At 45.6% G+C, this 107,677-nt stretch overlaps 1 protein-coding gene across 13 annotated transcripts; it reads right to left on the bottom strand.

Moving 5' to 3' along the window:
• Positions 1-26,921: 26,921 nt before the first annotated feature.
• Positions 26,922-106,912, bottom strand: SLC4A8 (solute carrier family 4 member 8). Of its 13 annotated transcripts, none has more exons than XM_045061822.1 (27): positions 106,725-106,785; positions 92,320-92,401; positions 91,856-91,926; positions 86,245-86,339; positions 81,659-81,826; positions 81,023-81,158; positions 79,131-79,291; positions 75,175-75,363; positions 74,207-74,298; positions 73,085-73,242; positions 72,065-72,152; positions 70,522-70,668; positions 69,583-69,683; positions 63,604-63,778; positions 62,871-63,004; positions 61,599-61,844; positions 57,823-57,928; positions 57,056-57,217; positions 53,816-53,929; positions 51,282-51,443; positions 50,134-50,385; positions 46,461-46,529; positions 44,999-45,172; positions 41,799-41,936; positions 35,696-35,787; positions 33,459-33,566; positions 26,922-32,289 (listed from the first exon to the last, which is right to left on the bottom strand). In XM_045061822.1, exons 5-27 carry the CDS (start codon positions 81,795-81,797, stop codon positions 32,277-32,279), a joined length of 3,156 nt encoding a protein of 1,051 aa, XP_044917757.1. In that variant the 5' UTR covers positions 81,798-81,826; positions 86,245-86,339; positions 91,856-91,926; positions 92,320-92,401; positions 106,725-106,785; the 3' UTR covers positions 26,922-32,276. The 13 variants fall into 13 exon arrangements, with proteins under 13 accessions (XP_044917757.1, XP_044917758.1, XP_044917759.1 ...); XM_045061823.1 differs by lacking the exon at positions 106,725-106,785 and adding an exon at positions 92,528-92,676; XM_045061824.1 differs by lacking the exons at positions 91,856-91,926; positions 106,725-106,785 and adding an exon at positions 92,528-92,676.
• Positions 106,913-107,677: the final 765 nt, after the last annotated feature.

Genomic DNA, 107,677 nt, shown 5'->3' with positions numbered 1-107,677 from the left:
TCATTGCCACTGCAGGCCAGCCTTCTGGATCTGAACTGACCTCCTTGAGGGCTGGTGGTGTTTATTGCTTCATCCCTAATGCGTGTGCTGTGGCACTTAATAGGGGCTCAGAATTGTTTGTTGGAGTGAATTGATTTCCGTATCTCTGTTAATGTCTCTTTACCTGGAAATCCAAAGACCCCCCCAAAAATATTAAAAACAAAAACAAAAAAAAAACTTCTTGGAGGGGCTCCTGGGTGGCTCAGTTGGTTGAACACCCAGCTCTTGATTTTGGTTCAGGTCATGATCCCAGGGTTATGGGATGAGCCCCGCATTGGGCTCCATGCGGAGTGAGGACCCTGCTTGTGATTCTCTCTCTCTCCCTCCCTCTCTCTCTCTCTCCCCTTCTTTCTTTCTCTCTCTCTCCCCCTCTGTCTCTCTCCCTCTCTCTCTCTCTCCTTCTGCCTCTCTCCCCTGGTTGCATACCCCCCTCTCTCTCTCTAAAATAAAAATGAAAAAAAAAAAAAACATCTTGGAAACGGAAGTTATTCCGTTACTCTCTTGACTCCACAGAGAGGCCACCACTTGGCCTCTTCCATCTGCCATCGTGTCTCCCTTTGGCTTGCTAAATTCCTCCCAATAACAGACAGTGGGATACCAGCCACTGGAGAACACGCTATTCTTTGATGTCAGTGTCAGACATCCTATTTTTCTTTGACAACTGTCATTTGGAAAAGGGGTCTAGTTTCCTGGCTTGGGCTGCTCATCCCCATGCTGGGCACGCATTCTTAGCAGCGGCATAGCTAGTTGCACAACAAGAAGGCTGGGCTCTTTCCCCCTACGGCTGGGGGCCCTAAGCTGGGGACACCTAGGGACAGAAGGGCGGTAGATAAATATTCTACTATTGCAAGGGAAGAAAACCTCTGGGTGAGTGGAGAGCAAAAGCACTCAATAAGAGGACTTCTTCTGTCAATGTATCACTTATCTACTAGATAATAAACTACCCAAAACTTAGTAGCTTAAAACACCAACAGTTTATTATTTATCATTCTGTGAGTTTCAAGGGCAGTTTCTATGTTGGTGTTTCAGGGCCCCGCTCATGCAGCTGCATGCTGGCTGGGGCCTCCGCGGAGACCCCAGTTGGAATGTCAGAGCTGGGCCTCTCTCTCCCTCCCCAGCTCTCCTATCCTGGATTTCCTCTCAGCACGATGGCCTCAGGGCAGAGTCCCAAGAAGACCACAGTGACAGCTGCTAAGTCTCTTGAGCCTGGCTTAGAAGTCATCGCCTCTGCCATGTTCTATCGGCCAAAGCAAATCAAAAGGCCAGCCCAGATTCAAGGGGTGGAGAAACAGACTCCATTTCTTGGTGGCAAAAGCAGCCAAGGGCCTGTGGTCATTTTTAATCCGCCACAAGAGGGGTAAGAAAGTAGCATCCCCAAACACTATGATACCAACGATAGAAGTGTCAGCAGAGAGATAAACAGTGGACAGGGAACAGGGATGCAGAGCAAGTTGGCTTTGTTTTTCTGGTTGTGGGGCACCTGGGATTTTATTTCTTGAAAGAGAAGGTCAAGAGAAGAGACAGGAGGGAGTTCACATCACATAACTGAAACACAACAGAAGGAGTGAGGGCTGTTGGTCCCGGTGAAGAGAAGGGTCTGAGCCACCAGGCGCCCCTGGGATGGGTATGCTTCTTGAGGCCCAGAGACGACAGACAACGTTGACTCTTTTGTACTGTTCCGCTGTGGGGTCCTTAACTCCTTGGCAGGGTAGCATCCACCCTCTTTCACCTGGCGCCTGGCTCGGAAGTTACCACCAGAAGGACCCCTGCCCAACGTATTGGGGCGCCTGGGTGGCTCAGTGGGTTAAGCGTCCGACTTCGGGCGGTCTGCTTTGCTGTGCTGGTGCGGTGTAAGAAAGACTCCTAGAAACAGAGAACAGGTTGGGGGACTCCCTCAGCTCAGCTGCTGGAAAGCCATTCCGTGACCCGGGTCCGGGTTCTTGCTGCTGCAGCTACTAGGAGCTGGCTGCCGTGGGCCTCGCCATCTGTCGGCCAGCAGGAAGGAGGAGGGGGACCCAGGGAGCTCATTCCTGTTCCATCCTTTTTTTTATTTTTTTTTTTTACGTTTATTTTTGAGACAGAGAGAGACAGAACATGAACGGGGGAGGGGCAGACAGAGAGGGAGACACAGAACCGGAAGCAGGCTCCAGACTGTGAGCCGTCAGCCCAGAGCCTGACGCGGGGCTCGAACTCACGGTCTGTGAGATCATGACCTGAGCTGAAGTCGGACGCTTAACCGACCGAGCCACCCAGGCGCCCCTCCTGTTCCATCCTTTTAAGGGCGAGAGTTTGAGAGTGGCTTACATCACTTCTCGTGCAAATCATTGGCCAGGACGGTCAACAGGTACATCTGGCTGCAAAAGTCTAGCAGAGGTAGGTTTACTTGGGTGACCTCTGTAATTCTGGAGGAAGGGAGAATGGATATTGGGGGACAGCGAGAGTCTCCACCTCCTCACGTCCCCCTTTACAGCTCATGTCTAACGTAATGGTACAAATAGGCTTTTTTTTTTTTTTGCTGGGGAAAAACAACAAAGTGGTACACTACAGAGCAGGACTTTAAAAATATAAAGATCAGCCACTTGTAGTGCGAGAAAGTAAGGAAGTGCTAAAAAGAAAAAAGAAGAAGAAAAGAAAGAAAAAGAAAAGGCACGGTGGGGTGCGGGGCACCTGGGTGGCTCAGTCCATTGAGCATCAGACTCTGGCTCAGGTCATGATCTCAGAGTTCATGAGTTCGAGCTCCATATCGGGCTCTCTGCTGTCAGTACAGAGCCTGCTTTGGGTCCTCTGTCCCCTTCTCTCTCTGCCCTTCCCCGGCTTCCGCTGTCCCTAAAACAAACAAGTATATTTTTAAAAAGGATGTCAAAGACACCCAGGAACCAACCTGAAAAATCTCCCAATGGCCAAAGCTGGAACCGACTGAGCAACAAAATAAATACCCCCCAAGAGGATACGATAAGGAGGGCACTTGACCTCTGTGGGATTCTTCCTAAAAACTCAAAACAACAGGGCACCTGGGTGGCTCAGTCAGTTAAGCGGCTGACTCTTGATCTCAGCTCAGGTCTTGATCTCAGTTCAAGCCCCCTGCTGGGCTCTGCAGTGGATGTGAAGCCTAGTTAAAAACAAAAAAGGAAACATAACAACAAAAAACTCATAACAACACTCTGATCGTGAGAAAACCACTCTGATCATGAGAAAAAAACGCTGGAGGGTTTGTAGGTTGAGGGGCAGTCTACAAAACACCTTTTACCAATACTGCTTAAAATTGTCAAGGGCATGAAAACCAAGGAAAGCCCGGAACCATCACAGACCAGAGATGCTAAGGAGACACGATGACCCGATGCAATGCAGCATCCTGGATCGGATCCTGAATACGAAAAACTGCAAAAATGACTGAAATCCAAACGGAGACTTAGTTGGTAGTAACGTACCGATGTTAGTATCCAGTTTTAACGAATATACCACGGTAATAGAGGATGTTAACATTACGGGAAACTCCGTGAGAGGCATATGGGAACTGTCTCTATTTTATCTTTATACCTTTTCTATAAACCTAAAATTATTCCAAAACAAGAAGTTTATCACTGTACGTGTACAACTCACCCTTGAACAAAATGGGTTTGAACTGTGCCGGTATACTTATAAGCAAACTTTTTTAAAAATGTTTTTTATTTATTTTTGAGACAGAGAGAGACAAGGCATGAGCAGGGGAGGGGCAGAGAGAGAGAGGGAGACACAGAATCTGAAACAGGCTCCAGGCTCTGAGCTGTCAGCACAGGGCCCAACGCGGGGCTCGAACTCACGGACTGTGAGATCATGACCTGAGCCGAAGTCGGACGCTTAACTGACTGAGCCACCCAGGCGTCCCTATAAGCAAACTTATTTTGATAAATATAGTACATGATATAAATGTATTTCCTATTCCTTGTGACTTTCTTAATATTTTGTTTTTTCTAGCTTACTTTATGGTAAGAATGCAGCATGTCATACATACGACGTATAAATATGTTAACTGACTCTTTATGTTATCGGTAAGGTTTCTGGTCAACAGGTTATCAGTAGTTCGGTTTGGGGGGGAGTCAAAAGTTATACATAGATAGGGGTTGGCACTCCTAACCATGTTGTTCAAGGGCCAACTGTATATGGATGTTATACACATTACCGTGTGTGTGTGTGTGTGTGTGTGTGTGTAAAGATGATCCCAGTCCAGATTAAGCACCTTCACATCAGTGGCCTTCATACTTTCTTCACTGGGACACCTAGTGTAGGAGATACTATTTATGGGGCACCTGGGTGGCACAGTCGGTTAAGGGTCTGACTCTTGATTTCAGCTCAGGTCATGATCTCACAGTTCGTGAGTTCGAGCCCCGCATCACAGTGCAGAGCCTGCTTGGGATTCTCTCTCTCTCTCCCTCTCTCTGCCCCTCCCCTACTCTCTCTCTCTCTCTCTCAAAATAAATAAACAAACCTTAAAAATTTTTTTAAAAAGGACATACTGTTTATGTTATGACTTAATATATGTACACGTATATATTTGAAACAAATATTTCCCAGAACTATCCTTACTGTACCACGCACAATGCACTCTGATGTTTCCTTGCCTGTTGGATTCCACTTCATTTTTTCACATGTTGGGCTCACTGCACTACTGAGCCCGGGCCTCTGCCGACGTGACCAGCTCCCCAACCTCGTCCCCCTCCCCGCCCACCGCGCGGCAAAGTGCTATCACTACTCGGCCGGCTCATTATGCAAATACTAGGACAGTTCAGTCCCTTGCTTCCTGTGGGTCTCTGCCCAAACGCCACTACACCCCCAAAGGCTCTCCCTGGGTGCCCTGTCTAAAGTCACATCTCCCCCCATCATCCTGACGGTCTCTGCCCCCTCCCCCTGCTTTCTGTGTCCTTAAAGTACTGATCACAACCTGATATTATGTCACATAATTGCCACGCATTTGTGTGTGGTCTTTCTCCCCGACAAAGTCAGTGCCGTGGAACAGGGACTTGCTCACCGCTGGGCCCTCCTGCCTGATGATACACGGCCGCCCCTGAAGAAAAATCACTGTGTTGAATTCTCTAGGTTTTTAGATGCAAGTAGAGAAAACACGACCAAACCTTGGATTCTCTTCCTTTCCTCCCTTAACTAGGGACTCAAGCCCAGCGTCTCTGATCTCTTGCTTAGTGTCGAGTTCTCCGCAGCTCTGCTACGACCAGGCCTCACCCCCTACCCAGTGTGTGCTCAGCTTTTGTTGAATAACTGGCCTCCCTTTGCTTCTAGGTGGCTATTCCTCCAGGCTTCTTGGCAATCATTTTTATCTCTAGCGGGAACAAGACAGGGAAGAAAGGAGGAGGAAGACAACGGAGGGAGAGGAGAGACATGTTCATCACCATTTCTCTTGCAAATGGAAAAATAGGACGCTGGCCATCAGGCTTCTCTAGGGCTCACTCATTTCATACACGCTGACGTTGGCATTCTCTGCATCCGGTAGTCTAAGTTGTGTCTGTAACACGACTTGTTTCCCTACTCCCCTTTTATTTGAAAGAGAGAGACCAGGGTAGGCACAGAGGGAGAGAGAGAGAGAGAGAGAGAGAAAAAGAAAGAGAGAATCCCAAGTAGGATCCACACTCAGCATGGATTCCGATGCGGGGCTTGATCCCCACAACCCTGGGATCGTGATCTGAGCTGAAATCAAGAGGCAGTTGCCCGACCGACTGAGTCACCCAGGCATCCTTTTCACTACATTCTGTAGCTCAGTGTTTGCTAACTAGACACAAACTGCTTCTGCCTTTTGAAGGGCTGTAAGTTTCTTCCCCTTCTGACCATTTGGGGGTGGGGGTGGGGGAAGCTACTAGTAGTTTCCTCACAGTTATGGGTTTTAAAAAGGGGATTCAGGGGGGCACCTGGGTGGCTCAGTCCGTTGAGCGTCCGACTTTGGCTCAGGTCATGCTCTCGCAGTTTGTGAGTTCGAGGCCCACATCGGGCTCACTGCTGTCAGCACAGAGCCCACCTCAGATCCTCTGTCCCCCTCTCTTTCTGCCTCTCCCCCACTCACATGCTTTCTCTCTCCCTCAAAAATAAACATTAAAAAAATAAAAAGGGGATTCAACTGTTAAGTAGAAAGGGCAAGGAACGTGGTAGTGTGAGAAATTAGGAGCTCTGCCGAAGGGGAAGGCGGAGAATATGTATTCAGGTTTTGTTTGTAAATGCATGGGAGGCTCAGGAAATATACACAAGAAATGCATTACACTTGAGAACAGGACGACTTTCCAGTTAGCTATTCCAAGCATTTAATGACTCAGTTAATTGTAAGGGATGGGCCCGTGCAGGTGGACGAAAAGATAAGTTTGCATTTCAGAGAAGGAAGCAGCTTGTCTGTGGCAGGTAAAGCCTGTGATGTCATCGAGGGGGGAATGGAGGGGACAGAGGAAATTGATCTTTGACAGGGCCATTTAAAATTTTTGTAAGCTCCAGGGACTCCTACATTTATTATGTTGAATATATTAAAATGTGCTCATATCCTACAACAAATGTAATTTTGCCCTGGAAATTTGCAAGGAGTTTTTTATGAGTTTGCTTTGGAAATTATTTGGCTATGAGTAATATTTAATTTGCAATTGGCTACAATTTCTTAGGAGTCATTGTTTCTACTTGGGAATTCTACTCAGGAAGTGAGAAAGTCTAACCCACTAATTCCTTTTCAAATAGAATGAATATTTAAAATGCTAAATTTAGCGATTAATGAAGTTGTCACAATGTTATGCTTAACTGACAGTTATTTATTAATTCTGTTGTACTGTTTTCTTTTTGCATTTTAAGCCAATAATTTCATTTTGGGTCCTATAAGATGCAATGGCCTGTCTGATAATTGTCCCACACCTTTCTGGAACCTCTAACTCAGGGTAAATGAGTCCTGATACCTTTCGGCTTCCCTCCAATGCCCCAACCTCTCCCCAGCCTTATCCAGGCACTGTCGTCAGAAGTGACCCATGCTCAACCCGTTCCTCCTTTATTCCTTACCCCTTTTCTTTTCTCACCTCTCTTTGCCATCTAAAAACCTTTCCCTGGCACAAAAACAGACACATAGACCAATGGAATAGAATAGAAACCCCAGAACTAGACCCACAAACGTATGGCCAACTCATCTTTGACAAAGCAGGAAAGAACATCCAATGGAAAAAAGACAGTCTCTTTAACAAATGGTGCTGGGAGAACTGGACAGCAACATGCAGAAGGTTGAAACTAGACCACTTTCTCACACCATCCACAAAAATAAACTCAAAATGGATAAAGGACCTGAATGTGAGACAGGAAACCATCCAAACCATAGAGGAGAAAGCAGGAAAAGACCTCTCTGACCTCAGCCGTAGCAATCTCTTACTCGACACATCCCCAAAGGCAAGGGAATTAAAAGCAAAAATGAATTACTGGGACCTTATGAAGATAAAAAGCTTCTGCACAGCAAAGGAAACAACCAACAAAACTAAAAGGCAACCAACGGAATGGGAAAAGATATTCGCAAATGACATATCGGACAAAGGGCTAGTATCCAAAATCTATAAAGAGCTCACCAAACTCCACACCCGAAAAACAAATAACCCAGTGAAGAAATGGGCAGAAAACATGAATAGACACTTCTCTAAAGAAGACATCCGGATGGCCAACAGGCACATGAAAAGATGTTCAGTGTCGCTCCTTATCAGGGAAATACAAATCAAAACCACACTCAGGTATCACCTCACGCCAGTCAGGGTGGCCAAAATGAACAAATCAGGAGACTATAGATGCTGGAGAGGATGTGGAGAAACGGGAACCCTCTTGCACTGTTGGTGGGAATGCAAATTGGTGCCGCCACTCTGGAAAGCAGTGTGGAGGTTCCTCAGAAAATTAAAAATAGACCTACCCTATGACCCAGCAATAGCACTGCTAGGAATTTATCCAAGGGATACAGGAGTACTGATGCATAGGGCCACTTGTACCCCAATGTTCATAGCAGCACTCTCAACAATAGCCAAATTATGGAAAGAGCCTAAATGTCCATCAACTGATGAATGGATAAAGAAATTGTGGTTTATATACACAATGGAATATTACGTGGCAATGAGAAAAAATGAAATATGGCCTTTTGTAGCAACGTGGATGGAACTGGAGAGTGTGATGCTAAGTGAAATAAGCCATACAGAGAAAGACAGATACCATATGGTTTCACTCTTATGTGGATCCTGAGAAACTTAACAGGAACCCATGGGGGAGGGGAAGGAAAAAAAAAAAAAAAGAGGTTAGAGTGGGAGAGAGCCAAAGCATAAGAGACTGTTAAAAACTGAGAACAAACTGAGGGTTGATGGGGGGTGGGAGGGAGGAGAGGGTGGGTGATGGGTATTGAGGAGGGCACCTTTTGGGATGAGCACTGGGTGTTGTATGGAAACCAATTTGTCAATAAATTTCATATATAAAAAAAATAAATAAATAAAAAATAAAAACCTTTCCCGTTACACCCTGGCTCTGAGCGCTGGGCTCTGCTAATGTGCTAATGCCCCAAGTGGCTAATGACTCACAGAACAAAGAACTCGTTTCCAGCAGCAAGAATCAGGGGAGGCTTCCCGGGGGAGGTGACGTTTAAGTTGGACCCTGAAGGATGGGTGGGATTTGAGTAGAATTCTGGAACCTGCTTTTGGCTCTGTCCCTCCCGACTAGCCGCTGTTCATGAGTCACTCCAGCAGAGGGCGGGCTGAGCAAAGATAGGACAGAGAGTCTGCTTGTTTGGACACGTTCTCGTGTTGGTCTCCTCGCCCCTGAACAGTCTGACCGCTTTCTAGGCCTGCTAACAAAGGCAAATCCTCTCTGTGTGAGTTTTGAAGTTATTTGCCCCAACTCTGGGCTCCAGATGTACATCCTTGGTTTTGCCTGGAATTGGTACTGAGTTTGCATTTCAGTTTCCCGTAGTTGACGGCAGTTTGAAGCCTGGTGCCTCCTGAAGCACTAGCAATGTCCTTTCTAGAGAAACCAGGCGAGGCACGTTTGGCGGTCCAGGCTGGGGAAGTGGGAAGGAATGCTTCTCTGGGCTGCCACGGGAAGAGGTTCCGTTTTTCCACCTCACCCCTCATTTTGTCCCATCTCCTAAGAGCTGTGAGCCAGGGCACAGGCTGCTTTTGTGCTTGAATGAGACAAAGACGAGACAAAGCTTCGCACGCAAGGGGTTTACTAAGAAATATTCCCACTCCCATGCGGGAAAGCAGAACAGGGACGGAGAAGCCAGTGTTCGATTCCAGGGGAAGTCCTAGCCTCGGCCCGATCCCGTGGGGAGTCCTGGAGAAGACGTTGTAGCAGAGTTTGTCCCAGCCAGGGGCACAGAGACCATTCTTTCTTGTCGTAGTCCTGCACCAGGGGTCACTGGCACGACTGCCCGGCAGGGGGGGGGATGCAAACTCCAAGGCACTTGCAGATCTTGGTGCCTTGGGGTGAAGCAGCTCCAGAACCCGCCTGTGTTTTGTCCTCCGAAGTCAGGAGCTGCCAGGAGCCTTCAGGGGTGAGCACTGATGCTGAGGGAGGGACACAGAGCGGGTGGAGGAGCTGTGAGGGAACCCGGGGCTGTACCACCGGCGTTTGCCACTTTCTCCAAGGCCCCTTCTATTTATCCAGTCTCGGTGGCCAGAAGCGCTGTCCCTTCAGGGAGGGCCACCTCTGAGAAAGCCTAGGAGGATTCAGAGCCCTCTTGCCTCCCCGGAGGAGACGTTTCCGGTGTCTCGGGGCCTCCTTTGTTGGCCTTGGGCTCATCACTGTGCCCCAATCCCTCCTACCCTGGCTTCCCAGGTGTGTCCCCGCAGAGTTCTCTACTCCCAGCAACTGTCAACTCAGAAAGCCCCGCGGAGGTATTAAATGGCAGAGAGATGCTCCAAAAGGCATTATGCTTTTCCAGATACCCCTCTTTTTTTTCTTCTTTTAATAGTTTCCGTTAAATTTATGGATTTATTTTGAGAGGGGGGATGGAAGGGGAAGAGAGGGAGAGAATCCAAGCAGGCGCCGCGCCGTCAGCAGGGAGCCCCGTGAGGGGCTCGAACTCACAAACCATGAGATCGTGACCTGAGCCAAGACCAAGAGTTGGATGCTTCACCGACCGAACCACCCAGGCGCCCCCAGATACCACTCTGGTTTTTTTTTTTTTTTTTAATTTTTTTTTTAACGTTTATTTATTTTTGAGACAGAGAGAGACAGAGCATGAACGGGGGAGGGTCAGAGAGAGAGGGAGACACAGAATCGGAAACAGGCTCCAGGCTCCGAGCCGTCAGCCCAGAGCCCGACGCGGGGCTCGAACTCACAGACTGCAAGATCATGACCTGAGCTGAAGTTGGACGCTCAACCGACTGAGCCACCCAGGTGCCCCGATACCACTCTGTTTGACTGAAGAGGAAGTTCTTCAAGGGCAGGGGCTTGTCTTAGCCACCTTCGGGCGGCCTGCCGGGCTGTGTCTTCACCTGCAGTTCACAGACCTCCAGTGCCAGGCTCACCGGCAGTGCTTGTGAAAAATACGAATCCTCCTTCCCCCTCCACGCACACAAAAGGGGTCCGGGCGTCTGGTTTGTTCGCCAGCTCCCGCAGGGCTTATGGTGCTCGTTAAGTAATGAGAAGCGCTGGAGGGGCGGGGCCCGTCCTGCAGAGAACTGGCTTAGCCACCCACACAGCCAGCTCCCACATCTCCAAGCCACGCCTGCCTTCCCAATGGTCTCCGCCTTCGCCCCAGCACCCCTGAGCCCCTGTATCTGCTTGACTTTTTTTTTTTTTTTTGAGAGAGAGAGAGAGAAAGAGAGAGTGCACACGAGTGAGCAGGGGAGGGGCAGAGAAAAAGGGAGAGAGAGAGAGAGAGAGAGAGAGAGAGAGAGAGAATCCCAAGCAGGCGCCAAGCTGGGCTCGAACACACAAACCACAGGATCACCACCTGAGCCGAAATCAAGAGGCGGGTGCCTAACCGCCTGAGCCACCTGAGCATTTATTATCTTGTTTATTCTTTGTTGCTTGTAGCCTCTCCCCCTGCTCCCACAAGAACCCTAGCTCCGTGAGGGCGGAGGTCTCTGTTTCACTGACTGGTGTTCTCCAGGCCTGGAACGGGACATCCACGCACCGTAGGTGTTCAAGAAACGTTTGTTGCATGAATGAATGAAGTGTTTCTGTGAGGAGGCATCGGCGCCGCCGAAGGCAGATTCTTCCGCTTCTTTCGTCCCAGACCTCGTGCTGGGGGTCCCCAAGACCACCGTCACGCTCCAAGGTTCTCTGGGAAGACTCAGCGGGACTCGGAAAAACTCCCAGACCCACAGCTGTGGTTCATCAAAGCAGAAGGCTACAGATTAAAGTCAGCGAAGAGAACAAGGGTGTGGGGTGCAGTCGGGTAGAAATGAGGCTCAACTTCCCAGGGGTCCCCTCCCAGTAGAGTCTCACGAGGGTGCCCTTCATGCTGCCGGAAACTACATGCGAGCACCCGTGCAAAAGTATTGTCAGCTAGAGAAGCACAGCCAAGCCTTGTGGTCCAGGGTTTTACTGGGAGTCGCCAGGGTTTTACAGGCGATACATCGCGGGCGAGACTGATTTGAGCTACTCGGTTTCTTTCTTTCTTTCTTTTTTTTCAACGTTTATTTATTTTTTGGGACAGAGAGAGACAGAGCATGAATGGGGGAGGGGCAGAGAGAGAGGGAGACACAGAATTGGAAACGGGCTCCAGGCTCCGAGCCATCAGCCCAGAGCCCGACGCGGGGCTCGAACTCACTGACCGCGAGATCGTGACCTGAGCTGAAGTCGGACGCTTAACCAACTGCGCCACCCAGGCGCCCCTGAGCTACTCGGTTTCTAGCTGCCTGCCCTGCTAGAGGTCAGACTGATACCCATGGTCCTGGGCCTCATGCATACAAAATGGGCATTACCATAGTGACTTTGTTGGCATAAACTGGTCAGGCTGACGAGTTATGACCCAAGTCCTCAAGCATGGGGAAAAAAATCTCCTATCAAGCAGGGTATTCTAAGGGCTCAAACGTCATCTCCAGGAGCTGATCAAGGACAGTCCGGAAGACGAGCCTTTCTCCAGAAGGCTTTCGGTTTGAGCCGCCGGGCCTGCCGGGTTGACCCTTTTCCACACAGACACCAGGAAGCAGACCCTTGCCGTGGACCCAGCTGAGCCTGTTCTGTGATTAATCTATTTGGTGTGGATCTGTCGTCTCTTTAAATGTCCTTGTACCCCATTAGCATATAATTGCAGGTTAATGCTGCCTGGTGTTGGGCCATGTGTTCATTTTTTTTTTAATGTTTATTTTTGAGAGAGAGAGAGAGAGAGAGAGAGAGCATGAGCCGGGGAGGGGCAGGGAGAGAGAATCCCAAGCGGGCTCCGTGCTGTCAGTGCAGAGCCCGATATGGGGCTTGATCTTATGAACCATGAGATCGTGACCTGAACTGAAATCAAGAGTCAGACCTTAACCGACTGAGCCACCCAGGCACCCCGGGCCATGTGTTTGTTTAACGAAGGGTTAATGAGCATCTTTTGCGTGCTCTCCTGGAAATGCAGAGATGAACACTATAGGTCTGTGCCCTGTCTTGAAGACTTTTATAGTCTAGTCTCCTTACAGACCAGTGTGGGGGCTTGGGCAGGCGCAGGATTCCAAAAGGAGGCAAAGAGAGGACCATAGAGTAAAGATATAAAGGTGTGGTCGAGGGGCGCCTGGGTGGCGCAGTCGGTTAAGCGTCTGACTTCAGCCAGGTCATGATTTCGCGGTCCGTGAGTTCGAGCCCCGTGTCGGGCTCTGGGCTGATGGCTCAGAGCCTGGAGCCTGTTTACGATTCTGTGTCTCCCTCTCTCTCTGCCCCTCCCCCGTTCATGCTCTGTCTCTCTCTGTCCCCAAAAAAATAAATAACGTTGAAAAAAAATTTTTTTTAAAAAAAGGTGTGGTCGAGAAAGCTCCCCTATATGGTCAGCTGTGCCCTTGGAACCTGCTGCTGCAGATCCTGAGGGACCACCTCCGGCTTGTCTGAGGCCCTGGGGATTTGCTTGGAGCAAGGCTGCCTTCTGAGAGAGAGGACATCCAGGGAATATCGATGCTCATGTCCTCCTCGGCCTCTCCCTAACCAGCCCCTTTGCTTATGTCCTTAGGAAACCCCTTTCTTTGGGGAACATGCTTCCCTATATTATTGAACTTTCCTACTGATGCTTCCGGCACTTGGCTTGCACAGAAACCAGGCTTTCCCCCAGATACACTGATTCTCAGCTCAGGTAATCAATGAGCCAGGGACAGAATCAGTCTGGAGTCTGAGGCTAGGGCAGTAATGAGGATGGAAACGGGGATTCAAGGGCAGGTCACAAGGTCCCAGAGTCACATGTCGGTGGGTGAGAAGAGGGGAGGAACTCTAAGACGTGCCAAGGGATGATGGGCCAAGGCGGTGACAAGTGACAGGAACTGCAGGAGCTTGGGAAACCCAGAGCCACCGTCAGCCCAGAGGGTGTCTGTGCAGTTTTGAAAAAAGTGTTCTTTCTTCCACCCAAACATGGCCGTGTTAGGGCACAGTGTGTGTCAGCTTGGTGAGTGCAGCGTGAGCTTGGTCCCAGCTCCCATTCTCCCTTTCGGCTGGGCACCTCTCAGGACACATGAACACAGAGTGGCAACCCTGTCTCCACTCTCCTCCCCGGGAGAGACCAGCAGATCCTGTAAAGGGGGATTGGCAAACCCGTCCACCCCAAGCATTCCATTCCGAGGGGCGAGGCAGACTCAGCTGGGGAATCTGGGCTGCGGTGGTTTTCAGAGTCTGGCGGCCATCTGAGTGGTGCTCTGGATGGGCTCTACCATGAAAGAAAGACCTCGGGAACACATCCCAGACTCGGAACGAGGAAGGTGTAGGGCTCCAGCCTAATGCTGGGGGCCCATGGCTGCCGGGACTCAAGAATAAGGGAGCCAGGTTACTAGATCATGTTATTACTTTCTGTACCCCCCAGCCCACCCTCCTTGGGACCCAAGTCCCACAAAGCCAGCATCTCAGATTCTCTTACCCTACACCATTTCTTTTCAATAATTTTTTTAATGTTTATTTATTTTTGGGAGCTAGAGAGGTAGAATGGGGGAGGGGCATAAAGAGAGGGAGATGCAGAATCCGAAGCAGGCTCCAGGCTCTGAGCTGTCAGCACAGAGCCCGATGCGGGACTCGAACCCAAAGAGTACGGGATCATGACCTGGGCTGAAGTCAGACACTCAACCGACTGAGCCACCCAGGTGTCCCTACATCATTTCCATATCTCTCAGCTTAGCATCAATCCTGCTCACGCCCAATAAATGCTTGTGGACTAAACGCACAGATCCATTCCCTCTCTGAATGGCAATACGTGATATTTATGTGCCACAAAATAAACTATAAATACATAATATGCACATTGTGTTGTGGCAGAGTAATTTCAAATGTATTATAAAGTGATAGGGACGGAGGTGACCTTAAACTCACCGAAACTCAGCATCTTCTCTTTCCAGAGGAGGAAACTGATACGGAAAGTAGGGAAGTGTCTTAGCCAGGGTCACACAGCTAGTCAGGGGCAGAACGTGGATGAAGGGCTGGAGTAACAGCCAGATGGGGAGAGGAGTTTGGGCCCAGTGAGCAGGGAGAAGGCTTGCTAATGCCCGAGACCTTGCCTCGGCCCCTCTCCCGCGTGACTGGAGCACAAAGGGCGATCTTGAGTATGAAACAACAGAAAAAATATATATTGGTTTCTGCTCCCGGTTCTTGGCACAGAGCTCTTAAAACCCTTATCATTTTCTTAGGGGTAGAAGGCATTTGACACAGATCTCCTGAATCCGTTGGAATTTCCTGGGTGGTTGCTTCTAATGAGGTGACTCTGCGTGGGTCCTGGATGGCTCCTGGATGGGGGCTGGTTACCAGGAAGACCGAGCCATGATTAGAAACTTGGAAATTTCAGCTTCATCCCCCTCCCCATCCTCTAGAAAGGGGAGTGGGGCTAGAAATTGGGTTAATAATTGATCATGGTTGAATGATGAAGTCTCTATATAAAAATCCCAAAAGTACAGCTTCTAGGTTGTGGGAGGGTGGCACACCTCAAGTCCATGAGTACAGAAGCTCTTGTTCTCAAGACCCTTCCATTCCCTGCCCTATATATCTCTTGACATGGCTGTTCATTTGTATCCTTTAAAATATCCTTTGACTACTGGGACCTCATCAAGATAAAAAGCTTCTGCAAAGTGAAAGAAACAATCAGCAAAACTAAAAGGCAACCGGTGGAATGAGAGAAGATATTTGCAAATGACCTATCAGATAAAGGGTTAGTATCCAAAATCTATAAAGAACTTATCAAACTCAACACCCAAAAAAAACAAATAATCCAGTGAAGACATGGGCAAGAGACATGAATAGATGCTTCTCCAAAGAAGATATCCAGATGGCCAACCAGCACATGAAAAAGTGCTCCACATCACTCATCATCGGGGAGATACAAATCAAAACCACAATGAGATACCACCTCACACCTGTCAGAATGGCTAACATTAACAACCCAGGCAACAACAGAAGTTGGTATTGTTGGTGGGAACACAACCACTCTGGAAACAGATGTTGGCGCTCTTGGTGGGTGCAGCCACTCTGGAAATCAGTATGGAGGTTCCTCAAAAAATTAAAACTAAAACTACCCTACGACCCAGCAATTGCACTACGAGGTGTTTATCCAAGGCATACAAGTGTGCTGTTTCAAAGGGGCACATGCACCCCCATGTTTATAGCAGCACTATCAACAATAGCCAAAGTATGGAAAGAGCCCAAATGTCCATTGATGGATGAATGGATAAAGAAGATGTGGTATACATATACAATGGAGTATTACTCGGCAATCAAAAAGAATGAAATCTTGCCATTTGCAACTATGTGGATGGAACTAGAAGGTATTATGCTAAACGAAATTAGAGAAAGACAAATATCATATGACTTCACTCATATGAGGAATTTAAGAGACAAAACAGATGAACATAAGGGAAGGGAAGCAAAAATAATATAAAAACAGGGAGGGGGCAAAACAGAAGAGACTCTTAAATATAGAGCACAAACTGAGGGTTGCTGGAGGGGTTGTGGGAGGGGGGATGGCTAAATGGGTAAGGGGCATTAAGGAGGACACTTGCTGGGATGAGCACTGGGTGTTATACATTGGGGATGAATCACTGGAAAACATTGTTGCACTATATGCATCCAACTAACTTGGATGTAAACTTAAAAATTCATTCATTCATTTAAAAACAAAATAAAACAAAAACAAAGATAAAATAAAATAAAATAAGATAAAATAAAATAAAATAAATAAAAATGTCCTTAACACACACACACACACACACACACACACACACACACACACACAAATAAATAAAATAAAATATCCTTTGAAATAAATTGGCAATATAAGTAAACTGCTTCCCTGGGTTCTAGGGGCCACTCTAGTGAATCATCAAACCTAAAAGAGGAGGTCATGGGAACCTCTGGCTTGTAGCCAAGTTGGACAGAAGTTGTGAGTAATCTGGGGACCAACTGCTTGCAATTGGCTTCTGAAGTGTGTGGGGGACAGTCCTGTGGGACAGAGCCCTGAACCTGTGGTATCTACACTAACTGCAGGCAGTTAGAATTGTTGGTGTGGAAACCCCACGCGTCTGCTGTCGGAAGCATTGTGAATTTGAATTCAAAAATAGAAGAGTTTTCCCTATTCGCTGAACATGCTCGGTCCTGCAACAGAAAATATCCTCTCCTCTCCATCATGTGAATCTCAGCAGAGAAGGGGGAAGTTGTTCTCTAATAAACCAGTATGTGGGGGGGGGGGTCCCTGAAAAATCCCCCAGAGTCTGAGCACAGATCTTCTACATTTCAAAACATTTCTTGAACTTCCTCTCTTGAAAAGTGCACCTGTGCTGTGCTCAAACAGCAGGTAAAATGGAGACAGCTCTCAGTTTCTCCAGACAAAGGAAGAGTTGTGTCGTTCGCGAAAGGTTCTGTTCAAATCGTGGAGGCTGATGAAGAATCTGGGCTACCCCTCCCTGGTTTAGAGGAGGCGGAGATGTTAACCTGGAGACCCTGTGGTCCTGCTCAGGGAGGCTCAACCATCTCAACGCGACCAAACCCAAGAAGTCCCAAACTACGACCTATGCAGTGGGCATGCGCACCCCCTGCTGGGGGAAGAGCAGTTGGCATTCTGGAGGAAGCCGTCAGGTGTATCAAGAGTCTTACAAATCGCTGGACTCTTTACGCTAATAATTTCCATTGTCAATACTATTCTACATATACTGTGACATGTAGAAAAAAAAACTATGCACAGAGATGTTTGTCACAGTGTTGATAAGATCAGGCAAACGATTAACAACATATACGTCCGACAAGAGGGAACTGGTTACCGAAATCATAATACATCCCTTGGTAGGATGTTATCCCGTCACTAATGATGTTTGCAATGACTTTCTCGTGGCCTGATAATGGTAAAACAACAACAACAACAGATTCAAATTGTACATACAGCGTGATTTTAGTAGTAGAAAAGAAATAGGCTCAGAAGGGACGGGCCGGCAATCTAACAGAATGCTAGCAAGGGTTCTCGTCAATGGCAGAATTACAGATCTATTGACTTGCGTCTTTTCATACTATTTCACACTACTTGTCTCTTCGTACTAATACTTGGTGGTAGTGAGCAGAATTATCAGTTGGCTCCTGTGATTCCTGCCCCCTGGTCTCCACACCTTTTGTACAATCCCCTCTCCTTGAGAATGGGTGGAACCCGTGAGACTAGAAACAAGTGCTCCTGGCCAAAAGACTACAGCCAAGGTGATGTGACGTCACTCCATCCTGATGTTACATTGTATGGCAAAGGTCAGGACCTCTCTCAGACCTAATTAAAATTACTTCATCACTTGGCTCTAAGTTGATCAGGAGGGAGGGTGTCCTGGGTGGGCCTGAACTAATCAGGTGAGCCCTTTAAGAGCAGGTCTAGAGGTACCAGATGCTCCCCTGCTGGCCTTGAAGGAGCACTCCATCACGGCGCAAAGGGCCCGTGGAGCTGAGTAGCCTCTAGGAGCTGAGGGCCACAGTCCACAGCTGCAAGAGACTCAATTTTCTCAATGACTTGAATGATCTTGGAAGAAGGACTGAGCCTCAGACGAGACAGAAACCTTGGCTGACACTTTGATTACAGCCCGTGAGGGGCCCTGAGCCAAGGACCAGCCAAGCTGTGGCCAGACTCCCGACCCACGGAAAGTGTGAGATAGGAAGCCTGTTATATAAGTCACTAAGGTTGTAGTAACTCGCTACACCACAATGGAAAATGAGTACATTTATACTCCTACGTGGCCTTATCATTTTCTGTATCTTCTAAGTATTTGGTTCTAACTAGCACTGTCAAATAGAACTTTCTGCAACGATGGGAATATTCTCCTCTGTCTTGTCCAATACATGAGCCGTTAGCTGCCTGTGGCTGCAGAGCACTTGAAATGCGGCTGGTGTGACCGAGGAAGTGAATTTTTAAATCTCTAATTTTAATTACGTTGAAATAGTCACACAAGGCTAGTGGACAGCATATTGGACAATACAGGTCTATAACTGACTTCTATGATAAAATTTTAAAATCTGCCCCAGGAAACAAACTGTAGGTAAATGTCCACTTTGAAAAGAAAGGGTGTGACATGTACCGACCTAGACAGGAGGCAGCAAGGGACGCACGGGCAGCACTAACTGGCCCTGGAGCCCTGAATGTTCTTCTTTTTTCTTTTTTTAATTTTTTTTTCAACGTTTATTTATTTTTGGGACAGAGAGAGAAAGAGCATGAACGGGCGAGGGGCAGAGAGAGAGGGAGACACAGAATCGGAAACAGGCTCCAGGCTCTGAGCCATCAGCCCAGAGCCCGACGCGGGGCTCGAACTCACGGACCGAGAGATCGTGACCTGGCTGAAGTCGGACGCTTAACCGACTGCGCCACCCAGGCGCCCCCTGAATGTTCTTATCTCTAAAAAGGAAATAAGAATAATTGCTCTCGGGCAGTTTCCAGGATCGAATAAGATGCCATATGCAAAAAGGCTGCTGTGAAGAAAGAGGCCGGGTCCTGTCAGTCCCCTCCTGTTCGAGACAAACCGAATGGGAGAAGAGGTGCTTTCTGGGGAACCTGGGCTCTTTCTGACCCAGCTGGTCCAAGCGAAGGAGAAAGGAGGGACCGGCTGCTGTTCCTGCCGTGGGATCCCGAAGGCCTGTTCTTTTGCGCTTTGACTGATTCCAGCTCAGAGAAAACTGCGGTTCCCATTCTAAGGCACTGGCAGAAACCTTTCTTTCCGGATTCACGCTTCTGGCTGAGTCTAGGGGAATGTTGGCATCTCCCCAGATGGAATCCTGTCACTCTAAGGTAGCTCATGGCCCTCAGGAGCTGGGGTCAGAATGTCTTCCTGTGAAGATGCACCGCCTCCCTGGGGGGCAGTCAGGGGGCAGAATATAGAGTAGGAAAAAGCATGCTTAGTATTACGAAACAATTTCGTATTTGGATAAAAAGCATCAGTTTAAAATACTTAAGAAAGCCTCCCTCAGAGGTTCTGGGAGATGAATTAATGAAATAGGAAGTGGAAAGTGCTTCGGAGTCATATCTGCCACCTAATAGCTGTGTGACCTTGGGAAAATTCCTAAGCATCTCTGAGCCTTGGTTTCTTTATAAAATAGGAATAATTATACCTACTATCCAGCGCTCCACAAAAGGTATGTTTTATTTGAAACCGTGTATAGCCCAACAGCATCCATCTACCTCATCTGGTTCTGATTCTCTGGTGAGGGTGACAGGAGTAGGTAGATGGGAGAGACGCTGGGGGCAGGAGAGGGCCTTGCTGCACCTGTACCGTGAGGGTCAATGTGAGCAGGAACCAGGTGAGACCTGGAGCTGGGGGACGGAGAGGACAGGCCCCACGGTGTTCTCTGAGACATGACATCCCTTGGTATGTTTGTCCTGTGCGAGGGGAGGGGGGGATGCGAAGAAATCAGTGGGGAGAGTGGGGTTGGAGGAGCCGAGGACGGGAAGGACGGGACCGAATGCAGAATGATCAGCTTCCATCAAGTCTGCAGAGAAGCTGGTAAGATAACCAGCAGTGAGATATATTTGTCATGTAGGTGGCGGAGGCCTGATCTAGAGGGTTAGACAGGTCACTCCTTCCTCCGAGGGGGTGCACTTCCACCCTTCCCGGTCACACTGTTGCCAGCGGCATGAGGACTCCAGTCCCAGGGACTGATCTGCAAGGTCACAGGGTTGTCTGAGAGTGCGGCTATCACTCCAGGAACATATTGCAGCTTCCCTCTGGTTAGATTTTTCCAATAACTCATTAAAGGGTGTACAAAGCTGAGTGTATGACCTAGTGATGATCTGAATGGATCTGTGTTGCCTCCTCCAGGCAAGAGATCAGAGACCACAACCCCCCCCTCCCCCTCCACGGGTTTGGACTTTCATCAATGTCAATAATGGCAGGGTCCACATATAAACATGGGCACGAGGCTGCCCCTGAGAGGGTCCCTGGGGGTCTAGGTCCTGCAAGGGACTCCTTTCTCCTGGTGCCACTACCTCAAGCTTTTGCCTCTTGGATTCCAGACTCCAGCCTGCTTGGACCCTCCTAGATGTCTCTGGTCGATTCCCCAGCCTCGTTGCTGTCTGGTCTTCCGGGTTTGCCCCGCCCTTGTGGCTCCCGGTTCACCACACCCAAAGTCCAGGGTTCACCCTGCTGATCAATCCCTGCCCCCATTCTGGACTCGGGGGACATCGATCTCAGAAGAGAGTTAAGAAACTATCTAAATGTGACCCCGCGATGATACTGATGAAGAAACTGGAGACGGAGAAGGAAACTGAAGTTAGTGAAGAGCAGAGTCTGGACCAGAACCGCATCTCCTGACCTCCCCTTCCCCAGGGCCATGTAACGACCAGGAGACCGAGGTCCCTTCCAGAAGTTTTCCAAACTGCTCATCGTGTTGGTGAGATCAGCCTCCTCCTCAATGTAATGTGTTCACTTATGTCACCCCCTTCTAGACTGGGAACCTCCACCAGTTTGTTCACCATTGTGTCCTAAGCACTGGGGACGGCACCCTCATTATTTGTTGGCTCAGTAAGCAAGTCGGCGTAGATACGGCCAAACCAAATTACTCGGCCCTCAAAAAAGTGGTCCTTTGGCCCCAGACTGGACAAGGCTGAACCAGCGTGGTCAGAACAGTGAACAATGATGTGGTTTTTGAGCATGGATGCGTTTTGGACTCAGAAAGATCTAGGTCTGAATCCTAGCTCTGCCATCTACGGACTGGCCATCATCAGGCAAATCACTTAACTTTCTTAACCTCAGTTTCCACACCTGTAAAAAAGGAATAACAATACTTACCTCAAAGTGTTGTTGTGAGAGTTAAGTGAATTATAAATTTAAAGCACTTGGCCCGGCATTTGACACACGCTAAGCCCTCAGGGTATGGTAATTTTTTTTATATTGGGGACGCTCCATGAGCAATGAGGCCAGCTCTCCCCATACCTCCTTCTGGGAGCAAGCCCCACTCACGGCCTCCACTGCCCGCATGACCTTGATATTGGACACCACTGGTTGGACCAGGGTAGGGCATTAGTAGTAGAGGTCAGCCTGTTCCACCCCTTTGAAGAAAGGGGACATGGGTCCCCAGGCAATTGCCACCTCGTAGAGAACGCTCTTCCTTTGACACACCTGATGAACCAGGGCAACTAACCAGCTTTGGGAATCCAATGGCAGACGGGGCCTTGATGCTGGGAGGAAAGCCTCCTTTCCCTGGACCGGGAAGGACAGCTCAGCACTGCCATTGGCACGTGCGGTGTTGGCCCAGTACAGCATGTCCGCAGTGGGTGACAGAGGCAGGGGTGGCTCTCACTCGGCACAGGGCATGGCACCGAGAGCCGGAACCAAGGCCCAGATGGAGAGGTGGTCGTTGAGGTCACCAAGTTCATGAGCAGACATGAGTTGGCTCTGGGGTCTTTTAACAAGAGAGCCTGGAAGTCCTATGATAGGAGGTGGGGGGCAAGGGACAGCCAGGAAACTGCCCTCTTGTGTCCTTCTGGAGCCCTGCATTTTTTTTAACCTAGAGCCATGTAACCTGGGACCCACACAGCCCAAAGACCCAGCCCCAGAGCACTGGGGACTCAGTGCGGAGGCCCCATCCTCGCACTCGGCCTCAGAAGCAGACAACCTCATCCCACTCACTCTCTTCCCCGCACCGCTCGCTCCGTCTACTCGACTCAGACATCTGTTCCCCACCCACTCCTTCATCACCACCCTCCCGTGGCTCATCCTCCTCGCAGGTAACGTCGTCTGTCTGCAGCTCCCACCCCGTCCCTGCTGCAGAGTCATGGGCCCTCCCACACCTGCGCTCTCTCGGCAGATGGCCTCCCTGCGCACCCCCAGGGGCACCTCCAGCGCTGGGTGCCCACAGGCTTCTCGGACAGCTTTTGCCGGAGTGCCTAACACTGAGCCCAAATCTGCCTGTGCAGAGATGAGAGGTTGTCCCGGCTGTTGTCCTCTGAAGCTCCGTCAAATCAGTTCTCCTTTCTCGCAGACGTGTGACATTAGAGAGAGATTCGTGCCACCTGTGTTTCCCCCACACTCAATTTTGTTCCCTCAGTTCATCTTTCTTGTCTGCCCTCCCTCTTCGTCACCACTGCCCCGGCCCCACACCGCGCCTGGCCACCCATTCCGGATTTCCCTCTTCCGGTGCTTCCTCGCTGCCACCGCCAGAGCAAACGTACATTTCCCTTTTGACCGTGGCTTGGAGCTACAGGAACTCCTCACTCCTTCTTATCCTGGCATTCAAGGTCTTCTTTCCTCTGTCTCCAAACTTATGTAGAATTACTTCCTTACGCAACACCTTTGACTGCAAGCAAACCACTCAAATTCACTGGCCTCAGAACATTGCATCAGTACTCCTGCCTCTGGGACCTGGTCCACACCCTCTTTTCTTCCCCTCCTCCAAGACGGTCTCATCTTTGGAGGCCTGATTTCCGAGGCTCCGAAGGGATGCCCTCGCACACCCCACAGAACCCATGGTCCTCACCACTGTGCTTGACATAAGCCGTCTTATTTTTGATAGGAGTCCAATTGGAGGTCCTCTGAGAACCCTTATTCCCACACACCCTTCACAGGACAATGATGAGATAAACCAGCTGCCAGGGCTCCCTGAATGTCTTCCTCATTTTCTTCATCTGTTCCCCTCAAGGGCATTGCTTTGGACATCTCTCCACCAAACTTTGGGAGAGGGATGCAGTGACTTACGATGACTTACGATTCAACCACCATCGACTATTCACTCGGGTTCCCCAAATAGTTGATCAGTTCAAGTTATTTGCATCTTACCAGTGCATCCTAAAGTTCTTCTTCTGGAGAAAACTTTCTCAGGATTGCTCAGGACTTGTTGTCACTGCCCTTGGTCATTCATTCAAACAAATTGTTGCATACCTGGCCATATCTTAGGTACTTTCTGGAACACTGGGCTCGTTTCCTCAACTTCAGCCATTCACAAGCGATAGAACTGTCATGTTCTCTTATTTCGTATTTCTCTAATGCTTTTATTTTCGGTAAGTCTTCTTAATTATTTTCTGTGTACATGCAGGTGTGTGTTTTAGATGCGGACCCCATGGACAGGAACCTCATGCAGCTGGCAGAGTGGAAACTGAGGGCAACAGGACTCAAAATCGGCCCTGGAATCACATAGCCTGAAGTTACTAGAAAACTTACTATTCTGCCTGGATGGTCAAGGCCTGGGCATTTACTCCTTACCCATCGTGGCCATGAAGGAAATCAGGTGATTGTAATTCACTCTGTAATTTCTGAGAGTGGGGCGGGGCATTGGGGGCCATGGTAATAATGGAGACATGGCCATTACCCTTAGGGGCTTGGGTCACCCTGCCTCTCCCCCTGGACCTAGGAAGCATACACCCAAACAAAGACTGATAATCTTACTGGGCAAGCACCCCAAAACCCCACATTAAAGTCTCGGGTGGAAACTGAGCTGGAGAACATGGCTTTGGCCAAGAAACCCAAGTGACGCCTCTTCCTTCCTCGAAGTTAATACCCACAAACAGCCCAGACAAAGGTTGCAGTGCTGGGACTCCTTACCTTTGGCCCTAGCACCCCATTTTACCACCCAGCCACAGAGCCAAGGACCCGGGGCGGCAAGCAGGCTGCCGCTAGAGGGGGCACGGAGGGCACGCAAGGCCGGCCCCACCATGCTTGGTGATCCATTTAGCCTTCCCCCGGCCCTAGACGGTGGTGGTCCTAGCACTTCCACTGTGCAGTGTAGAAACGGGAGGCACAGATGAAAGCAAGTTACCCAAGGTCGCACAGCTGTCAAGGCAGAGCTGGGACTTGAACTCAGGCAGGCCCGTGCCTGGTTTACCTGTTATATTCACTGCTGCTTGCTGAGAGCCTCAGTCACACCCACTTTGCCTCCCGACGGAAGCTCCGTGCTCCCCTCCACTAGCGAGCACCGGACAGGTGAGATGCAGGCAAGTGTGCTCCATCAGGGACGTGTGGGGCAACGGAGGAAGAAGGGAGCAGTGCCCCTAACCTGCACCTTTTTCTTGCAGGCGTGTGCCCGTGTGTCCCTGTAAGCAAACACAACCAAGAGGTAAAAGGGGTGAGTCTGTGGCCAGGTCTGTGACCTGGGGATCAGCCTTTGGGCATCACAAAGATAACCAGACGCGTCGATTGCTGTGCCTCCCTGGCCCTTGTCTCCTTCCAGGAGGAACTGACAAGTGACGACAGCCTCTGCTGAAGGAACACCCCTTGACTGCCATAGTTTTTACTGCTTGAATTTACTGCTTGAATTTCAGCTAGTTGGCCCAGGAGTGGCCCCAGTCCCAAAGGTCTGGTCGGGACCTCCAAGGTGACCTGCTGAGGGACCCATCACATCCTCAAACCTGGGAGTCTGATTTGGAGACACAGACCCAGTGAAGTTGAAAGAACGTGGGGGTGGTCAAGGCTGTGGTGGGTCAAAGAGACACTAATGTTGCCGAGGAGCTAGTGTGGACGAGCATTTACACAGTGAAGGCTGAGAAATCAGCTGGCCGGAAGTGAAACAGACGCCAAGAGCTGAGTCGGGCCAAGGCGAAGCATGATGTTCAACCCTGCCTTGTGTGTCAGAATCGTCTGGAGAGAATCTAACAGGTATGAGTGCCTGCACTCATACCCAGAGGTTCCATTTAACTGGTGTAGAGTGGGAACCAGGCACCATAGGTTCGAAATCTCCTCAGATGAATCTCAGGTCAAGTCAGGTGGAGAGCCACTGACCTTCAGTGAGGTTCCGGCTGCTCTGCGGGAGGCCCCTGCTTCGGGCACTCCTGCCTTCTGCAGCAGACGCTTCGGGATATTTAATCACGTCTAGCCCCTGCCTTATTCCCCACAAGCAGAACCCTAATTCTGTACAGGTACTGGAGCACCAGCACGGTCAGCTGAGGAAGATGAGCCCAACCCCAGAGAATACAGCCTCAGTGGTCCAAGCTACACAAGGGAATCCCGTCCCATCTGAGAGACAGCAGGTGGCTCAGTGCTGACCAATGACATGGTGGGGGGCTCTGGGGAAAATTTTCCCCTTTGAAAGAGAGAGAAGCTGGAGAAATGCCCTTCTCTCTTGCTGCGTTTGGCTGATGTGATGCCTGGAAATTCTGGAGCCATCCCGTGATGACGATGAGGGGAGAGCCGAGAGAACTGCAGAGAACACGACCAGAGTCCTGATGTGATTGCTGCCGCATTTACCACCAGGCACCGCCTCCCTCCAGATTTCTTGTTACTTAACTATGTGCTTACCATGGGCCGCGTGCCATTCCAAGCACTTTTCACGTATTACTTAATGGAACCCTTCCCAAGCCTGAGGCTAGTCCTTGGGACATGAGAAGGCTAAATGCTCCCCCCCACACCCCCCCCCCAAGCCCGCATCAGAGCCGGCCCCACGTCCTGCACAAGCAGCCTTCCCATCCGCTGCCCATTACTCGATGCAATTTAAGCATGGATCTCCGAGACAAGATGACATAGTGTGTAAACCGTCAGGATGTTTTTGAATAGCCAAAAGACAGCAAAAGCCCCCAGAGCTAGTGAGTTCTAGGTCCATCGTCCAACTTGGCCTCGTTCTCCTTAATATTCACACTGCGCTCTGTGCTCAGGGTGCCCTCACGTGGTGCCTTTCTAGGAACTCCATGGTGCTTGCTGACTGGCTCTCCCCACACCCTTGCCTTTCACCCACTCACTGGTCTCTCTGTTCTTACGCCATTGCCTCCCTCTTCCCCTTTTCTCCAACCTTCCAACGGTTGGATTTGAGAAGAAGATAAATGGGGCACCCCCCTTCCCCCCCAAACCCAGAACACTCCAAGTGATAGCGATTGTTAAAATCTTGATTTCTTTTTTTTTTTTAAGGGAGGAGTAACTTCTTTTTTTTTTTTTAAGTAATCTCCACACCCAATGTGGGGCTCGCACTCATGGCCCCGAGATCAAGAGTCACATGCTCTCCCAACTGAGCCAGCCAAGCGCCCCTAAAATCTGGATTTCTAGGCACTAGAGTCCTTAAATATTAGCAGTCGCTCTCGTCAGCCCGGTTGTGTCTCCAAGGGGGGCTATCTTTTCCTGCTCTCCTGTCCCCCACCCCAAACCTAAGTCTAGGCAGTCCCCAGGGAAAGGGCCCCAAGAGCCTCCCTCCGTGGCCCTGCCCCAAGGACTGCGCGGCGTCGACCCCAAGGAGGTGCATGTGCCCTGCTTAACGCACGCCCAGCAGACACCCCTCCCTCCTCTCTCCACCACCTTCATGACCCCCCTTCACTCTTTCCCACCTTCTGAAACTGGCCGGCCTTGGCTCAGCCCCTTGGTTCGGGCTCAAAAAATACCACAGGTGTGAACAGTTTACACAGACTTTATTTTTCACCCACTGAGCACAGGAAGGTCTGGGCAGGCAGAGGTGTCACAATCACCTCCCCTGGTTCACAGACACACACCGTGAGACCTGGTGGCAAGGGAGAGGGTCCTATTCCTACCACAGATTGCTATGGGATTATCACAACACATTTGTTCTCGGTTCTATTTACACCATGGAGGGTGGAGAGGGTCCATTTCTTACACTAAAAATATATACTTTGGAATCTCTAAAACAAAAATATCTCTATCTCTACACGAGACCTACTAGAAAGAAGAACATAGAAAACAAGAGAAATGTACCAGCACCTCGAGTTGTCCCCTTCCGCGGGAAGCGTGCTCTGCTCTCCACCTGACACCATTCGCTTAGGGCAGCCGTATCTAACCAATCAGACAGACAGAGATCAACATGAGGGAGGCTCAGCATCTTGGAGGAGGGAATACGGGAGAAAGGAGTGGGGAAGAGGATTCTGGCCTCTTTTGCAGAAGGAGTCATTGCACATTCAGTTTGGTACTTCTGCTTCCAGCATGATCGCGTGTACGAAAACCTGCACGTTGGGGTCCGTCGCAGACCTGCTAGAGAAGCCCAAGCTACTTCCTGCCGGGCCTGGAGACATGCCGTGGGTAGCTTTTCTCTCTCTCTCTCTCTCTCTCTCAGGAAATATTAACGCCATCAGCTCGAAGAAAGCCTTCTGTGCTCTCCAATGCTGAAAGTGGGTTAGGTGTAAGAAAAATGCCATTCCTTTTCAGAAGGATCAGAAACCATTCCGTTCCCTTTGAGCACAGAACGTCCTAGAGGAATTTTGCCTATGGATGAATCATTCCACTTTCTGAATTTTCCTATTGAAGAGACCCACATAACACTCCTTTCCTCTTTTCATGCTTCACGCACTGATACAGTTCCTTCACATCTTTTCCGGTTATGAAAATTAGCCTCCTTTCTAGCAAAGAAATGTTAACGGAGTCAGCTGCCCATTCTCTATAATTCGTGTAAGAGAACAAGGGCACCAAGAATCAAAAAGAGTAGATTTGGTTGAAAAACCACTCCGATTTGATTTGGGGATATCTTTTTCTGTTTCTATTAAAAGATGGATGAGTGTGAGGGCTTGAGACTCTGTAGCCCCTCAGCCCAAGCAAGGAAAACAGAGAGTCCCCTTTCTGCCCAACATCCTCACCTCTCTCACCACCCCCAACTGGTGGTGGGTTTTAGGACCTCTGACTGCCATCCAAGGAGGAGCTGAAAGACCGAGGCAGAAAGGAGAAGAAAGGCTGCTCGAGGAAGCGAGGAAGCCAAGGAAGCGGAGTCAGGAAAAGGGGCGGAACTTGGATGATGTCTCATTTGGCCAGTCAGAGCCCGCAGGAAGGATTTCTACATCACGGAGGCCTGACAGCCACAACCAAAAGAAAATCAAGAAGGCTGAGAACATTCAGTGCAGGGTTCCTGAATGTCCTGCCAGGATGTGGCTTGGAAACCTGAGAAGTCCGAGGGAAACGCAGTGACAAGCCAGCAAAGACCGCTGAACAGTCCTAGGAGGCGGTGCTAATGCTCCTGTAGAAGAAGAAATGAGGAGGCTGAAGCAGCAGCAGAGAGGACACACTGGATGGGACTTCTGATGCCGGTTGAAAGGAAAGCCAGGGTCCCTACCTTCTCCCCTGCTTCAGGAAAACCTAGAGGCTCAGAACACAGACATTAAAGTCCATAGAGAAGACGCAGGGAGAACCGTTGGTTCCTCTGCTAAGAGGGAAGTCTGGAGAGCGAAGTGGGTAGAAAATAGACTCGGGAACTGTCTTGTTTGGATGCCCAGAAAGCACAAGAGACTTCTTGAAGGTCACAGCTCTCACAGCCTGAGATGTCAACCACGCCTGAGACTTAGCATTTACCAGATTTTTACCAAAGATTTGTGACTAATTTAAAAGCCAATCACATCCCAGACAAAGAGAAATAGCAACTATTCACACCATCTTTTGGAATAAATGGTTCCCTGCCCCTCTATCCCAAAGGCAAATTTATATGACTAAGGAGATGGGGACAGGAGCTGTATGTGTAAAGACCAAATCTCCCGAGAAGCCCGTCATCAGAAGTTGGAAATCTTATGTAGCCACAAAGAGCTAGCGTGCATTTTATGCAACCGAACGTATTTGGCAAGTTCATACTAGATTGCTGGGCTTTACCTTCTCTCTAGACCAACCCTTCCCTTAAAGGTCATGAGCTAGGAAGTAACCCAACCACTCAGCAACACCAGTTCTTACCATTAGAACCAAGATTTCACTTACCATCAGTTTCTTCAATCCCTGGCTTCCCTCCCTTCCTACTTTGACGTCACCAGCCCATCAGGGCACCAGCCTGCAAACGCTCAAACCGTTCCATAAATCTCCCTTGGACTGCTTCTCTGGCCCAAGGAGAAACCGTCAGTTTCTACTTAACGTTGAGTTTAAACATCTTTTCCTATAGACTAATCTGCCTATATTTGCCCTCAAGCTATTCTATCAGAGGAGTCTGAGAAGAGAACCCCTAGAGGGGGGAATGATCATGTTTTTTTGATGTCCCCCTCCCAGCTTAGGTACACAAAACTATTTAATAGCAGCAGTGACACCTCATGGACACACTCGCATTTGTCGATGAACACACACGCACACGCACACACACACACATACACGCTGCTGCTGCTTCACCTCCACTCCCAGTTTCCTGTCCCCAACACTGCCCAAACTGACTGCGCCACCATAGCCACCGGCCACAGACCTGAGCAAGGAAGCGTGCAGGTAGGACCGGGGTTGAGGGTTGGGTGGGGGTTGGGAAAAGGGAGACAATGAGAGTAGGGGGGAATGGCTTCTACCACTGAGATGTAGCAGAAATGAGGCTGGCTGTTATCTGAGAAAGATGTAATGGCCTAAAAGGATTGGCACAGGCTTCCAGAGTAACTAACGTTCCTAAGGCGCAGTAACCTGGGAGGATGTGGCTCAGGAAGGCCTGAAAGTACACACATGGGCCGGTAACTGCACTGCACAGAGTTAATAAAGACAGGTTTCTGCTCTCGAGAGCCTACACAAGGAAGGCATCGTGAGACATCGATGAAATAGGAGAGAGATTTTTCTGAGTGATATTGCCACCTCATTTGTTGTACGATGGGCTCTTCCCTATCACATTCCTTCCAGCTGTGCTGAGACTAGCGGGACGGGAGAAGCAGCCACCAACCTTCCTACACAGAGGTGGCAGGAAAAGATGGGAGGGACAAGATGGAGGAAGAAAGTGGGAGTGTTCTCAGGGGACGAGGAAGCCAAAGGAGGAGGCAAGCTCAAGGAGGCTGCCGGAGGGAGGCAGGGAAAGTCAGCCAGCAGGAAAGCTCTCCCCATTGACAGGTTGCCTTTTGATTTTTCCACACTAGGTAGGTAAATGGGTACAATTATTACATTTCTCCTAAAGTGATCAAATGTGAAGCTTTGGTTCGCCAAGATTTTAATGCCCGTATAGTTCGAAGATGCATGCCTGTTCCTGTCTGCACTATATAAAGGGAAGCCAAGGCTCTGCATAAAACAGCCTCGTGAGCGGAAATTAGACAAACCAGGAGCAATACCCCACAGTTCAACGGGATATCACTTTAATGTCCGCAAGTAGCATGATGTTTGGTCACGAGGCACTGGCACCGCCTTGCACACTGCTTGCTTACAGCAGGCATCCGTTCTGAGTGGTTGGTGTCCATCCTGTACCAGTTGTTAAATATTTTGAAAACCATCTGTGTATTAAAACAGGTGTGGTCCTAGGAGATGTGGAAATGGTCAAGAAATGCGGGATTCCTTCCATTTCAAAGGCGTAAGGAGTCTTACTCCAAGGAGCAAGGCCAGAATACACTGATATGTTTTAAGAGGCTAAGGAGTGCAACATTCAATGAAGTTTTGTAGCCAACTCTTCACCTACGAAAGGAGAGGAACCTGAAAGAACATCCCACTGTACAAAGGTCTTCCAGGATGGAAAACTGATAGGATCGAATTCCCTGGGTACCGACACGCTTACTAGTCACATTCTGTGCACAAAGGAAGGGAAGATATACACACTGGAGTCCAAACCCTTGATATTCATCGCAACAGAGAAAAGTAGAGAGAAACTATAAATATAGTTTTCAACCAAATACCAAAATTAATCTCACCACTTACAGTTCATTTCCCAGTGTGGTCTTTCACATCTGAGAGTCATACATCTGTCAACCGAAAGAAATTCATGATGATGAAGAAACCACATGGCTGAAGGTGGTTTTGGTCCATTGAGTTGATGACGGTTCGCTACTAAGGCAGCTAGGGAGACATTACGTAAGCACTTGGATCTCTCCAGGAGTGGAATCAGAATGCGTCCTCAAGAGACAGCGGCAAGACATGGATGTTTCCACGTGGCCAGTAAAAACACCTTATCTCTTTTTCTGCTCACAAACAACTATCATCAAACCTTTCGCAGGTGTCCAGAAAGCCGACACCATGACAACTCTTCAGGCTAGGAAGTCCTTCCTAGTGTCTAAACCAACTCCTTCTGTAGCAATCGAAGCTCGTTCTCTTGGTCTATCCTTAACGAAACCAAGAGAAGCTGCTCATCCTCACTTATCATTATCGATTTCCCCCGACCTTCTTCCTGTCTGAGCTAAACAACTCCGGTGTCCCTCATGGCCCTTTCATCATCCAAGGCTCTCGCCGAGTCACACAGGCTGCTGCTGGGGAGCGATAACGATGCTTCCGAGGCAGAGGCGTCTTCTGGGCTGTGGTGGTGGGCCCCTGCCGATGCCCAGGTTGCCGACCGTCCTAACGGCAGACCCTCCTGACAGCCTCTGGGTCTGACCAGCATCCCCCAGAGTAGGCATCAAACCCAGGCCCAGGGCTGCCTGGGAGCCTGCAGATTCTACAGGGCGGGAGAGCCTTCCCTTTCCTCTCTGCTCTCCTCCTACTCCCCCATCCCATCCTTTAGGAAGAGGGAACTCATCGAAGGAACCCCCAGCGGCAGCATGGATCCATATGGCTCTGTTCACCAGCAGAGAGTTTCAGAGAAAAATGTCTGGAAAATGGGAAGCTGGGTCTTCACTGGTGGCAATTCTGAAGAGAAAGAGAAAGGAAGAAGTACCAACAGGAGGTGGTCTTCTGCTTCACGTCCACATCTGGTGACTGGCTGCTGGTATGGGGATAGCTGGGTGCCCTCCAATGCACAGCACGGGTAACCGAATGCGTCGGCATGGCTTTGACATGACCACGGGCAGGGCCAGACTCGGTCTTGCTTCTTCTCTGAGAGACTCACATCTTCTCTGTAACCAGAACTTCCCTGAGGCACCTCACGGCCCAAATCTTCCTTCCCAGCAAAGACTTTTAGTTGAAGAGACTGAATAAAAGTGTTACAATTAGACAAAAAGGGAACACATGATTCATTCCTGCTTTTAACACAACACTTTGAAGATGTCACCACAATTTGGATCTGGCTATATTTTAAGTTCATTTACAAGTAGACTAGTTCTCAACTAAAAATAACCGTGTGCGTTATACATTTCGACAGCTGCCTGGATTTTCCTCTGAAGGAAACAAGATTCTATATTTCACTCACATTCAGCACAGATTTATTTTAACCCATTCGATGAAGAAGTAACCTCCCACTACCACCCACTGGTGGCTGTGACTTTTCAAAGTACTTCAGCTCCTCCTCAGAGCATTCTTATGAGCGAGGCAGTTTTTATTATCCCCATTTTCCCGCTCAGTAAACTGAGTGCCAGAAACAGTAGCCTACCGGGTTACACACGGAATAAACAGTTAGACCAGGCCCCCTAATTCCTGGCCTACTGCTTTTTTTTTTTTTTTAACTAGAAAAGTTGCCTTTAATAAGACCTAAGATTTTGCCTTTAATTAAAGGCTGACTTCTTAAAATGGTGTGTGGACTAAATGATTCAAGTAGTTTGGGTACACAGCCACCCTCGCTCGGTGCAGGCGAAGATGCCTCAAGTCCTTGCATTTTCTTCAGCAACCTGATTAAACTTGATCTATGCTGTTGGCAAATGATACACAGAATTTTCATTTCCAAAATCGGAAACCTGTTTATAATTTAATATTTCAAATCTTTCCTTGGCAACAGTTCTCATTATGGAATGACTGAAATAGGTGGAGTCTGTATTGGCATGATCGACACTCTCTGGACATTCTGGCCATTTTCCAGTTTGTGTGGTTCCGGTAACCAGAGAGATTTTGAAATGGGAACTTTTGGAAAGAGGATTCAGGTGACTAGATAGAGAAAGGCAATGTACGCATCCACATACTCCTTGGCTTGGGGGCTGGCTGTGTAAATGGGCAGCTCAAAACAGCGCATCTGTGCAAATAGTTAAAAAAACATTTTTTTCCTTTTCTGAGGCATATCGCAATTCGCCTGGGGTTAGGCCCCAGTCCCGGAAGGGATATTTTTTAGACAAATTTAATTTTACAACTTAGATATATTTTACTTTCAACATGACTGCTATTTTTAAAAGCACGAAATAAACAAAAATCAGCAACTATAGTTCTCTTTACCTCTTCTCCTTTGTATTTCCAGAGTTCATACTGAGAGCTTTCCAGACCGTAGTTTTAGGCATTTCATCAGATATATTAATCTCAGAGGGGTCACATCTGAAATCAATGCTTAGGACAATAAACATAGGACACACAAATAAAATACGTATCTCAGTCTATAGTGATCACACCCCACCAGGCGGGAAAGAGTAGGTCTGAGGGGGCTCAGCTAACAGTTCTCAGCAGCACCAGGAGCCAGGTGGTTGGAATGTAGAGAGGCAAGGTGGCCCACGAGGTGGTGCTGAGGGCTGGGCTGCTGTGCCACGTGGCAGGCAGCCGTGCCACCGCCATCCTGCCCTGACAGTGCTATGATGTCAACAGGAGACTCAGGAGCCACCCCCTACTGAACGCTCGCTGTGTGCTAGGCTCGCTGTGTGCGGGGCATGGGGCTAAGCAGTCTTCGTTCGTTTTCTCACTTACATGGCCAAATGCTTGCCATTTGTAGTTAACAAAGCACTCGTTACAATATCTTCACTATCAATCAGAGATGATTAACATCCTCATTTTGAAGGTACAGAAAGCAAAGCTCTCAGAACTAAGTGATCACCCAAGGTCAAATGTCAGTAAGAGGACAATCAAGGCCTTGAATCGAGTCCTTGGTCTCCTAGAAGCCCAGAGTACTAGGAAATTTTCTACAAGCCAGTCTCTTTTTAAAGGGCCAAAAGATGGGGAGCCTGGGTGCCTCAGTTGGTTCGGCATCCGACTTCAGCTCAGGTCGTGATCTCATAGCTCCTGAGTTCGAGCCCCATGTCGGGCTCTGTGCTGACAGCTCAGAGCCTGGAGCCTGCTTCGGATTCTGTGTGTCCCTCTCTCTCTTTCTACCTGTCCCCTGCTAGCACTCTGCCTGTCTGTCTCTCTCTCTCAAAAATAAATAAACATAAAAAAAAATTTTTTTTTTTAAAGTCAAACTCCTAGGAACAGACAGTGGACTGGTGGTCACCAGAGGCTGGGCAGGTGGGGTGGAAGGGGAGATAGTGATCAAAGGGTATAAATTTGCAGTTATAAGGTGAATAATTTTTAAAGACCTGTATACAGCATGGTGACCATAGTTGATAGTAATGTACTGTATACTTGAAATCTGCTAAGAAAGTAGATGTCAAGTGTTCTCACCACAAAATAAGGAATGATAACTATAAGAGGTAATGAATATGTTATTACTTTGATGACAGTAACCATTTCACAATGTGTCCAGATATCAAAACACCATGTCGTGCACCTTAAATATATTTTTTTATTTGTCAAAAGTAAATAAATCAAAATTGAAAAAAAAATCCCAACGACGTGACTTTCCCCATTTCCCCCTCTGGATTCAATGATTTGGCAATAAATTATCCAGGATCTAGATGACCCAGATCCCCTCTCTCTTCCTTTTCTGCCCCCTCTCAGCCTCTGGGCTTCTTTCAGCTTATGTGTACCTCTTCCACAGTGGAAACAAAATGCCGGGAATAAAACCACTAACGGACCAATTTAGTGCCCCGTGTCCCGTGGCGAGCAATAGCTTAGCTAGAGAAGGCAGCTAAGAGCCTTGGCAGAAATTAAGGAATTTGGGGGACCCCAGTTTGGTTCCCCCTTGGCTCCTAGGACCACAGATGCCATGAGTCAAACTGAAGGGGCTGCCTCTGCCCCTCGACAAAGGCTTGCCCAAGCATGGGAATTCCACACCCCCCAGGCTGAGGACTCTCTGGAAACAAAGGCCATATCCTATTCATCTCCGGAAAATGGCAGAGAAAGGCAGAGGGAGCACTGATCTGATGAATACAAAGACTAGGGTTTGTCTCTTAAACTTTCTACTTAGCAGCATTGTGACCTTGGGGAAATTACCTAAAGCCATCCAAGCCTCAGTTTCCTCATTGGACAAATGTGGATAATGAGGCTTTTATCAGAGAGCTGCTGCAAAGATCAAATGAGAATACACAAGTAAAGCTTCCAGCACAGTCCTAGCACAGAGAAGACGCTCAGTGTGTGGGCTCCCTTACCTCTGTTCTCCTTGCCCAGCATCTGGGGTGGTACCTGGCGTCTAGCAGGTGCTCAGTAAAGCATGGAAGGAAAAGGTGTTTTCCCAGGTTGGAACGGAGAGGCTGAACGTTAGCTCTTTATATCAGTGATCGCATTTGTGACCACCCCCCACCACAAAGCCAGACTGTTTCTAGAACAACCAAAAAAACAGTCAACTCCTTGTGGAGTTTGGGGAGTTTTACCTGAAACTGTTGTTCTTTCCAGGACTACTTAGTAACTTCCTGCTCTCTAAGGGGAACTTGTCTCCCCCCATTTCTAGCATCTTCTCAGCCTCCTGCAAGAGGAGAAGACATTACATCTGAGACCAAGGAAAACCATGAGTCTACACCACCCATTTTTCTCTTACCACAATTTCTACCTAATTTCTCTCACATTTATTATGAAAGAGTGTAATTATGTTCTTTCATAGATCTGACTCATCACAAAAAAAAGACAACCAGATATTTGTACCTGCGGAATAGTGTTTTTTAAAAGAAGAAAGAAAATGAATCTGAATAAGCCTCTAGATCCAACTACCAATTTACTAGAAACATAGGGGACAGAAGAACATGTTAAATGACACCAAGGGACATAGGTAGTAAAATCTAAATGGTGGGAAATCCTACAGGTCAGAGGCCTAGTTTCTTCAACAAAAAGAAAAAAAGATAGAAAGGGACCCCTAGAGAAATTTGAGGAACATATCAACCGCTGCAATATTTAGGCCTTATTTGAATCCTGAGTCAAACAGATTATTAAAAAAAATAATAAGGCAATTGGGAAATATGAATACCGACTGTTCTTTCTACTTTTGCATTTATTTGAATGTTCTATAACAAAATGTTGTCTTAAAAAAGAATCCCACTAATTTAAAGAAAATAATTACAGAGAAAAAAATACATACAAAGATGTTTGAAGTAGTATATTTAATAATATATCCTAAAACAACTGTAAATTTTCACAAGGGAAGAAAGTTTAAATTAATTATGAGAAAACACTATAGAATATTATGCAGCCATTAAAACAATAAATATGATTATTATATAGACACATAGAAACATGAAAGTGTCATGAAATCAAGATGAGAAGAAAAAATCAGAAAAAAACACCTCCCCCACACAAATAAACAATTATGACAGTTACATGAAAACTATGTTAAGGACGTAAAGAGAACATAAAGAAATGAACATAAATATTGGATGCTGATGTGCAATTTTGGGGTGAAGTCTTCATTATTTTTCTTTCATTTCATTTTCAAAATAACTTTATAAAGTAAACCATGTATTAACAAATACATATTGGGGCGCCTGGGTGGCTCAGTTGGTTAAGCGTCCAACTTCGGCTCGGGTCGTGATTTCCCAGTTTGTGAGTTCGAGGCTTGCGTCAGCTCTGAGCTGACAGCTCGGAGCCTGGAGCCTGCTTCAGGTTCTGTCTCTCCTTTTCTCTCTCTCTCTGCCCTTTCCCCGCTCATGCTCTGTCTCTCTCTGTCTCTCAAAAATGAGTAAACATTAAATGTGAAAAAATAATTTTAAAAAATACATGTTTACTTCAGAAACTTTGCAAAAACATGGAGTAGAATGTTTACCAGCCACTTCAAACTTAACATCCCAAAGAGACGCCTTGGTTTTTCTCCCAAACCTGCTTCATAAGTAGCATGACCGCTCAACCAACTGTTCATGCCAAAAATCTAAGAGTTGTCCTTGATTCCTCTCATGCTGGCTATCCATTAGCAAAGCCTGTCAACTCTGTCTTCCAAATAAGTCCCAAACCAGCCACTTCACCACTTCTCCCCTAATGTAGGCCACCTTCACCTCTTGCTTGAGCTATTGTCACAGACTTCTAACTAGTGTCCTGCTACCTCTCTCCCTTACAGGCTCCCTGGCTTTCTTGTATTCCTTAAGCACACTGAGCTCATTCCTGCTTCAAAACCTTGGCATTTGCCATGCCCCTGGCCTAGAATGTTCCTACTCCCAGATAGTCTCACGACTTGCCCTCACTTTATTCAGATTTCAGCTAGGATGTGTCCTTAGAGTCCTCCCTGATCACCCTAAATAGAGTAACTCCCTCACCCCTTACTCTCTTCTTAAAACATATCACTACTGGGGCACCTGGGTGGCTCAGTTGGCTAAGCATCTGCCTTTGGCTCAGGTCATGATCTCGAGCCCTGTGTTGGGCTCTGTGCTGACAGCTCAGAGCCTAGAGCCTGCTTTGGAATCCGTGACTCCCTCTCTCTTTGCCCCTCCGCCACTCATGCTCCGTCTCTGTCTCTCAAAAAAATAAATGTTAGGGGCGCCTGGGTGGCTCAGTCGGTTGAGCGTCCGACTTCGGCTCGGGTCACGATCTCGCGGTCCGTGAGTTCGAGCCCCGCGTCAGGCTCTGGGCTGACGGCTCAGAGCCTGGAGCCTGCTTCCGATTCTGTGTCTCCCTCTCTCTCTGCCCCTCCCCCGTTCATGCTCTGTCTCTCTCTGTCTCAAAAATAAATAAACATTAAAAAAATTAAAAATAAATAAATAAATAAATAAATGTTAAAAAAAAATTATGGGAATGCAAGCTGGTGCAGCCACTCTGGAAAACAGTATGGAGGTTCCTCAAAAAGCTAAAAATAGAACTACCCTACGACCCAGCAATTGCACTACTAGGCATTTATCCAAAGGATACACTTGTGCTGTTTCGAAGGGACACATGCACCCCCATGTTTATAGCAGCACTATAACAATAGCCAAAGTATGGAAAGAGCCCAAATGTCCATCAAGGGATGAATGGATAAATAAAATGTGGTATATATATATATATATATATATATATATATATATATACACACACACACACACACACACAATGGAGTATTACTCGGCAATCAAAAAGAATGAAATCTTGCCATTTGCAAGCCATTACATGGATGGAACTGGAGGGTATTATGCTAAGTGAAATTAGTCAGAGAAAAACAAAAATCATATGACTTCACTCATATGAGGACTTTAAGAGACAAAACAGATGAACATAAGGGAAGGGAAACAAAAATAACAAAAACAGGGAGGGGGCAAAACAGAAGAGACTTATAAATATGGAGAACAAACTGAGGGTTATGGGAGGGGTTGTGGGAGGGGGGATGGGCTACATGGGCAAGGGGCATTAAGGAATCTACTCCTGAAATCATTGTTGCACTACACGCTAACTAATTTGGATGTAAATTTTAAAAAATAAAAAATAAAGTTTAAAAAAATTAAAAAAATATATCACTACTTAAAATTTTATATAAATCAGGAAATAAATGTATGTATGTACATATGTATGTATGTACAAGCATACCTCAGGGATATTGTAGGTTTGGTTCCAGACTACCACTATAAAGCAAATCAAATCAATTTTTTGCTTCCCACTGCATGTAAAAGTTACGTTTGTGCTATACTATAATTTATTAAGTGTCTAAAAGACATGAGGCCTAAAAACAACGTACATGCCTTAATGAAAAAATACCTTATCGCTAGAAAATGCTGACCACCATCTAAGCCTTCAGTGAATCATAAATACTACTCACATATCACCATAAAAATATAATAATAATGAAAAAGTTTGAAATACTGCAAGAGCTCCAAAGTATGAGACAGAGACATAGAGTGAGCAAATGCTGTTGGGAAAATGAGGCTGATGGATTCATTTGATGCAGGGTTTCCACAAACCTCCAATTTGTACAAAACACAACATTTATGAAATGCAATAAAGTGAAGCATAATAAAACAAAGTAAGCCTGTGTGTGTGTGAGTGTGTAATTTTTAAATTTTGTTTATAGAGTTTTGGGATGCTTGAAAACTTCACATTTTGTGTAGTGATTTTCAGCAATCTTTAAAGTTTTCCTCCATTGCTTTTGTGCATCGAATTGTTAAAGCTTATTTAATAATAGAAAACACAGGGCGCCTGGGTGGCTCAGTCGGTTGAGCGTCCGACTTTGGCTCTGGTCATGATCTCACGCTCCTTGAGTTTGAGCCCCGCATCAGGCTCTGTGCTGACAGCTAGGAACCTGGAGCCTGCTTCAGATTCTGTGTCTCCCTCTCTTTCTCTGCCTCTCCCCTGCTCATGCTCTGTTTCTCTGTCTCAAAAATAAATAAAAACATTAAAAAAATTTAATAACAGAAAACACATAGAACAATGTAACAGAATTAAGGGTCCAGAAATAAACCCATGCATATGCGGTCAACTAATATTCAACAAGGGAGCCAAGAGCCTTTGGTGGAGAAAGGACAGTCTCTTTAACAAATGTTGCTGGGAAAACTGGATATTCATAAGCTACATCATTCACAAAAATCAACTCAAAATGTTATTAAACACTTAAATGTAAAACCTGAAGCAGTAAAACTCCTTGAAGATAGGGAAAAGACTCTGACATCGTTCTTGGCAATGATTTTGTGGATAGGACACCAAAAGTACAAGCAACAAAAGCAAAAATAAATAAGCGGAATGACATCAAATTAAAAGCTTCTGTGCAGCAAAAGAAATAGTCGATAAAATGAAAAGGCAACCTATGGAATGGGAGGAAATATTTGTAAACCATAGATGGTAAGGAGTTAATACCATAGATGGTTAAGGAGTTAATACCATAGATGGTAAGGAGTTAACTCCTGGTAAGGAATTAATATCCAAAATATATAAGGAATACATACAACTCAATAGCAATAATAATAATAACCCAATTTAAAAATAGGCAAAGGACCTAAATAGACATTTTTCCAAAGGAGATATACAAATGGCCAGAAAGCACATGAAAAGGTACTCAACGTCATTAATAATTAGTGAAATTTAAATCAAAACCACAATGTGGTATCAGCCTACACCTGCCAGAATGGCTATTATCACAAAGACAAGAGATAAGTGCCGGGGAGGATACGGAAAAAAGGGATCTCTTATGCACTGTTGGTGGCAATGTAAATTGGTGCAGCCACTATAAAGGTTCTTCAAAAAATTAAAAATAGAACTACCATATGATCCAGCAATCCCACTTCTGGGTATACATCCAATGGAAATGAAATTACTATCCTGAAGAGATATCTGCAGCCCATGTTCACTGCAGCATGATTCATAACAGCCAAGGCATGGAAACAACTTAAGTGTCCATCAGTGGATGAATGGACAAAGAAAAGGTATATATATATACACAACTGAATATCATTCAGCCATAAAAAAAGAAGGAACTCTTGCCATTTGCAACAACATGAATGAAACTTGAGGGTATCATGCTAAGTAAAATAAGTCAGAGAAAGACAAATACTATATGATCTCACTTACATGTGAAATCTAAAAAAACAAAAAACAAAACTGAAGTCATAGAAACAGAGAACAGACTGGTTGTTGCTGGGGTGGGGGAAAAGGGTGAAGGCGGTTGAAGGGGACAAACTTTCAGTCATAGGACGAGTAAGTTCCGGGGATGTAACGTACAGCATGGTGACTATAGTTAACAATGCTGTATTGTGTATTTGAAAATTGCCGAGAGAGTAAATTTTAAAAGTTCTCACCACGCACACAAAAAATGTGACTATGTGAGGTGACAGATGTGTTAGCGAACCCTACTGTGGTGATCATTTCACAATATATACCTATATCAAGTCATTGTGCTGTATACCTTAAACGTACACAGGGCTATGTGTTTATTATATCTCAATAAAGCTGGAAAAAATAATACAAGATTTCAAAAACTCAAGATATTAGAAAAAATGCCATTTAAAATGCATTTCAAAGGACCCTATTTCAGGCACTAACTGTATTTGGAAACACTTTCCGATTCATTCATTTCTTGGTCTGGGATTTTTGTTTTGCTACACATCCATTCTTGGCACGTACAGGCCATTGATTGAGGGTCCATTGTATGGACAGCAGATGCCAAGCGCTGAGGGAAATGAGGAAGGACAGAAAGTCCTATGCAAGTTGTCTTTGCATGGTGCCAACCACAATACCATCTGCCGTTAGGTACATGACAGATAATAGGTTTTGTATAGTTGTCAAATTAGGCCTTTTAGGAGAACACGAACCCTTAGATCTGATAATAAGAACAGACTCTATGTTCATATTGTAAGCATGAACCTGGTGAGTAGACTGTAGACAAAGGGAAACACAACGGGTTATCGTGTCTAAAAATAAAGGACAGATAGGGACAAGAATCCTTGCTCCATTCTCGGCTAAAAACATCTTTGGAGTAATCTTCCCAACTCCTAAATATAACCCCTGGGATTCTAGACATGCTGACTTCTCATGTGGCCCTTCCTATGTTCTGTAATTTGAAGCTGCCCCCAAGTGTACAGTTGGTCCAAGAACTACGACCTCTTCCTCCTTGGCCTTCTTTTTGGCATCGTCCAGCTTCTTCTTTTTACTTTCAGGCATGAGATCATCTAACCAGCTCAGCTCTCGTTTAGAGAAACAGAGATCCATGACTTTCCTGACAAAGACCAATGCCAAAACCTGAAGAAAAATAAAGACAGGGGATGAAAAGAGCTCATTTTCTTCCCGGAGTTAAAAGCAAAGTCTTATCTTCACAGCACACTAGGACATGTCAAGGAAAATCAAACTAATAATAATAATTAATAATAACAATAATAATAATAATTGCCTGTTACTGAGTGCCTTCTTTGTACCAGATACTAAATATTCACCTTCGTGTTTTATATACAATATTTTATTAAACTATCATAACAACCCTACAACTTAGAAAGCAACCAACTTAATTCCCTCCTTGAAAAGAGAAACCCTTCATCCTCAGATGGCCCTAAGAGTTGCCCTTCCCTGTCATGGGATGAGCAGGAAGGGTTGCTGGGCAGCAGTGGGCTGGAAAGCCTTTGCGGGAGCACAGCTACGGTGAGGCCAGCTGCACCCAGCCCAAGCATGCCTCACCATGGGATGAAGGGACCTTGAAGGATCACCTCAATTCCCTCTGATCCTCTGCCTATACATTTCCCTGAAAACTCCTTGCTTTATGCCTGCATCATGAATCACTAGTGTTTTTTGTCTCCGCCCTCTGGTCTGGCCTGACACTCATTTTATAAATGAGGATACTGAGGCTCAGGGAATAGAAAGTGACTTGCCTCTAATATCTGACAGCTAATTTCCTCAGTTTTACAGGACAGGGTGTATCAACTGCTGTTCCACTTTTTTTTCCCCCCAAAAAAGGCCATTTTTGCCAAAGGGGAATTCATAATAACCCAGAATGACCTGCCTGGATTGACAGGTGCTCACTAGCTACATCTGGTGGCTTAGGGAAGGAATGAGGCAAATCAGGCTTACTACCTTCAATCATATTTCTCCCTCATTTCCATAACTATTTCCCCAACAAATCCAAAATTGATGGTATCCCTCCCAAGAAGTTGTCAGGAATTTGCTGTTTCTTTAACCAAATGGTCAACCCCTGAATATAACACTTAAATGCAGAAACCTATGTGTACTCTGACAAAATTGAGAAACCCATCAGGAGGTATACATGCAGAAGATTAGAGAAAAAGAATTCCCTGACCCTAGTTTCTTCACCTTTGAATATTCTCCGAGTAAGACAGAGCTCAAAAGTCCCTAAACAAATACCAAACATTAGCCTCATTGACTTTTCTCTCTAGAGGCCCACCCTTTGGGTAGTTTTCAAACAGCCCACAATTCTCAGCGTCCCCGTGACACAGGGTGAGCCAGAGAGAGGAGGCAACAGGAGGAGAAGATGAGACAGTGTGCTGGTCAGGTGGCAAGAATTTCACACCATCCCAGTGGCAGGAAGCAGCCTATCACCTGTTACACCATACACAGTTCAGCTTCCCTGGTCCCTTTTCCAAAGCCTCTGCTTCAGTTCGAAAGAAGGTACAGATGTCCCAGTCACTTATCAGTGATGGACCAACCTCTTCCTCTCTTCCAGTGGCTTAAAACAATGCATTTCCACCACTTTCGACACTTCTGACTGTAATAAATTCTAAACTGGAACTATAATATGCAAATTATTATAAACATGAAGAATCCTCTCCATGTCAGATTCATGAGAGAGAAGACAGAGAGAAAGAGAGAGAGAGGAAGGAAGGAAGGAAGGAAGGAAGGAAGGAAGGAAGGAAGGAAAAAAGGAAGAAGGAAGGAAGGGAGGGAGGAAGGCAGGCTGACGGACTTGAAAGTAAACATGGCAACCTGCTACACACATGTATTCACACCTCAAAGTCCCCAAATAATACTGCTCCTGCAAAAGACAAACAAAAAACTCACCATTAATAAGGGATTCGTATCCAGAATATACAGAGAACTCCTAAAACTCAACAACAACAAAAAATCTGATTTAAAAATGGGCAAAAGGGGACGCCTGGGTAGCTCAGTTGGTTGAGAGTCTGACTTCAGCTCGGGTCATGATCTTGGTGGTTCACGAGTTCACGCCCCGCATCGGGCTCTGTGCTGACAGCTCAGAGCCTGGAGCCTGCTTCAGATTCTGTGTCTCCCTCTCTCTCTGTCCCTCCCCTGCTCATGCACTGTCTCTCTGACTGTCTCTCTCTCAAAAATAAATAAAAACATTAAAAAATAAAAATTAAAAATGGGCAAAGGACTTGAAAAGATAGTTCTCCAAAGAAAATATACAAATAATCAATAAGCACATGAAAAGATGCTCAGCCCCACTAGGAAATGCAAATCAAAACCACAATGAGATAGCACTTCACACCGGTGAGGATGGCTGTTATCAAACAACAACGACGACAACAACAACAACCGAATGAACAAACAAACCAAACAAAAACCCTTCAAACAGAAAACAAACATTGGCAAATTGGAACCCTGTGTACTGCTGGCAGGAATATAAAATGATGCGACTGTTCCTCAAACAAGTAAAAATGGAATTACCATATGATCCAGCAGTCCACTTTTAGGTATATACCTCAAAGAACTGAAAGTGGGAACACAGATATTTGTACAATTCATGTTTACAGGAGCATTATTCCCGATTGCCAAAAATCGGGAGCAATCCAAGAGTCTATCAATGAACAAACAGATAAACAAAATGTGGCATATACATATATGCGTATATATACATAGATACACACATACACATATGTATATACGTATATACATATATATATACGTATATATACATAGGTACACATAGAGGAATATCAGTCAGCCTTTCAAAGAGAAATCCGACGCATGTTACAACATGGATGAGTCCCCGGAGGCATTATGCTAAGTGAAATAAGCCAACTACAAAAACACAAATACTTTATGGTTCCACCCATACGAGGTACCTAGAGTAGTCAGAGTCATAGAGACAGAAAACAAAATGGTGGTTGCTGGGGACTAGGGGAGGGGGAATGGGGAGTCATTGTTTAATAGGTACAGAGTTTCAGTTTTGCCAGATAAGAATGTTCCGAAAACGTACAGTGGCAATGGTTGCACAGCAATGTAAGTACCTAATGCCACTGAACTATACGCTTGAAAATGGTTAAGATGGTAAATTTTATGTGGTGTGGGTTTCACCACTATTTTCAAAAATAAATAATAATAATTTTTTTAAAACTCACCATCATTGGGAAGACAATGGCAGCCGGAGAGGCCTTGATGACCCAGAGTAGGACAAGGCAGGTCAGCTGAATGAGGGTGAAGAGGTGCACTTTGCGCAGGGGCACGTGCCGAAGATAGATAAAATCTGGCTGGTGCTTTGCAGGCATCCCAAAGAGCTTCAGACGGTCAAAGAACTGAAAGGAGGGAACCGGCATGTATTTTCAGGAGGTTTCTCCGGGTCAGAAGCCTTGTCAGGCCCATTCTCGTCTCTTATATCACCCGCTCTGAAAGGTAGGTAATACAGTTTCCACTGGACAGAATGGAAACTGAGTCTCAGAGAGGACAGGTAATTTGCCTAAGGGTTGGTAAATGACAGAATCAAAATTTAAATCCATCTTTTTTTTTTTTAAGATTTTTTTTTTTTTTAAGTAATCTCTACACCCAATCTGGGGCTTGAACTCACAACCCTGTGATCGAGAGTCACGTGTTTTACCTACTAAGCCAGCCAGGCACCCCTAAATCCATCCTTTCTAATTCTAGAATCAGAAAATGTCTTTCTTCTATCCCACACTGGCTCCTGAGGGATCTTTCTCAGGGAGTGCTGAATACAAAATAAGCCAGTTCCATATTTCTGCTTAGTATCAAAACCAAATCTCCTACTTGTTCTTTGAGGAGTCTGGAGCTTTTCATTGATTATTTATAGTAAGAAAATAAAATAAAACTTTATAACATTCTGGAGATAGAATATATGACCAGCGTTATATTAGCAATAGGAAAACAGAGAGCTAGAGAGATTGAATAACCTGCCGAAGGTCACATTAAAACTCAGGGGGTAAGAGTGACCGCTGGATATTCCATAAAAACAAAGAGGAACCAGCCACCAATAGAAGAAGAAACCAAGTTATCATAACATCTGGGGTACCCAAATGATCAGTGCCCAGTCCTGATTTTCCATGCAGAGGACTCAGAGGAATGAGTTGATGGATGGGAAAAGGCAGAGTAGGGAAGGAAGTAATGTCTGCTTACCTGGAGCAGCCCCCACTACTGCCGATCTCTTCACCAGCAGACCCCCAGTTGAGCTCCCTCTCTCACACTGTAGCCTAGCGCTAACACTAGTGTGGTCCATGTGTGGAAGCCAGTTTGGCTCTTGACAAGCCTTTCAGATCTAAGTTACTAGCATCTGACAAAGCACCTAGCAGTTAGTACATGCCCAATAATTGTCTGTTGAATAATTAATGGATGACGGGTACCCTGAAATCAAGCCAGGTCATCCTATAAGTCTCTGTACCATCATCATGCCAACTTGACTGTCCAAATGACTTAGCGAATGTCCAAAGAAATATCTAAAATAGCTTAACCAGTAAGACTAGGAAATAGTTTCTCAAGAATGGATTTGTGCTTTTCTGGGAGAGCTCTCCCTCCCTGGTCAGGACAGATGAGCTCCCAGTGCAAAAACACTGCCCTGGCAGAAGCATGCCATACCTGAATTCCTTGTAGAGAAGAAACTCCCATGTAGAGGAAAACTCCATAGAGTACTGGCATTGGGATAAACTGAAGACAAAAGGGCAGAAAGACCAGAAATTAAATTTGGTGTCATAATGCACTCAAGACTACATACACTTTTAAATCTCCAAGGAAACAAAGTCACAAAATCACCACGTAAACATTGCATTAGTTTCTGCTGCCTTGGCATGATTTAGAAGTAGAGGCAAAACCAGAAGCTGACAATGATAAAAATTATTTTGTTCTGAAATGAAATGACTACACATACGTGTAATCCAGCCCTAGTTAAATCCTAGGCCTCACATTTTATCCGTCAGGTTCTTTTTCCTCCATGGGGATGGGCAGACACACACACATCCCTCTTGTACAGAACCGATACCTTTCAAATTTTTTCTAATCATACAAGCAATCATCTCAGGGATTTGGTGTATTTTAACATGGACTAAAAAGTTTCCTTTTTGCTAACCAGAGACTTGAGGGTAGAAATGGGGAGGTATCAGAGGGAGAATGATTTGGGGAGAAACAGCAACATTATTATATTGCACTTGAATATATATACGCACCTATCATATCACACCTAGCAATCTAGGTAATCTTCAAGGCAACTCTAGGAGGTAGGGAAATGAGGCCTATGGAACTAAGGCAAGGGAAGTCTCATAGCTGAAGACTAAACCTGACTTGCTTTTATTCTGAGGCTAAAGAACATTCTCAAACATAATTCTTCTCAGAACTAGAAAGTCCCCATTGGATTTTATGCTGTTTCAACTGTACAGTGAGTAGACATCTCAGTTTGGTGCTAACCTTGCTTGTCGGAACTATTGAATGGTTTTCTGAAAGAATCCTTCCGAGCCAGTTCTAGGAAGGCAAGGCGATGCCTACTCCCATGGCTTCGTGGTTACCTTCCTGGAGGAGCGGCAATCTTTGGGCTCCTCCAGATGGCAGGCAGACCAGAGGTGGGAGCAGGGGCTGGGCTGGGGACAGAGAGTAGAAGGGGGCAGGGGGTATGAGGAGAGGTGGCGAGATTGGGTGGAAAGTAAGGAGCCAGGAAGATGGTTCCAAATCCTTTCCCATTTCTCTCAGTTGTCACCCCTAAATAGCACTTGCAGTGCAGGCTGGGGTGGTTGAAGATTCACCAAAAAAGAAGGGGAAAGGAGGCAAGGGAGCCAAGTAAGTGCTCCAGAATGTTTGGGGTTTGGCGTTACAGCCATAGAACTTTCCTTTTCACCCCATTTTTCCCAGACACAAGCCTTCCACCCACAAAACTAAATATTTTTTTCTCATGTTTGAGGTGTCTGCCATCTTTCAAAAAATCCTCTCTTAACCCCACACCTCACAACAGCCACTGCCTATTTTCCATTCCACTTCACAGAAAAATCTCTTGAAAGAGTTGTCTGCCCATGCTGTCTTTACTTTTCACCTCCTATTTACTCTTCACTCCCCTGTAATTCAGCCTCTGCCCTATCACTCCACTGAATCTGCTCTTGTCAAGTCATGTTAGGCCTCCTCATTGCCAAATCCAATGGCTTGGTTTAGTCTTCATCTTTCTAGACAGTTTCTAACCAGTCCCTCCTTCTGGAAAAATTCCCCTCGTTTGGCTTCCCTGACACCACGCCCTCCTGGTTTCCCTTCTACCTTTCCGGCAGCTCCTTCTGAGTCTCTGTTGCTGTCTCCTCCTCTACCCAACTTCTAAATATTGGAGCTCCTTAGACTCTGCTCTTCTCTCTGGTCCTACTTCTGTTTTACATCTACCCTGTTCCCTGAGCAATCTGATCTACTCCCATGGCTTTCAATACCACTAACTGCTGTTGACTTCCACATTTATATTTTTAATCCAGAGCCTCCCTCTAGCTTTTTCACTCAGTTGCTTCCTGGATATCTCACCCCAAATCTGCCCATAGCCCCACCACCTCTCACAAAATCATTTCCTCCTTCAGGCAGTCTTCTCCATCTTAAACATCACTACTCTCCATCCAGATGGTCAAGTCCAAAACCTGGAAGGCATTTTGATCTTTCCATTTTCCACACTCCATTCCACATCCAGTCAACCGGCAAGATCCTTGGATCTGCCTCCAAGATACACAGAAGACATGCCTTTTATCCAGCCCTACTACAACCTTCTTTAGCCAAGTCACCATCATCTCCCACCTATAATATAGCCTCACTAGTCTCTCTATTTTTCCCAACCCTAAAAACTTATTCTCTAGACATCGCCAGAGTGATCTTTTAAAAATACTAAATGGGGGAGGGGGGTGCCTGGGTGGCTAAGTCGGTTGGGGGTCCAACTCTTGATTTCGGCTCAGGTCATGATCTCACAGTTCATGGGACTGAGTGCCACATCGGGGTCCGCACTGACAATGTGGAACCTGCTTGGGATTCTCTTTCTCCCTCTCTCTCTGTCCCTCCCCGGCTTGCACGCATGCTCAAAATAAATAATAAATGTTTTTTAAAAAGAAAAAAAAAGTAATAAATAAAAATACTAAATAGATCCTGTCCCTTGCCTGCTAAAACTCTTCAAAGGTTACCTTTACCAGACTCAACAAGGCCCTGCATGATCTGCCCCCACCTAGTCTTCACTCTCATCTCATTGTCTTCCTGCCTTGAGCCACATGGCCCTGATATTTCTTTTTCTTTTTTAATTTTTTTAATGTTTTTATTTATTTTTGAGACAGAGAGAGACAGAGCATGAGCAGGGGAGGGGCAGAAAGAGAGGGAGACATAGAATCGGAAGCAGACTCTAGGCTCTGAGCTGTCAGACAGAGTCCGATGTGGGGCTCGAACTCACGGACCACGAGATCATGACCTGAGCTGAAGTCAGACGCTTAACTGACTGAGCCACCCAGGCGCCCCGGCCCTGATATTTCTTAGTATACATATCACTCCTTCCCATCTCAGGGCCTGCCTAGACTGCTTCTCTCCCTTCCCCCATGCCATCTCCCACCATCCATGGCATGACCAGTTCCATCTCATCTTAAATACCATCTCTGCAGAGAGGCCTTCTCCGACCACACGGACTAAAACAGTACTCCCTTAATTCTCTATAGCACCAGAGAGCACCAAATATTTCCATTAATCATTTATCATATTCTATAATTACTATGTTTGTTTTCTTTCTTTTCTTATCCTCCCCCTCCTCTTTTTTTTTTAAGATTTTATTTTTAAGTAATCTCTACACCCAACATGGGGCTCGAACCCACCACCCCAAGATCAAGAGTCACACCCTCCACTGACTGAGCCGGCCAGGCGCCCCTCGTTTTTGTGTTCTTAACTAAATTCCTTTTTTTTTTTTTTAATTTTTTTTTATGTTTATTTATTTTTGACACAGAGAGAAACAGAGCATGAGTGGGGGCGGGGCAGAGAGAGAGGGAGACACAGAATCCGAAGCAGGCTCCAGGATCTGAGCTGTCAGCACAGAGTCCAATGTGGGGCTCGAACCCACCAACCGTGAGATCGTGACCTGAGCCAAAGTTGGATGCTTAACTGAGCCACCCAGGTGCCCCTCTTAACTAACTTCCTTATCTGCTTTACTCTGCTAGAGTTAGCTCTTTCAGGACAGATATTTGTACATGTATCTGTTTCACTATCACTGTATTCCCAGAATTCCTGACACAAATCAGGCAGTCAATATCCATCTAACGAGTGAATGAATAATTACCTTTAATATGGCCGTCATGAAGACTGAGCAGCCCATCAGCACAAAGATCATAAGGCCCGTCACTCTTTGTTCTCGGATGCCCAAGAACTTGGGTTGTTCTCCAGGAGCAGAGCACTCAGATTCTAGTTTGAGGCTGTTCACGTGTGTGATGGACAGGACAGTTGCTGCCACAAACCAGGGCAAGCCCATGATGGAGCAGACACCCAGCATGATGGCCACCATCAGCAGGTCCAGGTGGTAGCCACAGCCTTTCTGTGGGGAAACAGAGTCTCTGTCACCACCAATGGGCTGGCTGTAGTGGGGCACAGAACAGTGAGCTAAGAGCCTCAGGCCCAAAACAGGAGGGAGTGTATGGGTAAGGAAGAAGGGGTCCAGAGATCCCAGATGAGTCTTCCAGCCCCTCCTGGTTTGGAGGGAACAGAGAAGAAAAAGAGAAACCTTACCCTGTCGTATACATGCCATATCCATTTTTCATTCAAGTGCCCCCAGATTTCACCCTGAGTCTCATACATTCAAAGATTCATCCTTTCTTGGCAGAGTAACCAGAGGCCAAGGCACACCTTGACCATTCTAGTGGTAGACAATATAGGAGTTGGAGGTAAATGGCTCCACACAAACACCCCCAGATCCTTGCCAAATATGGATTTGCCTACTCTAAGTAAGGAAAGAACAGAGATGAAGGCATGAAGCCTCTCACCGATAAATGTGCTGGACTCAAACCTACCTCCTTGGAATCCTTGGACTCAAGGTTCAGTCTGGAAACTCCAGTAAAGGACACCAATGGGAGAATACTTGACTCTCGGAAACAGTGGCCCAAGCCCTGACCTGAACCTCAGAAGGACAAGCCTGTATAGGGACCACAAGGAACTGTGCCCACCCACCTTCCGCACAGGTTTGAGAGGAAACTAACAGAGTCCAAGCTCCTTTCACACCATTTCATCATGCTCTACTCTGGTTTCAGGTCCAAACCAATCTTTGTCACTAATTGAGGAATCAGAAACCTCTGGAAACATTTTATGAGCTCCTTCTATGACTGCTTTTATCCAGGTTCTATAGTTCCTTGTCTAAAGGGGCTTACCCTAAAAAAAAAAAAAAAAAAAAAAGTAACCGGCTACCATTCGTCCTTCTAGGTCAGAACTTTTTGTTACCTTGAGCTTGTGTTCCTTCCTGTTAATGATGACAGCTGTGATCTGCTGGTCCATGAATATTAAGATAGTACAGAGAAGAGCTGGGATAATTGCAGCTATCACAGTCCACCAGGGATTGGGGCCAATGGGACTAATAATCCACCCTCGATCATCTCTTGTTGGCTAAAGGGGAAAAAATAAAGTTTTATTTTGTACTTTAACTATAGTCATTAGGGCAAAAGAGATTAAACTGAATCACAATATCCACATTGTTTTTACTCCTAAATGAGAATCCTAACAACAACAACAAAAAGTCAAGAAAGTAACTCCTTAGTAGCAACTTCTTAGGAAATCTATGACCTTGTTCCAAATCCTCTTTGAGTCAATCCTCGATTATCAACTTCCTGTGAAACACTCATTAATACTTCACTTCCTGCCCCTACTCTCCAAACCCGCCACCACCTTTAACTTAACATTAGCCCAAGTAAAATAACAAGTCTATTGCCAAAAAAGAATTTAACACAATTATAATTAAAGCAAATATAAATAATTTAGAATATCCTCCTCATTGCTCCCCTCCAGAAGCCATATAATGCATGTCTACAGCACAAATAAAGGCAAAGTAGAGCCAGTTGCATGGAATGTCATGGGCTTAGATTGCGTCGGCCCAGGGGCCTTCTCCCATCAGCAGTAAAACAGGAGCCCAGGTACTAGAGATTTGAGAGAGGAGCCCAAGACTACTGAACTTGGGGCTTGCTTAATCTAGGACCCTCTCCAATGCTCCTATAAGACCACTACTGTTCATAAATCTTATTCGGGTGTTCATGACATACCTAAACTCTCTTAGGGTACTTTTGACATCCTCAAACTCCCCCAGGTACTCTGGGGAAGAAAAGTTCCCCTTGTTTGGCAAGTAGTAATGGAAGATGAAAGGCTGGGCATACACACTGGCTCAGAATTGAACCAAATTCAATGAACAAAGCAAACACTGTTGCATCCAAAGTACTTGGTTCCCCATTGGTCGTGACTCTAGGATTCAAAGACTCTTCAACAATGTCACCAGATCCCAAATCATGAATGGGCTAAGTTCTGAAAGTTTATAGGATCTATGTCTCCTTAGTAACAATGTTCTATGTGACAGTTAAGTTCTTAGGCCAACACAAAAATTTACTAAACTCTGACTGACATTAACACATTAGTAATAGTACTAGCCTTCAGACTGGGTTTTCATCACTGGGGGCCATGTGGTATAACAGGGAAGGAAAGAAGGAAGAAAATTTCTCCTCTGCTTCCTGAAAGCAAGGCCTGCCAACAAGCAGCATTGTCTTTGACATTCTCCCATTTTCCCTTCCCATCTCTCCCCTACCTCCCGGGGCCTTCTTCCCAGATGTCCCAGAAATTCAGCACTTTCTGACTATCTAAGCCTACCCATCAGGGAACCTTTCCAAGGACTGCTTAAGGTTCTCAAATTACTTATTTTTACACAAAATCCATTCCTCCTGGAGGGCTGACCTCAGCTAGGTATTAGAAAGCAAGCTGATTGCGCTCATTCACACAAAGGTGAGAATGACATATTCTCAAAGGAATTATATTTTTAAGAAGGGTGTTTTTCAATCCACAAATTTCTAGCTGATGGCATTTCAGTGCATTTAACGAAATAAAATAAAAAATCTTCAGGCAATATGGAAAGAGATATTTTTAACCGGGCCTATTTCAGGGAGGGAGGGAGGGAGAAAGGGAAGACAAAGGCACAGGGTACAGGGATGTTTACAAGTCAAGGGCTGCCTTTCTTCCTGTCTTCTTTCTCTTCCCCAGCCTCTCCTGTTCTTCTCATCTTATGATTCTTCTCCAGTCACTGAGTATGCCCAGGCTTTCCCTCCCCTCTGGTCTATGGGGCTCTGTGGAACCCAGCTCAGCCTTCCCATCTTCTCTGTTACTCGGTGCCCTTACACTGAAACAGATCTGGAGTCCCCACATACAGATCATTTGTTTTAGTTCTTTTATGTATACATTTTCAGCAACATATTGTAGATTGTAGAGAGTTATATAAAGAAACGATGAAATAGGGTTGAAGAGCTGTCCCGGTTACTCTGGTAGGAGCATTAGACCGTGGGTGAAGCCCCCAGGCCGGCTCACCTTTTCACAAGGCAAGATCCTGAAGGAGAGGGGCCAACCCTAATTTAACTTCTTACCCCTTCCCAGTGCCCATACACAGCTGAAGCTCAAGGAAAGTGCTATTAATCAGACTTGTTCCAAGGACCCACATTTCCACTGTATGAGGTATGTATTTAAGTAAACATGCACATTCCACTATTGTAAATCTTAACTTTTCATTCATTAAACCACCTTAGATGTTCTGTTCTTGGAGTTTTGTGGCTGGAACTCAGCCAAGCCCTAAGAGTTTGCTCTTCTGAAAGGTAAGGCATGAGGGACAAAGTTTAGATTTCGGGGACTGCAGAACGCAGGATTAGGATATGGAAAGGCCTTTGAAATTCACTTGGGACCAGATTCTAGGAAACCACATGAGGGCACCAAGTACCCTGAAAGCTGTTTACCTTGAACACACTGGGAACTTGAAGTTTTGGTGATGGGATTCCAATCAAAAAATCAATAATCACCATTGTGAAGATAGTGAGGAAAACAGCAAAGTCACTCACCATGGAGCGTACCTGGCATGAGAAAGGATTGGAAAAGTGTTTTATTAGGCTCAATGCAGTAGAAGAGAATTTTGCATTGTAAAAGGTTTAAAAGTCCTCAGAAGAATGCTTTAATGTTATAATTGAATTAATACAACCACATGTAAACAACAGGAATATGTTAATATGCCCAAGTTAATACCCCCAAAGGGTGGATATGATGAGGGAGAATGAACCATTTGGCAAACTCTAATGTAACCACCCTGACTGGGAAGAGCTCTATTTGGAGCATTTGTGCCCAGGTCTGGGCAATAGTTCTGAGAACTTGGAATAAGATTCTCTGGGGCCAGTTAAGGTCCATTTGTACCAGCCAAGGGCCTTGGTGACAGCATCGACTCTTCTCCCTCATGCCCGACACCTCATCCACCTGCATCCAAGCCCTGTTGGCTCTACCTCCAGAACAAATCCCGGATCTGAGCACTTCTCACCACCTCCACTGTTCCTACCCAGACCAAGGTCACCATCAGCTCTTGTCTCTGTTAAGTACAGCAGACACTTGTTTCTGCCCCCCTTTAAAGCCATTGGACTGACTATACAAGTTGGATTATGTCAATCCACAAAAACCCTGAAATGGTTCCTCATTTCACTGAGATAAAGACCCAAAAGGCCTCGGCCTATGAGGCCCACACAATGAAATCATTAGAAGCCCAGCTTCTAACGCTCTCCCACTCGTTCACTCTGCTCCAGCCATACAGACCACTCCGTTGTGTATTTTCTTTTCTTTTTTTAAAAAAATTTTTTTAAATGTTTATTTATTTTTGACAGAGAGAGAGAGAGAGAGACAGAGACAGAGACAGAGCATGAGCGGAGGAGGGGCAGAGAGAGAGGGAGACACAGAATGGGAAGCGGGCTCCAGGCTCTGAGCTGTCTGCACAGAGCCCGACGCGGGGCTCGAACTCACGGACCGCGAGATCATGACCTGAGCCGAAGTCGGACGCTCAACCGACTGAGCCACCCAGGCACCCCCCCCCCAACTCTATTGTTTCTTAAACATCCCACCTTAGGGTCTTTGTACTTGCTTATCCCTCTTGTCTAGAATGCTTTTTCTCCAAGTAACTTCTTGGGTAGCTCCCTCACCTCCCTATGTTCATACAAAGGTCACCTTCCCTATGAGATCTTCTCTGATGATCCTACTTGCAATTGGTCACCATTCTCCACTCCAGCACCGCCTATGCTCCTTTTCTGCTTAATTTTCTCCATAGCAAAACAGATGAACATAAGGGAAGGAAGCAAAACTAATATAAAAACAGGGAGGGGGACAAAACATAAAAGACTCTTAAATATGGAGAACAGATGGTTACTGGAGGGGTTGTGGGAGGGGGGATGGGCTATATGGGCAAGGGGCATTAAGGAATCTACTCCTGAAATCATTGTTGCACTATATGCTAACTAACTTGGATGTAAATTTAAAAAAATTTTCTCCATAGCACTCATCACCATTTTGTGCCTAGGAGGACGTTATAGTTTAGTTCAGCTTTTTAAATTTTTTTTTCAATGTTTTTTATTTATTTTTGGGACAGAGAGAGACAGAGCATGAACGGGGGAGGGGCAGAGAGAGAGGGAGACACAGAATTGGAAACAGGCTCCAGGTTCCGAGCCATCAGCCCAGAGCTTGACGCGGGGCTCGAACTCACGGACTGCGAGATCGTGACCTGGCTGAAGTCGGACGCTTAACTGACTGCGCCACCCAGGCGCCCCTAGTTCAGCTTTAATAAAATACAATGCCTCTAAAACGCCCAGTGTCTGCCTTAATCTGAACTTCCAACAGAGACAGAGCAAAATATATCTTAGCCAAAATATATCTTAACCTGACTTTGCTTTCCTTTGAAACCTGAGGTTTGCAGCTTCCTGGCCCTGGTTTTGTCAGTTCTCTTCTGAATGTTACACAATTCTCTGAACCTGTACCTGCCCCCACCATCATGAGCCATCTTGGGTCCATCTGACCATCCTGGGGCCCAGTGGCCCTTCCCTCCTCTGAACTCCTACGACTCCTTGCATCCCAGGTTGGCACCCAACTCTTTACACTGTATCATATGGACCTGTGCATTTCGTATGTTTCTCCTTCCTATATGATGGCAGAGACGGTGTTTTAAACTTCTATATCCCTGATAGCACTTAACCCAGGCCTCAGCAAGTAGCTAGTAGAGAACTGCCCTTATTAACTATTTGTCCACATCAGAAACAATGACCCAGAACTAATTCAATATGTTTCCCTTAACTACAATGTAGCATCGCGGAAGTCTAAGAATGTGTTTTTCCTGCATGAGTGTACCATAGACACCTAATCAACTGAGCTCCCCACCCATTCGGACTTCCTGCCCTGCAAATGTACCTGACCGAACCCTCACTTCCAGAAAACCCACCATTTCTCATGCTTTGAACTCCTTTTCAAAGCAAAAGTGGCCCCTTTTCGCCGCTCTACACCCAGACTCTGATTCCGCTCTACTAGAACTGGTCATGATCAAATAGCACCGTTTGTATCAGATTACTGAGGCTTCAAAGAGTCAAGCAAACCAAGTCAGGAGTATTCTGGCTGCTGCAGTCAATGTCCCTGGTGATTTCACAAACTGCCACAAGAGACATCCCTGGGAAGAGACTTTGGGGTCCCCTACGTATCCAAAGTGATCATCCCGCTTTACTATATTTAGCAGCCAGCTCCAGCTATTGCATACTCCATCTCCCAGCATCCTGGAAAGGACACTTCACAGCACTCTGGAAATTGAGGGTTAAGAGCTTTTGCAGAACCCCCTTAAACTCCCCTGACACTTTTTTCTTTTTTTAAAGCAATCTCTACCCACCAATGTGGGGCTTGAACTTACGAGCCCAAGATCAAGAGTTGTGTGCTCTACTGAATGAGCCAGCAAGGCACCCATCGCCCGGCACTTTTAATCGAAAAAATCCTGAGTATTAACCCCTCAGCCCGCACCACACATTTACGAAAGGCTGCCAGACACTAGAAGAGAATGCCACAGTGGGGCTTGCCGGGACATCTGGAACTTGCCACCTGCCACTCTACTCAGCAAGCAGCATGGAAGCTGAGAATAGACTCTGTTCTATTAGAATTCTAACGCGGAAGAAATGTATGAGGGTGCTACCTACTCTGGTTGGGAAATAGCGACTTGTCTTAAATGTCTTTAAGGTGCTCGAGAGGATGAAGGTGGTGAAGAAGAGAATGCAGGACCAAAAGAGCACATCAGGAGTATAGGGTCCATGATGGCCACACGCAGATCCCGTGAACTCTCCGTGCATCTCCTGGCACTCCTGCGGGAACAAGCACTCTGGGTGATGAAAGGCAGGCACGAGGGAATAAATAGCTCTGGCCTTCTGAGCCCACCCCTCCCTGTCGTCCCACGGTTGCTGGGGAGCGCAGGCTGCCGGCAGTGCCCATTGACCCGTGTGCTTGTGGCGCTCTCGCTTGCACAGGCCCCTTCTGAGTACGGTGACTACTTAGAGTCCTTAGACGCTTTGGAAAATGAAACCAGGATGGTCCCAAGCAAGCATGAAGCTCTGGGAGGGCTCTGGCAATTCGTACTGTTTATCTTACAGAGGACTTCCAAATCGGAATGTTCTGCCAGCCTCGGAAACCTGGGTGTGCCCCCGCCCTGCCTGGTTTCACCCCCACATATCCCTAGTGCCGGGACCCTGGGTAGGGTGTACGTGGGAGGGAAGAGAAAGGCAATCTTCTTTTCCCTTTATATACAAGAGAACTTTTGCTGGGGAAAAGGGTCAGCAAGAATAGTTTAAATAAATTAATAAACAAACAAACAAACAAACAACCTTTATTTTTGAAAACGCCAGACCATGCTGAAGGGCTACCACACTTAAACTTGGCAGTCACAGTGCTACAATACAACTCCCAGACTTACGCTAACAGTCAGGTTGGCCCAGTGGACTTCTGTTGTCACGATATTGTGGTCCTTCCAGTACTGCAGGGTATGGTTGTTTGGATTTTCTGGGAGAGTACACCTGCAGCTGAGGGAACAAGAAAAAAGGATTCCTGAGGAAAGCAGCCAAGTATTTGATTAAATAGTTTTAGCCATGACTGGACTAAAGCCCCTGTCAGAGCCTGCCTCGTTTCTCCTTTGCCCATCTCAGGTCCCTGAGATTGGTCCTGTTGCTTGAGGCCCATGGGTAAGCCCAACCACACCCTTATTTTTCAGTCAGCCATTATAAACACAGACACAAATCGGCACATGGGCCTTGAATTAAATTGTGCCGACCACCAAGCTTGGCACAGAATGGTTCTGGCTGGTCTCCTTGCTTAGTTTCTTTCGCTTAGGCCCTTCCCGTGAAATTCAATCTATAAAGCAAGGAGGACCTGCTACCCCATTTGGCTCTCAACAGCCTTCTCCGAGCCTGGATATCTCCTGCTCTCTATACCCTGCCACATTCTCAATATGCTCTCAATATCAGAGGCTCCTGGAATTGTGATGCAAGCTTGTCCCGACACTGCATTATTCCTGGTAATATCCCACCACCATGGCCTCCTCTTGTACCTAACCAGACCAGATCAGACTCGTCCCTCTGGCCAACATGCAGCCTCCCAGTCCCACAATGAACATAGCCATTCCCACTAACTTTGCATCCTCTGTGGATTTTTTTTTTCAACGTTTATTTATTTATTTTTGGGACAGAGAGAGACAGAGCATGAACGGGGGAGGGGCAGAGAGAGAGGGAGACACAGAATCGGAAACAGGCTCCAGGCTCTGAGCCATCAGCCCAGAGCCTGAGGCGGGGCTCGAACTCCCGGACCGCGAGATCGTGACCTGGCTGAAGTCGGACGCTTAACCGACTGCGCCACCCAGGCGCCCCTATCCTCTGTGGATTTAATGAGCATACCTTCTAAGGATATAGTACAACAGAATTAAAATACAAAAAGATCTCAGTAGATTGTAATAGGAGGAAATCAACAAAATAAAACGTAATAGGGAAAGCCATAAAGTCCTACATTTAGGTCTACAAAATCAATCCCAAACTTGGAAGCAACGAAGATGTCCTTCAGTAGGTGAATGGATGCACTATATCTATAACTACACAATGGACTATTATTCAGCACTAAAAAGAACGAACTATCAAGCCATTAAAAGGCATTAAAGACCTTTAAGGCAATAACACTAAGTACACAAAGCCAATCAGAAAAGCCTACATACTGCAGGATTACAACTATATGACATTGCCGAAAAGGCAAAATGATGACAACAGTAAAAAGATCAATGCTTGCCAGGGTTTGGAGTGGTACCGAGGGACGGGTAGGCAGAGCACCAAATATTTTTTTTTGAGAGAGAGAGACAGAGAGAGACAGAGAGACAGAGAGAGAGCATGAGCAGGGGAGGTGCAGAGAGAGAGGGAGAGAGAAAGAATCCTAAGCAGGCTCCACACTCTCAGTGTGGAGCCCAGTGCGGGGCTCCATTTCATGAACTGTGAGACCATGACCTGAGCTGAAACCAAGAGTAGGAGGCTTAACCGAATGAGCCCCCCCCAGGTGACCTCAGAGCACAGATCTTTAAGGCAGTGAACTACTCTGTATGATACTATAATAGTGGATATATTATTTATAGATTAATCAAAACTCATAGAATGTACAACACCAAGAGTGAACCCTAATGTAAACTATAGGCTTTGGGTGATAATGATGCCTCCATGTAAATTCATTGTTTGCAACAAACTTAGCACTCTGGTGCGCGGGATGCTGATAGTGCGGGAGACTGCACATGTGTGGGAGCAGGGGGTGGATGGAAACTCTCTGTATCCTCTGCTCAACTTTGCTGTGAACCTAAAACTGCTCTTAAAAAATCAGTTCCACATACTTGGAAGGTATTATGCTGAGTGAAATAAGTCAGTCAGAGAAGGACAGATATCATATTATCTTCACTCATGTGTGGATCTTGAGAAACCTAACAGAAGACCATGGGGGAAGGGAAGAGGAAAAAAAAAAAGTTACAAACAGAGAGGGAGGGAGGCAAACCACAAGAGACTCTTAAATACAGAGAACCAAGGGTGGATGGGGGGTGGGGGAGATGGGAAGATGGGTGATGGGCATTGAGGAGGGCACTTGTTGGGATGAGCACCGGGTGTTGTATGGAAGCCAATTTGACAATAAAATATATTTTTTAAAAAATCAGTTCCACATACTAACATAAAATGATTTAAAGAGCTGGAGAGTTCTAGCTTCACAGCTCCAACGGTAGAATGCAATTAAGAAAAATCCCACCTTGAGCTGTATTAACACAGAATTACAGTGTCCAGATCCAAAGTCTACTCAGTCCAAGGCTGGTCACTTTTGTCAATCTTCCCCCACTAGGTCTCATGAGGGCAGATCCTTTGTCTGCCATGTTCACTGCTGTCTCCAGGGCCTAAAACCATGCCCGGCATATAGTAAGTGTTCAACAAATGTTTGTTAAACAAATAAATGAATGATTGAAAAAAAGGTCGAAGAATGAACCTTACTCCAATGCTAATCAGCAATCCACTAGGCTTCAAAGATTACACTCCCTTAATGGTTGTTATTTTGTAATAAAATAATTTCAAAATTCTAACAAAAGTTTTTTATGAATTCTGACCTTAAAAAGGGGAATAAATGAATACGCAGAACCTACAAAAATGTATCCGTGACTAGTTGGCAGACCCCTCCATACAGTGTGCTCTCTGCTCAGTTTCGGGTTGAAATTGTTCACTTTACAACCAGGCCCTCCACGTCAGAAATGTACAGCCAGAAGGCAGGGAATTTGATGTACGGAGCTAAAGGTTGAGGATCTTTAGTCATAATTTGGAGAATACTATTCCAGAGAAGAAGTGTTTCTAGGACCAGACTCTCCTGGATGGTTGACAGCATGGCGAAATACCATGTTTCTTCTTCCCCTGATCCAAACTGTATCAGGCATGGGAAGAAAACAGTCTCTTGCGTTGAAATCTATGTAAGTAAATAGATTACTAGATCCTTAGGAAACAGAGTAAGAGACCTGTGGATCTGCAAAGAATTGTGAGTATATCTCTACCTAACAATTCCTAAGAGGAGCCTGTACATATCTTCAGACAATCTTGATAACATGCTTCAGGGACTCACAAATCCTTATAAAAAGAAGGTCCTCCCAATAACTCACTTGAATTCTCCCTGCTACCTTTGCAGCCTACTTTTGTCTCGTGCCTGGAACCAAAAGCCCGTGCTCTGGAAAGCATTCCTCATGTCCCCTCTGAGTTTCGTTCTTAGTCCATCCTCTCTGTCATCACTTCTGGCTGTTCTCTGGCAGGCCCCCTGGGGTCTCCACATCCCTATCTAAGCCTTATTTCCCAGAGGGCCAAGACACTTCCTTAACAAAAGGCACAAGTACTGCCAGGTACACTGCATCAGCCAGTAAACGCAGGCCCACTGCTCAATTAAAAAAAAAAAAAAGGGGGGGTGCCTGGGTGGCTCAGTCGGTTAAGCGTCCGACTTCAGCTCAGGTCACGATCTCGCGGTCCGTGAGTTCGAGCCCCGCGTCGGCTCTGGGCTGATGGCTCAGAGCCTGGAGCCTGCTTCCGATTCTGTGTCTCCCTCTCTCTCTGCCCCTCCCCTGTTCATGCTCTGTCTCTCTCTGTCTCAAAAATAAATAAAACGTTAAAAAAAAAATTAAAAAAAAAAAAGACAAGCAGAAAGCATACTTACTAATACAGGCTAAGGTGGTCCAGCTGGCTGTGCATGTGGATGGGGTAGGTCTCTGCCAGGTGAATGAGCTTTTCTATTGCTTCGTAGATGAAAATAATGCAAATCAGGGAGGCAAATGCCTCTTCAGTGAAGCGGGTAATGTAACAGACAAGGGAACTGGCATCAGTTGCCACAAGGACAATACACAGGAAGGCAGTCCACAGTCCGATACAGGCTCGCAGGGAGAGGTACGAAAGAGCGTAATCTCTGAAACAAAACCAAAGTTCATCAAAAAGCATGGATGGGTGAATTACAAGACAAAGGGCCAGAAATGTGGTTAGTTCATCTCATCTCATCCATTCCAGTACCACAACCCAGTTTACCCCTAATTCTGACTGTACTTTACTCCCAAATGCTGCCCAGGGACAGCTGTGACCAAAGATTTGCTCCACGGGTAATATTTGCCCCACAGGTAGTATCTGCCACAGCAAGGACACGGAAAGTGGAGAAGGAAGGAATCGGCCACACGCATTTCTGCCATTACTGCCCAACTTGATTCAGATCTTATTCTTACAGTTAGGAAAAAGGGGCTGGCCCATGTTCCACATGCTCCTACGTCCAATCCAAAATGAAGAAAAAATTTGATAGGGAAAGGAGGCACTGCTAAGCCCCTACCATCAGTAGCAACCACAATATGAAGGGGGCGTCTTAGGCCAAATTAAAAATTGACTTGAAAGGGGCGCCTGGGTGGCTCAGTCAGTTGAGCGTCCAACTTCGGCTTGGGTCATGATCCCACGGTTCATGAGTTTGAGCCCCACATGGGCTCCGTGCTGATGGTGGGGAGCATGCTTGGGATTATCTCTCTCTCCCTCTCTCTCTCTGTCCCCTCTGTGTGCGCTCTCTCTCTCTCTCAAAATAAATAAATAAACTTTAAAAAACTTGATTTGAAATGAAAATGAAGGAATTTGACTTAGCTAGGGAAAGAAAACTCCAGTACGACACTGTGTGTTAACTAACTTGAATTTAAATAAATAAATTTTTAAAAAAGATAAAAAGTCAAGACTTCAACAATGGCTGAGGGACATTAATAAAGCTCTTTAAGATTAGGAGATCTACTATTTTAGGTACAGTACTACCTGGGGGCAGGGCAACAGACCAAATGATGTTCTTTCGTTAGGTTTTTACAATCCAGAGTAGTATTTGCCTGATTATGCTCGCCCGGGATCCTGGCATTCAACCCTAACGGCACAATAACACATCCAGTTAGAGTTTTCAGAAAACTAAATGTCTTACTTGCAGAATTTGAACAAAATCTTTTCAAATACAAGCACTGGCCCAGTACTTCCCAGGATGGTGAGAGCCTGTCCCGCAAACAAGGAATAGGCAATCCCAGTCATGGAGGCTCCAAACAAGGATTCAATTGCACTCTGAGGGGGGAAAAAAAATCATCAGAGTCCATAGCCCATCTGTAACCAGTAGCGTGGGCTTATACACATTCCTGACTTAGCTCTCGTGTGTGCCCTGACAAGCCATTTGCTTGTGTTTCATTTTAGCAAGAGTGAAGTACACACACGGTCTAATACTCCTGTAAACGGATACCGTCTTGATAATCCAGGTGCCCAAATCCAACCACATAGGATTCCTTAACTAAGTCCTGTTCTTCAGTGACTCAATTCAGTACTTAAATATACACAGAAAGCACAGTGATACCATTTGTACTATGAGCCGTCATTCAGAGTCACATTAAATTTCAAATGACATTGACCTATCATTTTCCACCCTTTTGAGCACCAGGCAATTCAACCGGGCAGTCAACTAGTGACATTGATGTGCAAGCAGACGAGAGTCGGTTCTAAAGGGAAAACTAGGTTGCTGCTTGGTATGAAATCAGAAGACCACAGTATTCAGTAGAAAGAATCCAATCTCCTCAGCCCTAGCCCGGGGGATTTTCCTCTCAGCAGACTTCCCTGCCAACACAATGTCTTAACTCCTGTTGGGGCCAAGAGAAGTGGTAAAAAGTCCTTACTATGCGTCCCTCAGTGGCTTCTCCGAGCAATCCCCCAAAGGTGATGACAGGTGACATGCAGGCACAGTACAGGAACAGAAAGGAGGCCAAACACTGTAAACTGAGTGCATCCCGGTAGTCGCTCCAGTACCAGGGGGCCTTCCGCTTGATGTCCAACACCAAGCCCCCAAACAGCCTGTGGAAACATGGCAAACAGGCCTCTAACGCAGTCCCTCTTCCACGGAAGTATTTGAACAGCGCACATTTGAAAGCCACTTCAAATGTGGTCTGAAGACATGCTTTGGCTTCCGTGTGAGCCCCAGTACAAGAAATCTCTCCGGGGCCAGCACACATTCCATTTGCAAACAAGGGCATGAATTTGAATGATTATCCCGAGCATAAAGAGAATTGCTTTGGGAGTGCATATTGCCCATTCAATAAAGAGTTCCCCAAAAAATTAACGTGAAATTAAGTAATCGCTTCAAACCGCAAATTCTGAGCTGTTCGGAGGAAATGTGCAAAACCCATTCAAGGTATTAAAATCGTTAGTTTTATTATATATGTATTCTAGCCAAAGAGCCCCATCACATGCACTTCCCTACTCTGAACAGCTACCCACCTTATTGTTGAGAAATTAGCATAAGAATTCGTTCCTGTGGTCGACAAGTAGTAGCAGATATTGTGCCAGGGACCGGAGATGCAGCAGGGAGAAAGACAACGCAGCCCTTCTCTAGCACAGGTGATAGGCAGTGCTGTGAGGGTGCCACAGCAGCATAGAACAGGAGGGAGATTTCAACGGGGACTCAGAGAACGGACCAGGAGCTAGCCAGATGGGGCAGAGGGGCTAGCGTGGGTGACACCTGGAGGTGAGAGTGCATGGCGGGGTCCAAGTGCTAACGCAGATACAGCTCCATAAGACAGTGTGAGGGGCAAATACCAACAGACGGGAACGGTGAAGCTGGAGAAGCCAAGTCACAGAGCGCCTTGCAAACTGTTTTAAGGAATTAGAACTTTATCCTGATGGCATGTCAAGTCACCGAAGGATTGTAAACAGGAGAACAACATAATTAAACGTGCATTCTGGAAGGATCACTCTGGAGGGGGTGTAATGAATGGAACGCGGGGCAAGACTGGAGGCAGGGGATTGGGAGGAGGAGAAGTGGAAGGACTCAAGGGCTGAATCAGGAAGTCGTAGAGTCCACAGGACGTGGTGGCAGGACTTCTGGACCCCTCTCCAGTTCCCAAGGATGAGACAGATCAAGAGCAAGATATCCCACACCAAGAAAGAGCGTTCTCAAACTGGGTCACTTTTTCTAGAGTGAGGTCTTTGCACCAGAGTGAAAGTGGATAGGGGAGTCACAAAAAATGCCACTCAGCATTATAGGACAGATCACCTGGTCTCTTCTACAAACCAATGGCATAGAAAAAAAGGAAGGAGAGCTAGTACAGAATGGGATCATAATAACCAAATGCAATCCCTGACTGGATGCTATGTGAAGAAAAAAAAAAAAACTCTAAAAAGATGTGGTTAAGACAATCACAAAAAGTTAAATGTGAACTGAGCATTAGACAATTTAAAGAATTATTGTTAATTTTGTTAGATTTCATAATGGCATGACCGTTGTTTTTTAAAATGTCCTTATCAAACAGAGATACATACTGAAGTAGTTACAGGTAAAATGACATGATAGCAGTGATTTGGTTTAAAATAATCTAGAAAACATAAAAATAAAACAATTACATGGGGAGAAATAGACAAAACACGACTGGCAAAATGTTAATCACCGTTGACGGGCACATGGGGGTTCATTATACTGTTCTCTCTTCTTACGTGTTTGAAACTTTCTATAATAAGCCAAAAGCAAAAAATGAGCTACTCTTTCATGAAAGGAGGCTTGGCCAGCTCTTTCCATCTCTCTGCCTGGGAGCCTGGAGGAGAACCATGCGACCTGGGGCCTGTACACCAGGGGGAAAGGCCCAGGCAGCTCTCTCTTTCCATTTGAATGCTTTCTCTCCCTAGCCAGGTGCAATGAGTGTGTTCGTGGACACGGGCGGACACTGTTCTATTCTACCTATTTGTTCTTTTCCTCTGGTTTGGGTGGGTATAGTTGGGATTCACCGTCGTCAGTTTATAGCGGTAACATCACAATCTGGTTCTTGGCTTAGAGGAGAGAGGCAAAGCTCGTTTTGTTTTTAGTCTATCTGGCAAACCTAGCTTAGGTAAGGGGCTATCTATAGGGTCTAACCTAGAGTGTGAGAGTTCCACCTCAGAGTCTGGAACCAAGGCTCCAGTTTGTAATAAAGTGTCACTATGCCTTGCTTTCTCCTCTGTGCAAATAGGACCTCATAGGCAGTTTTGATCGGTCTGGGGCAAGACACAAGTGTTTCTGGGTCTTTACCAAGACAGAACTAGTACCATGTGAATATCACCTCTTAATCACCGATGACCTTCCTCTGAAGGGTATTATTCTGGGAGAAGAATCTCCTTCTGTAATAATGAGCCTCACCCCACTTGGCAACCTGAGATGCTGCCACGATTGCTCAGCCCCTGGATGCAGGAGGCCCTTCCAGGGAGGAACGTCTATGAGTCACAGACAAAAGATGTATGTGAAATGGATTTATAAGAAGCCATAGAAAGGGGGGGGCATCTGCACGCCTAACAGTGATTAAAAGGGGAAAGAAAAGATCTGAGGCTCTTATGGATAATGTAACTATAAATTAATAAAATGATTTCTGACTACTATTTATGGAGTCAGCCTTATCCCTCACTCATGCATAGAATCAGACCATAATCGCACAGCTACCACAAGATCAGGCATGGATGCTTCTCTCTACATTTGAGACTTCCTTTCCCTTTCAACACTACCTTTGATGTTCAAGTTTTTTGGGGGGTAGGAGGCACACAGGGATACGAATTTCAGCTTGATGCAAGAAAGGACTTACCCATGTAGAGGGTCACTAGGCTCTGGAGCACTGACTTAGGGAGACCTTCTCTGGAGGGCTTTAGGGACAGCCCAGCCATCCATTTGTCTGGTGTGCTTTGGAAGAAACCTGTTTGAAGTGTGTGTGTTGGGGGGGTGGGGAATCATCAAGATAGCAGCTCCTGGTTCTTTTTTTCATTAACCCTTCCCAAAAGTGGCATCCCCAACGAGGTACATAAATATGCCTTGGAAAAGCCCTTTCTTGGAAAACCTTCTCTTCCCTGCGGTGAAACTTGTGACCTAGGAACACTCTAGTCAGACTTTTGTCTTTGTTATGTACAGGAATGCATCAGCATCACGGAGGTCCAACACACTGTGCTCCAGCCCGGCCTCAGGTTAATACAGGACTGTTTTCAACTTGCCTCCTTTCCTGCCTTAAGAGTCTACACGCCCCCATCTTCATATACCTCCCCGTCTGACAAATAGAACATCCCCTAAGTCTCCAGGTTTTGCCCCAGGCCTTGCAACATGGCACACACAAGGCAGGTTTTCCACCTCGGAGAAACACAACTAATGGTATGAAGAACTATTTTTTGTCTGTGCAGTCCAGGCGGGTCCAGAAAGTTCTAGGATGTTCATCTATGGGGGAGGGTTTGCTTTGACTCCCTACAAACTTTGAGATTTGGAAAGAGAAAAGGGTTGGCACAGAAGCATAATCTGTGATGCAGGCATGAAGTCACCTGACCTACAAGGCTATAATAGGAGAAAGGCCATGTGTCTTGAGGTCTTTTACTAAGGGCTCTGAGGAAAATTTGGGGAACTCAGGAAGAGGAGGTATCTCCCATACCAAGCAGCCCTAGGCCCTGAACCTAGATAACCCTTCCTTTCAGCTTTATCAACCCCATTAACTTCCTGACAAGACATGAAGGGAGAACTTCCTCAAACCCTAGATGAGTTTGTGAGTAAAGGTACTTTGACACTGTGAGTAAGCATGTGATGATCCTGGCCACATGAGATCTTCTTTTGGGATGTCAGGCACCATTTCTGAGAATCGACAATTCTTGAGATCTAATCTAATGGTCTCCCAAACTCCCACGTGGACTGGATTATAAATGACCCCCTCAAAAGGCCTGGGACTTTAGTTTATTCTCCTCTAACACCAAAAGAAACCTGAAACCTCAAATCATTTGGAGGAAACCCTGTTGCCCTCATTTCCACTACCTTCAAACTCTAAGTCTTGGGGTGTGAACACCATTTATATTCAAAAGATATATCACCACCCTGAAATACCATCAAACACCCAAGACCCTTTCCCTAAAAAACACCACCTCCTCTAGGACCGTCTCAATCCTGGAAGCTATTCTAGGGACAGATGCTTCCCTTGAACTGCTTCTCAATACCAGGCCTCCCCACCCAATTCAGACCTCTCCCAACTTTAAAGAAAATGTTAAATTTACTCTTGGAGGTTGCTCCCTCATTTCAGTGATCCCTTCCATCAAAGAACTGTTCTTTTCCTCCATGATCACTCCCCAGAACCCAATTATCTTTCCCCACCCTCAAATACATTCCTCCAGCCAGGAAACACACCCCCATTCTGGACACTGCTAGCTAAGTGCCATCTCTCCTGCTTCTAAGCCCCCTTTCCTAGCTTCTCCCTGAATTTCTAAGAGTAGAAAAATAGATGACTGTCTACAATTCTAGAAAACCCTGAGTTTCCACTGGGTACTGAGGATAGAAAAATAAGGAAAGCAACTTCAAGCAAAGAAGAAAAAAACTAAGGTGAAAGCTAGGAAGTAGAGGACGTTACAAAGCTTCACTCCATGATCTGAGTCCTGTCCTGAGACTCTCCACCCAGCAGATCCTCAGAAACAAGTACAACTTATGGAACTACAACTATGGTCTCAACCATCTCCCACCATCTGGGGAAACCCTAGATGTCACTCCAACCCAAAATACCATCCTCTTTTACCACCTTCTTACCTGGCAAATCAAAGTTAGTCTGGGAACCTGCTTCCCTAAACTTCCATAGAGAACCTCCTCCTTGGACATCTGTCTTTAGAGTCTGGGCCTAGAAGAGTAGATTGACTATTCTGAGACACACCCACACCCCTAAAATACTACTTATTTTCCTACCCTAAGGGAGTTTCTTTACTTAAAATAATCACTCAAGGGGCACCTGGGTGGCTCAGTCGGTTAAGCGTCCGACTTTGGCTCAGGTTATGATCTCATGGCTCGTGAGTTCAAGCCCCACATCGGGCTCTGTGCTGACAGCTCGGAGCCTGGAACCTGCTTTGGATTCTGTATTTCCCTCTCTCTCTACCCTTCCCCACTCATGCTCTTTTTCTCTCTCTCTCTCTCTCTCTCTCTCTGCCTCTCTCTCTCAAAAATAAACATTAAAAATAAATAAATAAATAAATAACCATTAAATATTTATCTATATTTAGTCCACTCATGCTACAGAACAGGGATCACTCTAAAAGTATTCATTCATTCATTCATCAGATACTCAGTGCCCAGTCTGTGCAGGGCACCGTGCTGGGTGCTAGGATTATAATGGTCACCCTGCCCTTACGGAGCAAACATTCTAGCAGGAAGACAACAAATGAAGCAATAATAATAAAGTATGGGAAGGGCTGTAAACCAAGGGGTAGGAGGAAGGTGGCAGACAGGTGAGGGACAAAGCTCAAAGTTGTGACACCACACAGTAGGAATACCTAACCTCATCTAGAGAGAGTCTTAGAAGGCTTCCCAAAGGAAGTGACCCCTAAGCTGAGACAAAAAGGTAAGTAGCAGTTAGCCAGGAGATGAGGGAGGGGACGAGTGTTCAAATCAGAAGGAACAACGTGTGGAAAGGACTGGAGGTGAGACAGACTGTGGTCAGTGGTTTGAGAAACTTGAATGAATGAATACAAGATCTGATAAATTCACAATACTTATTACAGTCAGTGGTTCCATTTGAAAAGTCATTCCCAGCCAAAATACTAGAGAGAAGGAGGCTGAAAGTGAAGACTATGACTCATTCCTTTACACAACTTCAGCCCAGTAAGCAGCATGAGCTGTGAAATGTCTCAGAACTTACCGCCCGGTGCGCTGAAGTTCTGGCCCGCTGTGGCCCCCATGTGGTTCCGGTTCTATGTGGCAAACATTTCCATTTGGAACTCCAGGCATTTTCCGCTTCTCCTTTCAACAGAGGAACACAAAATTAGTAAAGTCAGCCATCTATCCTGTCCTTCCTGTTAACAGCGGGGAGTGATAATGAGATCATCCAAAAACAGCCCCCAAATACCCATGTGTTTGTAGTTTTCAAATGCATTTACTGATTTGGGGCAGTTTATTGACTTTCCTGAAAAACAATAACAACATATAATTTCTCGTCCTCTCTACTAGTGCTTAACTCCTAAACTTGCGTTGCTCAGAGACAGAAATATGGAGGCCTGGACATCAGGTGGGACCTAAGTTCCAGTTTCAAATCTGCCTCTGTATAATCTCACTTCACCTTAAAACTCTGAAGATAGTTTCATTGAAGATAGTTTTATTTATTTGTAATATTAAGGATAAAAATACCTGCGTGGGGATGTTGCCGGGAGGGCTGAGTTAGCATCTGTAAAGCGCCAGGCCTGGTGTCTCGTGTACAAGGGCTCTTTGGCCACCTTTGATCTGTCCCAAAGTATGCGGGATTCCACCTGTTCTCTCTATACAACTTGCTCTTTTTGTCGCATGGCTTCATTCACAATATACTCCCAAGAAATGTGCTTTCCTCTCCTAACCCATCCCACATCAAACCTCCAAAAGCTGGCTTTAAAATTATCCTACAGTAATCCTGACTGATCGCATCACACCTGAGCCAATCTATGTTACTGTATACTCATTTTTTATAACTGCTCTGTTCATTCTAGGTGCCCAAAACAGGGCTATAGCTTGAGTTATTTAGTATTTACCCACATGGTCTTTGCTTTGTCCATGGTGGGTACTCAGTAAGTGACACTTAAGCTACCATTGGCTAACGTGCATACATTACCTGGGAAGGGACATTTTTGGGTGGCTCGATTCTAATGGAGGGGTCCCACTCCCCTGGAGGGAGCACTGTAACCTGGTCTAGGAACTCGTCAATCCCCGCCAGGAGATCGTCTCGCTCTTTTGCCTTATACGCCACATCATGAAAAATCTACAGAGAAGAAAAAGCCCTTAGGAAAGTTGAAAATAACTTTACTTAAAACAATCCCCAATGAAGGGCACCTGGGTGGCTCAGTCAGTTGTGCAGTTGAGCGTCCAACTCTTGATTCTGGCTCAGGTCATGATCTCACGGTTCATGAGTTCGAGCCCTTGCATCAGCCTCCACTCTAACAGCACAGAGCCTGCATGGGATTCCCTCTTTCCCTCTCCTCTCCCCCTCCCCAACTCTTGCTCTCAAAATAAATAAATAAACTTAAAAACAACCACAACAATCACCAATGAATGTGGTGAAGGACAGATACAACCTCATGATTTTTATCTCTGTCATGGGGAATGACATGACAATGTGGAAAACTTCAGCATTTAAAAAAGTGCAAGGATAAAAGCATAAAAAAATGAAACTAGGGGCGCCTGGTTGGCGCAGTCGGTTAAGCGTCCGACTTCAGCCAGGTCACGATCTTGCGGTCCGTGAGTTCGAGCCCCGCGTCAGGCTCTGGGCTGATGGCTCAGAGCCTGGAGCCTGTTTCCCATTCTGTGTCTCCCTCTCTCTCTGACCCTCCCCTGTTCATGCTCTGTCTCTCTCTGTCTCAAAAATAAATAAACGTTGAAAAAAATAAAAAATAAAAAAAAAATGAAACTAAAGATGAGATGGGTCAAAAAAGAACTAGATATCTGTATGCTAGTACAAGAAAAGATGAGACTCTAAAGTTGTATAATTGTTATCCCCCCAAAGAGTGGGACAAAAGGCAAGATACATGGGAAAATTTTCCTATCATAATGGTTGGAAAAAGTGGATGAAATTCCTAATGAAGGTCCCCCACGAAATAAGCTTCCCAATCAAAGACAGATGACAAAACACAACCCCCATCTCCCTCTGCCTGCTAACACATATGCCTTAAAAACCCTACCCTGCAGCTTACAAGAGCAGTACAGCAGTGCCTCGCTAGGGCACGTAGTGGGGATTCAGCACCATGGCAGCCGCAATGTCTGGTTGCTTGGGACATTCACATCTCAGTACCCAAGCTCATACCCCTGACCCTCACGTGGAATAAGAGTGAGGGTTCTTTATGTAAATAGCTTTTATGTATGCAATTAGCCATCCTCTCTAGAAGGTTGTCAGCCTTAACACCTTTCTCTCTAGGCATCCTAAGAGCCAATGATAATTTTCCCAGAAAAAGATTTCTCTGCATCCTTGGGAGAGATGATATAGGAAGAAATAACCCCAGAAGGTTTGGTCTTCCCACAAAAAGCATTCAGAGAAGTGACCTGCCCTGCAGAAGACACTGCAAGGGTGATTATTTTATCCCCAACAGATAACTCAGGGTCTAGCACAGAGTAAAGACTCAATACATATTTACGGCATGAACGAAAAGCAGAATGGTGCATACCTCATCTGTCATGATGGTGGCCATGGATCTGCCAATCTCATGGTACTGCTGACCTTTCCCTACTGGACCCAATAGGATAAACAAAAATCTGGCAACACACACAGAGGATGAAATTATAAACTATGTAAGCAGACATAAAGAAGTGGCATCTTATTCCTCTCCAAACAGCGAAACATTTCTCTCTCCTATCAACCAGAAATCACTGTGGTAACTTCAATAAAAGGAGACAGACTAATGATGGAGCAATATAAGTGGCCTTGACCTAACAGCTCCACTCTGAGCATTGGACGTATTTGTATGACTCCATTCAATAATGCGGTTATAATTGTTAGGGTTTCCATAGACACAATTCCTTGCTGTGGGAAAAAAAAAATTCTTTTTTTTTAATTCTTTTTTTAAAACATGCCATTGTTGTGCAAATTCAAGGTTTTCTGAATCTCATTCATTGCTCTAATAAGCAAATGATGGGGAGAAGAGAGGGATAAGGAAGTTGACATGATCAAGCCCTGTAGAGGAGTCGAAATTGTGTTCTGGACATCTGAATACTCTGTAATTAATGGGGCTCTGAATCACCTGAATCACCACCTTCAGAGTGCACGAATAGCCTTTTGAACAAATGTGGACATATTTGCAAACCATACAAATCCTGCCAGAACCGTAGAAAGAGACATCAGTACTTTTGCTCAGACATATTTCCCTGAGACACGGCTCTGTGGAACTGAGAGGGTAAGACTCAGGCTTCCCACCATAACAAGTGATTAGCCTGTGATACGCCCTTGGGATGCTCTTCAGTTCTCCACTCCCAAGGCTATAGTTACTTAAAAGTCATAGCCTTAAAAGTCTTAGAATTCTTCTGTGTGGAGGTTAATCCAACATACCCCCAGTGAGATCGCTGCTGAATTTTAAACAGCATTCCCCAGTTAATCCCAAATTTTGGCACTAGCTGGTTTCTTCTACCAGAGCTCACACAAATCTGTGCTTTAGACAGAATGCGCTGAGTTTCGCTGCCCTTGTCTTTACCTTGTTGGGATGGGCACTTCTGTCAGACCCGAGAGAAGAACGGCTGGAGAGAGCCTCACAAAGGCAACGATGGGGCGGTCCAGAGAATCCACCTCACCAACCAGGACATTTGAGGCCTCCGCCCCAGTGGGAATTTTTTTCATGAAATGAAGATCCACCTGAAAGTCCAAAAGAACCCTCTGACAACCTAGGAGTTGTCACTTCACACATCAACCACCTCCCTTACCTTACATTCACCTGTCGTCTCATGATTTAACAAATGTTTGCTCACACTCTTTCATTTGACCCTTGCAATACCTCTGTAAAGTGGATAAAATAGGTCTTATTAGCCTCATTTTTTATTTACAAAAAAAAAAAAAAAACGAAATGACTGAAACCCAGAGAGGTGAAGTTGACTTGCCCAGTGGAGCCTTTAAGAGAGAGAATTTAAATCCAGGTCCTCTGATTTGAATTTCATTACACCACGCTTTCTCACCGACTGTTTTTGAAGCTCTCGGTCAAATTTTTTCCCTTTTAAAACACTTGACTGCTTTGTCAGAGGTTTCAGCTTTTCTAAATAAAACAGGGAGCCTTCCCAGCAGAGAAGTGACGCGACCCCATCTGTGTTCTGGCTAGTATCGAGGACAGACCAGGCCAATGAGAGGCTGGAGGCAGGGAGATCGAGGCTTGAGCCAGAAGCTGCAGCGAGGCACTGCTACTGCAGAAATCTTAGGATGTCCAAGTCACAGTCCCCAAGAAGAGCCTCAACCACAAAGTAGTTTTAGGAGACAAGAGCAAAAATATTGTTTCCGCAAAACCCTGGGAGGTGAGAAGGGGCTGCTGAAGAGTAAGCACCAAAAACAACTTTGGAAGAATCGGGAGGTCTGTGTCAGGGAGGCTTATCGGGGGCTCCTCTCAGTTCTAGCATCGAACCTGGTGGAATAAACTTGAGTCTGCCCCATGCAGGCTGGAGTGAAAGGGAGAAGACCCAGGCAGAGGGGCCTCCTTTTCTGCAGAAAGGGTTCTGGTCTTAGACAAAAGGTGTTGAACTACTAAAGCTTACCCGGCTTCCAGCGATTGGACTCTCGGTTCCACTAGGAATACTCTTAGGCCTACAAGCCAAGCTCCCGTGTCTCTGCTCACCTTGCTTAAATCCACGGGACTGTGTTCACAATTCACGCCATTTTTTACTTCAAGACTCGTAGTTGGAACAGACTGAGGAGACACAGTTTGACCTATTCAGAGAAGACAGAATCCTCTGAGCCTCTGCCCTTTCCCCCCTTTGACACACCCCATCCGTCACCCGTTGGCTATGGCTCTCTGTCCTGCAAGGCCCATAGAGAAGAGCTAAGAAGACTGTGCAGATAAGACCCACACATACATGTCTCCTTACGGACTAGTAAAGGGAGGGCAGAAGTCTTACTACTTCCACACCTTCTTCCTGAACATATTTGTGGTCCTCTTTTCTTCCTCTATTAAGGCAGGAATTCTTAACCAGGAGCGCTTATCAGAGACTCCTTTGGATAACGTTTCAAATACGTAGATTCCCAGGCATATCCCCTGCACGTTGTGATTCAGTAAATGTGGGGACAGGGAGACATAGAGATTAGACCCTGCCTGGCCACAGAGAAGGAAACCAAACAGCGGCTGAGATTCATGGAATGTCTACAACCCATCACGTACCTGATTAAGGGATTTACGTAGAATCACGTATCGAAACCTCACATTAAACTGATGGGGCAGATGCTATTATCATCCTTATTTCACAGAGGAGAAAGTGAGACTTTAAGAGGTTTAGGAGGCTGCCCGAGGTCACACACTTTGCAAATAGTGGAGCCTGAATCTCAAGCCTCGAAGTCTGACTCAAGAACCTATACTACTGTATTTTGTGTCCCTAATCTAAGATCAATCTGAGGCAACATCTCTAGGGCCAGAGATAGATGGTCATCAGTCCCAGCCCCCCATCTTGCCAGTAACCAAACCACATTGTGTGTAAGTGAGCATGGAAACATATTAGACAAATATAGCCTGTACCCTCTGGTAACTTAGCATCTTCAACTAGTTCCTAAGTGTCTTATTAATAAAAGAACAGTCACTCCTAATAATCTTACCATTTTTATCCATCGAATGTGGATCTGACTGCTTCTTGCCAACCTCAGCGAAGGAGCGAACAATGGGAATGAGGTTATTTCTCTTTTTTTCGTTCTGATGATGATGCTTCTTGAGAAGGGCTTCCCGTACTTTAACCCTCATGCTGTCATTCAGGTCACTGAACAGTTCTTGCTGGTCCAGGATCAGGTCTGGAAAGCAGGTGCTGACATGAACACTCAAACTGACAGTCAGTGAACTCAAAGAGGCCCGCGTTGGGTGGAATGAGGGGTGAGGGGCGAGGAGTGGGAGAAACAGTTCCACGAGGGTCATTAGGGTACAAGGTACAGTCATACCTCAGGGCCTGAAAGATCTATTTGACGACAGCAGCTGTGACAAGTTACACTTTATGCATATAACAGATCATTATTATTAGAAACAATCAAGCATTTAATAGGTGCCAGAACTATACTATGAACTTTACACAGATTATCCAATCAAATCCTAATGAAACCTCTGAGAAGGAGGTGGTATTGTAACAATTTGTACAGATCCAGAAAACCGAGGCCCAAACGTTACAAAATTTCCCAAGATCTCACATCTAGTAAGTCGTAGAGCTGGGATTCAATCCCAAGACTATCTGACTCAAAAGCCCACACCGTTACCCACTTTGTTCTGTTATCTGCCAAAGTTCCTCTATATTCCCTTCCTCCAACATTTCGACATCGCTATACTCACTATACTCGTCAAGAGGAACGACAACTGTAGAACACTCCGAATGACAATTTGAAGGTGGAACCGACCGTGTATGATTCAGTTAACTAAGTGCCCCAGGCAATTACCATCAACCTTTAACCTGTCAGACCAACACAGTTGAGGGGGGTTAAAAAATCCCAATAATGAGTATGAGTTCTAGAGGCCCACATTCTGTCCCACTTCTATCACTTTCTGTGTGATCTTGGGCAAGTTACATAACCTTTCCGTACCTCAGTTTCCTCATCTGTAATATGGCACTAATATTATTAACCATCTTCAAAAGTTGTCACAGAAAATTAATGGGATAATAAATACAAAGTGCTGTACCAGTAAATACTTGATACAGTTTATCTATCCTTATCACCAATATGAATACATCAGGTACCTAATGTAAAGAACTATGGCAATTATACTTCAGTCCTACATCCCTATCCCCAAGCCTCCCCAAAACTTCAACCTATTCTTAACCCCAACTCCATCCATGACTATCCAAGTCTAGAAGAAAATCTATTTTGAATATTCAAGCTGAAGATCCATGGTTTCTCTATATTTAACCTTTATATTGATGGGTTTATCGCTCCCATATTATAAACATGCTTCAGGATCTTTCATCTTTTTTTTTTTAAGATTTTATCTTTAAGTAATCTCTACACCCGACATGGGACTTGAACCCACAACCCCGAATTCAAGAGTTCACACGCCCCACTGACTGAGCCAGCCAGGTGTCCCAAGATCCTTCATCTTGAAAAAAAATGTAAAAGAAGAAGAATGTCCAACCCAGACCCTCCTTTAACTCTGGCACTCTCTGTCTGTCTGTCTCTCTCTCTCTCCTATCATTTACAGTTTTCAAAAGAGGGGCACCTGGGTGGCTAAGGTTGTTAGCGTCCAACTTCAGCTCAGGTCATGATCTCATGGTTCGTGAGTCGGAGTCCCCTGTCAGGCTCTGCTCTGGCAGAACAGAGCTTAGTTGGGATCCTCTGCCCACTCCCGCTCTCTCTACCCCTCCCCCACATGCTGTGGGCACATGCACGTGCACATCTTCTCTCTCTCTCTCTAAAATAAATAAACATAAAAAATAATAAAAATAAATTCTAAAATCTTAAAAAAATAAAATTAAAATCAAAAAATAAAGTTCTCAAAAATTTCTCAGTCCCCTGCAATTTGGCTCTCTCAATGAAATTGCTTTTGATAAAATCAATGGCCTTCCAGTTGCTAAATTCAGTGGATGTTTACGTGACCTCTCTGCAGCATTTGACACTGAGGAGTTGAAACTCTCTCCCTTCTTAGCTTTTGTAACGAGCTGAATGGTGGCCCCCTCGAGACTTCTATGTACTAATCCCCCAGAACCTGTGACTGTGATCTTATTTGTAAAAAGGGTCTTTGCGCATGTAACTAAGTTAAGGATCTCAAGATCATCGTGGAGGATATTGACAAATATTCTCACAACAGAGACACAAATGAGAAGTCCATGCGAAGACAGAGGCAGACTGGAGTTACGCATTCCTGAGAAGGAACACCTTGAGCCACTAGAAGCTGGAAGAAGCAAGGAATGAATAACTTTCCCCTAGAGCCTTTAGAGGGGACACAGGGTCTCATCAGTGCTGACTCCTCCCCTGTTTCCCCAAGTGATCCCAGAGAGGCAGAATCTCTTGGACACTTGCAGAAAAGCTTGAAGAAATCTTTATTTCACTGTCTAGCCAAACAGAGCCAAGCTGAGGGAAAAACCTTCACATGCACCCAGGTGTTTCCCAAACGCCATTCCTAAAACATGGTAACAACACTCAACATCAGGAAACCCCATCAGACATCTCCCATTACATCTTGCTGAAAAAATGGGGGTACTGTGGCTCAGTTTCTTACATGTCTTCCCTAGCTGCCATGTTTACAAATCTTTCCTTAACACCTTTTTCTCTGCACAACTCCCAGTTGCCCCTTCCTCTAATTATTACCAAGACATATCTCTGTTGTTGCATTTACTTAAATTGTTCCACAGTTATTTCCCCCGTTAGAAGGTGAGTTCCTTGAGAGTAGGAACTATATCTTATTTCCCTGTGCCTAGCATATTACCAAGTGTATATAGATACAAAATAAATGTGTGCTAAATGAATAGGCAAATGGAGGACCGAACACCCTGTCATTTGAAATAGGCTGTGAAATAGGTAGAGTGGTTTCTTAGTTTAAAACCCATCCCACAGGGCACCTGGGTGGCTCAGTCGGTTGAGCGTCCAACTCTTGATTTTGGCGTAAGTCAGGATCCCAGGGTCATGGGATCAAGCTCCGCATTGAGCTCCACGCTGACAACACAGAGCCTGCTGTTCTCTCTCTCTCTCTCTCTCTCTCTCTCTCTCTCTCTCTCTTTTCCTCCCCCCCTCCTCAAAATAAATAAGCTTAAAAAAATAACAAAATTCAAGAGGTTAGAGTGGGAGAGAGCCAAAGCATAAGAGACTGTTAAAAACTGAGAACAAACTGAGGGTTGATGGGGGGTGGGCGGGAGGGGAGGGTGGGTGATGGGTATTGAGGAGGGCACCTTTTGGGATGAGCACTGGGTGTTGTATGGAAACCAATTTGACAATAAATTTCATATATTGAAAAAAAAAAACAAAATTAAATTAAAACCCATCCCACAGCTGAAGACATTGAGGTCGAGAAGTTTCAGTGACTGCCGTAATGACACAAAGCTACTTTATTCTTTCCTCCACACTCCTTTTTTTTAATGATTATTCATTTTTTTAAGAGAGAAAGAGAGAGAGGGGGTGAGCAGAGGAGAGGCAGAGAGAGAGGGAGACACAGAATCCGAAGCAGGCTCCAGGCTCTGAGCGGTCAGCACAGAGCCCAACACGGGGCTCGAACTCATGGACCCCGAGATCATGACCTGAGCTGAAGTCAGACACTTAGCTGACTGAGCCACCCGGACGCCCCTCCACACCACACTTCTTAATTTATTTATTTATTTTTTTTTTTTTTTCAACTTTTATTTACTTTTCTTGGGACAGAGAGAGACAGAGCATGAACGGGGGAGGGGCAGAGAGAGAGGGAGACACAGAATCGGAAACAGGCTCCAGGCTCTGAGCCATCAGCCCAGAGCCTGACGCGGGGCTCAAACCCACAGACCGCGAGATCGCGACCTGGCTGAAGTCGGACGCTCAACCGACTGCGCCACCAGGCGCCCCCACACTTCTTAATTTAAACAAACATTCCTCTGTTTTCTCTCACCTACGCTTACCTGAAATTTCTTCTATGCTATTTGCACGCATATCCAGAAGGACTGTTCCATTTATAAGGCAGCTCCTTAGCTCAAAGAGACTATGCAGTGAAAGGGTCGCCACATAAGGCTTGCTCCAGCGCTCTCCCCCGTCCTCGACATCTTCTTCAAACTTCAGCCACCTGAAAGCGTGACAAACAACTAGACGCCAGAGGTAGAAAATGAAGGATTTTCACAAGAGAATTTTCTTTTAATTTTTTTTAATGTTTATTTGTTTGTTTTGAGAGAGGGACAGAGAGCAAGCAGGGGAGGGGAAGAGAGAGAGGGAGACAGAATCCTAATCAGGCTCCAAGCTCTGAGCTGTCAGCGTGGAGCCCGATGCGGGGTTCAAACTCACGAACCGTAAGATCATGACCTGAGCCGAAATCAAGAGTCAGGCGCTTAACTAACTGAGCCGCCCGGGCGCCCCTTACGAGAGAATTTTTAATGTAAGCCACAAAGAAAGACATCTGAATAATCATACTGAACGTTGTAATTTAATCTATATGTTCAGGGTACATTGGTAAGTGAAAAAAAAGCAGGTTATAAAACAGTGCAAAATTGAGGACAGTTTGATCCCATTTCTATTTAAAGAAAGATTTAAAAATACAAACACACATGTATAAGACACCAAATGCTGTATCCCTCATTATACCTGGGGTAGTAAAATTATACATAATTTTCATCTTCTCCTTTTTGCTTATCTTTATTTTCCAATTTTGTATAATGAGCACATATTACTTGTGCGACAGATAGATCTCAGGGCGCCTGGGTGGTTCGGTCGGTTAAGCGTCCGACTTCAGCTCAGGTCATGATCTTGTGGTTCATGGGTTTGAGACCCCGCATGGAGCTCTGTGCTGACAGCTCAGGGCCTGGAGCCTGCTTGGGATTCTGTGTCTCCCTCTCTCTCTGCCCCTCCCCTGCTTGTGGTCTGTCTCTCTCTGTCTCTCAAAAATAAACATTAAAAAAAAAAATCTCATCGGTATCATTTCGGTATATTAATAAAATGATCATATTTTTCTTTTTAAAAAGCTCTATGTGACCTTTAGAAGTTGGCAAAGACAGAATAACAAGACGAATTGCCTTTTCACTTGGTATCAGGTTGATTGGCTTGTCTAATCCTCTCCAGCCATGGCAAACGTCCAAGGATATAGCAGGGTTCCAGGAAGAGCTGTTCCAATAAGAGCTAGAGCCACACTTTGCTAGTTACCCAATTTGCCTTCTTTCCTGAGGCTCAGGCATGCTGGCTTTGTATTGTCCGTGAGGCTCACTGGTCAATTACAGAGGAGCCCCAGACATGGCCCTGGTTAATCAGAGGGCTCTTTTGGGGTTTGAGCCTCAAGCAAGCCTGGTCACTCTGCAGCTACCCCCAGAAGCCTACTGTCAGGTTAGCTATAACCCCAGGGGTCTCCGTGAGGTTGGGCTGTCTCAAAAATTCTGAAACTCCCAGTAAATTAAAACCCAAATGAATTAAAATTCTATGGTTCACCTGCAGAAAAGTCTTCACCTATGCTATATTTTCTGGGCTGGGTCCAAACCAAGGCGGTCCCATGAAGCATCTTCTAAGCCAGACCTATAATATCAAGATAGCCCAGGAACAACTCTGGGCCCTAAATAAGTTTGAGGACTCCCTAAAGGTTCTGTTGTTTCTGCCACCAATCCCAGGCTCAAGGTCAATTGGTACAGACGTCACCAGAGACATCACAAAGAGGCCAACATCAAGACTTCGCATAGAAGACTCTGGAACATTAATCCCCATGTCAGTCATTACTTCTCCCATGAAGAAATAAACGAAAAGCAGACCTGTCACTTGCTGAAAGGTCCAAGTTGGTCTACCCAAGCAAATCTTGACCCAGGTTATTTTAGGGCCTTACCTGGCTGTCTCCTTCCATTCAGCATCTTCTCCCTCTTTCATACAGATCTCATCCAGCTCTGTGAACAGCTCGTGAGGTACATGCTCTTCATCTTCCTCAGTGCCCAGAATGAACTGAACACGCTGAGATGGTGTGTCTGGAAAATCAACCACAGAGAAAGGTCTGCTCCCAGCCTCAACTTAGAACAGAAATAGCATTCTGCTATACTTAGCACATCTGGGGGCCTTATAACTTCAGGAACATAGAGAAGACAATCCTGAATGTAGATCAAAAACATTTCTTTACCACCTACCACCCCCCACCCCCAAAATGCTATTCTATGCAAGCAGTCGAAGGGAGGGAAAAATTATGAGCTAAGACCACTTGAAGAAAACCCACAACAAACTGGAAATCTGATTAATTTGATCAAAAAGCATGGATAATTTTCCGGCAAATGATTTCATCTATATAGTCATTGATTTGGGGGGACCTGAACTATATGAATTTTTCAGGAAGGTATTTTTGATTCTTAGAGGCATTTCTTCTTGGAAGCAAGCTCTGAAAACTCTACAAAAGGATTAGAGAAGCAAGACCACCTACTTGACGTCCATCACACATTCCCTCAGCCTCACCGAGGTCCCAGCCATGGACACCCACCCTCTGTCCCGAGAGTGTTACCGTGGGCCAGGGCCTCTGGGCCTTCCTCCCCCTGGCTGGCTCCTTTGCCCCGCCCCCGTCTCCGGTGCTTCTGGCCATGGGTTCGGTGATGACGATGGCTCTGCCGGCCCAGAGGCATCCGAACCCCCACATACAGAGTTCTATGACCTAGAACAAAGCAGAAGGTCTGTGCAAAGAATGCCTTTTTCTTTTTTTTTTTTTTAGGTTTTTATTTATTTATTTTTGGTAATCTCTATACCCAACACGGGGCTCAAACTCACAATCCCAAGATCAAGACTCTCACGCTCCTCTGACTGAGCCAGCCAGGCACCCCAGAGAATGCCATTAGTAAAAGGAATTGAGCATATTTAAGACAGAAAGGAAATCATAGTTCTCTGGCCTGGTCACAACTCTAGTGGCAAAACTTCAAAGACTTCCAGGACTAAAGATGTATAGAGACCTTGGAGTTGACGGACTCCTTCACCCTACAGTGGCTGCAAGCCTCACAGGAGTGTTAAGATCAAAGGAAGTAATGTGCATGAACCTGATTTGCAAACCATAAAGGTCAACACAGATGCTAGTCGTTGTTATGACAATTTGAGCAATTGGAAAAAAGCAATACAGTCACTCTGACAACCGCAGCAAGTCTTGGAAGGGAGGTAGTTTAGAAAAGTGGTTAAATGCCCAAGTTAACCTGCCTGGGTCCTACACTCGACGACACCATTCACTAACCATGTAACCTGGAACAAGTTATTTAATCTCTCTCTGTTTTTAAAAAAACAATACTAAAAGCTTATTATTTAAACTCAGAAGGTTTTTATGAGCAGTAAATAAGATCATGTATGTACAATGCTTAACACGATGCCAATACATTCTAGAACCAGTTTCCATTACTTTTTTCTCCTTCGTTGTAGAATAAACAAGCTCAAATAGAAGTGAGAGACTAGTTACAAACCATAAGAAGCACGAGTCTGCGGTTGTAGGGAGAGAGAGTAAATATTGTACAAGAAGAGAAGAACGTGAGAAAACAAGTGATCCCGCAGCATACCTGCATAGGTCCTCCTTTTCTACTCATTTGTTCCTTCTATAGGCAATATTTTATTCTGCTCGTGACTTCTAGGCCTCTCTCACCTCCACTGGCTTTCCCTGCTTTCCTGCCAGGCCTAAGGTGCAAAATCAGTAGCTTCTGGGATGCTACCACCCCCGACACACAGAGCCTTAGTCTTCCCCCCAGTGCTGCCCAGTTACTGCCACTAGCACTCTAGATCCCGGACTGATCCCCTGCTTCTTCCATTACAGAAGCATTCCAATCTTCAGTCACTGTCCTTAAATCCACAAGCCTGATTGACACTTCCTCCCTCTGAGCAGGTGACCTCACTTCATATGTTACTAAGAAGACTTAGGCTGTCTCATGTGACCTCTGTCCATCTCAGCCTGGCTTGCTTTCTCCCCCAGCTTCTCCTCTTTGCCAGGCTAATGAGCGTGGCCTCCCATGCATCTGGAGTCCTACTCCATCAGCTATCCCCAGTCTCTCCTTTCTATCTACCCCTTCCACAGCTTTCTCTTGATTACAAGTCTCTTTTTTTTTTTTTAAGCAAACTCTAGGCCCGACGTGGGACTCGACCTCATGACCCTCAGAACAAGAGTTGCATGCTCTACCAACTGAGCCAGCCAGGTACCCCAAGTCTCTCCTATCTTAAAAAGAAACTTTCCCAATATGGTGCTACTCTCTAAGCTTCTACTTGTCCTCTTCCCTTCTCCATCAAAACACTTTCGGGAACAGTCTACCCACCTAGCTCCCTTTCCTCACCATCTCCTTATTCCATAGCATCTACATGTGGCTACTTTCCACTGAAAGTGTCCTCATTAGGGACCACTTAATCACCAAATCTCTATCATCTTATGTCTCTCTCAAAAGCCTTTCTTGAGAGCCCACCATGTGCCAGGCTGTCCCGGTATCCAAATCCCTAGACTACTTCCTCTCATGGATGGTCCAGGGTCCCTTAGCTCCTGTACCCCTGCCCTCCCTTGCTCATTCATTTGCACTCCTCTGACTATGCTTCTCCATCCCTTCCACAATCCCCCAAAGGAAAAATCCCTAGGTTTTGGTCTTGGGCCCTTCCCTTTTTCTATTGGCATCTACTCTCATGATTTGAAAGTTTACTTCTTCAAACAACACCCAAATCTTTATCTATGGCAATTCAATACATCCCAAAGCAAACCCATGATCCTCCACTTCAAGTCAGGCTCATACCCATTTCTTCCATGTTTCTGTTCATGGCATCACCATTCTCTCCACTTTCCAGGCCTGAAACCTCAGAGCTATTCCCTATGCCCCTCAGTGTTACATCCTCCAGATTAGGGATGTCAAGGCTTTCTCTCCTCCCACTTTGACAACAGCAGGAGTCTCCTTCCTCCTCCCATATCGATTCATTCCTACAAATGAGTCTTCCTGAAGCACTGCTCTGATCACAGCTCACTTCTGTGCAGCCAGGACCCTCAGGCCCCAGTCTCCTTTCTAGTCGTTTCTTTACTAGGACAAATCGTGCATTCACTAGGAAAAGAAAGGGAAGGGGCTTCTAAAAGAACTGAGTGATCAGCTCAAGAGAGACTCAAGTGGAAATCCCACACACGGTCACCTCGTTTAAACATTCTGGAGGTGGGGGGTGCAGGTCTAGAGATGTACCCCTTCTGCATCCACCCCAGACACCCTGTCTCCTCTCCACAGCCTCAGATGCTTACACCTGCCACCATCTCACGTTCTTTACCTGAACCAACCTGCTATTCCACAAATGTGCCAATGCCTTCCAGACACGGACTTGGCTCACCTCCACAAGATTCACAGCAAACGCACCTTCCTTCCTTCCTGCTATTATTCCTGATCTCCCCAATCAGATGTGCTGTCTCCTCCTTCTAAATCCCCAGAGCCCTTGGCTAACATTCTCTCATGCACTTATTTTATGCCTTGAACTAGAATTAATACCGCCCACTATTCATCTGCAGGCTTCTCAAGGTCCCAGGTCAGACTTTCTTCCTCTTGGAATCCCTCACATAACAAAGCACAGTGTTTTACAGATGGCCATTGCTGCACAAATGTACAGAAAATGGAACGTCTCTTAAGAGCCTCTCTCGGGAAGACAACTTCTCAGGAGTCCAAAATCTAACCTAAGAGGGCCTCTAATCTGAAAGGAGCCACAAAAGGAATGTGTCACCAAAGTGAATGTGTTTAGGGTAGAAGAAAGACTCACCAAAGCATGAGAGGATTGAGAAGGTCGAAGCCAACCTGAGAATGTAAAGCTTAATCCAGGAAGACTTCCTGGATAGGGGAACTTTATGGAAAGAGTTACCAACTCTTCATCTTCTTTCCATAGCAATGGGGTTTCCTAAGACTGCGCTCAACTTCTTTAGGGGTTCCTCAGTAAGTGCTCTCCACTTCCAAGTGGAGTTAACATGCCTTTGAGTGCAGCTCTAACAGTCCTTTCTCTATGTCTCCCTCCTTTTCTTTAACCTCTCCTGCCTTCCAAATTCCAAAGCGATAAAGAAAAATAAAAAGAAACAGGATTATATATACATCTTCTCTATCCATTCATCTCTGGATGGACACTTGGATTGCTTCCATATCTTAGTTCTTGTAAATAATGCTATAATAAGCATAGGGGTGCATATATCTTTTTGAATTAGTGTTTGCATTTTCTTTGGGTAAATACCCAGTAGTGGAATTACCGGATCATACGGTAATCCTATTTTTAATTTTGGGGGGAAGAAACCTGATACTGTTTTCCACAGTGGCTATACCAATTTACATACAAACGATGGAATATTCCTCAGTCATAAAAAAGAATGAAATCTTGCCATTTGCAACAACATGGGTGGACCTAAAGGGTATATAATGCTAAGTGAAGTAAATCAGACAGAGCAAGGTAAACACCATATGATTTCACTCCTGTGCGGAATTTAAGAAACAGAACAAACGAACAAAGAAGAAAGAGACCAAACACACACTCTCTTAAATACAGAGAACAAACTAGTGTTTGCCAAAGGGGAGGTGGTGGTGCAGGTGAAGGAGATGATGGAGATTAAGGAGCGCACCTATCATGATGAGCACTGAGTACTATACAGAACTGTTGAATCATTACATCGTGTACCTGAAACTAATGTAACACTGTATGTTAACTATACTTCAAGAACAAAAGGAACAGTACTGGAGGGAAAGCTGATGAGAGACTTATTTGAATGCCGAGAGGCAGGAGGATAAAATATTCAGTATCCAGTGGAATCACACCTCCCATCCTCATCCTGTCTCAGGGCAGTCCTGTGTTGACTCATGCACATCTCAGGACATTTCTGACAGGCAGATCTCCGAACATAGTGTAGTCACCTCATAACTTTATTGAAATAAAAATACAGAGCCAGAAGAAGTCGTCTGCTAAGATGTGGGATTCCAAACCTCTGACATTGTCAGTGAAAACTATAAAATGTGAAAATGACTAAGTTGAATGCCATCTCAATAAAATACCATCTGTTAACTAATAACGTTCCACTATAGTATGTTAATTAGTTCCCCGTAGTATACCGCTGAGACCGACCTGGGCTGGAGTCACATAACTGTTCCAGGTCCTGTTCCAAGGGCTGGGGATACAACAGCAAAAAGTACAGGGTACCTGTCCTCAAGACACAGATTCTAGTTAGGGGAGACAGACACCATGAAAACAACATATTATTTCAAGTATTGATAATTATCCCAAGTAAAAACATGCTGAAGGGTTTGGGGTAGAGGGTAGGATGAAGAAGAGAGATTGTAGCTAAGATGATCACAGGCGACATCTGAGTGATGAGGAGAGGCCATGAGAAGAGCAGTCCAGGGCAAGGCAAGATCAAGTGCATAGGCTCTACAGTGGGAATGTGCGAATTCCAAAGCCAAAGTAGGGCCAGTAGGGCCAGAGCAAGAGCAAAGAGGAAAGAAGAGGAGGAGGAAAAGGTCAGAGAGGCAGGCAGGGACAGATCATGAAGAACCCATGGGCAGTGAAAAGCATAATTAGATCCCAGAGAACCACTTCAACCAGCCCCTAAAATAGTGACCTAGGGGGTTGCCTGGCTGGCTCCGTCAGTAGAGTGTGCAACTCTTAATCGCAGGGTCATGAGCTTCAGCCTCATGTTAGGTGTTGAGAGTGCTTAAAAATAAAATCTTCAAAAAAATTTTTTTAACAAGAATAAAAAATAAAATAGTGACCTATGTGTTGTAAAACTGTGTCCAGGTCGAGCTCGGCTTGCGTGAAGAAAAGCCTCACCGAGGGGTGACTCTCAGTCCTTCAACAGAGGCATCTCAACCATTAGCTTCCTTTCCCAGTAATTCCCCCAGAGGATTATTGGGCAGGCTAGGACCCCCACCTCTCCTTAAGCACATTCTAAATACTTCCAGTGGGGGCTTTTGTTGGTATATTGCTAGTATTATGTAATTTTAAGTACATTCTAAATAGGAATTGAGGGGCAGTGTTTAGGTGTTAGAACCTGTTTTATCAGATCTCATTTTCTCGGCGAATTTGCTGTCATTATTAAAGTAAAACAAAGAGGTTGGATCAAATGACTTCTCATGTCCAGTCCAGGGTCTACGTCCAAACTAGGAAAGGCTCAGGCAAAGTCGTTTTTGGAGAAGCCAAGATGGTTCACTTCTTCCCATTCTTCTTACTTGTTGCTGCAAAAAGGCACTCCAGCAGAGTCTCAGTAAATGTTGAGCGACTGATGCATGCTTTTGCTTGGTATCCAAAATTCCCACTAGGCAAGTCTGAGGATAGTGGGGAAGACACCCTTCAGATGCCTTTGGCGCCTTTATAGGAAGGTAAAGCTTAAATCTTAGGGAAGGAAGACTCTTCTTTCTCTAAGAATTTTTTTGGTCTGATCAGTTCTCACAAACACTAACCAACCACAGTGCCTACCTTTTGAAAATGCCAGAGACAGGCGGAAATGAAAACAAGCCCCAGCAGGGGTCACAGCTAAGAAGGGCCAAGCGGCTGTCAGAAAATCAGGCCTCAGTTTCTAGGCTGAGGACTCTGAAACAGGGGCTTGGATTTTCTGGGTGAGATCAGCAGAGGTGAAGACAAACAAATGGACACTAGGAAATGAACACAGAGTCAATAAAATCTAGTCCATTTAACTGGACTCTGGCAGTCTGGTGACTTCACTAAACGAATCCTATGGTCAGTTTGCTGGCCATTCAACTGCTTTCCCATCCACAGTCTTCTTCCCGCTACCTACCTACCAACTCACCCAGACTCCACCTTCTAAATCTACTCTTTGGGGGCTACTTTTTTTTTTATGGTGGTTTAAATTTATTTTTGAGAGAGAGAGAGAGAGAGGCGCGCGCACGCGCGCGCACACACACACACACAGAATCCGAAGCAGGTTCCAGGCTCTGAGCTGTCAGCACAGAGCCTGATGCGGGGCTCAAACCCACGAACCGCAAGATCATGACCCGAGCCGAAGTCACATGCTCAACTGACTAAGCCACCCAGGTGCAAAGGGGGCTATCTGTACGCAAATACAAGTATTCGTTTGAAAGACTTATGGGAAAGGTGTGACGTTAGTGTGTTTATTTTTTATTTTTTATTTGTTTATTTTCAAGTTAGTTAACGTACAGTGTAGTCTTGGCTTCAAGAGTAATGCCCGTTGCCCACTTAACCCACCTCCCCTCCAACAAGCCCAAAATAAGTACGTATACACGTACAGAGAGTAACCATCAGTGGACTGGCGCTGCATCGTGTGGAGCAGGACAGAAGTCACAGCTGTGACCTACCTTGCGGATGGAGACCAGGCCTACCAACACAGAGGGCAGGTCATACACACTGTTTAGCCAGTGCCCACGCAGAACTCATTAGCACATACAGAAGACTTCCACCCCCTGGGCTAGAGGATGACTCAAAGTCAATAACCACAGGAGGGAATCTAACATGCGAAGCAGATGCAAGCCTTTTTTTTTTTTTTTTAATTTATAAATAGGATCAAAAGGCTCCTACCTCTGTTACAAACTTATTAGAGGACACTAAACCTGTTCTAGGATCCTTAAGTCTAGTAGTGAATCAGGAATAATGATCCGCCAGGAAAAATGGAAAAAGCCATTATTCCTGTAACTAAAGCAATGTTCCGTGTCCCTCTGGGGGCGGGACAGTCCACTGGAGCACATCATGGACGACTACTGCTCTTCATTGAGTTTATCTTTGGAAATCCGTTCCAATATTTGGTTTGGACTCTTCTTGTATACAAGAATAAAAGAATCAATGTCATGGTTTAATGTGCCTTCTCCTACTAATGGAATTAGCTTACGCCAAAAGACGCACACTTCCAAAGTCTGTAGCGACGTCCCAAGACTAAATCTCTGAAGTAATTCTGAAAAAGGGCGAGGGAATGATTGATGTGATGTGGAGCAGAAGGTAGAAAATTAAGGGGAAAGAAGACCCAGAGATTAATCTGCAGCCACAGAACCCTGTATCACGGCATACACATTGAGGTGGAACACAATTTACTTCTGTCTTCTATCAAAGTGGGACTGACTTTATTTCATGCCTTCGAGATGACAGCACTCAAGTGCAGCCCGAGTCCTAGGGCCTCCGTCACAGTCAGTCAGGGCAGAGCCTACAGCATGAGCAAGCCTACAGCAGACCCCGGCTCCCTCTCCCGAGCTGCTCGAGAGCCACATCAGGCCTGAGAAGTGGGCACCATTTGTCCTCCATTTGCCAACAGTGTTTGATTTAAAAAGTGCTAACAGGGCACCTGGCTGGCTCAGTCGGCTGAGTGTCCAACTCTTGGTTTCAGCTCAGCTCATGGTCTCACAGTTCGTGAGTTCAGGCCCCGTGTCGGGCTCTGCACTGCGGAGCCTGCCTGGGATCCCCTCTCTCCCTCTCTCTCCCTGCACCTCCCCCGCATGCACGCACACTCTCTCTCTCAAAATAAAAACAAATAAACTTTTTTAAAAAGCGCTAAGATAAGATTCTAGTTTTCCAAAAGCTCTATGTATAAAGGACCATTTCCCAAGACACTATCCCTTAGAAATGACATGATAGATAGCTTTCTTTTAGAGCAAAGTGGTGAGTGCATAAGGAATAGATGATGTCGTCTGGAGAAGATGCTCCCACTGCCAATTACTCAGCTGACCTCTGTGAGTGGAACCCGGTCCTCAGGATCCAAGAGGATTTGCTCATGTTTATTATTCTACTCCCAGGCAGACAAGAGTGTTCATCAACGGTTACCTCCTTGCTGAGGGCAAAGGTCTGGTGAGCGCAGACAGCTGAACGGAGAACAGCAGTGCTCTCACGGTGCAGTGAGAGGGTAGAGAGGCAACAGGATTATCAGGGCTGAGGGAGGGGTGAGGCAGCGAGAGAAATTCCCTATGATGTTTATACCATATAAAAATGTGTATGTGACGGAGCAAGACGTCGAGGCTGGGGGGCTCAGGCTGAGTACTGTCCTTCCTTGCATTAATGCTGAGTGCTGGCCTCCCTCACAGGCCGTGTGCTGGAATAGAAAGGGCAGAATGCCAGCCCAGTCTCACCCGCCATGAGGCTAAATGACCCTGAGCAGTTTCTCCACCTGTAAAGTAGGGATGATACCTACCCACCGGGGCTGCTGTGAAGATGAAAAAGACAACGGGTACGAAGTGCCTCATCAAATGCCTAACACATGAGGGCCATTCAACACATGTCAGCCTCTCACCTCCACACCCTCCCCTTCTCCACTTTCTCCCGGTCGCTGAAACCCACATTGGCTCTTCTTCCATCTGGTCAAAAATAACTTAGAAAACTTGACCTTGATATGTCCAACCTCCACTGACCTCCAGGAGCCACCCACATAAGTTCTCATGGTAACAAACCCAGAGGCTGAGTCAGCCTCTACAGCTCTCACTCTCCCCATCCAGAGGACAAGTTTTCTCTGAGGATTACACAACTTTGATGAAAAAAAAAAAAAAAAAAGTCACGGGAACAAGCAGTACAGAGAGAACATTTTACATGCTGTCTCAGTCATTAGAAAGTTGCTGTATCATAGTCTTCCACATTGCAGGGGACGTTGCAGAGACTTAACAAAGGTCTTTGAGCCAAATGTGGGTTCTCATTAAAGCTACACTGGACACAAGCCTTTCTCTAATAAAACCGAACATCACCACTTATCAGGAAACCAGGTCCTATGGGAAAAAGAAAAATGGAAGGGCACTACCAATGGTCATGTGGGGATCTAGGGGTGGGACAGGGGAAAAAAAGAGCCTTAATAAGGTAAAGTAGACAGAGCAGATCAATAAAAACCCCTCTCCTTTCCCTTGCACTTGAGTTGGGTTTTTTTTTTAAGTTTATTTATTTATTTTGAGAGAGAGAGAGAGAGAGAGAGAGAGAGAGAGAGAGAGAGAATGTGTGTGTTCTCGAGCCAGCGTGCATGTGAGCTGGGGAGGGACAGTGAGAGAGGGAGAGAGAGAATCCCAAGCAGGCTCTGTGCTGTCAGATGTGGGGCTCCATCTCATGAACTGTGAGATCGTGACCTGAGCCAAAATCAAGAGTCCTACGCTTAACTGCCTGAGCCACCCAGGCGCCCCTCAACTGGGGTTTTTTTTTTTGATGCCTGTTTATTTTCAGAGAGAGAGAGGGGAGGGGAGGGGCAGAGAGAGAATCCCAAGCAGACTCTGCATTGTCAGTACAAAGCCCGGTGCAGGGCTCGAACCCCCAAACCATGAGATCATGAGCTGAGCCAAAACCAAGCGGGACACTTCCTTGGCTGAGCCACCCAGGCGTCCCCACTTGGGTTTTTTTAAATACAGTTCTGTGCTGTGAATTAGAGAATAGGGGTGTATGTCTTCTCTTGTCTTAGTTAGATAAAAACACCAGGCAGAAATGGGTATCATTAGGATGGGAAACATTGGAGATGGGGCAAAAATAGGGTTTTATAACCAAGCTGAATTTTTTAAACTATCCGTATTTTATTTTCTTGTACAAACTGTGTACATGTTTACAGTTATATTTGTGGGCAATTGCCAGGAATTGACAAGCTGACCCGAGTCCTTCACGGTCTCAAGAAGAGATCACTTGTTAATCTTTCTATTGGACTTAACAGTGCTCAAAGCACTGTCTCACATGTTATTAGAACCTACTAGTAAGGTATTAATATCCCTACTTTTAAAATGGAATTATAATTAACATACAGTTAACTATACAGTTAACATACAGGTGCACAACATGACGATTTAGCGATTCTGTGCATTACTCCGTGCTCATCATGGTAAGTGCAGTCACCATCTGTCACCAAACAACATTATTACAATATTTATTGTCAATTGTCACTTACAATATTATTGACTACATCCCCGTACTTTTCATCTCCATGACTTATTTATTTTATAACTGGAAGTTTGCACTTCTTAGTCCCCTTTATCTATTTCATCCATCCCCACTCCACCCACCTCCCCTCTGGCAACCACCAGTTTGTTCTCTGTATTAATATCCCTAGTTTTATTTAACAGATGAGGACATTGAGGCTAAGGGGAATTGAGTGATTTTCCCCCAAGGTCTGACAGGTAGTGAGAAAAGAGTCAGCGGGCTCAAACGCAGATCTCCTGATGGCAAAATTCTCCTCCCACACCAGGCTGCCTCTCATTTATTTTCCCCACCACAAAGAAGGGCAGTTCTTACCTTCCAACTCTTCTTTCTCATAGTGAATGTTAAGAATTGTACTGGTCCCACCCTGATCCACCACGGCTTCTTCATCTGGTCTCTGTTGAAATATAAATAAGTAGCCATAGTAATAAGCATACGTTCATTCAGACATCCACTTAAGTAGCACATGTATGCCAGACCCTTTTTGCAACCCTTGGGGGAGAAAACACAATGGTTTACATACGTTTTTCATTTGAACCTCACAATAACTTTGAGATGCAAAAATGACAGCCATTCTCAGGGACGCCTGGGCGGCTCAGTCGATTACGTAACCGACTTCAGCTCAGGTCATGATCTCACAGTTTGTGAGTTCGAGCCCCGCGTCGGGCTCTGTGATGACAGCTCAGAGCCTGGAGCCTGCTTCAGATTCCGTGTCTCCCTCTCTCTCTGCCCCTCCTCCGCTCTTGCTCTGTCTCTGTCTCTCAAAAATAAATAAATGTTAAAAAAGAATTTTTTTTAATGACAGCCATTCTCTTTCTCATTTTATAAATGAACAGCCCGAGACTTAGAGAGGATTAAGTAATTATTGCCCAAGGGCACAAATGTGGTAAAAGGCAGAGGTGGGATGAACTCTGGTCTTGTGACTGCAGATATCACGCCTTTTCTACTTCCCCACAAATGCAAGTGCATAGCATGTCTGCATATTGCAAGCGGTGTCAACCACATGTTTTGGTTTTTTTTTTAGTGTCGACTTATCTCCTTGATCTCTCTTCAGTATTTGAGCCTGTTGTCCTTGAAATTCTCCATCCTGCTCCTTTGATCAAGTCTCCCCTGTCTCATTCTAAGGCTCGTCTTCTTCCTCTAACCATAAATCCCAAGCAAGAGTGCTCTACCTTTGGTTTCCCTCACTTGAGTCTTCCAATTTCAACTACAGCCTGAGACTGTTGGCTCAGTATTTGACAAACCATTGGGATGTTGACCACAAGACCCACGTTGTCTAAAACCAAACTGATCTTCTTTCCAAAACAAGCACCCTGTGCTCATTTACTTACACTTACCCATGGCAGGACTGTTTCTTAGTCCACACTGGAAATTTCAAATGCATTTATTTATCCATTCCACGTGTATTAAGTGCCTATTATATGCCTTCAGGGAGATAGCTTCCTTTTCTTATCAGGTCCTCCTGTGCGATTGCTCTCCAATCTACTCTCATCTCTCATCTACTCTATGCCACACTCCTGTGCCCTTCAGTCATACTGGACGTGTTTTCAGTTCTGGAACCAGACTCACTTTCTTCCTTGAGTGTTGCTCCCTCGGTCTAGAACTATCATCCTCTCCCTGCTAGCCCCACCTCCTACCACCAGCGGCCAATACTTACTCATCATCCCACAGATCTCAGCCTCAATGCACTTCCTTGGAAGGCTTCCCTCATCTGAACTGAGGTCCCCCCATTTATAAGCCCTCATTGCACACTGCGCTTCTTTGTAATGACATGTCTCTGCTCCTTGAGGGAGGAACGCTGTCTGCCTTCCTCACCACTGTTCCTCCAACACCCTACACAGACTTTTCACAGAGTAGGCGCTCAATAATTCTTTGTTAAAATCATGACTATAATGGCACCTACCTTATCAAGACCCTGAACTATTTTTTTTTTTAATCTTAACTGATTTTCCTGTCAGTCTATTTCTCTGATCAAACCTGCAGCTCCAGCCAAGTTCACTGATCCCATGGGCACTCTGCGTGTTCCCACTTTCACACCTTTGCTCACATGTCCTGCATCTAACGTTCCCCCACCCCCCCAACTCTCCATCAAATCCTTATCATCTTCCAGATCCTGCTCAAATTTCCAGCTTACTGTTCTAACACTTTTTCAAGTTATCATCTATGTCCTCAAATGAGGCAACTCTGAATATAAAGCAATCCATTTCCCCGATAAGAAGATTCAAAAAAGTTCTTGAGGGCAACTTGAATAGACTAACTTCTAGGGAAGTAGATGAAAGTCAAATGTCTACATATATATGTATTTTTTTCGCTGCCCCCCACCCCGCCCCACCTGCGCCTCATAGGATTCTCTCTTTCCCTTTCTCTCAGCCTCTCACTCACTTGTACCCTCTCTCTCTCAAAAATAAATAAACTTAAAAAAAAAAGAGTCTGGGTTTTTTGTTTATTCATTTGTTTCTTAAATTCCACAGATGAGTGAGATTATATGGTATTCTTTTCTCTGACTGATGTATTTCACTCAGCACTATACTTCCTAGATCTATCCACAATGTTGCAAACAGCAAGATTTCATTCTTTTTTATGACTAAGTAATATTCCAGTGTGTGTGTGTGTGTGTGTGTGTGTGTGTGTGTGTGTATACACCATGTCTTCTTTATCCATTCATCTATCGATGGACACTTGGATTGCTTCCAATACTTATAGTGTTTTACTTACGAATTTAGTTTATAGACATTTAAAATTTCATATTATTACTATCATGGAATAATCTCCAAGATAGAATATTAAGTTTAAAAAGCAACGTAGAGAAAACTGTTTGCTGTTTGCTAACTTTTATCAGAGAAAGGTTGTTGGGATGGCTCAGTCAGTGGAGCATGAGATTCTTGATCTCAGGGTTGTGAGTTCAAACCCCACATTGGGATAGAGCTTACTTAAAAAAAATTATATATAAAAAAAGAAAGGGTATTAGAACATAAGCATCTGCTTATACTTAAAAACCTATAAAGGAAGAATAAGTCATGAAAAAAATTTTAGGAAATAAATTCCTGTTGTTTATTTATTTATTTATTTATTTATTCTTTTTTTATTTTTTTTTTAATTTTTTTTTCAACGTTTTTTTTAATTTATTTTTGGGAGAGAGAGAGACAGAGCATGAACAGGGGAGGGGCAGAGAGAGAGGGAGACACAGAATCGGAAACAGGCTCCAGGCTCCGAGCCATCAGCCCAGAGCCTGACGCGGGGCTCGAACTCACGGACTGCGAGATCGTGACCTGGCTGAAGTCAGACGCTTAACCGACTGCGCCACCCAGGCGCCCCTCTTTTTTTATTTTTTGAGAGAGAGAGAGCATGAGTGAGCAAGGGGCAGAGAGAGAGGGAGAGAGAGAGAATCCAAAGAGGGGCAGAGAAAGGAAAAAGAGAGAGAATCCTGAAGCGGGGCACAAGCTCATCTGATGTGGGGCTTGAACTCACAAACCCATGAGTCCATAACCTGAGCTGAAGTTGGATGCTTAACCAACTGAGCCACCCAGCTGCCCCACCATGAAAAAAATTTTTAAAGAGTTACCCACAGAGGAGTGAGGGAATAGGTTAGAGGAGAAAAGGACAGAAAATTAGACTTCTTTGAAAATACCTTATTTTGTAAATATCTTACATAATTTTATTTTATTTTTTTAATATTTGCTTTTGGGGAGCGTGCACATGGGGGAGGGGCAGAGAGAGGGGGACAGAAGATCCCAAGCAGGCTCTGCACCGACAGGCTGACAGCAGCAAGCCAGATGCAGGGCTTGAACTCTCCAACCACAAGATCATGACCTGAGCCAAAGTCCGACACTCAACCGACTGAGCCACCCAGGTGCCCCAATATCTCACATAATTTTAAAACAACTAAAAATTTTAAAAGCAATTCCCAGAAATGAAAAATCAAATGAAAGCAAATGCCAAATTGATGACATAACTATTCCAAGAGATATTATTCCAAGTAACTGTAAAATACAATAAGCTGCCTGAACATCCTCAGTGGTATATACCCTAAGACAAAAAGAGTTTAAGAATATCTTAAACTACCGTTTAGTTATCTGTTGGTGGGAGTGTTGGTGCTATCACTCTGAGGCTGCTGTGCATTGTGAGATAAACGTATTCGTGATCATGTCAACTTGTTCTGTCACTCTCAATGTCATTGAGAACTGGCATTCTCAGCAGGGGTAAAAGGAAATACAGTCTTAGGACAGAAGTTAAGTAAAAACCATTCAGTCCTGATTTTGAATTGGATGGGTCAACAAGAATATAGAATACATTTTTATCTTTAAATGTTTTTAAATTTATAAATTTACATTTCCTAGCTCCGTCCACTCAAAAGCCCTAGAAAAAATGATCAGCCAGTAGCAATGAGTATCCTTAGCACCCAGACTGTGGTCTCTTAAAATACCATTGTCTACTAAAAGGCACTCACAGACCACTAGGAAGTCAACTTAAAGAGATCCCTTGCCTTTTAGGATAATTTGAGCATCAGTAAGAGTAGTAACTGCAACGGATTGAATAGATCAGATATGTTAAAATCTATGAGTTCACAATGTCACTTTAAAAATTAATTGGTGGGGCGCCTGGGTGGCTCAGTTGGTTGAGCGTCAGACTTTGGCTCAGGTCATGATCTCACAGTCCGTGGGTTCGAGCCCTGCGTCAGGCTGTGTGCTGACAGCTCAGAGCCTGGAGCCTGCTTCAGATTCTGTGTCTCCCTCTCTCTCTGACTGTTCCCCGCTCATGCTCTGTCTCTCTCTGTCTCAAAAACGGATAAACATTAAAAAATACATAAAAAATAAAAATTAATTGGTCACCACTGGAGAAGAATGCTAACAAACCAACCCATTATTTTCGAAACTGTTAAAAATGTATCCTAGCTTTCCTATATAAATTGTGCCATAGAGTAGTACCATAGAAGAGATGAGAGAAGTTTCCTATTGTAGAAAAGAATAAACGAAAAAGGAATGTTAGAATTAGGACATCACCATTTCTCAATCCCTAATGGATTGCATTGATTTTCAACAGCCACTAACATCACAAGGGGAGACAACCAGATATTATATGCCTCCTAATGGGAGACTATATCACCACCCATTAGGTAATCTTAACAAATAAATTGTCCCTGAATCTGATCAAGCCTCTAAATCGAAATACCAATTTACTGAAAATACAGTGAAACAGAGTTCCACGGAAAAACACCAGCATGAGAATACAATCAGCAAAATTATAAAGCTATAGAACAAATCCTCTCCCTCCTCCTACCCCTCTTTTAAAACAAACAATTGCAAGAAGAGAAAGACAGAGACAGAGAAAGAAAGTAAACCAGTAGTTTAAAAGAGATTGGTTTAAAAACGAATCTCAGTGTGCAGACTTTACTTGAATCCTGATTCAAACAAACAATTTTTTAGCTATTTTTTAAATGATGTTTTTGAGACAATTGCCAATTTGAATATTGACGAGATCTTTTATGATAGTAAAGAAATTGCTATTTTTTTCTTTAGGTGATACTATGCTTATTTTTTAAAGAATTTTTATCTTTTTTTTTGTGGAAGTGTTGAATTGCTATATTGTACACCTGAAACTAACTGTACGGAAATTAAAATAATTTTAAAAATTTAATTGAAAAAATAACTCTTATCTTTGAGTGATACATAAATATTTACTGAATACTAAATATTTCAATAAAACTGAAAGATTACAGATATGTAAAATAATATTAACTTAGAAATATTAATTTTTCACATTTTATAATTAGTTAAAATTTTAAAAAAACCTTCTAATACATCTTTAACATCAATGTCTTCCCTACCACCATAGGCACTTTGGGTCAATTTTCCAAAGCTTGTCAGTTTCACTTCTATCTAAGCTCTAAAAACTCTCATGTAAAGATCTTTCTAAGGAATAACTTTTAGGTGGATAAACTTGCCTTTATTTTAGATTTGTCCTTTGTTTATCTAGCTCACCTTTTAGATCATGGATTTCTTAAAGGTACCAGCCACAATTTGCCATCTTTATATTCTTAGAGCCCAATACAGTAGCTTACCACTGTAAGTAGTTTGCACGCTTGTAAGTTCCAGAAGTGGGGGTGCTGTCCCTATGTCCACCACTATGTACCTAGCAGCTAGTATAATGTCCGGTACGTGGTAAGTATCTAAAAATTGTGATGAGGGGCGCCTGGGTGGCTCAGTCGGTTGAGCGGCCGACTTCGGCTCAGGTCGTGATCTCACAGTGCGTGAATTCAAGCCCCGCGTCGGGCTCTGTGCTGACAGCTCGGAACCTGGAGCCTGTTTCAGATTCTTTGTCTCCCTCTCTCTGACCCTCCCCCGTTCATGCTCTGTCTCTCTCTGTCCCAAAAATAAATAAACGTTGAAAAAAAAAAATAAAAATAAATAAACGTTAAAAAAATATATAAATAAATAAAATAAAAATTGTGATGAATAAATACTAGTTTTCTGAACTCTTTATTATCATATGATCATATATTTTCTCATAAAACTTCATATATATGAATAATTTTTCGTATTGGCTTCCCCGCAGGTTTGTAATATCCAAAGGACAGAGACCAATTGGTTACAATGCTTAGCACTGTCCACAGATACCTGGCATTACATAGAACACAGCAGGAATCTAGAGGAAGGAGGGGAGGGTGGCATAATTGATTTTATGACTCTAAGAACTATAAAAGCAAAATATGGAGAGCAAGGTCAATCACCTGAAATATTCAGGTTGAAAAATCGACTTGTTTCCGTAATTTAGATTGGTTAACCACAGCCTACATTCACTGAATAATTGTTCATCCACTTTCTTTGTCTTGCCAAAGAAAACAGAGCCACTGTCAAACACCATTAGCCAAAGCATTTGAAATGTCAGGCTTGAATGTGAATGTGTGGACCTCATTTGGATCCTGGTTCAAGTAAACCAACTATTTAAAAAACTAAAAGGCACTCCTAAATTAATTTTTTTAATCTTTCATTTTTTAACGTTTATTTATTTTTGAGAGACAGAGAGAGACAGAGATAGAGTGGTGGGGGGGGCGGGGAGGGACAGAGAGAGAGGGAGACACAGAATCTGAAGCAGGCTCCAGGCTCTGAGCTGTCAGCACAGAGCCCAACACAGGTCTCGAACCCACGAACCGCAAGATCATGCCTGAGCCGAAGTCAGATGCTTAACTGACCGAGCCACCCAGGCACCTCTGGCACTCATAAATTTAAACAACTACACGGACATTTGATTGTATTAAGGAGTTAACTGTTAATTAAAAAAAATAATAACAATATTGTGACATGGTAGTGATATCATAAAAAGAAAGTCCTTAATCTTTAGTGATACATACTAAAGGTTTTTTTTAAGCTTATTTATTTTGAGAGAGAGAGCAAACATGGGAGGGGCAGAGAGAGAGGGAGAGAGAGAATCCCAAGCAGGCTCCATGCTGTCAGCACAGAGCCTGTTGCAGGGCTCTATCCCATGAACCATGAGATCATGACCTGAGTCGAAACCAAGAGTCAGACACTTACCCGACTGAGCCACCCACGCGCCCCATACTGAAGTTTTTACTGATGAAATAATATGATGTCTGGGATTTGGAGAGTGTGTGGGGACATAATGAAACAACATAGGTGTGTGTTCATTGCTGAAGCCAGGTCATGGGTACATAGCAAGTCACTTTTACAAGTCTTTCTACTTCGTTGTCTGCTTGAAATGTTCCATAAATTTCAAGTACTGTGTATACAAAGTTTGTTTAAAATCATAAAAAAAAAAGTAAAGAATATCAAGTCTCATTGGTCTGTGCTTGTTACAGATTCCTCCCCAGTTGGCTACTATGTCCTCTGATACCACCATTATTTATGGCAGAGAGGATTTCTTATCCACAGATTTCCAGGGTTCCCATGAATGAACTTCAGAGGATTATGTGTGAGTGTACATTTTTCTTAAGAGGGTCCATAACATTCACCAGATTCTCAGGGAAGCTTGTGACTCAGAAAAGATTAAAATCATGAGAACCACGTTATATAAGTGTGGGAGAAAAAGGAAAGAAGGGAGGAGGGAAAGGAGAGTGAACTAGAGAAAAGGCAATGTTTCTAAGTCTCCTCTTTTCTGTCCTTCCTCCTAGCTCACTGACAATGACCCACTATGTAAATGTGAATTGATTTGGGTGCCTACCTCAAGGACTAGATAAGATAAAAAGAACTAAGGGGGTTAAATACACATTAAAACATTGAAATTTCAAGGCACATCTTGTTATGAGCCTTGAAAAATGAATGAACTATACCTGAGTAGCAGACCAGATTCTTACTTACAGTTAATGGACAAATTAAAAGGCAGGGTCAGGGCTGAGTCTTACATAATGGCTCCAGCTCCTGGAAGCAGCCTCAGAGGCTGCAGGGGAGGGGGAAGGTGGCAGGCAGTGGAGTCCATTTGGAGCCCTCTCTCTGACTCGTGCCCCCTGCAGCGCCACTCCGGACCTGTGGGGTGGTGGACCTGCCCAACTCAACTGCCCCTCCATGCCTGCAGTCAGTCTCCGACTTTTCACTTCCAGAGACCCCTGTCATCTTTTTTCCTAAAGATCCGATGTTTTCAGACATGGTGTATGACATCCTTCCACCTCTCCACCCTCCCATCCTTACCCCCAACAAAAAAGAGTCAAGCAGTTATTGAGTTCTGACACATTTAACCATTTTTAAAACAGCAAATACAGAAGTGACTTCCAGGGTTTCTGATCAGCAAATTGAGTTGACACAGTGAGTATCAGGAACAAATATTTATTGAGCACTTCCTATACGCCTAGCATTGTGCCTTACATATGTATATTACTCCACTTAATCCTCACAACAGTCTTAAAATCAAGGCTAAGTAAGATCACACAAGAGGTAAGTGGGATGGGAGGAACTCAAACTCAAGCCTCTCTGTATTCTTACAATTAACATTACACGCTATTATTGCCAAAAGCAAAGAACCCTGTCATTTCAGAGAGCTCAAGTCACCCAATCATGCATTCATGTCCACAGTTCAAGATCTACATTATTGCCATCTTAAACCCATAGTGTGCCAGAACCTTGTACTTCAAACTTGTACTTTGCCCTTTTACTGACCAGACTTCCCAGAGTTCTCCATCTCATTTCCTTTCTCTTTAGCCAGCAAAGTCTCTGAATTCTGGTCCCTTAGACACCCTGTCAGTGAATCTGGCCCACAGATGCCCATGAATTTGACTTCCTCGCTGAATTCAGACTGCTATAGCGAGGGGGGGGAAAAAAAGGTTCCGCAAGGACTCGTGCAGCTGTTCCGGACCTCCTCTCAGTGGCCATGAGCTCCTAAATACCCATGAGCTTCCTATTCTGACTCTTCAGCAGCCTGCTAGGGCCTCAAATTCCAAAGTAGCTATAGTTTCTAAATGATTCTTTTATTGAGCCCCACCTAGAGTAACTCCTGTTCTGTATTAAGATTGCTAGTTAGTACATTGTGGTAGGCAGAATAATGGCCCCCCAGTTAAGGTTACTGACGGAAGTAATGTTGCTAATCAGATGAACTTAAAATAAGGAGATTATCCTGGATTATCTGGTGGGCTCTATGCAATCACAAGAATCCCTAAAGAGCTGGGGGGGGGGGGGGGGGGAAGCGGCAGCAGAAGACTTGAGTCAGAGAAAGATGTGATACCAAAAGTAGGGTTTGAGACACCCTATGCTGGCGGCTTGGAGTGGAGGAAAGGAACTAGAAGCCAAGGAAACAAGGTAGCCTTTAAAAGCTGAAGAAATCAAGGAAACAGATTCTTCCTCAGAGCCTCCAGAAAGAAGCACAGCCTTGCCAACACTTCGATTTTAGCCCAGTGAGAGCTGCATTGGACTTGTGAAGTAGAGAACTGAAAGATAATCAATTTGTGTTGTTTTAAGCCACTAAATTTGTGGTAATTTGCTATGGCAGCAATAGAAACTAATACACACATTAGGGTTCCCTAACTACCAAGACCAGAGTAAACTTATTACTTACTACCTTACAGGGAACAACCAACCTCCCCATTATCTAAGATTTGTTGCCGTAACCTGGCAGCAGATCTAGAATAAACACGGTTGCTTTCTGTGTCCTAATGATTACTAACTACTATGGCAGTCTTGACTGAGAGCCCCGGCTACCCTGCCAAGGCCAACTATGAGCTAAGGCAATTATCCACAAATTCTGAAGGAAGTAAATTTGCAGCCTGCATTGTCCCCCAGACTACCTCAGTTCTCTGTTTGTCAGGACCGCCCACCCCTCCCCTACCGAAGCTCCCCAGCAGAGCTGGGAAAGCCAGGTACAGAGAATGTTCGGTTTTCCCCACTCCCTCCTAGGAAAGGAACACCTCCCGTCTGTCGGGAGGGGGCGGGGCCATATGGATTTGTACACTGCAATGTAGTGAGAGGCGAAACCGCTATGGCTGATGTTTTTATTCAACAACATTCAGCAGGTGTTGACTGGGCTCCGACACGTGCCAGTCATTGGGCGCTAGCATTCAGTCTCTGTCACGAACTCTTGGCTTAGAGGAGTTTTTTCAAGTCTACCATAAGGTACGGAATGTGACTGTCTTCTCATCGGCCACCCTCCCCAATCATCACCCATTTCCCAGGGCTCGCTATGCTGAAGATTTCTGCAAAGCTTTCCATTCTGAGCAGGCCTGATTCACATAAAAACCTTGGTGAATACCCAAACTCACTTGCTCCCCGCTCTGTCACTTACACCGTCCCTGAACCTCCCTGCAGTTCCCAGAACCACTTGGCTGGAGTGCTGATGGTTCCAACCACTCCAGCCTTCTCCTCCAGTACTCCTTTCTGCGCAGTTCTGAAAGTGCTGATCAGGAGGACTCAGAAGATACAAGATGTCCTCAGTTCCAGTTCAAACTAGGGGCTCTCCCTAGAGCTTTCTGCTCTTTTTTTTTTTAAACGTTTATTTATTATTGAGAGACAGACAGATATAGAGCATGAGCATGGGAGGCACAGAGAGAGGAGGAGACAGAATCTGAAGCGGGCTCCGGGCTCCGAGCTGTCAGCACAGAGCCCGACGCGGGGCTCAAACTCACAAACTGTGAGACCATGACCTGAGCTGAAGTCAGACGCTCAACTGACTGAGCCACTCAGGCGCTCCTGCCCTTCTTCCTCCCTTACTACCTAACCCCTTTAAGAGTTCACTGACTCCTAAAATTTCGATAACCACCTCCAGAGATCCCATCAAAATTCAGAAAGGCAGGCCTTCATTAACTCATCCTAAATTACAGCCTCCTAGCTGGCCTCCCTCAGTGCAGTCTCTTCCCACTCCAATGTAACCTTTGTATACCTTGCCACATATACCTTCCCAAACAGTTATTAAGTGCTCGCTGCAAGCCAGGCATTGGTGTAGGTGTCAAAGACCAAGCTACAGTAATGCAGAGTGATTAAAGGCACATACTTTGGAGACGGTAACAGCCCTTGGTGGGTGCTGTGAGCAGAGAAGACTGAGTGATGAATTCTGAGAGTGATAAAGAGCCAGACCCTGAAAGCTAAATGGGATATTCTAGGTGAAGAGGAGGGGAAGGATTTCCCAGCTGGAACACCTGAGTAAAGGCACAGCCGCACACAAGGGACAGCTTTTGTGTAAGCAAGCATGGGCACCTGATGTTCCGTGCTAACCCCAAGACCGCGAGCTCCTGAAGGAGAAGCACATTGACTTTGGATACAGGAAAGGCATTCATTCACTCATGCAACTGAGCGCCTATCTTATACCAGGAACTGTGCTATATGGCAAGATTTTCCGCCTAGTCCTTGCCCCCGTCAAGCTTCTCTCCAAAAAAGAAAATATAGAAATCAAGCAAGAACACGTCAGACAAGTCATATGTGCTATTAAGAACATAAAACAGGATCATATGAAAGACAGTGACTGTGGGGGTCAGGGAAAGCCGCTCTGAGGAGGTAATATTAGAATTAAGTCCCATAAAACCCTGGATAGAATCATGTCCTAGGCAGAGAAAACAACAAGAGCAGAAGTCCTCAAGTATGAAGGAGCTTGCCATATGGAAGAAACAGAAAGAAAGCCAGTGCAGGGGTGCATGGTGAGAGAATGGGGGAGAGGCAGTCAGAAAGGGTGGACAAGTCCCTGAGCACATTAAAGTTTGGTAGGCCATGATAAGGGGATTGGATTTTACTCTAAAATGCACTGGGGAGCCACTGAAGGGTTTCAAGATGGGATCAGGCATGGTTTGTGTTCTTGAAAGCTCTCTCTGGCTGCCATGTGGAAAGTGGACTATAGAAGGGCAAGAGAGAAAGCAGAGGGAAGTGTAGGAGGCTAGTGCAATAGTCCAAACCAGAAAAAACAGCCTAGACTTGTGATATTTAGATGTGATGCCTAGAATCTCTTTACAGCAAGTTGCACAATCCCTCTCTTTGCAAGGTCCATTCCGCCCACCCCACCCCCCACAGCCTAGTTGGCACATAGGAGGCTTCATTGGCAATTTTCAATCGGTTGACTTTTTGTCCCCCAAATCACCCCTACTCCCTTTCCCCCTCCTGTCCTCCTTTCTTTTCCTCCCTATATCTCAAGTATCCATTTGCCCATCACCTGACCCAGCCTTCATGAGGTCCTACTGTTCCTACTCTATTCCTTTTTGTCTCTTCACCCCACTGATCATGAAAGTTACATGAACTAGATGTAAAGGAGATAATTATTTTCTGTGCGACCCCAGAAGCACTCAGGAATTATCAATTTCACAAAGCACTAACAGAAGCTTATGGGTTATTATGATCTCGACAATACGACTGGTACACATTCTGCATGTTAAGCACACTGTCTCCTCACACTCTTTCCAGCCTATTCTATTCTCCCCACTGCAGCCAGAGAAATCTTTCAACAGGAAAATCTGATCATGATTTCATTGGCGCTTGCTCTCTCACCCCTCCCCACTCACTCTATGCACTTGCTCGAGCGTTCTTTCTCTCTCTCTCGCTCTCGCTCTCGCTTTCTCCTTCCCCTCCCTGCTTAAACCCCTTCAGTGGCTTCCCCTCGCTGCTTAAATAAATACCAACTTTCTCAGGACGGGCTATAATGGCTCTGTGTTTTGACCCCAGAGTATATCTCACACCATTCCCCTCATTGCTCTGTGGCTCCAGCCACGCTGACCTTCTTTCAGGCCCTCTAACTAGATGTGTTCCCTTTCTGCTATTCTCTTTGTTTCCAAGGTCCTTTGATCTCCCTCTTCCCTCAGTTGATACTTATTCTTTAGATCTCTAATTTTCTTCCTTAGCAAAATCTTCTCTCGTCTGAGACCAAGGCTGGAAACACTGAGAGACTGCCTCTCTGTCTTTGAAAACACTTATCACAGTTCATAATAATACACTTGGGTGGTTATTTGATTTAAACATGGTTATTTCTCCCCACCCTCCAAGACAGGAAGCTCCAAGGGGACAAGAACATTGCATAGTTTTGCTCATCACTGTATCCCCACCACATAGACTGAGTACGCTTTTAGGCCTTAGGGGGATCAGATATAGAAAGATTTTCCAAAATCTTAGATGTGGTTCCTTTTTTGATGGAGCAAGCAAAGAGGGAATCATGGATCGTCTAGAGGCAAACTAGTACCAGGAAGAAGAGGAGAGAGTCCATGCCTGATGCCTATTTTGCTACAAACTCAGAATGTTTCCCCTGCCTCCTTACAGAAACCATCCCTGACATCAACATGGCACTTGTTTCCAAGACTTACCATCCTTCCTAAGAAGGCCCATCATCATCGCCACAGCCCCCCCACTTCAGACTTGCCCCCCCCCTTCAATCTCTCTTTCCAGAGCAGTAACAACCACCTGACGGTACAGGAAAGGGGGGAGTGAGAATTCAGTGAGCTACCACTCTCTTACTGGTTGTCACACAATAGACATTTGACAAATAGCACCTCATTCAGTCCTCAAAACGACACTGTGAAGGCAAAGCAGGTATTCTCATTCGCATTTTACTAGATGGAGATACTGAGGTTCAAGGAGGCAAGTGACTTACTCAAGGTCACAAAGCCAGCGCAAGGCAGATGTAGGATTTGAGCCTGCAGTCTCTGACACCTAGCCCGATGATTTTCCTTACATTTGCCACCCCAACAGTTGAGCTGTGGCTTACTTAAGCCTGGTTTCCTCATTCCCTTAAATAAACACCTGTTCCTGACCTCTCAACACTTCCCAGCCCATTCCCCTTTCCCCTGCCAGAAGTTGTCAGCTGTCTGCCCAATGGGATGGCGAGACTCATAAAGCTGGCCACACTAATGGGGTCTGGCCCCAGCCTCCAGCCTTTCCAGCTCTTTCTCTGAGCCGCTGAGGAACCAGAAGTCTCCAGAAACAACACAAAGAGGAGACCTGCCCCACCGGAGCGAGGTCCCTGGCCACCCTTTCTCCCACGTTCCAACAGGACACCGCCAGGCCAGAAGCCAGCCTCTCTCCCAAGAGGGAGTAGCCGAGGAGAACAGAGGTCACCGCCCGCCGCCGTCAGGGTTCCTCTGCCGGCCTCGCAAGGGATGCGGCAGTGATCCGCCGGCTCCCAGGTTCGGCCCAAGGTCACCCTCTCGCAGCCCCGGCCCGATCCCCAAACGCCCGGAGCGCCCCCTGGTGTCCCGGGCCGGCCTCCCCTCGCCCTCAGGGAGTGGCCTGCGGAGCCCGGCTCGGGGGCAGAGGCAGGAGGGTGGGCAGAGGATGAGGAGGCTGAGCCGCGGGGAGGGGCGGGAGGCGGGGCCCTACCTGATAGCTGAGGACGCCGTCCGGCTCGTTACTCCCGGCCGGCATGGCGGAACCCAGCTAGGTCTCGCCCGCGGGCTCCAGGCCGAGCGTCAGCAGCCCGCGCGCTCCGCTCGGCTCTGAGCCGATCGCCCGAGCGGCGACCCCTACCCCGGAGCCAACGGTCAACCATCAACCGCCGCCGCCTCCATTGCCACCGGCCCGCGAGGCCTCGCCGCAGCCAATCAGCGTGCGGCCTGTGCGGCCAATCAGCGCGCGGAGCACGGGAGGACGCTGTCCGGCGGTACCCTGGGCTACCGCGAGGAGGAGGAGGAGGGAGGGAGCCCGGGGAGGCTACCGCTCCCGGCCCGGTTGCCTTGGAAACCGCCTCCCTCCCTTCAGGGGCCTCTAGGCTTAAAGGTCCTTCCAACCGCTTGCTAGAAATCGAAAATCTCATGCTTCTGTTTGCGGCTGCACCTGACCCTTGAAAACGGAGAAAGTTTCTGTCTAATTCTGATGTTATTCCTTAGGTAAGGGTTCTTAAATTCTGGGGAAGCATCCCTTGGAATTGAAGAAGGAAGTAACTGACGATGAGGGGAAAGGCCCTTCTCAAATTACTTGTCAATCTCTGAACTAGTGGCCAGATAGACGAAAGAGCATTAAAGAGAAGCGGGCAGGCAGTGATCCGACCCCCCTCCACAGACTCCGTACGACCTAGGTCTTCTCCGTGGGTCTTAGGTTGGCAAGGACAAAAGCACAGAGTTGAGCTCAGGCTGATGGTTGAAATAATTCCACAAAAACGCTTCCAACTTTTCCGAGAAATGATGTAAGACAAATTATGATTTAACAACAGAACTACTGATCTAAGGCAAGGTTAGAAAACCGTAAGTAATGCATTCAATTTGATTTGGGCTTGAAAGAAAAGAGGCTGGCTATAATCCGACCAACCCTCTGTCCCCAAGAGGAGGAAAGGAGTC

Source organism: Felis catus, chromosome B4, assembly GCF_018350175.1.
Source record: "Felis catus isolate Fca126 chromosome B4, F.catus_Fca126_mat1.0, whole genome shotgun sequence".
In the NCBI taxonomy this organism is placed as follows: Eukaryota; Metazoa; Chordata; class Mammalia; order Carnivora; family Felidae; genus Felis; species Felis catus.
The sequence above is the reverse complement of the archived record's forward strand: the minus strand, read 5'-3'. Positions and strand labels throughout refer to the sequence as shown.

Bases quoted from the DNA above. Each gene is read 5' to 3' on its own strand.
- SLC4A8 (XM_019834949.3), bottom strand. From the start codon at position 92,578: ATGGCTGTCATTTTTGCATCTCAAAGTTATTGTGAGGTTCAAATGAAA. The intron at 79,292-81,022 runs GTAAGGCCCTAA...TCACGCTTTCAG, and splicing joins GAATGGAAGGAGACAGCCAG to GTGGCTGAAGTTTGAAGAAG. The intron at 51,444-53,815 runs GTAAACAGCTTT...TTTCCCCTTTAG, and splicing joins AAGTTCCCAGTGTGTTCAAG to CCAACAAGAGATGATCGAGG.